The 126,128-nt window shown below is 42.5% G+C and overlaps 2 protein-coding genes, 1 long non-coding RNA gene and 1 other non-coding gene across 7 annotated transcripts in view; 1 reads left to right on the top strand and 3 right to left on the bottom strand.

The window, feature by feature from the left end:
* Nucleotides 1-9,430: 9,430 nt before the first annotated feature.
* On the bottom strand, nt 9,431-9,503 carry TRNAF-GAA (transfer RNA phenylalanine (anticodon GAA)). Its single transcript has one exon. It is a non-coding gene; the product is annotated as a tRNA-Phe (tRNA).
* Nucleotides 9,504-22,751: 13,248 nt separating this feature from the next.
* Nucleotides 22,752-61,139, bottom strand: TGDS (TDP-glucose 4,6-dehydratase). Of its 2 annotated transcripts, XM_005305009.5 has the most exons (12): nt 60,771-60,911; nt 52,178-52,244; nt 50,771-50,839; nt 45,052-45,142; nt 41,731-41,873; nt 35,653-35,751; nt 31,823-31,882; nt 29,873-29,916; nt 29,347-29,512; nt 28,242-28,300; nt 24,469-24,566; nt 22,752-23,983 (listed from the first exon to the last, which is right to left on the bottom strand). In XM_005305009.5, exons 1-12 carry the CDS (start codon nt 60,857-60,859, stop codon nt 23,883-23,885), a joined length of 1,086 nt encoding a protein of 361 aa, XP_005305066.2. In that variant the 5' UTR covers nt 60,860-60,911; the 3' UTR covers nt 22,752-23,882. The 2 variants fall into 2 exon arrangements, with proteins under 2 accessions (XP_005305066.2, XP_065437132.1); XM_065581060.1 differs by lacking the exons at nt 22,752-23,983; nt 24,469-24,566; nt 28,242-28,300; ... (6 more) ...; nt 50,771-50,839; nt 52,178-52,244 and adding exons at nt 57,981-58,620; nt 59,548-60,075 and having other exon boundaries at nt 60,771-61,139.
* A 104-nt stretch (nt 61,140-61,243) lies between these two features.
* On the top strand, nt 61,244-90,001 carry GPR180 (G protein-coupled receptor 180). 3 transcript variants are annotated; one of them, XM_065581059.1, is made up of 10 exons: nt 61,244-61,569; nt 66,070-66,228; nt 68,894-68,978; nt 71,035-71,095; nt 77,549-77,586; nt 78,593-78,642; nt 84,074-84,231; nt 85,547-85,789; nt 86,089-86,166; nt 88,439-90,001. In XM_065581059.1, exons 1-10 carry the CDS (start codon nt 61,284-61,286, stop codon nt 88,595-88,597), a joined length of 1,317 nt encoding a protein of 438 aa, XP_065437131.1. In that variant the 5' UTR covers nt 61,244-61,283; the 3' UTR covers nt 88,598-90,001. The 3 variants fall into 3 exon arrangements, with proteins under 3 accessions (XP_065437131.1, XP_008177642.2, XP_023955882.2); XM_008179420.4 differs by lacking the exon at nt 68,894-68,978 and having other exon boundaries at nt 71,035-71,235; nt 77,406-77,586; nt 85,547-85,738; XM_024100114.3 differs by lacking the exon at nt 68,894-68,978 and having other exon boundaries at nt 71,035-71,235; nt 77,406-77,586.
* A 14,387-nt stretch (nt 90,002-104,388) lies between these two features.
* LOC135980827 (uncharacterized) overlaps nt 104,389-126,128 on the bottom strand; it is a 34,454-nt gene continuing 12,714 nt past the window's right edge. Inside the window, exons 2-3 of the long non-coding RNA XR_010597730.1 lie at nt 110,916-110,970; nt 104,389-106,054 (exon numbers count right to left, since the gene is read on the bottom strand). This is a non-coding gene — a long non-coding RNA (uncharacterized LOC135980827). The remainder of the gene's footprint in view (nt 106,055-110,915; nt 110,971-126,128) is intronic.

Below are 126,128 nucleotides of genomic sequence, written 5' to 3'. Positions count from 1 at the left end.
ATCTGCTTAGGTTACAAAGGCTGGTGTATATCCACTTTTCATTGACGAAGTGGTGAACCAATTAATAAACTTGCATTGCTCAAGAAAGGGTCTTAAACAATGCAAAATGGTATATTCATAGGGTACAAGGCTGGGAGCTGGAGGGATTTGGCTGGTGTCTTTCTCTGTGTGATTCGTGAGTGGTTCTGGGAGCAAACATGCAATCTAACTGGGTGTGGGGCTCCACATGCAGTTGAACTGAGTGGAAACGGCATCTGGAGGCATTTGTTGCTTCCCACCAGTAAGGCAGTGTGAGAAACAACCCAGGATAGTGAGAAAAGGGGCACAGCGGTTCCACAGTCCCAGGTTGCACCCAGGGGATCCCGTCACAACAGGTATATAGTGATATTGCTTAATGCTCTACTGAAAGGTTGCTCAGACCGTATGGTGATGACTGTGGTATAAGATACTATATAGAATAGAGTATTTCCACAAATGCCTTTCTGTTATAAAATACTCAAGTACACTTGGCATAGGGTTATTAAATGCAAAATTATATGTGGGTCAGCTTTCCTATAAACTACGTCCTTTAAAGTAGCATTGCTAGCAGGCAAAGTCGTACTACTGCCAACAAAATTATTCTTTTCACGGTCACACTTATAAATGTTATCATTGTTTCACATATAGAATCTTTTGTTTCTGAAACAGATTTCTGTATAAACATGACTGTTAGTGTACTAGGTTCATTAGCTAAAGTTATGGCTTCCTCAGCAGACTGTCATATGATAATAGAGAAGAACCCAAATAAATCTTATTAATTCCCCCTGAAACTGTTGGGACCTTCCGTTTATTTCATTGTGAGGTGATAACTCTATATTCTCCAGTGACCACATACGACATGGAAGGTAGCATTTTCAAAGTGCCCTAGTGACTTAGGAGGACTAGGTCACATTTCCAAAAGTTATGTAGGCTCCACAAAGCCTAAATCTCATTGAAAACATTTTTTTTAAGTGTAATGTGGACATTCTGAGCTCAGGGAGGACAGAGTGCAGCACCACTATTAGTTCCTGCACTCAGCTGGTATAATCAGACATGGCCACAGCTATCAGGAGGGAAAGATCCTGAATTTCCTGGGAATTAAGAGTTCTATATAATTACTGAATCAGTGTGGCCTTAAACACCTTACCCAAACTAATATGTGGGGGGCTGTCTGCATACTGTCAATATTGCCTAAGACAGATAACTTCCAGGTGCTCCTAAATACTCAGTAGAGGAGGCCTTTCCAGGGCAGATATTAGTAAATGTCTTCATTTAGCATCTTTCCTGAAACTAACGTCTGTGGCATTGGATTCCGGCATTCAAGACATGGGCATTTGCCTACCTCACAGGGGTATTATGAAGACTACTTACATTACATACTAAGCACTTTGTGTTAAGTATTATTGATTATAGTAGTGATAGGCAAAGAAGGCAGGGTTAGGGAACTTGCAGGTACAAGGAAGCTCTAAATAAACTCAAGAAACATTTTCCACAGAGGATGTCAGAGGACAGAATTAGTGCTGGAAAAGGCGAGGTCTGTTGCTTTGTAGAGCTTTACCAAACTTCTAGATGACTGTGAGGTAAAGTGCTTAATGTTTAAAGTTCCCCATATGTTATACTGCTATACTTTAAAATAAATACAACAGCTTTCCTTTTATCGCATCTGGACTGAATGTGTCTGTTCTGTTTGAGAAAATACTGATTGGTACCCTCTTGAAGAGTGAGAACTTTCTTGCTTCTAATTCTACAAGGAGGTAATAGAGAAAAGGGAATTAACTATTGTGCTGGCAGCCTGATAGAGAAGTGGAACTCCGATTTAGGGTATGTGTTGGCTGGAGAGTTAACATAGGCTCTTACTTGGGTGTTGCCACTAATCCGTCTCCCATCCACACACAAACTGTTACCTGAGTTAAGGGTGCTTTCAGCCTGGTCTAGCTGGCCAGCTGGATGGGGGGGTTAGAACCCAGGTTCTGCTTTCACTTGGGCTGGTATACCACACCCACTTTGCAATGGGGACGCAGGCTCAATCACTCAAGTGCTGATAGTTGTCTAATCTCTTTCCACAATTCCCCCATATGCCCAGAAGAGCAGACAAATTCTCCCACATTTCACCAGGGAAGAACCAGGGGGTAGCTCAGCACAAAGACCCATGGCATGTGACTCCAGAAGTTTTAGCGACACACAGATGGGTGCAGCATCAGTGGAGACCCAATAACTGGGGGAGAGTTTTGTAGTGTAGCTGCTCAGACCCAGGCGCTGATAACTCAGGTTAACTCTGTAGCAAAGATAGATCCTTAGAGGCCCATCCTCACTGGAACTGCCACAGTTTATAAGTAGGCTAGTCCCTGAAAGAGAAACAGACTGGAAAAAAAAAAAGAATTTTGTGCACATACAAATTTGCACTAGATATAAACATGTTTCCCCTTTTGATTTAAGGGGTTATTCAGGGTCTTGCTGGTTGTTTCTCTTAGGAAGAGAAATGAATGATGGAGTCAGTACTTCTTTGGAGCAATCAAATTTGTTTACAAAGAAGTACACAAAGTCCTGTTTCCTGAACACAGTAGGGCTCAAACAACAGGAGACAGTTTAGCTAGCCAATCCTCCAAGCCTCTTTCTACAGCCAGCATTCTGTCCAACAAACTCTCTCATTTAGCCTTCTCTCAGGGTGAAATTGCAAGTGCATCTCTGGCTGTCCTGGGCTTTCTGTCTGTGGTGCGTCTCACTGTGTCCACACAAACACACACACACACACTCCACTCCACTATGCCAAAACAATACCCAGTCCCCTGCATATGCATTCAGACCCCAGTGAAAGCACTTTACCCACAAAGCTCAGCTACTGATTGACTTTGCATATGGGCTGCATTTTGGGTGGTGGCTTCTATTGTCTCAGCTATCTTATTCCGTAAAACAGCTTAATTGCTTTTTACATGTATCCTGAATAAAGGGCAGCTAGCATGCTCACCATCTTCAACATGATTTCACCCAACCCCAGCAAAACAATACTATATCGTTTTTGGATCAGATATAGCACATTTGATTTTTATAAAAATCTAATATCCATTTCTAACAAAGATGAGCACATACCGCATATGAATTTTTAACATAACAAAGTTTGGAAATGTTTAGATCTAGAATTTTGGTTTGGCTCATTATAGAGATTGGATCTAACTGCAAAATTCTGGGTTCAGCGCCATACCACTTACCCACAAAATTTCAGGTTGTTAAGATGAAGAATTCTGCTCAAAGCAGCTCTAACTTTTCAATTCAAAGATAGAAAAATAAATGCTATTTTAAGGCTTTGTCTAACTTTTGAATGTTCTTCCATGCTTCTAAAACTAAAATAAGCTTTTAAACAAAAATTTACAAGATATTAATCCATAATGATTAATATTTTGTAGGTTTTAAAATCATAAGGTCCAGGTTATTAAAGTTGGGAAATGATCTGCTTGTACATATGCTGTATAATACTCTTATTTGTTTAATATGCATCTGAATTTCAGAACAGCTTCTATATATGGATTTACATGAGAAATCATAATGGCTTTCGAACAGCCTCTTCATGCCATACCATGTCAAATACTCATTTGAAAGCATCTCTGTACCACCAAACACAATTTTTTAAATGCTGTCAGAAACCTTTAGAACAAAAATTAACTCTGGCCTAATGCTAGCACGTCTAGGGACAATGCCAGGAGACATTATTTATTCACACTACTACAATAAGTGCTAACCTGTGAAAAGCTGTGTTTGTTATATTCATTTAGATGGATGGTGTCAACATAACCCAGCCCAGGGGTTCTCAGAACCAATTATTTGGTGGCCTCAGAGTGCGGCTACCAACTCTTTCTGGTGGCTGCTCTGACAATTTTTCGTAAAATACTTTAATTAACTTTGGGAAAAACAAATAAATATGCACATATGAACGTCCAAAGCATTGTAATTTGTTTATTGGTAGCTAGTAAATCTGCTGTGAAAAGTGATATTAACAAACATACAAGTATCACTTTTCACAGCAGACTTACTCAGCCCTGGCAAGTTTGGGGAAAAATTAAGCCCTGGATGGGGGGTCAGGGGAGGTAGTAGGAGCCAGGGAGGCAACGGGGAGCTAGAGCCCGAAGCCCTGTGGATGGAGGACAGAGCCCAAAGCCATGCAGCCAGAGCCTGGGGCCTGCTGCCGTGCAGCCAGAGCCCAGGGCTGGAACCTGAAGTCCCACAGTCAGAGCCTGCTGCCCCACAGCCAAAGGCTGGCACCCTGCCACCCCAGGACTGAACCCCAAAGCCTGAGTCCCACTGCCCCTGGGAAGGCAGGGAACTCACCAGCTGCTCCTCTAGTGTTGTACCCCAGGTGTCTCCAGAGAGGGGCAGGGCCCAACCCCTGCTGGCGGCCCGAGAAACCAACACCAAGGTGGTGTATCCAGGAGCACTAGGGAGGGGGAGTAGCCACAGCTTTCCCTTGTTGCCTCGCCCCCTTCCCCCATCACAGCCCAGGAGACTGTGGCTGCAAGAAAAGCCCCTGGTGGCCACATGAGGCCACGGTGGCCGCATTTGAGAAACACTGACCCAGTCACTGTCCAACATTAAAGAGTGTTAAACAGGTCCAGGGCTTGGTTATAGACAGGCCTCAGCCTGCTTAGACCCATTGCAAACACACAGTTAAAAATCCTTTAAACCTTTTATTAAAGATACAGAAAAGAAGACAAAACAGTGATAGCCTTTGAAAGGTAAAGTATTAAGTAAACCTCTCATTTTAACAACCTCCCTTGCTCTCTAGCTGGAGAGAGTTTCTAGAAGGAAAAAAAACCCTTGTTTGATAGCCAGCTGGTATTGTTTCTATTGTATTATCATGTTGCACTTCAATAGGTATTTGTTCTCCTGTCTAAGCAATATATTGTAAATGCAAATGTAACAGTATCAGAGATGGTAATAACTGTCCCTGTGGGGAAAAGAGAAGAAGTTAGTTGCGATGGGCTGGTGCTACTGTTGGTGCTACTGTTGTTAGTCTGATCCTGTTTCATCTCAAATGGTGTTCGGGATTCAGCTGGAGCTGGTAGGGTTGGTGATGTCAACTGGATCCCTCTCTCTGGTCTGATCTGGTCAGCACATCCCACAGGATTAGGACAAAGAAGGTTTGAGGTCCCAGGAGATGGCAGGAGTGCCAGCCATGATGGTGAAGCTGGCTCCAGTTGCCTCCGTCTGTTCTTCTATATACTTCTCTCCTGTCCCCCAGCGTCTTTTCTTTTAAGGACCCAAAAAAGAAGTGGTGGGCGGAATAGTCCATCCCTCGTTATTTTGTTCACCAAATTGGCCTAATAGCTAACACACTAATTGTGGTTCATTAATTTCTGGTTCCACATCTTCTATTTTTAACCAAGCATTATTTCAGCATAGTCCTTGAATTATATCAACATGGCCTTTTTTTTTTTTTTTTTTTTCATTTGGGCTAATTTAAGCTCTCTGTCTGGTTCTCTTGCACCTATTTATAGCATCCATTATTGAAAGCATCTTGAATTATTTTCCATCAACATTTATTATCGGTTACTGTAACAGCTTATAAACATTTACATACAGAAAAACAAACTCATGTTGTTTCCTCTCAGAATCACCGATTAATAAAGATAACATTGGTAAACAAATGGAGAGTGAAGTCTAAAGTTTCATAAATAGGCTGTTCCAAATCACGCTTAACACACAAAAATAGGGTTGATTGAAAACTACATTTTCATACAAAAAACATCCAGTCATTATTTGAACTGTTTGAAAATATACTCTCAGTGTTTTAGGCCTGCCCGTGTGCTCTTCCCACTCCAGCATCTCCAGTGTTGCAAGCTCTAGTGATACCTGCTGTTTGCAAAGAGTTATAGATTCCAAGGCCAGGAGGGACCAGTGTGAGATCATCAAGTCTAATCTCCTAGACCAACACAGGCCATAGGACTTCCCTAGAGCATATCTTAGAAAAACATCCAGTCTTGATTTCAAAATTGTCAGTGATGGAGAATCCATCACAATTCTTGGTACATTATTCCAATGGTTAATTACTCTCACCATTAAAAATTGTACACCTTATTTCCAGTCTGAATTTGTCTAGCTTCAACTTCCAGTTTTTGGATCCTGTTACACCTCTACCCTGATATAACGCAACCCGATATAACACGAATTTGGATATAACGCAGTAAAGCAGTGCTCCGGGGGGGGTGGGGGGCGGGGCTGCGCAGCGCACTCCGGCGGATCAAAGCAAGTTCGATATAACGCGGTTTCACCTATAACATGGTAAGATTTTTTGGCTCCCGAGGACAGCGTTATATCAGAGTAGAGGTGTATATCTTTCCCTGCTAGATTGAAGTCCATTTTTAAATATTGTTCCCCAGGTAGCTACTTATATGCTGTAATCAAATCACCCCTTAAACTTCTCTTTGTTAAGATAAATAGAGTGAACGCTTTAAGTCTCTCGTTATACAGCATGTTTCTAATCCTTTAGTCATTTCCGTAGCTCTTTTCTGAACCCTCTTCAATTTATCAACATCCTTCTTGAATTGTGGGCACCAGAACTAGACACTAAGTATTCCAGTGCTAAATCGAGGTAAAATAACCTCTCTACCCAGGTATCGGTCAGAAAGAAATACAACCATGCTCACATAGACCAAGCTGGTCGGGGTGCACCCCATGCTCTGGTTGTCCCTAGCCTGACTGCCAGAAGCTAAGAGTGGATGACAGGAAATGGCTCACTCAATGATTGCCTGTTCTGCTCATTCCCTCTGAAGCACCTGGCACTAACCATGGTCGGAAAACAGGCTACTGGGCTAGATGGATTACTAGTCTGACCCAGTATGGGCGTTCTTATGTTCATCATCAAAGGAGTTCCTCAGGTACAGAGAAAAAAACCTTAATGATTCTAAAAGTAGAAACTTCAGCTAGAGAAGATGTTCTGAATCTACTTCTTAGTAGATGATCCATCTTGAAAAAAGAAAAGCAAACGAATTAATCTGGAGAAAAATAATGGAAATAGAGGTGGTTGTTGGGAAAGAGAAGCCTGGAAAGTGGTAATTAGCATTAGTTTGAACGTGGTAATAAACAAAGGTAATAATGTTACACCTGTACCCTGATATAACGCAACCCGATATAACACGAATTTGGATATAACGCAGTAAAGCAGTGCTCCGGGGGAGTGGGGGGCGCGGCTGCGCAGCGCACTCCAGCGGATCAAAGCAAGTTCGATATACAATGTGGGTGATTTCCCACAGCCTGTTAGGGTATGTCTACACTGAAACAAAATTCCCAAATGGGCAAAATGAACCCAAGTCAGCTCACTTGGACTCCTGAATCTTGGGTTGCAGGGCTAAAAATTGCAGTGTAAATGTTAAGGCTCAAGATAGAGGCAAAGTAACAGTTGAGAAAGGAAATCCTCACTTGATCTTCATTGGAGGATGAAAGGCAACTAAAGAAAGAGTAAACTTGTGGTATGGGGGGGTGTTAAAATTGTAGAAATAAATTAGTAAATTACAAACTTACAATAACAACCAAGTGCTATACTACAAAACACAAAGATGTGATTGCTTACACTACTACAGTGCTCCCCAAACTTTTTAGCTTGCCTCCCCCCCGAGCCAGGGCTAGGATCGGGGCCATGGCTCTAGGAAGGGGGCTGAGGCCAGGGGTAAGAGGACTAGGGCTGCGGCCACAGCTGGCGGCAAGGCCAGGGCCAGGAGATGAGCGGGCTGGCACTCTCTCCCTCCCAACATGAGGGCTGGCCCAGACCCCAGCCATGCCCCCCCCGAATGGTCCTCTGTGCCCCCTTAGGGAGGGTGCACCCCAAAGTTTGAGGACCTCTGAGCTACTAGCATCAATTAATATTTTCAGTGCTTGCTTGCTATTAAAAATGTAAATTAAATAGCACAATGACAACAACCTGCACAAACCAGGGTAAATGTTAGCATGCACAGAACAATAACAGAAGAAATTTTTTTTTAATGGTAAGGGAAGAAAGAGTGAGTTACAGCAGAAAAGGAAGGCCAAGGGCAGCAATGAAAAGATAAGTGTGCAATGCTATACGGTCCTCCCCTTGCCCCGATGGAAACTGACAAACGCAGCTTTGCTGCACTAAAGCTAGGGTTACCATATTTTGTGCCTCCAAATGGAGGACACTCCACGGCCCCCGGCCCCGCCCCCAGCCCCACCCACACCCCCCGCCCAACCCCGCCCCCTCCCCAAAGTCTCCGCCCCTCCCCTGCTTCCCGCGAATATTTGATTCGCGGGAAGCCTGAAGCAGGTAAAGGGGGTGTGGGGGGAGGAGGCGCGGCCCAGGCTGACCCCCCGGCGTTTCCAGCCTGGGTCGGCTCGGGCCCTTGGGTGCCAGCCCCGGCCGACCACCCCCGGCCCGCCCAGCACTGCCGGCCCCCGGCGGCCCGGCGCACCCCTCGGCTCCCCGCCCTGCGGGCCCGGCTCCCCGCCGGCCCGGCCGACCCGGCCCGGCTGACCCGGCTCCCCGCCGGCCCGGCTGACCCGGCTCCCCGCCGGCCCGGCTCCCCGCGGGCCCGGTTGACCCGGCTCCCCGCCGGCCCGGCTCCCCGCGGACCCGGCTGACCCGGCTCCCCGCCGGCCCGGCTCCCCGCCGGCCCGGCTGACCCGGCTCCCCGCCGGCCCGGCTCCCCGCGGGCCCGGCTGACCCGGCTCCCCGCCGGCCCGGCTGACGCGGCTCCCCGCGGGCCCGGCTCCCCGCGGGCCCGGCTGACCTCCCGATTTTCCCGGACATGCCCGGCTTTTGGGGATTTCCCCCCGGACGGGGATTTGAGCCCCCAAAAGCCGGACATGTCCGGGAAAATCCGGACGTATGGTAACCCTAACTAAAGCCCTATGACCATTATGAAGTTGGGGGCTAGGCTGTGTGCGACTGAGAGAGTCAAATACTTCACTGACTGGAGTCTCCTAGAGCCGCTCCCCTTCCTCAAACGTCTTGGGCTGCAAACTTGGGTCCATTGGTCGCAATGGGAGCTGGGAGCCTAAATACCTTGGAGGATTAGGGGGGCGCTAGGCTGCGCTGGGCCTTTAACCTCACAGCCCTGTTCCAGCCACCAAGGAACACCCGCCCCGCGGCCACCCACACGCTGCACCGGCAACCCCGCCCCGTTTCCAGCAACTTTTCTCCTCTCTGCCCCGCCCGGGGGCGCACTGCGGCGGCTGGCTGCTGCCTCTGACACCGCAGCGCCCCGCTGGGGCCTGCCCCCCACCCCCTTCTCCGGGGCGGTCCCTCCCGAGTCCCCTCTGCAGCAGAGAAATGCCCCGGCCACGGGGAGTGCTGCTCCCCCAGCCTCTCTGCGCCTATAGCCGGGGAGCAACAGGGCCTCCCCTGTGGCTGCAGGGGGAGGACAACCGCAGAGAGACAGTCACATTAAGCGCACAAAAGAAAAAAATCATCTGCCGAAACCCGGGATCGAACCAGGGACCTTTAGATCTTCAGTCTAACGCTCTCCCAACTGAGCTATTTCGGCTCATGCTCAGTTAGTTTCAGGGACTCTGTGAAAAGTCATTTCGCTGTGATCAGTTTCTCCTTATGGTTGTTTTATTTTCTCTATAAATTGTTATTTGCTGAGTATTAAGTATTCAGTATGGGGAGAAAATACAGGGAAATATACATTCTCTGCCCTTCAGCAGCTCATAAACTAGTCAGTGTTTCCTATTGTGCATGTATTAAATTACATAATGAAGCGTTTCTGGAGGCCCCCGCCTCTCCACCATCAACGTGACACGCAAGAAAACCTCAGGGAATACTTTTTTTGCACATTCTCATTGTTTTTGAGATAGACACGCTTTATGTAAATAAAACAAATTAACGCTTGAAATAAAAAAGCCAGTTGCTGCTAAACACATCTATTACCTACCGCATAGAATATAGCAAAGACAATATTCACAGATCCCTGCAAATACATTTTGCTTTACTATATATAGATAATTATGATTAATAGTAATATAAAAATCCTTTCATTATACCCCTCTATTTCCAGATGCATATAATTTGCTGGAGAAAAAAATGATCTTTAGCAATAAAATATCTTGTAGTGCTCCTGAGTCCCAAAATATTTGCTTTGATTTTTGGCGTTGTTTAACGGCTGATCAGGTCTGTATGGCCAGTTTTGGCGTTATCAAAACATGAATGAAGTGTAAGGTTTTTTCATAGCACAACACTTTTAATGCCTTTATTTTGCTCCCTGGTAACTCATAAACAGTAGCAGGGGCATGAGAAGTGGGGAGAGAGTTGGCTAGCCTGACAGTGCCCAGCCCCTGACCCTTTGGGTCTGAGGAACACGTAAAGCAGTTTTTCCCTCAACATCTCAAAGGGTTTGGTTTATCACCTAGTGCTCCAGCTACATGCATGTTCTGTATGCGTAGCTCTGCACCAATTCCTAGGTTTATTTACAAGTCTAACTCCACATACTTACAAAAACACAGCTTATTCTCAGTGTATACATTTATTTCAATATATACAATCATTTCAATAATATAAAGCTACAGAGCTTTATGTACATGCATGTGGGAGTAAGTAGAGCTGGAGCAACTCATATTTAGATCTCACATCTCTGTGCATTTATTTGCAACTCACAGCATTCCAGAAGGATCAGACTGGGAGATGTTGCACTGTTTATATTTCCATTGGGTAGAGGGGAAAGATCATCCCCTCACCCTACTCCACCTTCTGTTTGGCTGCTTAGGTTGTCGATGAGCCCATCGCTCTCTTCTTTCCAGGGGTGGGTGGAGCAAAAGAGACCACTCCCAGACATGCCAGCTCTGATGGAGATTGTCCAATGCGGACAACATGCATGGTGAGGAAGGTGGATGCTATCACAGGAAACCCACATAATGGATGAATGTAAGTACCAAGCAAGAAGAACCTGCATTGAAGATGGGATACTTCCTGGATACAGGATTGAAAAGTGGAATTGAACATGAGAGCAATTTTTTCTACTAATCTTTAAAAAAACAAATATATTGTTCCATCTTTCTGAGCACTAGGCAGTTCTAAGCACCCAAATAATTTTATTGAGGGTTGCCCTGTTCTCTTCCTCCGTAGTGCCCTGTTACTCCCCTCATTGCATCTGCAGGTAACCTGTAAGCTTCTTAGAGGATGGGAGCATGGCTTTGATTTGTCCTAGAAGACAGCATGCTAGGCTTGGTTACAGATGACTTAAGTTCTAGTCTTGTCTTTACCATTGGTCTGCTGGGTGACTTTGGCCAAGTCATGTCACTTCTCTGTGCCTCGGTGTCCCTCTCGGTAAAAAAGATAATGGTACTGACCTCCTCTGTAAAGTGTTTTGGGATCTACTGCTGAAAAGCAGTATGAAGCACAAGGTATTAGTATTATTATTACTGGAATGGGCCAAGCACATTGTTGAAGCATCAAATGAAATAATAAAAAAGAATTGATATTTGTCTTACCAAGGGGGAAGGACTGTGTGCATTTAGGGATGGCTCTTGCACAGAGTATAATTGTGCCTCAGAAAATGCGCCCATTGGTGAGTAGTTGTTTACTGAGGTTTGAGTAGAACTTGGTGAAGGTGCCTGGGAGATTTCTCTCTTTCTGAGAGCGAGTCCTCAAAAGCCTTACCATCATGATCCTGCTGTCGGCTGCAGGATAGAGGAAGCAATGCACCACAGCCTCCAACCAGGCAGCCCCTAGAGAGGAACGTGGTGGCATATGTCACCTCATGTATATCTTTTTTTAAGCTTTAAACCAAGCATCAGCTTTCTCAAGCTATCCCACTCCCCCTTGGGAGCTCTTTTGCTATCCACTGCTTTCCCTAGCATTCTGCATATAGCAGCGCTTGACATGATATACACTTTCAGAACTAGAAATGCTGAGGACATGATCAGTGGTTGCTCATGAAGACATCTCAAGAACAAAACAAACAAAAGAAAAACAGGTGGAAGATTTCAATTGTGGAGAGGGGAAAAAAACCCTCATTTTGCTTAGTAGAAAGGTGCTCTAAAGCAGCAATCGCTTATGACAAAATGCAAATCTTGGCATCTCATATTCTTTTCATAATTTTCCATTGCCCTGGTTATGACTGGCTAGTTCAAAACCAGCTGGCATAAGCTTGTAATCTTTAGAATCTTTTTTAAACTCTAAAGCATATGTGACCATATTCATAAAATTCAAAACACTATTTACATGAGAGTTTTCACACCCATTACACCAGAGCAAAAAGGCCTATAGACTGGCCCTGACCTTTCTAAAATGTTTGCATTTGTTACAGTTGATGGCAGGTATATCAGCATTCTCTCTGCAGCCAACATCAGCAGTGTAGAAGTGCAGGTCATGAAACTCTAACTCTGTACATATGCCTGACACTCACCTCCAGAAGCAAGTACTCTTCTCTCCATTAAGTCAGGGAAGAAGGGCTTGTGGAGGGCAGCAAAAGAACTTCAAAGACATACTGAAAGTCCCCTTTAAAAAGGGAGGCATCAACCCAACAAACTGGGAGGACTTGGCGTGGAACAGAACACAGTGGCACCACACCATACACTGACCCACAGCTCACTTTGAGGAGAACAGACATGCTCATGAGAGAGAGAAGCGACAAAGGAGGAGAGAAAGTGCACAACAGTCCAGCCAACAACTATGTCTCCTCCAAGATTACAGCTGTCACTTCTGTGGGAAAATCTGCAGGGCACAAATTGGGCTCCTCAGCCACCTAAAAGCTCAGCAATGAACCCGCTTGTCAGACATCATCCTCGTATCAAGGGGTAGCCGAAGAAGGAGGCTGCTGACTTTGGGTAGTGTGTATGCAAAACTCACTTGGAAAGGTAAGCTCAGTTCATAGTATAATTGTGATGGGTACCCAGGACTCTGAGTACCTTGTTACCCCCAGCCTCAGTGAGAGGGAGTCTTACTTGTGCTAAACTGGGTATCAGCTCCCTAACAACACCAGCCTGTTATTGCTACCCAAGCACTCTCCTCTGGGCTACGCCAGCCCTTACTTTCCCTTGCAGATTAACAATAAGTGCACCTGAGTCCTTCTGAAGCCGTCCCCTGTAGTGTCTCATCCCTTATCCACTGAACACTCACAGAAATACCAGGTCTGTCGTGCACACACCATGCTTGTAAGATTCAGCTCAGGACCAGCAATTTGCTTAACAATACAGCACTGAGATAAACTTATTCTTGTTTTCACTACAAATATATCATTAAAAACAAGAGATTCAGAAGATAATGAGGAAGACTATTGGAAACAAATGGTTACATATAAAACATAGAATTGTAACTTGCTTTCTAGACTAAACTAACAGGTTAAGCTTCTTTAGACAGGAGGTTCTCATCCCAAGTCCTTTGCAGTGTTTTCAACCAAGCTTGACTGAAATCCCATGTTCATGAATGTAATTGCACTGTCCATTTTCACTTATGCACTTTTGAAAATCCTATCCAACCTCATTTCAGTAATATTACTCACATGACAGTTATACCACTTGGCTAAGTCGGTGGTTCTCAACCTTTCTAGATTACTATAACCCTTTCAGGCATCTGATTTGTCTAGCGTACCCTCACTTAAAAACTACTTGCTTACAAAATCAGACCTAAAAAACACAAAAGTCTCACAGCACACTATTACTGAAAAATTGCTTACTTCCTCATTTTTACCAAATATTTATCAAATAAATTGATTGGAATATAAATATTGTACATATATTTGTGTGATACTTGAGCCAGTTTTTCCATTTGTGAGCCTTGTCTGAAGCCTGAACCCAGGCAGCAGGGCTGAAGCACGTAACTTAGCTTCACGGGGCACCCTATAGCGTGGAACCCCAGGCATTTACCCTGCTTGTCATCTCCTAATGCCAGCCCTGCACTTGCTACCCTCCCCAAACCTATCCCTCGACCCCCCTGGGGGCTGCAATCCCCAGGTTGAGAAACACTATCTAGATGAGTGGAGTACTCCCTGAAAGACCTCTGAGTACCCCCTGGGGTACATGTACCACTGGGCTAAGCTAATAGTTCAAGTTCAGATATCTTTGTTTAGAGCACCTTTCAACAGTGATAGAGATGAGTGGGATTTCTCCAACACATCCTCCCTCCTCTATCCATTTTTGATTTGGTGGCTGCTTCAGGAGTCACTTTTCTTCCAAAGTAAATTTTTAAACACATTATGGTTCCTTTCTCCCAAGGCTGACCTGATCCTTCTGCTCCACCGAGGTGCAGTAACTATAAATGTTTCCCATCTCACCTTATGGAGCTGCTGCAGAGAGAACAAATGCAGAAGAAATACAATTTTGTAGGGTAGTTTACAAAAGCAGCCATTTGAAATATCTAAACTGCCTAAAATATATGGCTCCTGAAGAAGGAGAAGATGAAGTAATTCTTCTGCTTGTTAAACAGACTATATCTGGGGCCAGCTTGTGATTAAGCATGTATTCAAACTACTTGAATGCATATGCAATTCTACTTGAAATAAACCTATTTGCTAGACTGAACATTTAAAAAAACCCTTTTTTAAAGGATGAGATTTAAAATGATTGTTTAGTGCTATTTTTAGTCTAATGTATTTAGCCCAGTACACCTGTAAGAACTTTGTTAATAAGGTGTTAGGTTACTAGCACTGAATTCTGTGCTTCTTGTGTCCTTCCAGAATATGAGCTTAATTCCCAAAACACAAACATGGAAAAGCCATGAAATGCAGAGTTAAGGTGATACTTCCCACACAGCACAGCCACACAACTTTAAATCTGCCTCCTTGGATTCCTATCCTATGGAGTCTTTTTTTTTTTTTTTTTTTGCAGGTGGGGAGGGAGTTGTGTATATTTGATTGCCAATTATTTCAAGTTAGCTAACATGCTAGCCTGGACACCCTACAAACACTTGTGCTTCATCCTAGGCTGAGCCACAATCACGTGTCCTGGAACAAATGTTTGTGAAGTGACCTGAATAGCATGCACAAATATGTTAGCTTACTCAAATTAACTGGTGTTACCCCAAGGGGAGTAAGGTAATGCTTCAGAGAGAAAATACTAGAAAATGGTAGGGGGAAATATAGAAAAGGAAAGCCCCTTTTCTCAGAAGAGCAGACTCGGCTCCCTTCCGTGTCCATCACCGGTGGATTTAGCTTACAATAAGGGTGTCCCTCTCTCCTTGTGTGATATAATAAAAATAAAGAGAGAGAAGGTAATATGGTGCAAACAAAGGTAAGTATATTAAGGGCAAAGGTACAAAAAACTGGGGGAAATGGGGGTGGGGGGAAGAAACACAAACTTAACCATACAGTGATTCAGTGACTGGCTTTAAGAGCTTGAAGCTCAGACCCACAAAACCTCCCTTGGCATTCAGAAAAACAATAAAAGAAACCCCAATTTCCTATGATTTAGGTGCAGTGGACACAGCGTGCAGGTGCGAAGCCCAGGACCTTCTACTCTCTGGCTGATTTAGAGCCTTCGGGGAGGACTACTGGGGAGTCCCGATGACTGTTGGACTTTGTCGCAGGTGGAGAGACGCTCTGGGATGATGGACACCAGGAAAGCAGGACCCTCCACAGGTAAAATGGATTCAGTTTACTGTGATAGGAATAGTGATGACAGGCCTCTCCTTCCTCAACCTCGCTGTGAGATAGATGGAGCTCTCTAGCTCTGGAGTGTTAGGAAGACCCGACCGTGCACGCGCTGCTGCTGGAATGGACAGCCCCAAGCAGGCACTGAGCAGGCTTATATAGCCTTTTTGGAGGAAAAAACTGGTTCTGTCTGGTTTGAGCCAGAGGACTCCAGTGTCTAAGTTGTAAACAAGTTTGCTTACAAGGATGGAGTCCAAAGGTCATAGTTCATATACTCCATATTAAATTCTATTAAAGCTAGTGATTCACTTAACATTACCTTAGAAATACATTATTAAAACAACTAATTTAACATATTAAACAACACCAACATTTCTTACTTCTTTATACCTAACACTGGCAGTTAACTCACATTAAAAGCTCCATTGTATACATTCCCTCAGGGGACTTGTCTTATAACTCGAGGTAAAATCCAAATGAAGACTAGATTTTAAGCCTCTCTGCTAACTCCCATGAAAACTACAAACTGCCTTGTCTTCCCTAGGATTTTACCTTGAGTTAAGAACACACCTTTTTCCATTGTGAAAACAATGCCATGGGAATCAGAGCAGGTCATCCCTTCCTCAACCTCTCTGCACAGGGAAAGTTCTGCTAATCAGCAGCAAGTACTGCCAAGATCAGTAGTGTCACACAAACTGAAAGCACAGTGGGAGTGCATGAAACAGAGTGCTAAAGTGGAGCTGCAGGCATAGTAAAAACAGCAACCTACTGTTACAGTGCCAGTTCCTATTGCCAGCAGCACAGGGACTCTCTGACTACATTTTTGTCTGGGAAATGTGACCGTAGCTCCATATTTCTTGATTACCTACCATTTGCTTTTTGGGAATTAAATGCTCACATTTTGGAGGTGTCAAGGCTGTATCATAACTTAATGGTTATGACAGGAGGGGTCTGGGATACTCTTGGAGCAACCATAACTCCACATTAATGATGCTTTTGCATGTGAATTTCCCTTGTTTGAGTAAGCGGGCATGACTCCGAGGCAATTGCAGAAGGAACAGAGCTGTGAGAAGGGTTCCTGAGCACTCCTTAGCTACGAGATGGAGGCAGCACCAGAACGTGAGGGCCATGGACCCCCAGACTGCATACTTTCCCATCAGGGCCCATACTCCTTTCTCTATGTTGGGAATTTTAGGAGGTTCATGCCAGTGCACCAGAGGTAGGTCATGGCTAAGCACTCCAGGAGGCCACCTGTTCACAGCTCCCCACCCCATTCTCAACTCTCTGGACTGGTTCCACAAAGGAATGAAATAGCTAACTTTTAGGTGCCCAGAAAATCCCTGGAACAACATTGGGATCCACAAAACCTAAATTAGGCACCTAGGGTCCCTATACAATGAGCACCTCAGAATGCAATCAACAAAGCCAGCATACTAGGTGGGGAGCTGCCTAAGCATCATCATGGTAGTCTCCAGGAGTTAGAACACTCATCTGTGATGTGGCAGACTCAGGTTCAATTCCTCACTCCCTCTGCCTGATGGAGACAAAAGATTTAAACGGGTTTCCTACCACTCAGGAGCTATGGGATATTCTGATTTGAGTTCCCACCATCTTTCCTGTTTCACTATGGATTAAATAATTAGTCTTTGGAGTAGGTGGACTGCAGCCTAAGGATATGTCTACACTGCAATTAGACACCCAGGACTGGTCTATACCAGCTGACCCAGGCTCACTGGTCTTAGATAACAGGCTGTCTATCTGTGATACAGACATTCAGGCTCAGGTTACAGCCTGAGCTCCGGGACCCTCCTACCTTGCAGGGCCCTGGAGACCGGGCTCCAGCCCAAGCCCAAATGTCTACATTGCAATTAAATAGCCCCTTCGTCCAAGTCAGCTGGCACAAGCCAGCTGCAGGTTTTTAATTGTAGTATAGACATCTCCTCCCCACCAGGTGGGTTTCCTAACCAGGCTAGAGTCATTCTTGCACACTGTCTTGGGCCCATCTCCCTCGCCATATAAGCACTGCCGGTGCCTTAGGAGGTTCTAACAGAGGGGTGGGATCATGGTACTCTTCCTTGCCTGGGTTCAAAGATACAATCTACAAGTGTTATGTCAAGCACAACACAGGCTGACAGGCCTGCAGCCTCCCCAAATATCTCCCGTAAGTCTCCTCCTGAACTCCCATTCCCTGAAGTACCTTAACCTTAGAAGACTCCTCATCCCCCAAAACCACGCAAAACTGGATCCTAAACAGATTAAGAACTGGCTGACAGGTTTCACAGGGTAATTATAAGTGGTCATCGACCAAGGGGCTCTAGTAGGGTTCCACAGGGACCAATTCTTGGCCCTATGCTATTTTATCATTTTTATCATTTAACATTTTTATCCATGACCTGGAAACAAAAATAACTGATGAAGTTTGCACATGACAAAGACTGGAGGAATGGTAAATAATAAGAGGACAGGTTATTGATACTGAGAAATCTAGATTGCATGGTAAGTCTAGTGCAAGCAAACCGTGTGTGTTTTAATATGGTGAAGTGTAAAGCTATACAACTAGGAACAAAGAAGGTCAGTCATACTTACAGGATGGGGGACTCTATCCTAAGAAGCAGTAATGCTAAAAAAGACTTGGAAGTCATGTTGGATAATCAACCACACATGAGTTGTCAGAGTCACATTGTGGTCAAAAGGACTAATGTGATCCTTGGATGTATAAACAGGGGAACCTTGAGGAGGAGTTGGGAGGCTGTATTACATCTGTATTTGGCACTGATGCGACCGCTACTGGAACACCACGTCCAGTGCTGGTATTCACAACTCAAGAAGGATGTTGATAAATTGAAGAGAGTTCAGCAAAGAGCCATGACAATGATTAAAGGACTGGAAAAACCACCTTATGGTGATTGAGCTCCTTGGATCTATTTAGCTTATGAAAGGGAAGCTTAGAGGGTGACTTGATTACAGTTTATAAGTAACTATGTGAGGAACAAAAATTTGAAGCTAGATAAATTCAGATAAAAAATAAGGCATAATTTTTAACAGAGAGGGTAATTAACCACAAACAATTTACTAAGGGAGGTGGTGGATTTTCCAATCAAGATTGGATGTTTTTCTAAAAGGGTACGTCTACACTAGCTGCCGGATCGGCGGGTAGCGATCAATCTATCAGGGATCAATTTATCGCGTGTAGTGTAGATGCGCTAAATCGATCCCTGTTCGCTCTCCCGTCAACGGCTGAACTCCAGCTTGGCGAGAGGCGGAAGCAAAGTCAACGGGGGAGCCACGGCCGTTGATCCCATGCCGCGAGGACGCGAAGTAAGTGATTCTAAGTCAATCTAAGATATGTCGACTTCAGCTATGCTATTCTCGTAGCTGAAGTTGCGTATCTTAGATCGATCCCTCCTCCCCCCCCGCCACCAGTGTAGACGAGGCCAAAGATATGGTCTATTTCAAAGAGGAATTAACTGAAGGAAGTCCTTTGGCCCATGTTATACAGGTCAGACTAGATCAGCAGATAAACACGTTTTTGGGATCAGAACCCATTTGTAAATCTTGTGGCCTGTTGTGAGTCGGAGGTCTCCAAAAATCCACTGCTCACCTCACCTGCAAGGGTCTAGCAGGGGGTGATAGGGTTCAAAGCTAAGATTCCAGATGCAACTAGGGGAGGGGCAAAGAGCCAGGACTACCCCTCCCCCAAATATACACATCCCATGAGAAGCAAAGGGAAAGGGAGGGTTGGGAGCCTGGAAGTAAAGTGAAGAGAGTGGGGGTCTCAGGATGCAGTAAGGAAGGAGCTGGAGATTCTGGGGAAGGATATGGAGGCTGGTGACCAAATAGCACCCCAGAAAACAGCCCCCACATGACCCATGGGGGTAAAGGGGGGGTGGGATAGGTCAGTGGTTTGAGCATTGGCCTGCTAAGCCCAGGGTTATGAGTTCAATCCTTGGGGGGGGCACTTAGGAATCTGGGGCAAAATCAGTACTTGGTCCTGCTAGTGAAGGCAGGGAGCTGGACTCAATGACCTTTCGGGGTCCCTTCCAGCTCTATGAGTTAGGTATATCTTCATATATTATATTATTATTATAAAAAGATCTGGGAGGCTGGGGGGAAAGTTGCCCAGCTGCAGAGGAGGGGTACATTGAGGGGCCCAGGCTGGGAGGACAGATAGGGGTTCGGAACACAGGGTGTCACTCAGCTGCAAGGTGGTACAACAGGGGGCCAGGACTGGAGAATAGGATAGAAACTGCTTCCTACCGGCTCCCGTCCCAGAGGGGTGGCTGAGCTTGGTTCCCCACTCTGTGCATTGCAGCAAGCTAGGTTACATTGCTGCTAAGGTTTGGCTGGCCTCCTTGACAGGAGGTTGGCCAAGCTCAATTTGTGAGAATGGTGTTGCAACCTGGTACATGGGGTTGTCGTGCCAGTAACTCAAATTTTGCCCAGTCAACTCCCTGTCGTTATGAGGGAGGCGTGACTGGGCCAACCTTGAGTAACTGTAACCTTGTGCAGCAGGTGGCAAGGCCTGGAGTGGAGGGCTGAGTCCAGCCTGTCCCGCAACCCTTTAACATATTCTGGTGACCCAGTTTTGAGTCATGACCCAAAGGTAGAGAAACCCTGAACTAGATGATCACAGTGGTTATTACTAGCCTTAAAATTATGACAGCCACCTCTGCCTTAAGAGAAAGGATATTTAATCCACTCCTGTTTCCAAGACTGAACTGCTTTCTAAGGGCAAATCATTTTAGAAACTCCCTTCAGAAAAAATATGGGAGTTACCTGCCACAATCCCAGAGAGGAAGACCAGAAACCAGCTACATCAAGCTTGTAAGGTTCAACATGTACCAGGCAATTTAACTGCCAAGGAAGTGTACCACAGAAAAATGGCGACAGCAATATCAAGGGGAAGGAGACCAGACGAGCCCCTTCTCCTTGATGTTCTGCCCTTCAGATAGGTGGGTTGACTGCAATAACTATGAAAAACAAGATATAAAATTATCTGATGCCCTCCCCCCAAAAAAAACCAAGGTAGAACCACTAGGAAACCTTGTTTAGTAAAAGGGAGAAGCCTCCAATGATACAAACTGATCTGCGGGGTGAATCTCTATTTGTGACTGGAGAAGCAGATCAACATCCAGCTGAAACTACAGGGGAATATAATGAGAATTATAAATACCAAGCAGAATTCAATCAAGCCGCAAGATCTCTACTCTTGCAAAAGTGATAGTTCTTTCACACAAAAAGTGGCCATGTACTCAGTAACATCTCCTCCGCAGGCCATGTACTCAGTAACATCTCCTCCGCATTACAGTACCCAGTCCTGCAGCATTATGATGTCAATACTGAACCAGTGCCCCAGCAGAAGGACAAATATCACCTACTTAATCAACATTACGGCTTTCCCTGGAGGCCTCTAGTCCAAAATCTGACCTAGGTAGATGCTGCTGAGCTTGCGAGACATCACAAAACCACAGCACAAACTGGTCGGCCTATTTGCCAAGGCAAACCATTTTGAATTGCATCCTGAAGTGATTAAAGAGGCAGTGAAGCTGTTTGAGGACAAGTTGATGTGATCATAAGTCTTGGTGCAGACAAGTAAGTGCAGAATAGCAGCACACGACAGAGACGAGGGATCCAGAATTTATGGAGACTACAGATTAGGGATCTGCAGTTTCCAAGATCAGAGATAATGAACTGACATTACTATGAAAAACTAGTTTGCAGTGTTGGTCCCTTGATATGAGAGAGACAAGGTAGGTGAGTTAATATCTTTTATTGGACAAGCTGGTGGTGGTGGATGGGACAAGTTTTTGAGCTTGACAGAGCTCTTCTTCAGGTCTGGTGAAGGTAACTAGAGTGACCAAGCTAAATGCAAACTGGGACAGACTATTAATCATAAGGGGTTCACACATGTTGTAGGGACCATTTAAAATGAAGTGGACAATTAATACCTCTGCAGTCTTTGCCTTCGCCAAACACAGACACTCCACTCGAGAAGTAGACTGCATCATGGAATGGGCCACCCAAATACCCCAGGAGAGCCTGCTTCAATACAGAGGGGGAAAAAACACTTCCTGCACATCCCTAGTTGTCACCCCCCCAACTTCACAATAGAACCTATTTGGGGCAGCAAACAATTACAACCCATATTTGATGAGGCCCACATCCTGAAAGAAATCTTTCCCAAATCCCCTCTTCTGGCCTTCAAACAACCCAACCTCATCACCAGAAGCAAGCTCCCTACTGACCAGGACACACCAACTCAAAGCAGCAAAAGACCCTGCCAGAACAGATGCAAAACCTGCAGTCATAGCTCCACTACTATGATGGCCAATAACACCCCCCAGCCAACATACCTTTAAAAATCCATAGGTCCTACATACACCTGTCACAAAATGGGGTGTACCTCACCCAATATGTCAAATGCCCCAATAACTATGTGGAGGAAATCAGACAATCACTGTGCTCTCTAATGAACTCAAGCAGCATAATAAGACAAGACAAAAATATATCACCCATGGGTGAATACTTCACAAAGCAATCACTCCATATCCAGCCTCTGAGTCCTCATCCTCAAAGGAAACCTCAAAAGATGAGCTTGAGACCTTAAATTCATAGCTCTGCGAGACACTACAAACCATAAACTTAACAAAGACACTGGTTATATTGCTCATTACAATAATTTGTAACACACTCTGCTGCTTAATGTTCCATCATCCTATGACTGCAGAGCTATTCATTGCCGACTTAAAATTAAGTCATCTCCTACAACATGTGCAAACCCTTATGCTTAGCAATATGTCCCACCTTGCATTTAGATCCGACACTGGTTACCTTCTATAGACCAGAGGAATACCTCTGTGAAGCTCAAAAGCTTGTCCCTTCCACCGACAGTAGTTGGTCCAATAAAATATATTATCTCACTATCTTGTTCTCTACGAAGAACCTTGGCTTTTTCCATTCCTTATGTGTTTAGTGTTACAAGCATGAGCTTGTATTAAAATAGTTTATGAAACAATTTCCCTGTTGACCATTTAATGCTCTCTCTACTTATTCACGTCCTTGTCATCTCCAAGAATGGGTAATGTCTTGTTCTCGACTTAGGGCTACTCTTCAAGGCCCCTGGAAGATTCAGTTAATATAGAATGCCATCATTTAACTTTTTACCAAGAGAGGCACAAATTGAATCAACTCATGCATAACAGAAGATAATCAAGTTAGACAAGCACTTTATATTCAAATATTAACATTGAAAAATCCACATTAGCAGCTTTTCCTTAATTATAGTTTTCTACTGAATTTTATGTGAAAATACAGGATATTTCTCCCTTCTATAAAAAAAAGGGCCATTTTACAAGGAAGTTTTACTAACAAGCAATGTTTCATTGTAAGATGATCTAAACACTGATAATGCAAACCATCCCACAACTCAGTGAAACAAAACTATTTAGTTTTTATCTCTATGGCAAAAAATATTCTTCATATCATGGGACATTATAACATTTGAAATACTGTAACAAACTTAGCATTCAAGTTTTTCCAAACATTCCAATTGTAAACATTAAGGAGAAAGAAATTATTTGGGGTAATACAAAAGGTAGTAACTGGATAATGACCACAGTGACAAAATCCTTTGAAAATAATGTAGACAGATAATGGAATGAATTTAAATACAAGCTTTATGCTATTTAAGACATTTAAAATTAGACCAGACAATGTTCTAAAATAGTGATCTATGGAGAACAATACTGCAATGGCAGGGAAATAGATTGTAACTATTTAGATCTCATCTATACCTTTGGTGATTCTGTATACCTTTGGTAGAGTATAAAACATTTGGCTCCTTAATTATTAAACGCCTGAACAGAAAATGTAATTTTGTAGCTAACGTGATACAACAAATATAAGAAGTGATGACCTGTCTAGTACATCTGATGCATTTCTGAACTTAAACACACCAATAACTTATTTTCATCAAAAATACCAAGAGTTGTATTCAAAATGTTTCTTAGTCAAAGTGAACAAAACAGGTTTAAAATCAAGTGTATCAATGTATAGTGTTATAAAAATCCTTCATATAGTTATTTAAAATAAATTTCTATAAAAAATTAAGGATATTGCACTAAAACTGATGTTAACAGATTTACATCTACAAAATCAAGTATTAAAAAGCTCTGAAAATCTTTCCCATTTTGTTCCTTATTTACAGCTGTGAATTCATAATTGTCCATGCATCTTGAAATATGAGAAGACTTCAGCTTGATCACTTGACTGCAAGTTTCTATAAAGAAGACATGGTCACAAGGAGAGAGAATGAATTTCCTTTATGTTCGCTCTTCCTCCCTATGGTACATCAAGCTGTGCAAATAGTTCTGTCACAGGAAAGGGTTCCAAAGCTTTCTCCACATTCTTCCAGTTGCGAAAATTGTCTCTGTACCATTCAACTAGCATAAACGAGAAAGTTGAATTTACGACATAGATCAAATTAAACAGAGAAACTGATAGTTAGGAATATTTTAGGTACCTTTTCCAGATACCACAAGGAAGCTAACACAGCAGTAGTATAGTTATACATAAATTGCATTCTGTGACATAAATAGCTAATAATATTTGGAATCTTCAGTGAAGTCCTCAACCAAGATACTATTGTATCATATCAAAATGTCTACTTTATTTTTGGCCCTGCTTTTAAATTATATTAATAATGGTAAGGTGTCTTAATGAGTTTCTTCTAAAAAAATACTAATAGGCACATAAGCTACTTAAAGAGGAATCCGTTCTACTGGCTAGTTTGAAAGAGTAAACTCAGCAGCATTCTGACTTTAGCTACTCATTAGATAACACTAAATTTCAAAACCAAAATATTCTCTACTTCTTTACTCCCAAATCACCACCCTCAAGTGAGTTACAGATATTAAATGTAGCATACTTGTTTTCTTTATTCCTTCCTTCCAAGGAACTTTAGGTCTCCATCCTAAATTGTGCATTTTTTCTGAATTCATTGGATATCTTAGGTCATTGGTAGGTCTTAAAAAACAAGTACAAAAAACACAAGTTTAAAGAAAAATACAGTTAAAGCATGTACAATATTTTTGAAAACAATTTAGTGTACAGCACTTTGCTCTACAGTGCCCTCAAGCACTCATATTAGGCGTTTTTTAATTAAAAATGATTTTCCCACTCAAACAGATCTGCTTTGTCACATTTTCAAAACATTTCTACCATGCATGTGATCATGCACAAAACTCATCATATGCAGATACCCAGGGAGAAAAATGAGTTCGGCCCTCACGGTAACTTAAACCCCACTGTGCTAATGTGTTTATATTACCTCCACTCCACCCATCCACCCACTCTGGAGGGCTTTAGAATCCAGATGGTGCTTCCCACCAATCCATGTGGCCTTTGCAGAAAATTTCAGAGAGAAGCTACCAGAGCCTCCAGCTGACAGTGGCAGAAGCAGCCAAAGCTGAGACCTTTGGTCCTTTGGACATTCAGAGAACCTTGTACAGTTTTAATTGGACTTTCTCTGCCCTGTGCTGGTTTTCTGTTTGATCCTCTCCTCCCCTCCTCTCCCCCAAAGTCTTTTCACCTCAGTTTCACTCCACATCTGTCCCTCTTACCCTTTTCTCCCCAACCTTTTCTTTCTCCCTAAACCCCGCTTCCTGCAAGACCCCACTTGATATGTCTTCAGAGTTTGACAGCAAACCACTGATAAATATTCTTGAGTAGTTTTTCAACAAGTAATGCACTCACCTTAGAGTAATTTCATCTAAACCATATTTCCCCAGTTTGCTTACAAGAATATCATGTAGGATTATGTAAAAAGTCCAGATATATCATGTCTATTGCTTCCCCTCCAACCACTAGACCAGTTACCTTGTCAAAGAAATCAATTAGATTTGACACAATTTGTTCTTGAGAAATCCGTGTTAGCTATTAATTATCACCTTATTTTTCTGTAGGTTTGAGCAAATTGATTATTTAATAATTTATTTCAGTATCTCTACAGGTATCAGGCTGAGTGGTCTATAATTCCCCAGGTCCTGTTTTTTCCTCTTTTTGAAGAGAGGTACTATGTTTACCTTTTTATAGTCATCTGGGATCTCATTCATCCTCCATGAATTCTTGAAGACAACAGTTAATGATTCAGAGATTGCTTCAGCTAGTTCCTTAAGTACACTAGCGTGAATTTCGTCATTGTCTGCTGTCATCACACAGTTCATTCTGCTTAAGTGTTATACCGTTCTAGCACCCTGTGTCTGTTTTATCTATTTAGATTTTAAGCTCTTTGGGACTGGGACCATATACTACTCTTTGTACAATGGGTAGCACCATGGGGGTCCGTTCTGAGTTGGCTCTTTGGCACAACCATACTAAACATTATTAGTAATAAATACTAATAATACACTGTTAGGAAGCTTCAAATATTCACCTTGTTTGACACTCTGAAGATATGGCAATACTCTAGAAATCTACAACAGCAATGTCACCGTTAGTGAGAGCTCAGTGCTGCTCAATACATGGAACCTAAATGTACCAATATCCAATGATGGAAAGTGAGGAGAATCCTACTTATGTATTTCACCTTTTATCTAAAGTGCTGCTTACTTGCGGAGAAAAGCTGCTACATCACAACATCTAGGAGCTCAGGCACCTGGGCAGTAAGCCAGTGGTCCCCAACACGGCACCTGCCAGGGCATCTATGTGCGCCCGTGTACTGGCTGGCAGATGAGCATCCGCCGAAATGCCGCCGACAAGCAGCGTCATCCAGAGGCATTGCTGCCGATTTTCGGCGGCATTTCGGTGGCAATGCCTCTGGATGACACTGCTTGTCGGCAGTGATGCCTATTGACATTGCTGCTTCTCGGCGGCATTTCGGCGGGTGCTCATCTGCCAGCCACGGTCCGCGGTGGCTCGTCGTCTGGCGCCCGCCAGACGAAAAAGGTTGGGGACCACTGGAGTAAGCCGTATCTACATTCCAGGAGCTGACAAAAGATGTAGATGCTGCTGAACTGTTTGGGTGCCAGTGGAAATATGGATAAACTATTTTCAACATTGTCCCAGTAACTGTAGTGATTAATGTCGCATAGACAAGACTTTTGTGTCTGTTAGTCTCCTCAACCAAATATTGTACAACTGTTATTTAAATAAAATAGAATATAAAGTGTCTTGTGCTACATTTTAAGATGTTATACTATTGTCACCATAAATCTTTTCCAAGACGCAGTCTGCAGTTAGTCTTTCCAATTTCCCTTCTTTATGTTTGTTCACAGCAAGTGAGGCAGGGTTCATATTTTATAGAAAACTTAGTTTTCATAGGACAATGTCCTATTTTTCTTCAACACTTCAGGGCTCATCTGTTCCCATCTCTAATGTTCATAAGTCTCTCAATCTTGTCAAGAGTACAATGAAAGCTTGTGTATTTTATGCTCTAGGAATTATTCTGGGGAAGTTCTATGGCTTGTGTTATACAGGTCACACTAGATGATCATAATGGTCCCCTCTGGCCTTGGACAAATCTATCAGTCTAAAATACAGCCAAAGGGCTGCATTTGGCCCATCTGACGTATTTATGCAGCCCATGTAATTACATTCAGACTGTCAGAATCTAAACTTTAACCTTTTTAAGTTAATAAATGTAAAGTTCTCCTGGCTGCCAAGATAACCTTCCAAATATGAACAGAATAATTGATAGTTAAGGATAAGATTCTATCATGGCAGTCATAGATTCCATGACTTTCCGGGACCTCTCTGACTTCTGGGGCAGGACCAAACCAGGGGCTGGCCCCTGGCCCGTCAAAGCAGCTGCTGGTCCCCTGGAGCTGGAGCAGCTGTGGTCACCAGGGTTGGAGCAGCTGCAAGCCCCAGCAGCGCTCTGACAATGTGTCATCCTCCCCGCCCCCCGAGGGTATTTTAACTAAAAGTCAGGGAAAGGACCTGGGCAATAAACAAAAATTCACAGAAGCCCACGACCTGTCCCTGACTTTTATTAAAAATATCCATGAGAGAATCTTAACCTGATAGTCTTTCTAAGCCTGCAGATCACCTGAAACAATGGCTCAGAGGTGTGACCCCTCCTGCTCCGTACTAATCTCACTGGAGTGTCAATTCTAAAGCCTGTTGATGCCACGTTAATGGTGATATTAACTATTCCATTACTGATCATTTCAGAATAGAGAATGGGGGTGCAAATGAAGCCTACAGGAAGGTGGGAAATTGGAAGTTGCTTCAGAGAAGGAAATGCAAATGGAGAACAGAGACGACACACAAAAACAGAAAGTTAAACAAATGACAGAAATAAGAGTGGTTGTAAAGGTCAGAGTTCTTCCACCCTGCATGATGGTGAATGTAACAAGTACTGAACAAACAAATTAAGACAGTTTAGTTACTACATAAAGGCTATATTTCTACACTTTATCTTTGTGCAAATCTCCTACTGACAGTAGGCATTCCTCTGTGGATGAAGGGGAGGAAGTACCACTGTACACACACAGCCTGGCCTATGACTAAAAATGGAATATGCCCTTCATGGTGAGCCTGACATCACTGATTTATGCAGGAACAGACTATTGTCACAAAAGGGCATAATCAGAACTTTTTTTTTTTTTTTAGGGGTACAAAGAAAGTACAAAACAAAAAAAAGATAGAACACATCTTTAAGATAAAAATCCCCCAATAGACAGTTAACCAATTCCTCACCTGTCTTTGACATAATCCATCCAATGTTCCATTTCAGATTCTGAATTGGTCTTTTTTATCTGTCAACCAGAAAAGAATAAATTATTTTCTATATTACAAACCAGGTTACAATGCATAGAATTAAATCAATATTAAGGTTCGAATTTAACACTGGGCTAAGAACCACCATTTCTGTATGTTTTTTGGTTTAAATTTTATGAGCTGTGGCTGGTAAAATTATTGCAAGGTAATTAGTTTTGACCATTTATAGTGATTCCAATGGCCACTCTTCTCCAGATACCTTCCAATACTTGGGGATTGGTCCTACTTTGAGCAGGGGGTTGGTCTAGATGATCTCCTGAGGTCCCTTCCAACCCTGACAGTCTATGATTCTATGATTAATAACTGGATTTTTGTATAATTCTAAATTTTAGCAAGTTTTTACTTTTGGCAATTCCACACTCCCTGACCAAAATGAAATAGAGAGTATCAAGAAGTAGTTGTCAATTGATGACTGGTCATTAGCCTGCGTGAAAAGCAGGTGGAGAGCTCTCAATGTTGCCCCCTTTTTAAAAAAAGCACTTGCATCAGTGAGAAACAATAATAATAATAATGATACCACCTATTTCCTATATAGAACTTTTCATCAGTAGATCTCAAAATACTTCGAAGTCTTTAAATGTATTTATCCTCACACCTTCCCATTTTACAGATGAGGAACTGAAGCACTTAGAGGCTGAATGACATGCCCAAGGTCACACAGGAAGTTTATTGCAGAGCAGGGAACTGAACCCAGGTCTGATTGTATTAGTATGGAGACTGAGCTACCTTCAGAGTTACAGATCATTTCTTCCAGGTCAGGATCCCAGGAGGTCTGAAAAAATACTGTAGCATGGGGTAGCTTGCATGGCTGTTTTGTGCACTATATCTGTGCTACCAGTTCTGTGGATCTATGGCACTTCTGTCTCCCTAGGGGATTGTCAAACCTCATCTTTCCCACCCTTTGAACATTAAACTTACATAAGCCCAAAGTAATTCAAATCCTCTGAAGTTCAATTGCAGATGTACCATTATTAAGAAGAAAAGAAACCACAAATACTCTGAACTGTCTACATTGTTTACTTACTAGGTGGATTAATTCTTTAGCAAGCTGTACAATGGACATTTCAAAATTGGTTCCAATGTTATAAATTTCACCTGGCTTCCCCTTCTTTAGAACAGTAAGGAATGCTTCTACTACATCAGTGGCGTAAAGAAAATTCCTTCTTTGAAGCCCAGAACCATGAATGCAGCTAAACAGGAAAAAGAAAGATACTGTGTCGTATAACTTTAAAAACAGAAGTATCCAGTTATTCTATCAAATATGTGTATTTTTAAGTGAATACAACTATTAAAAATTAGACAAAGATGCTTTTTGCTTGAAAGAAGATTCTGTTTGAGTTAATTTTAAAATAGCCTTTCTGGTTCCCGACTGCAATGTAACTAAAATGCAAATAAGTTATGGACATACTCAGAATCCTAATGGGACTAATTTTAAAAACATTAATTTATGAAGAATACTGCATTGATTACAATTATAACCAAGGCTTTTCCACCACATATTCCCTGCCACAAACCAAAAAAACCACTGTAGAACACTCAAAGTTACATACCATTTCCTGTTCTGATGCAACAAAGATATAAACTTTGGAATAACCTAAACAGCAATAAATAAATAAATAAAGTCGGTTCATTTTAGAAAAAGCTGAAGCTCTACAAGGACTTACAAGGTGAAATCGTGGCCTCACTGAAGTAAATGGGCCCAGGATTTCACCCATAAAGAACATCTATTTAAAAACAAAGCAAAACACAATTGAAAGTTAGATGGAAGAACTGACATAATATATTCATTTGAATTTTAAAACCTGCTTAATAGAAAAAAGTTTAGGGTTTTTTTTAAAAGAGCATTTGTGAGAATGCATGCCTTCCAACATTCATCCTAACAACCAAGCTAAAAGCTCCTTGGGCATGGAAGTTACATGCATATTTATTTTGTTGTTCAAAGTGAACATTTATATACACATCTCAGAAGTCTGTTCAAAGGATTTTACTCAAGACAGGAAATATGATCACTATGATTCTGTGAAACAAATCAGTGTAATAGTAGATAAGCAGAATGGGGAAATAGACTCCATGATCTTCTGCTCTAAAAATCACTGGAGATCACAGGATTAGTAGTTTTAAATCTTACCCTCTTTAGGGAGCCAGGGAGGCCCTGATCCTACAAACACAACATATGCTTAACTTTATGCATATGAGGAGTCCTACAGAGATCAATGGGGCTGCTCAAGTGCATAAAGTTAAGCACACGTGAAAGCATTTGCAGGATCAAGGCAAATGGGGCTATACACTTGAGCAAGTATGATCCTACCTTGCAAAGACAAGTCACACCCAAACATCCCCATGTAGGCAAAAAATTACTCAAACATCTGTGAGCATGAGTTAAAATCCAGTGGTCTGGTACCTACCTGTAACAAATTCATAGATACAAACAATAGTTACTACAGTTGCCAGCTAAAGAGCACAAATGTGCCACAAAGATAGAAAGATCTTGAGGTACTAATTTTTGAGCAAGAGTCCCAGGCTACCTGCGAGTACTTACGTTGGCAATCGTGGTATCCAGCTGTGGCCAAGGATTCATCAAAAACATATTGCTTCCTACAGTTATTTTTTTCTAACTATAAAAGGCTATACATTTTAGTTCATTTTGATTCTTCATTAATCAGTCCAATAAGTCCCTAAATATTTTTTCTTTATTCTTCTATGAGTTACCACCAATTTGTCTAAATTTTTCCAAAATGGTCAGAACTAAAAGCAGTGCAGAGACGCACAACCTCACAAAAATAGCACAAATATGCCTTTGCAAAATGCGGCATTTCTTTATTAAAATGTGCAGTAACTTTCATTGTCATTTATCCACTATCACCCCATGTTTGGATAGTAGCAATACAAAACACTATTTAATATCTATTTTGAATTATTTCTCTCCACAAGATAAGCCTAGACAAATGCAATCCACTTTAATTTCATTTTATTTCTGACCAGATTTCTAACTTTTTTAGCTTTATTTTTATCTTTACTGATTCAACTCCACCTTCTTTCATATCTGAGGGATTTTTTAAAAACTTACTGTTTACCTCACTTTCATATCATCAATTGAATTATTAATTAAGACCAGAATTAACACTAATCCCTGTGGCACCCTGATATCCTCTGAAAATCTAGAAGCACTGTAAAAAATTCTGACAATGCTCGAATAGATATTTGAGACACTTTAACAAATGCTTTATTGGAGAAATATAGTTACTGCTTCCCTTGCATCCACCAACATGAGTCAGCTAGGGGTGGTTAGATTGGTAGGTTATTAATATCAGACTAAGACAGATGGTGCTAATTGAGCTTGACCTACTTTGCCTGTCATACAAATTATTTTCTTTGGAAAACATTGTAAGTATATTCAAACACACACACACAAAACAAACAAACAAACCAGCAGTAAAACATCTAAATAACCTTTTTACAATGAATTAGAGAGTTAAGATAGAAAAAAAAATATTACTTACTTTTTCTGGATACTGATGTGGTCCATAAACATTGCTGCTTCGTGTGATAACAACTGGAAACTTTAAAATATTAAACATGTGAGTATTATCTGTCAAGGACTGTAGGCCCAAACTGCCTTCGCTTCTTCATCGAACAATTAATAGTAGCAATTCGCAATTTTGTAGTGCCTATCCAAATATCTGGAAGAACTTTATGAATAAATAAAGCCACAAGACACACCTGCCAGTAGACAAATACCTCCAGTTTAGAGATGGAGACATGCAGTCAGCAACAGAAGTTCCTGTTCCCCATTCTCATTTGCATTCCTGTCTAGAGGACACTACAAACATGTATACGGTAGACAATATAAAGAGCCTTTGTGTGACATTTCTTATTCAAAAGAAATGTTTCACTGTCACTAACAGACATCTATCCCTGAGTTTTCCCCATCCCAAAGACAACAAACTTATGAAGAGCCTTCAAAGGCCTGAAAAAAATAAGATGAAGAATGAAGCAAGACAGTTTACAATTGAAATGTTTAAACAAACAAGGATCTGCATAGCAATTTAAAGCTTAAAATAAAAATAAATAAGGAAAGATGGAAGGTTGCTTTCCCCATGGAAGCAGACAATCAAATTTGGTTACCTTAACTTCGCACACCCCTACTTTGGAATATATGATTTCTTTTACGTTTAGCTGTAATTTAGAAACTAGGGAATTTAGTTAGTTTTGATAGACTGGTAGAAGAAAGATGAAAATTCAGAAGTTTACAATTACAATGAAAAAATATCTGTTTGTTTTGAATGCCTTTAATAACAGGATAGGCAAGTGTCCTTTTGATCCAATTTAAACAGAACTGTGAATCAGATGGTACTGTGTCAGAAATAATTTCCCTAAACAGTTTATTAAGGTTTACCGTGACTCAGTTTCCACATAAGCATTCTTTTATTAGTCCAAAGGCCACTTGCTGTTGATTACATTCAAAATATTACTCGTGGGGGGATTCTGTGCTACTACACATGTGCATAATTAATGAGCCGTGTATATTTTTAATTTTTGAGCAGAAAAAAGCTTCTGCCTAAATGTTGCTGAAGTTCTGCCTTTTGCCCACCGGAGGGCGCTGTGATGCAAGAACAGCAGCAGCTCCCATTCAGCTGAGGAAGAGAAAGAGCCTGCCTTCTTTGCAGTGCACGTCAGGCCAGGTCAGGAGAGGGGAGCTTTGGAGAAACAGAGAGCGTGGGGTGCTGGCAGGGGGTGGGGAGGTCAGACAGGAGCTCATGAGAACTAGTGGGGAAGGACAGACTGGGGCAGGGGCTGAACAGGGAAACATAGGGACAGGGGTAATGGCTGAGTGGGGGCACAGAGACACATGGGGAGGGGGCACAGAGACATGGGAATGGCTGGGTGAGGCACAGACACATAGGGACGGGGAGTGGCTGAGTGGGGGCACAGAAACACATGGGGATGGGGTACAGAGCCACATACGGACAGGGGAAGGGGGTGCCAGGACCACATGGGGATGGGGAGAGTGGGTGTCTGAGTGGGGGTGGAGGGACACGTGCATAGGGGATGCAAGGACACATGGGGGTGCAGGAACACATGAGGGACAAGGGCAGATGTACCTGACTGAATGGGAGATGCTAGGGGTCAGACAGGGTCTGCATGGGGGAAGCTCCCTAACAATCCTGTCTATAAGGTAGGTAGAAAGCTGGCTAGATTGTCGGGCTCAGCGGGTAGTGATCAACAGCTTGATGTCTAGTTGGCAGCCGGTATCAAGTGGAGTGCCCCAGGGGTCGGTTTTGTTCAACGTCTTTATTAATGATCTGGATGATGGGATGAATTGCACCAACAGCAAATTCACAGATGACACTAAGCTGGGGGGAGAGGTAGATACACTGGAGGATAGGATAGCATCCAGAGTGACCCAGACAAATTGGAGGATTGGGCCAAAAGAAATCTGATGAGGTTCAACAAGGACAAGTGCAGAGTCCTGCACTTAGGAAGGAAGAATCCCATGCACCGCTACAGGCTGGGGACCGACTGGCTAAGCAGCAGTTCTGCAGAAAAGAACCTCAGGATTACAGTGGACGAGAAGCTGGATATGAGTCATCAGTGTGCCTTTGTTGCCAAGAAGGCTAACGGCATATTGGGCTGTATTAGTAGGACCACTGCCAGCAGATCAAGGGAAGTGATTATTCCCCTCTATTTGGCAATGGTGAGGCCACATCTGGAGTATTGTGTCCAGTTTTGGTCCCCCCACTACAGAAGGGATGTGGACAAATTGGAGAGAATCCAGCAGAGGGCAACGAAAATGATTAGGGGGCTAGGGCACATGACTTACGAGGAGAGGCTGAGGGAACTGGGGTTATTTAGTCTGCAGAAGAAAAGAGTGACGGGGGATTTCTTAGCAGCCTTCAACTACCTGAAGGGGGGTTCCAAAGAGGATGGAGCTAGCCTGTTCTCGGTGGTGGCAGATGACAGAACAAGAAGCAATGGTCTCAGGTTGCAGTGGGGGAGGTCTAGGTCGGATATTAGGAAACACTATTTCACTAGGAGGTTGTGAAGCACTGGAATGGGTTACCTCAGGAGGTGTGGAAACTCCATCCTTAGAGGTTTTTAAGGCCCGGCTTAACAAAGCCCTGGCTGGGATGATTTAGTTGGTGTTGGTCCTGCTTTGGACTAGATGACCTCCTGAGGTCTCTTCCAACTCTATTATTCTGATTCTATGAATCTCTCTCCACCCCACAAAAAAACCTGTTCCATATTTTTCCTACCCATACCCAACAACCCTCCAAGTTCACACCCAGGCTCCTTCCCAGCAATTTACTTCCGTCTCCCTCAGCTCCTCCGTTACTCCTGATTCCCCAAAGCCTTTGCACTGCTTCTGAGGGATGCAGGAAATACGGTTCTGTTTTGTAGTTTAAATGAATTATTACTCAGAGTTCTGTATTGATATGCCTAATAAGAAACCTATTTCTCAAAAAACATTTCCTGAATCTTTTTTGTTATCTGTATTGTTACAGACATACTTGCTGACAGGCATTTGAAATAAATGACCAAAAATAATTGAAACTGGTATGATTATATTGTGTTCTTTTGACAAATAAAATATGCAGAATTTTAAAATATTATGCATGGAACTTAATTTTTTGGTGTGGAATTCCCCCAGGAGTACAATATCAATGTAACCACATACTTCCTTATATTCTATACCCCCAGCAATAAGACAGTTATAAGCAATAGCCAAAACGTAACAGGTTCAGGCCCAGAAGATACCTTTCTAGCATGGCATGATTCCAAAAGGGTCAGTGCTTTTCTGTACTAAGAACACCTAAAAAAACGTTGCTTTTTATATACTATAACAAACATGTAATGTCATTACTGGTTATTGGACCTTAGCGAAAGTTACCTGTAGCAATTTAGGGCTGCACTTTGCTCTCTTCTTGGTTTTCTTATCTTATTTTGCTGTATTTTCCCCTAGCTACTGAACTCCATATGTCTTTCTAAACAAAGTTACATAATTAATCACTTACTGCGTCTAGCATCCAATCTATCATGTTTTCCTTATTTCTAATATTCAGCCCAAAATTTAAATATTTCCAGGGTTGCTATAAATTTAACAGAAACAATCCCTCTTTCTCATAATCTCATTATTTTTGGTCACTTGCTTCACGCCTATTACTTATGTCAAAGTCCAAACTCAATTTAAAACTATAATTCACTCAGACCTAATGTGGGCTTATATTCCAACACACTGTGTTTACACATTGTGGTAGATTTTACTTTGACACATATGGAAGGGATGCTATTGCAATAAACCTTATAGTTTCTGAAACCTGAATAAGCTTACCTGATACCTCTCCCAGTAAGACTGAACAAAGCATTCTGCAGCTGCTTTAGATGAGGCATAAGGATTTGTTGGTCGTTTGGGTGAAGCTTCATCAAATTCCTGAAAGAAAAAGAATGATAACTTGCGTTATATAACAGCTTTCATCCTAAAGAATCCTAGAATGTTTTTAAAGCTTCATACTGAAGCTGCTGTCAGAACATTTCTACCACAACTGGGGTAAAATACAGAAGTCGTTTGACAGTACTGGAAGTGAAGAATACACTATTCAGCTGAAAACAAAGGAGAAATTTAGGCAGAGTATAAATGTCTATATGAAAAAAAACCCACCCCAAATGGACAAAAGTTTTACCGACAAAAAGTGTTGGTCTGGACAACACTTTGCTGGCAGAAGACTCTCTCCAGCTACAAAGCTACTGCCCCTAGTTGGGAGTGGTTTTATTTTGTCGGCAGGAGAGCTCTCTTTTGTCTGCCAACAAAGAGGGGCTACGCTGCATAACTTACAGCGGCACTGCTGTAGTGGCACAGCTGTGCCCCTGTAAAGTGTGCAGTGTAAACATAGCCTGGAACTGACTGAGGTTCTGTCTGACATGGTGATAAAGTTCACACCACTTATCTTGGGGAAACTTTAAAATCCACATGATCAATGGCACAAAACCTCCTACCCAATCTCTCTATTTTCTTGAAGGTAATCTCCAGACCCACACATAGCTATATCCTGGACTGGATGAGTTCTTTAGAGCAACATACCCCTGCCATCCCAGTGGTGTCAGCCACAATTTTAGCAATTGATTCAGAGCAAGACTTTCTTATCACTAATTTGCTATGATGCGTAACCTAACAAAGTGGTAGATCTGAGATGAGAACCTCTTAGTTAAATGGATATAGATGCAAAGTAGGCCATATTAAAATTCCTTAGTGGAAGAACATAAGAGCAGCCATACTGGGTCAGACCAAAGGTCCATCTAGCCCAGTATCCTGTCTTCCGACATTGACCAATGCCAGGTGCCCCAGAGGGAATGAACAGAACAGGTAATCATCAAGTGATCCATCCCCTGTTGCCCATTCCCAGCTTCTCGCAAACAGAGGCTAGGGACACCATCCCCGCCCATCCTGGCTAATAGCCATTGATGGACCTATCATTCATGAACTTATCTAGTTCTTTTTTGAATCCTGTTATAGTCTTGGCCTTCACAACATCCTCTGGCAAAGAGTTCCACAGACTGACTGTGCGTTGTGTGGGTCTGGAGATTACCTTCAAGAAAGTAAGTTCTACCCAGTTGTCGTAGAAATGTTCTGACAGCAGCTTCAGTATGAAGCTTTAAAAACATTCTAGGATTCCTCTTGTTTTAAACCTGCTGCCTATTAATTTCATTTGGTGACCCCTAGTTCTTGTGTTATGAGGAGTAAATAACACTTCCTTATTTACTTTCGCCACACCACTCATGATTGTCTATACCTCAATCATATCCCCACTTAGTCATCTCTTTTTCCAAGCTGAAAAGTCCCAGTCTTATTAATCTCATCTTAGACGGATGCCATTTCATACCCCTAATCATTTTTGTTGTCCTTTTCTGTACCTTTTCCAATTCCAATACATCTTTTTTGAGATGTGGCAACCACATCTGCACACAATATTCAAGATTTGGGTGTACCATGGATTTATATAGAGGCAATATATATATATATTGATGAGTTATCTTAAGTGCCTATACACAAATGCAAGAAGCCTGGGAAACAAGCAGGGAGAACTGGAAGTCCTGGCACAGTCAGGGAACTATGATGTGATTGGAATAACAGAGACTTGGTGGGATAACTCACATGACTGGAGTACTGTCATGGATGGATATAAACTGTTCAGGAAGGACAGGCAGGGCAGAAAAGGTGGGGGAGTTGCGTTGTATGTAAGAGAGGAGTATGACTGCTCAGAGCTCCGGTATGAAACTGCAGAAAAACCTGAGAGTCTCTGGATAAAGTTGAGAAGTGTGAGCAACAAGGGTGATGTCGTGGTTGGAGTCTGCTATAGACCACCAGACCAAGGGGATGAGGTGGACGAGGCTTTCTTCTGGCAACTAGCAGAAGTTGCTAGATCGCAGGCCCTGGTTCTCATGGGAGACTTTAATCACCCTGATATCTGCTGGGAGAGCAATACAGCGGTGCACAGGCAATCCAGGAAATTTTTGGATAGTGTAGGGGACAATTTCCTGGTGCAAGTGCTGGAGGAACCAACTAGGGGCAAAGCTTTTCTTGACCTGCTACTCACAAACAGAGAAGAACTAGTAGGGGAAGCAAAAGTGGATGGGAACCTGGGAGGCAGTGACCATGAGATGGTCGAGTTCAGGATCCTGACACAAGGAAGAAAGGAGAGCAGCAGAATACGGACCCTGGACTTCAGAAAAGCAGACTTTGACTCCCTCAGGGAACAGATGGGCAGGATCCCCTGGGAGAATAACATGAAGGGCAAAGGGGTCCAGGAGAGCTGGCTGTATTTTAAAGAATCCTTATTGAGGTTGCAGGAACAAACCATCCCGATGTGTAGAAAGAATAGTAAATATGGCAGGCGACCAGCTTGGCTAAACAGTGAAATCCTTGCTGATCTTAAACGCAAAAAAGAAGCTTACAAGAAGTGGAAGATTGGACAAATGACCAGGGAGGAGTATAAAAATATTGCTCAGGCGTGCAGGAGTGAAATCAGGAAGGCCAAATCACACTTGGAGTTGCAGTTAGCAAGAGATGTTAAGAGTAACAAGAAGGGTTTCTTCAGGTATGTTAGCAACAAGAAGAAAATCAAGGAAAGTGTGGGCCCCTTACTGAATGAGGGAGGCAACCTAGTGACCAAGGATGTGGAAAAAGCTAATGTACTCAATGATTTTTTTGCCTCTGTCTTCACAAACAAGGTCAGCTCCCAGACTGCTGCACTGGGCAGTACAGCATGGGGAGAAGGTGACCAACCCTCTGTGGAGAAAGAAGTGGTTCGGGACTATTTAGAAAAACTGGACGTGCACAAGTCCATGGGGCCGGATGCGCTGCATCCGAGGGTGCTAAAGGAGTTGGCGGGTGAGACTGCAGAGCCATTAGCCATTATTTTTGAAAACTCATGGCGATCAGGCGAGGTCCCAGATGACTGGAAAAAGGCTAATGTAGTGCCCATCTTTAAAAAAGGGAAGAAGGAGGATCCGGGGAACTACAGGCCAGTCAGCCTCACCTCAGTCCCTGGAAAAATCATGGAGCAGGTCCTCAAGGAATCAATTATGAAACATTTAGAGGAGAGGAAAGTGATCAGGAACAGTCAGCATGGATTCACGAAGGGGAAGTCGTGCCTGACTAACCTAATTGCCTTCTATGATGAGATAACTGGCTCTGTGGATGAGGGGAAAGCAGTGGATGTGTTATTCCTTGACTTTAGCAAAGCTTTTGATACGGTCTCCCACAGTATTCTTGCCGCCAAGTTAAAGAAGTATGGGCTGGATGAATGGACTGTAAGGTGGATAGAAAGCTGGCTAGATCATCGGGCTCAACGGGTAGTGATCAATGGCTCCATGTCTAGTTGGCAGCCGGTTTCAAGCGGAGTGCCCCAAGGGTCGGTCCTGGGGCCGGTTTTGTTTAATATCTTTATTAATGATCTGGAGGATGGTGTGGACTGCACTCTCAGCAAGTTTGCAGATGACACTAAACTAGGAGGCGTGGTAGATACACTAGAGGGTAGGGATCGGATACAGAGGGACCTAGACAAATTAGAAGATTGGGCCGAAAAAAACCTGATGAGGTTCAACAAGGACAAGTGCAGAGTCCTGCACTTAGGACGGAAGAATCCCATGCACTGCTACAGACTAGGGACCGAATGGCTAGGTAGCAGTTCTGCTGAAAAGGACCTAGGGGTCACAGTGGACGAGAAGCTGGATATGAGTCAACAGTGTGCTCTTGTTGCCAAGAAGGCTAACGGCATTTTGGGCTCTATAAGTAGGGGCATTGCCAGCAGATCGAGGGACGTGATCGTTCCCCTTTATTCGACATTGGTGAGGCCTCATCTGGAATACTGTGTCCAGTTTTGGGCCCCACACTACAAGAAGGATGTGGAAAAATTGGAAAGAGTCCAGCGGAGGGCAACAAAAATGATTAGGGGTCTGGAGCACATGACTTATGAGGAGAGGCTGAGGGAACTGGGATTGTTTAGTCTCCAGAAGAGAAGAATGAGGGGGGATTTGATAGCAGCCTTCAACTACCTGAAGGGGGGTTCCAAAGAGGATGGAGCTCGGCTGTTCTCAGTGGTGGCAGACGACAGAACAAGGAGCAATGGTCTCAAGTTGCAGTGGGGGAGGTCCAGGTTGGATATCAGGAAAAACTATTTCACTAGGAGGGTGGTGAAACACTGGAATGCGTTACCTAGAGAGGTGGTGGAGTCTCCTTCCTTGGAGGTTTTTAAGGCCCGGCTTGACAAAGCCCTGGCTGGGATGATTTAGCTGGGAATTGGTCCTGCTTTGAGCAGGGGGTTGGACTAGATGACCTCTTGAGGTCCCTTCCAACTCTGATATTCTATGATTCTATGAATATGATATTTTCTGTCTTATTATTTATCCCTTTCTTAATGATTCCAACATTCTGTTTGCTTTTTTGACTGCCACTGCACATTGAGTGGATGTTTTCAGAGAACTATCCACAATGACTCCAAGATCTTTTTCTTCAGCTAATTTAGACCCCCTCATTTCATATGTATAGTTGAGATGTTTTCCAATGTGCATTACTTTGCGTTTATCAACACTGAATTTCATCTGCCATTCTGTTGTCCAGTGACCCAGTGTTGTGAGATCCTTTTGTAGCTCTTTGCAGTCTGCTTGGGACTTAACTATCTTGAATAGTTTTGTATCATCTGCAAATTTTGCCACCTCACTGTTTATCCCTTTTTCCAGATCATTTATGAGAGGACCTTCCCTCTTATCCCATGACAGCTTACTTTGCTTAAGAGTCTTTGGTGAGGGACCTTGTTAAAGGCTTTTTGAAAATCTAAGTACACTATATCCACTGGATCCCCCTTGTCCACATGCTTGTTGACTCCCTCAAAGAGTTCTAGTAGACTGGTGAAGCATAATTTCCCTTTACAAAAACCACGTTGACCCTCCCCCAACGAATTATGTTCATCTTTGTGTCTGACAATTTTGGGATTCATCTATGAGAAATAGTATTCCTTTTCTCTTTCTTTTAATCGAAGTGGGCATAAGTTGTACAATCCTCCCTGCTGATTAAAAATGAAGTTGTGAATGGGTAGTAATCAGTAAGGTTATCCCCTCAATACTGAAAAATAGATATCGCCATTACTTTTTGCACTGATGAAGGAATCACTGCCACAAACTGTCAAACAAGGCTATGTCTTTCCTTATTTACAAAATGCCCAAAAGTGTGTTAGGTATTTCAGGGCTTTTCTACATGGCGAGTTATTGTGCTGCAACCCAGGGTGTGAATCTACAGTGCACTAGCTTGCTCCACCGTAACATCCTCTGTTGTCACTGCTACAGCTCAGCAAATGTCCAGGAGTGCAGCTTGACATATGACGACTTGAAAGCGTAGCTTGCCAAACCATGCAGATTCATACCCAGGCTTGCCACACAGTAACTTACCATGTACACAAGCCCTTAAATATATAGCAAAACAAGTTCCCTGTCACATAAAACTTACAATCTAAGTAGACAACACACAAAGAATGGCAGAAAGAACAAAATGTTCTTTAAATAAAGATAGGCTCAAAAGCACCCTGGGCAGAATTTGTGACAGGACATTCTTTCCATACCACTTAAATTTTATTTCTTCAAATGCATTTTTTTTTAACTGTATACCCATTGTTCTCGGCATTCTGTATTAAATGTAATACACAAATGATAAAAGATGATGAATAAGAGACTGTTACTAAACTATGTTTTAGTAACAATCAGTATTTGTTTATAAGTTTCATTATCTTCAGGAACAGCACATACAGTATATGATAGTTCATTCACAGAAGTCATGGGAAGTTATTAAAATCTTATTTTGTTCTGTTTAAAATAAAACAAGCAGAGGTACAAAAAAATACAGCTGTGTTTTCAAGCTCACCTCATCAATGCTACCTCCATATACTTCATCTGTGCTGACATAAATGAACTTCTCCACACTGGCTTCATATGCAGCAGTGACCAGGACATGAGTGCCATAAACATTCACATAGGTGAATTCCAGGGTACGCAAAAATGAAAGATCTATAACAGAATGAGTTTGTCTTAAAATTTAATTTCACTAGGGTAGAGAATGAAAAATAGTTTTCATTTCAGGCACTGAAGACTTTAAAAAGATGACTTGGCATGAAAAGATTAACAGGAAACCATATCATGAGGCACTGTAGAGATGAGAGTTTTCGGTGGTGTTGATTGCCAATTAACATGATTATAAAGACAAATATATTCCCAATATTTGCTCCAAGACAAACGTTTGTACCTGGTAACGAACCATGACCAATTCCAGGGTGAACTACAACCAGGAATAAAATGTTGCGGAGTAGCTATATTTGCCTTTACAGTAGTGATAGTTAACTAAGTTAAACGGCAGTCAATTCACTTGAGTTTACAAGACAACCAAACCCCTCTATGTAACAAAAGGCCTAACTCAAATGTGGTTTAAGTATAGGTTGCAATACAATATCCAATCATTAATTTGTTATTACTAAAACATTAGTTTTAACAATTCTCATTAGATAAGACACTAAAACTAACTGACAGGAGTTAAAGCCTTAATGTATGCGAGTTTTACTTCCCAACATTGCAAAGTATTTTCTGGAGAGTTCTTCAGGAAAATTTGTTATTATTGCAATGTGTACACACCCCTAAAAAAACCCCAGCATTAAGATAGAAAAATTCAGAATTTAAGGAAGAAACAAAACAAAACAAAAGAGAGTTCGGTTGAATGCTCAACCTTAACTGCATTCTCTTTTCAATTTGCCTTATGTTGTATTCATATTTGGTAGTCTGGTAAATATAAATTGGAAATCTCTTAAAAGCCCTACATGTGTGTGCACTCTCTCGCTCTCTCTAGATACACACATACACACGAGACACCCATATGATCTATAATGTTAAAGACTACTTCAAAACTGACATTATAACATTAGAATTTTTTATAATTGCAATGCTCCATCATTTCCACTTTGATACAATAATGTAGAATAGATAAATGGTCCCATTTTGGGGTGCAGGGTCCCAGAATGGTGGTTCCCTACAGTAGAGGAGGAAATGAGAAAGGAATATTCTTCAAGTTGCTTCCCCAAGAAAGAAGCTATCAAAAGTTGGGATTTCATGTAGGAATCCTGAACCAACACTTTTCACATCTGACCTGAGAGCAAAAAGGGCATCACCCAGTCCAAAGTCTCACAAATGACTCACACTAAACCTGCTATTTGTAGATAGTGAAATACAATCCAAATGTCTTGGTTTGTGAAAAGGAGTTCAGAATCCAGAAAGCCAGGCTATACTAATACAGGTACTACAGATGTTCAAGGTATTGTGCATGGGTAGGGGGGCAAGGGAGAGGGGGGCATTGAAGTAACCTTTTAAGGCCCAGTCTCATGAACTGACAGTGCAAGAAACAAATCTGAAGGAAATTTCCTGTCTTATGGTCCCATTCTAGTCAGGATGGTCCTGTGATACTCAACCTTAAACCTAACCCTGGATCAGAAATGAACCGTGCCTTGCACCTAATACCAGTATAATTTCTGGGGGGAGAAGGAGAATGGTGGGGGGGAGGGGTAAGAGAAAAAAGAGTAAAGGAATATTTTCTCTAGCGGGTAGCTTTAAAGAAAATAGGAGCTGTCAAACTGCTCACAGTCTGGAATGTTAGTAGTATCATAGAATATCAGGGTTGGAAGGGACCTCGGGAGGTCATCTAGTCCAACCCCCTGCTCAAAGCAGGACCAATCCCCAACTAAATCATCCCAGCCACGGCTTTGTCAAGCCTGGCCTTAAAAACATCTAAGAAAGGAGATTCTGCAGTATGTCTGTTTGCACATCACATTAATTTTAACACTGAAATTTAAAACGTTTTCCTTTGTGATTTTTGGAGCACAAAGTCATTGATGATGTCCTCACATGATAAGCTACAGAGTTTGTCACTTTCAATGTACAGAATGGTTGGAGCAGATAGACGTCTGCCTAGAAAATGCTACAAGAAAAGCTCTCTTCGTGTTCGCTTCTCTATCCTCGGTCTCCCCCAGGGCCATTAATTAATCTTGAGTAAACACCTTGGACACACAGTGACAACAAGCTATATGCGTGAAAGAGAAAGAATTTACCAGAAAAAAGACTGGTAATCTCTAGACAGGCATTGAGAAAGTGAGAAAAATTAGCCTATATTCAAGCAAATATAATGAATATCATAGGCTATTAAAGCCTATAAATCATATATGCATATAGTTTGAAATAACTTGCTCACCAAGTACTCAGAATATTTTGATATATATGTATATCTTCCTTCATTTCTCTCAAAAATCCTCTATTTATCCTTTTGTCAGCGCTCTGATATTTACTGTGAAGGTTCCTGAAACTGACAGAGGGAAGCCAACACAAATTTATCCTCAAGATCCACTCGACCCAAGTCCATAAGATGATCACCTGCAAATTCAATCACGTGAAGCATGGATAGTGCATAAAGCAGAAAGCGGCATGCGCACTAACATACACAATGATATGTATGTACAGATCTAAAGAAGAAAGAACACACTAACTCTTAAGAAAACTTAGAAAAACAGGAATGAAGGCACTACATGATTGAGCGTGCTGGACCGTAAACAAAAGATGGCGGCCTTCCAGCTATTACCAGCCAAGGGGGACGCTAAACTAGAAGCAGCTGGCCAATAAAACACTGCCTTAGGAGACTGATAGCAGACTTACTCATATAAAGACTAATTTTACAAGTGCAATTATCGTTTTTTTTCCCCCTCAACCTGGCCTCCCACCTGTCAATAATGAACAATTAGTGAAGGGTAACAGGTAATAGGACAAGGGTATTTGTGTAGCCAGATGTGTATATTTTTGTCATATTTGAACAAAAGTGTCTATATTTAGAGAGAATCTTCTTTTTCCTATATCTCCTTTATTTATCAACCGATTTTGATAAAGTTTGAAATGGAGTCAGTTTTTTCTTTTTTAGAAGCCCCTCATACTGCGAGGCCCTAAACTGTAGCTTAGTTAGCTTATGCCTTAATCCGGCCTTGCTGATAGACCCTGAGTCTTAACAGTGCTACTTGGTGTTGCTATAATAAATAGACAATTATGGTCCTTTAGTTTAATACGAAAGCGACAGGAATGAAAACAGCAACAACATGAATAGGTTAGTTGTTTCAAACAAAACACCTAGTAGATTTATTACAACAACATCAACAATGCTCACCTACGTGGGTTTGTGCTGCAAAATGTAGTACTATATCAATTTTCTCAGTTTCAAAAAGTAGTTTTATAAAATGGGGTTCACAGATGTCACCCTAAAGAGAAAAACAATTAGATTAAAAACAAAGATAGCAATTCAAGTCAGTTTTTAATAATGGAGTCTCGATTCTTAACTGTACCAAGATTTATCTAAAGTGTATAAACAGCATGTAGTCTGTTTTGTTCATTTTATCTATGACTTTATGCAGGACTGCATTTCTATTGATTACTTGTATACCATCATGTCAGTCCATATTTATTGAATAGCTTATTTTAAAAAACATAGTACACGAGAATCAAAAAGAGCTAAGCACTTACATACAAGTGGGACTACCTCAATGAGTAAATGTGGGGGAAGTACTCTGTTGATACTTACAATAAACTATTACATAAAATAAATTCCCAAATCATGTCCAAAAGTCATTCAGTTCCCTCAACACATTTTACAGCTAAAGAAATAAAATTCTGTGTAACCCTCATACTTGCAGTCAAACTAGCCATACTCTTAAAATAGCAGAAATGTTACTTTAAACATAAAAGGACCCGTTAATTTAACCTATACTCCAGGGGTCGGCAACCTACGGCACGCGAGACAATTTTGAATGGCACGCGGCTGCCTGCCGCGGTTCCGACCCCTAACCGCATTCAGCCCCCCCACCCACCGCTCTCCCCTGCTGGAGCATGATGCAGAAGCTTCGTCTTGCAGCAACCAAGCTCCCTCCCTCCCCCAGCCGTGGTTCAACCTGCTTTCCTGCCCCTCCTCCTCTCCTTCCCTGCACCGGCCCTTGCAAAGAGAGGGGGGAGAAGTGGCAGCGTGCTCGCTGCTCCGCAAAAGCCCCGAGGCCCCGCTCTCCCAGCTGGAGCTCCAGCCGGCGCGCGCGGCAGCCGCGGCCCCTTGCTAAAGCCGGCCCTGGGTAAAGGAGGCAGAGAAGAGGTAGGGACGGGGCCTTGGGGAAGGGGGTGGAACAGGACGTATCCCTTCCAGCCCCCTGCCATGAGCCGCTCAGGGCAGAGGGCACGGGGCTGGGAGCACCCCCATGAGCCGAGCACCCCAGACCTCTGCTCTGAACCCCCACACACACCCTGCCTTCTGCCCTGCACCTCCACACACACCCCAGCCCTCTGCCCTCCCCCACAACACCCAGCCCTCTGCCCTGACCCACCCCACCCCCAGCCTTCTACCCTGCACCCCCCCACACTCCCAGCCCTCTGTCCTGACCTCTGAAGACCCCCACACCCCCAGCCTTCTGCCCTGCACCCCCCACGCCCCTCCAGCCCTCTGCCCTGACCTCTGAAGCCCCCCACACCCCTAGCCTTCTGCCCTGCACCTCCACACACCCCCAGCCCTCTGCCCTGACCTCTGAAGCCCCCCCACACCCACAGCCGTCTGCCCTGCACCCCCCCACACCCCTCCAGCCCTCTGTCCTGACCTCTGAAGCCCCCCACACCCACAGCCTTCTGCCCTGCACCTCCACACACCCCCAGCCCTCTGCCCTGACCTCTGAAGCCCCCCACACCCCCAGAAGGGGTCCCACTCAGCCCGCTGCCAGCCTAGGTGAACAGAACGCCAGGCTGGCAGCGAACTGAGCAGGCTGGTGGCGTAAGATCAGCATTTTAATTTAATTTTAAATGAAGCTTCTTAAATATTTTGAAAACCTTGTTTACTTTACATACAACAATAGTTTAGTTATATAATATATAGACTTATAGAGAGAGAGACCTTCTAAAAAACGTTAAAATGTATTACCAGCACGCGGAACCTTAAATTAAAGTAAATAAACGAAGACTAGGCACACCGCTTCTGAAAGGTTGCCTACCCCTGCTATACTCATTAATTGAATAAAGTTCATATTAAAAAGTCACAATCTTGGGGGGGGGGGGGTGAGGGAGTTCAAACCAACAACCTCCCTGTCAGTTGGTGATGATAAAGGAAGGATAGTCTTATATTCTAGAACTAGCTGCTGTCAATATTAAAATAGTTTTTAAATTACACAGAATAAATATTAAGTGAATTAGCAATGGCAAGAACCACCGTAAATTTATTAGAGAAAATTACAAAAATTACATCTTTGAAATTATCTAATTAGTTTACTTCAGCACTTACACTTGGCAGTTAATATACATTTTCATGAATTGGAAAGTGAACTATCACAGAAAGAGCAAGTGAAAAAACTCTGTCCTAAAACAATCTTCATGAAGCCAGAATTTGTAGGCTAAGCCACAGGGTCAAAAGTTCTGTTATTTGAAAGAATAAGAAAGTCAGTTAATAGAAAATTAAGACTGCCCATAGGAAAAAGCAAGTAAAGTCTTCAAAGAACAAGCAAAAACACTGCTAAAAACAAAGAAAAAAATCACATATCCAATTTTTTTAAGTGATTCAAAAACTGCTTTCCTGTAGTTATGCATTAATAGAGAACAAACTACAGCTACCTCTAAAAATGAGGAAATAGAAATGTACTTCACACTTTCCAAGCGGCGGCCAGCACATTCCTCAGCCCACGCAGCTTCCCGCAGCTCCCATTGGCCTGGAGCGGTGACCCGCGGCCAGTGGGAGCCGCGATCGGCCGAACCTGTGGACACGACAGGTAAACAAACCAGCCAGGCCTGCCAGGATGCTTACCCTGGCGGGCAGTGTGCCAAAGGTTGCCAATCCCTGCTATACATAAAGCATAAAGATATTATGAATAATTTGTGAATGAACAGCGACACCTAGTGGCTTTAAAAAATGAAAGATGAACTGAAGATCATTCTAGCATCTAGCTCATAGTTTTCGGAAGCAAGGCAACCAACTGGCTGGCAATAGTTCCAACAATATAACTATTTTATATAACTACACAGGCAAAAGTGTTAGTTTACCTTTGCTCAAAATGCTACACACCAAAAAACACACTAGTAAATGTTCTTTAAACATCAGCATTACTCAGCCTTTGCTACAGAAACCAGTGTGTTTGCAAAAAGTCAATGAAGGATTTAAAATAAAGTAAAAAGCAACAGAGGGTCCTGTGGCACCTTTAAGACTAACAGAAGTATTGGGAGCATAAGCTTTCGTGGGTAAGAACCTCACTTGCATCTGAAGAAGTGAGGTTCTTACCCACGAAAGCTTATGCTCCCAATACTTCTGTTAGTCTTAAAGGTGCCACAGGACCCTCTGTTGCTTTTTACAGATTCAGACTAACATGGCTACCCCTCTGATACTTAAAATAATGTGTTTCTTACTGTACCTCCAGAGAAATACACCCTTCAGAGAGTCATCAAAATTCCAGTAATTTTCAGTGGGGAGTGCTGAACAATGCCAATACTCTTAAAATTATACACAAATATTAGAACCTGCAGGCTTTTGGTTTTGGCCCTTGCAATGCATAGCACATAGTACTTAGTATAACTATATACTTCCTAGTATGATCTCATAATCTTAAAATATATCACCAGCCCAATTATCTGTTACATTAACATTCTGCACTTATATTAGGCTTCCCAGTTTTAGAAGTACTTTACAAACATCAACTAATTAATCCATGCAACACCCTTGTGAGGTGTGTAATGAAGTATTATCCCCATTTTACAAATGAGGAAGCTGAGGCACGTAAGATTTAAATAGAACAATCCCCCTCATCCGTCAGGGAAAAGAAGCTCTTTACCACACCAGTATATTGTTTTTAAAAGAAGAGAGGACACCATCTAATCTAATTTTATCTAGAGAAACAGCAGCATAACCCTAATGGTAGGGCTTGTCTTTATATATAGGAAAGTTAGGTATAAATTGCCTTGTGTCCACACACACTGTTGTTTTTTTTAAACCTTATTTGGCATCTTATCCCACTTTAATTAATCTTCTTTGGAAGATACACAACTATTTTGGAGTGAGTTATACTGGAATATAGTTTATATGAACTCTTCCCTATTTCAGATTAACCGTACCACTTCTGGAAGTCCTTCCACTGCCACCCCACATTGCACTGTTTCACATCTAGGTCAGCCTGTTTACTGCATGCCCTCTACTGCTCCAGGATCACCTTGACTGGATGTCACCATCCTGTTTAAATACTAGCAAGTTCCCAGGTATGCCCCTTTGTGATTCCAGCTCATGGCAAACTCATATACATGAAGTTACATATCTATTACATCAGTAGCCATGCCACATTCACGTCCTCGACTTTGGCTCCCTGACCAGTTGGAACATTTTGCAGAGGCACCCTCTTTTGCTGTTCACAGTGTTAATGAAGTAGCAACTTTCTCCTATCCAAGTGCCCAGTAAGCCTTTATAAACCAGGTAAGATGAGTCTCCCAGAATGACAGGGGAAATCACACCAGCATTCATGTGGTCTTGGGAGCAAGCGTCCCATTTTTCCTTGCATAAAACAATGCTGAGTTTCTAAAGTTCCTGGCATCACAGATTCCCACACTATCCCATATTGACCCTGATCACTATGGAAGGGCAACCAACCAGGTCTCGTAGCATCCTGGCGAAATACATTTTTCTCCCAATGAACTCTGAGGTCTGGTTTTGGGGACAAACACTGGGCACCTGGGTCCCATCAATGGCCCCAATAAAATTCAAAAATGCCACTGTGCAAATCCACCATCAATAACCATCTATGCGTTTCCAAGTTCTACGATCAGCCAGCAGCACCCGCTCAACAGCAGCATAGACCTCCTTGACAACAGCCCAACCACCTGATCTACTAACACCAAACTAGTTATAGCAAAAAACACCATACCAAAGAAACTCCCCCATTTAGAAAAGCCCCTAGTCACAGAAGCTCAGGATTCATGTCTGTGTTCTCATCTTGAATTTCTGCTCCAATACTCATAACTAATGCACATACATTCTGCTGTCTACACTCGCACTCATTCCCAGGAATCTGTATCATGCCATCCTATAAGAAGGCATTGTATCAGTCTGACTAGGGCAGTGGTATCAAATTGTGTTGAAACTGGTAACCTTTATAAAGCTGTAAATACCATTTCTTCAGCAATGCCACATGCCTCCTTAGCTGTCACGCCACTCAACTCATAGCATTTCACGTGTTTATACTTATGTTACTAAACTGAGTATCTGAACGGTGGGAAAGAGGAAGCCACAGGATTTGCAGACATCTAAGGCTTCTAAATGGGCAGGTTATGTTTAAACACACATCCGTGAAATCTTCCAAGCACATTTGAGATTTTGAGTCATGGAACAGGTAACATTACCAGCAGATCAACCAGAGCACAGGAATTTACATAACAGAACATAGTAGCGGCCCATATAATTCAATATTCCGCTCAGGCAGTGGTCTGTATTTGATACTCCAAAGTACAGTTATTCATAAAGTTAGCCCAGAAGTTAGGAGAGTAAAACAAAGATCACTCCATTATGATGCAGAGGTTTGATTAAATTCTAACCTTTAGTCTCTAAATTATGTATTTCAGTTTTTGAGGGGTTACCCCAGGCATATACTTTTAGATTATAGACACTGTATCAGAAGTTTGCAGTAATATGCCAAGTCGACACCCATACACACAGGTCAGAAGTGGAAGTTATATAGTGTAACCAAAAGCAGAAGCTATAGTTCCATGAGAAGAAAAAGATGGAGATTCCCACATCAAGTGTCAGTTCTGCAGAAGCCCAGATATAAAAGCCTGGCCAACCTCAGATTTTACAACCTTAACTTGCTAGTTTGCTACTAAAAAATCTGCCATACCTGGATAAACTTGTAGTTTTGCTTCTCAGAAATGGTTTCAAGATTCTTCAAGTTTGCACAATAGTCCAGCTTAAGAAAAAAAACACAGAATATTACTATGACGATGAGTTTTCTTTAACGATTCTATATTAGATCCTGCTTATTTACTAACTGAGCAAGTCTCTAATTAACAAGCTTGAGGAGAAGGTGCTAAAACTATTGTTTAAAATAGATCTGCAGAGAGGTCAACTTCTCTGTTTAAAAGGTGTATTATGTGCTGATTGAAAAATCTAGCAATAATCAATTAAATAAAAGCTTAGAATCCTAGTCCCCCAGAATTGATCCATCTGCCCACACTTACTTTGTTGACCACATAATTCTCTGATATCATTTGGTAGCCAAAACAGATTGTGAGATGGGCAAATAAAAATGAGAAACAGTTGAAGTCTTCCAAAACAGAGCCATTTTCATATGAATGTTCTCTAATAAAGAGAGCGGAAGGAATGTATGAAAGTTGGGGTAAAATATTAAATTTTGGCAGAGGAAACATTTGAAAGTGATCCTCTTTTTAAAATTTCCAGACTCGTTAACATTATAGATCCTGATTCTAAAAATACACATACGATTAAGCATTTGCTTCAATGATATTACTCACACGAGTAAAGTTAAGCTTCTGTACCAGTATTTTCAGGATTGGGCCAGACTTTGCTATGACACATGCTATTGTGGTTGGTTATAGTATGGAAGTGCAGAAGAGTTTGTTGTGAAGGTGAAGAGTCTTTGAAAGTTTTGCTCTGAAGATTACCTTACCTGGAGGTTTTCAGTTATTGTGTTTAATGGGATCTGCAGTTGAGCAATCTTTACTCTAATTCAATGGCTTGCAACTTTCCAGAATACTGTATCCCTTTCAGGAGTCTGATTTACACCTCACTTAAAAACAATCTGCTTACAAAATCAGACATAAAAATAAAAGTGTCACAGCACACTATTCCTGAAAAATTGCTTACTTTCTCATTTTTACCATATAATTATAAAATAAATCAATTTCTACCTAATTCCTGATTGAGAACCACGGTCTAACCAAATAAGTTGTCTGGGGTAGAAGTTTCAAACCCACTGTAGAAAGCATGACATGGCTGAGAAGCAGATTTGAAACGCATGGCTACTCCAAATAAAAATACTTCATTTGATTAGAGTTAAGGTACAGTATGCGAAACAAAGAACATGTTAGCAGAATTGAGGTGGGTGTTGAGAACTGGGCTTTAGATCAGGCCCTAAATTAGCACATAAAACATGCCAACTCTGAATTTTAAGAAATTCAAGGTCTAATGTAAAACTTTCCACATCAAGCAAACTTTCAACATATTGTATATTAACTGCTTCATATTATTTCACATTTCTTTAGAGAGAAAAAACACAAAAACTTACCTTATCTAGATTGATAATCAAATAGTTTGGATAGTTTTCTACAAGAGACACAACCACATGGGATGCACTGCAGGTTTAAAAAAAGAATAATCCTGTTTTAAATTACGATTATATAGATAACTTTAGGATACCAGCTCCCTAGAGACAAAACCCTAATTAACACAAAAATAAACTGATTTTTTTTTAATTTGCTAATGTTGCTTTTTGTTATCCTTTTAATAAGCATGTAATGTTAGTGAATTAAAAGCTAGAATTTATTTTTGTGAATTTCTCTCTGCACCTTAATTGGCCAATTAAAATAAAGAGAGAAATGTATAACACATGGAGCCCATGCATCTGGTTAGCAAATCTAGGAGCTTCAGACACTTCTGGGAAGAGGGGAAAATGGAGGTGGGGGCACAAAGAGCCCCAACATGGGGAGAAGGGGGAAATGGGCACTTTGCATACCATTTCTCCCCCCAAGCTCCCTGCGGACCATCCTCACATTCCCTCTATTTCAGGGACTCTTGCCAACTCTGCTCACCCACCCCTCATCAAGGGGCTCTGTATGCCACTCCCATCTCCCTCTTCACCATACTATTGTCCTCCATTCTCCCTCCAAGCCAGGGGCCCTGTGTGCCCCTCCTTGCCCTGTGTGCTCATACTACAGTACTACATTCTCCACCCAATCCCCTTTACCAGGCCCCCTATGCCAGGGGGTCCGTGTGCCTCCCATTCCTTCCATGCAAGGGTCCCTCATTCTCTTTGCCAGGCCCTTTCTTCCCCATGGCTCCCCACCATTCTTATTTCTTTTGTTTCTGTCCTAGAGATAAGTCATTGAGGTTGTCAACACTTTTAAACTATTAGGAGGACGAGCAGAGCTGAGATGAGGCATATTATGCTGGAAGGTGTTCACGGCTTTGATTAACCAGTTCTTTGATCTACAGATCATATCTCTGAGGTTCTACTGTAACTAACACTTCAGGAATGGAGGTTGTTCATAACTCAAATGTTCGTAACTCTGAACAAACATCATGGTTGTTATTTCAAAAGTTTACAACTGAACCTTAATGACTTAATACAAATTTGAAACTTTACTGTGCAAAAGAAAAATGCTTTTAACTATCTTAATTTAAATGAAACAAGCACTGATACAGTTTCCTTACCTTGTCCAATTTTTTTTTAACTTTCCTTTTTTAAATAATTTATGTTTAACACAGTACTGTACTGCATTTCCTTTTTTTCTGTCTCTGCTGCTGCCTGATTGTATACTTCTGGTTCCAAATGAGGTGTGTGGTTGGCCGATCAGTTTGTAACTTTGAACTGTAACCACTGTACTGAAATTGATAATTTTGCTATTCAGACACAAGGAGAGCTTACGTGTCCTCCATTTCTCCCTTCCAATTTTCTGATTTTCACCAAAAAGCAAAGGATTCTGCCCATTGATACTTAAAAATTCCTTGAAATTTTGGAATTAATTGAATACAGCATTTAAAAGTATCACATATGTGACAAGCTGGAACTTACTACCTCCTAAGAGCCCTGTGTACCAAGGTTCAAAACCCAGGGTCCTGACACACAGTCCTTACTCATGTGTGCAGGGAAATTATGAGGAATAAACTCCACTTCCTCTCTTTTATGAGGCAAGATTAAAAAGACTGGGACTTTTCAGTTTGGAAGACACAACTAAGGAGGGGATACAATAGAGGTCTATAAAATTATGAATGATGCCAAGAAAGTGAATAAGGAAGCGTTATTTCCTCCCTCACATAAGGAGCACGTTTAAAACAAACAAAATGCATTTCTTCACATAGCGCACAGTCAACCTGTGGAACTCAGTGCCAGGGGATGTTGTGATGGCCAAAACTATAACTGCGTTCAAAACAGAATTAGATAAATTCATGGAGAATAGGTCCATCAATGGCTATTAGTCAAGATGGTCGAAGAAACAACCCATGCCCGAGATATCCCTAAGCCTCTGAATGCTAGAAGCTGGGCGTGGATGACAGCGAATGGATCATTTGGTAATTGCCCTGTTCTGTTCATTCTCTCTGAAACACCTAGTATTGGCCACTATCAGAAGACAGTATACTGGGCTAGATGGACCATTGATTTGATCCAGTATGGCCGTTCCTATACACACAAAAACAGAGAAATGTCATGTAATGTACCTTGCTTCGTTTGGCCAATCAGCTTAGCTTAACAGATGCAAAACACTGTAAGTATGCACATTCCCAAATTAATAAAAACCTGTTCTTACATCGAATTAGCTGAAGTCAGTCAGGAAGAGGTTTAAGCTCAATCAGTATAAACTAGCCTTTTGCCCTGCTTTAACCAATCAATTTTCAAACCAATTTAAGTTTTTCTGGTACAAATTCTGTATTTAGACAAGGGTTTTTTTTGTTTGTTTTTAAAAAAAAAGGAATAAAGAAAAAATTCCTAGAGATTTACCTTGTCTATACTAGGCTTTGCCAGTACAGCTCTAACAGCAAACCCTTCTAGTGCACACGCCACCTTCCCCAACAACATTTTTGCTAGTATAACTGCATTTACATTAGGGCTTTTGGCAGCATCGTTATGTAGTTTTGAGGTGTGATACCCCTCCCCCCAGTTGAGACTGACATAGCTATGCCAGCAAAACTTTTAAGTGTAGACCACATATCAGTCTTCCACAGACAGCTAATTTGATGCATCATCCTCTCCGATCTCCATTATCTGCTAACTTGCATGTGAGCGAGAAATATTTAATTTATAAGGTAATTAGTATAAACTGTTGTCCCTTCAACTTGGTAAAGAAAGCAGAATGCAGCTTTTGCCATAAAGGGCCACTAAACTGAATAGATAACTACTTTTGTCTGAAATTATTTGTTTACTGCTGATAACTAAAGACCTCCGTGACATTTTCCACTTGGGGCCCGGGGGCAGCAACCCCGAAACTCCAAGCCGCAGCAAGGGCCAATCCCAGAGCTATGAGCCACCATGGGCAGCAGGTGCTGAACAATCCTCCCTGGCCCCCAAGCAGGGCTTAGGCAAACCTCATCAGCCCCACTGTGTCATAGTTATTTTTAGTAAAAGTCAGGGATAGGTCACAGGCTTCTGTGAATTTTTGTTTATTACCCGTGACCTGTCCCTGATTTTTACTAAACAGTGACAAAATCTTAACCTTACTGATAACATCCAGGAGCATTATAATAAAAAGAAGGCGGAAGTTTCCCACCTACCATTTACTTACTGCATTTGACATGCTATTTCTCTATATCACCTGTATTGCCACTGCAGCCCATTTCTGCACAGCTATCCGCCAGGGCAGAGCTGCCAGTTTCCAGGGGCAGGGTCATCACCAGCTCTCCCTGCTTGCACAAGTCTTTCACACAGCAACCAGCAAAAGAAAGACAACTCTGGGCATGGGGATGTGCAGGACTGCGGAAGCTGGCGCAGGGACTCAGGGTACGTCTACACTACGAAATTAGGTCGAATTTATAGAAGCCAGTTTTATAGAAATCTGTTTTAAACAGTCGATTATGTGTGTCCCCACATAAAATGCTCTAAGTGCATTAAGTCGGCAGACCGCGTCCACAGTACCGAGGCTAGCATCGACTTCCGGAGCGTTGCACTGTGGGTAGCTATCCCACAGTTCCCACAGTCTCCGTTGCCCATTGGAATTCTGGGTTGAGATCCCAATGCCTGATGATGCAAAAACAGTGTCGCGGGGGGTTCTGGGTACATGTCGTCAGGCCCCTCCCACTCCGTCAGAGCAACCACAGACAATCGATTCGCGCCTTTTTACCTGGGTTACTTGTGCAGACAACATACCACGGCAAGCATGGAGCCCGCTCAGCTCAGCTCACTGTCACCATGTGTCATCTGGGTCCCGGCAGACGTGGTACTGCATTGCTACACAGCAGCAGCTAATTACCTTTTGGCAGTAGATGGTGTATTACGACTGGTATCCATCGTCGTTGTACTCCTCAGTGAGTTCAATCAGAAGCACTTGGGCAGACATGTTTTGGCTCCTGCCCTATTGAACCGTCTTGACGATGATGGCTAGCAGTCGTAGTACATCATTTTCTGCCAAGCACCCAGAAGATGCCGATGGCTATCAGTCATGCTGCACCGTCTGCTGCCACCTTAAGATGTAAAAAATAGATGGACCAGATTTGCTCTGTATTCATTTGCTTCCCCCTGCCTCCGTGAAATCAACGGCCTGCTAAACCCAGGGTTTTGAGTTCAATCTTGGGGGGGGGCCATTCTGTGTGACAGTTGTTTGTGTTTCTCCGATGCACAGCCACCTTTGTTGATTTTAATTCCCTGTACCTGTAAGCCATGTCGTCACTCACCCCTTCCTCCCTCTGTCAGACAACAGTTTCGCGCCTTTTTTCAGCCCAGATGCCATAGCACTGGGATCACGGAGCCCGCTCAGATCACCGCGGCAATTATGAGCACTATGAACACCACACACATTGTCCTGGAGTATATGCAGAGCCAGAACATGCCAAAGCAAAACCAGGCGAGGAGGCGATTGCAGCGCGGCGACGAGAGTGATGAGGAAATTGTCATGGACATAAACCTCTCACAAAGTACAGGCCCCAGCAATGTGCAAATCACGGTGTTACTGGGGCAGGTTCATGGCGTGGAACGCCGATTCTGGGCCCGGGAAACAAGCACAGACTGGTGGGACCGCATTGTGTTGCAGGTGTGGGACGATTCCCAGTGGCTGCAAAACTTTCGCATGCGTAAGGGCACTTTCATGGAACTTTGTGACTTGCTTTCCCCTGCCCTAAAGCGCCAGAATACCAGGATGAGAGCAGCCCTCACAGTTGAGAAGTGAGTGGCAATAGCCCTGTGGAAGCTTGCAACTCCAGACAGCTACCGGTCAGTCGGGAATCAATTTGGAGTGGGCAAATCTACTGTGGGGGCTGCTGTGATCCAAGTAGCCAACGCAATCAAAGACCTGCTGATATCAAGGGTAGTGACTCTGGGCAACGTGCAGGTCATAGTGGATGGCTTTGCTGCAATGGGATTCCCAAACTGTGGTGGGGCGATAGACGGAACCCATATCCCTATCTTGTCACCGGAGCACCAAGCCACCGAGTACATAAACCACAAAGGGTACTTTTCAATGCTGCTGCAAGCCCTGGTGGATCACAAGGAACGTTTCACTAACATCAACGTGGGATGGCCGGGAAAGGTACATGATGCTCACGTCTTCCGGAACTCTGGTCTGTTTCGAAAGCTGGAGGAAGGGACTTTCTTCCCGGACCAGAAAATAACCGTTGGGGATGTTGAAATGCCTATCGTTATCCCTGGGGACCCAGCCTACCCCTTAATGCCATGGCTCATGAAGCCGTACACAGGCAGCCTGGACAGGAGTCAGGACCTGTTCAATTATAAGCTGAGCAAGTGCCGAATGGTGGTGGAATGTGCATTTGGACGTTTAAAAGCGCGCTGGCGCAGTTTACTGACTCGGATAGACCTCAGCGAAGCCAATATTCCAATTGTTATTGCTGCTTGCTGTGCGCCCACAATATCTGTGAGAGTAAGGGGGAGACATTTATGGCGGGGTGGGAGGTTGAGACAAATCGCCTGGCCGCTGATTACGCGCAGCCAGACACCAGGGTGGTTAGAAGAGTACAGTAAGGCGTGGTACGCATCAGAGAAGCTTTGAAAACAAGTTTTGTGACTGGCCAAGCTACGGTGTGAAACTTCTGTTTGTTTCTCCTTGATGATCCCTTCCACCCCCAGTTCACTCTACTTCCCTGTAAGCTAACCACCCTCCCCTCCCCCCTTCAAGCACCGCTTGCAGAGACAATAAAGCCATTGTTACTTCACATTCATGCATTCTTTATTAATTCATCACACAATTAGGGGGATAACTGCCAAGGTAGCCCGGGAGGGGTAGGGGAGGAGGGAAGCGCCGGGTGGGGTGGGGGAGGAGGGAAGGACAAGGACACACTGTAGTTTAAAACTTTAACTCTTATTGAAGCCAGCCTTCTGATGCTTGGGCAATCATCTGGGGTGGAGTGGCTGGGTGGCCGGAGGCCCCCCACCGCATTGTTGGGCATCTGGGTGAGGAGGCTATGGAACTTGGGGAGGAGGACTGTTGGTTACACAGGGGCTGTAGCGGCAGTCTCTGCTCCTGCTGCCTTTCCTGCAGCTCAACCATACACTGGAGCATATCAGTTTGATGCTCCAGCAGCCGGAGCATCGACTCATGCCTTCTGTCAGCAAGCTGACGCCACCTATCCTCTTCAGCCCACCACTCTCTTCAACCCGCGATTCAGCCCGCCACCTCTCCTCTCGTTCATATTGTGCTTTTTTGCACTCTGACATTGACTGCCTCCACGCATTCTGCTGTGCTCTGTAAGCGTGGGAGGACATCTGGAGCTCCGAGAACATATCATCCCGAGTCCACCGTTTTCTCCTTCTAATCTTCACTAGCCTCTGTGAAGGAGAAACATTTGCAGCTGGTGGAGGAGAAGGGAGAGGTGGTTAAAAAAGACACATTTTAGAGAACAATGGGTACACTCTTTCACATTAAATTTTGCTGTTCACATTACACAGCACATGTGCTTTCGTTACAAGGTCGCATTTTTCCTCTTATATTGAGGGCCTGCCGGTTTGGTGTGAGAGATCACTCACGCAGTGCCAGGCAACAGAATTCGGCTTGCAGGCAGCCATGGTAAGCCACAGTCTTTTGGCTTTTTTAACCTTCATAACATGTGGGAATGGTTTCAAACAGCAGCGCCCTCATTTCCCATACCAAGGACCCTTTGGGTTGGCCATTTAAAATGGGTTTGCAATGTAAAAGGAGGGGTTGCGGTTTCCGGGTTAACATGCAGCACAAACCCAACTATCCCCGCCCCTCACACACACACCCAATGCTCTGGGATGATCACTTTACCCCTCACCCCCACCGCGTGGCTAACAGCGGGGAACATTTCTGTTCAGCTGAGCAGGAACGGGCATCTCTGAATGTCCCCTTAATAAAATCACCCCATTTCAACCAGGTGACCGTGAATGATATCACTCTCCTGAGGATAACAAAGAGAGATAAGGAATGGATGTTGTCTGCATGCCAGCAAACACTGGGACCATACACTGCCATGCTTTGTTATGCAATGATTCCAGACTACGTGCTACTGCCCTGGCGTGGAAAAGTGTCCTACCATGGCGGACGGGATAAGGCAGCCCTCCCCAGAATCCTTTTGCAAAAGCTTTGGGAGTACGTGAAGGAGAGCTTTCTGGAGATGCCCCTGGAGGATTTCCGCTCCATCCCCATACACGTTAACAGACTTTTCCAGTAGCTGTACTGGCCGCAATTGCCAGGGCAAATTAATCATTAAACACGCTTGCTTTTAAACCATGTGTAATATTTACAAAGGTACACTCACCAGAGGTCCCTTGTGTGCCCTCAGGGTCTGGGAGCACGCCTTGGGTGAGTTCGGGGGTTACTGGTTCCAGGTCCAGGGTGATAAACATACCCTGGCTGTTGGGGAAACCGGTTTCTCCGCTTCCTTGCTGGGAGCTATCTTCATTGTCTTCATCATCACCATCATCTTCCACGTACCCCGAACCTGTTTCCCTGTTGCATGATTCTCCATTGATGGAGTCAAAGCACACGGTTGGGGTAGTGGTGGCTGCACCCCCTAGAATGGCATGCAGCTCTGCGTAGAAGCGGCATGTTTGCGGCTGTGCGTCCCTGTTATGGCCTCTATCCTTCATGGCCTTTGAGACTTTTTCTAATATTTTGCCATTTCGTTTACTGCTACGGAGTTCAGCTAGCACTGATTCGTCTCCCCATATGGTGAGCAGATCCCGTACCTCCCGTTCGGTCCATGCTGGAGCTCTTTTGCGATCCTGGGACTCCATCATGGTTACCTGTGCTGATGAGCTCTGCGTGGTCACCTGTGCTCTCCACGCTGGGCAAACAGGAAATGAAATTCAAAAGTTCGCGGGTCTTTTCCTGGCTACCTGGTCAGTGCATCTGAGTTGAGAACGCTGTCCAGAGCGGTCACAATGAAGCACTGTGGGATAGCTCCCGGAGGCCAATAACGGTGAATTCCATCCACACTACCCCAAATCTGACCCGGAAAGGCCGATTTTAGCACTAATCCCCTCATCGGAGGTGGAGTAAAGAAACCGGTTTAAAGGGCCCTTTAAGTCAAAAGAAAGGGCTTCGTCGTGTGGACGTGTCCAGGCTTACTTCGATTTAACACTGCTAAATTCGACCTAAACTCGTAGGGTAGGCTAGGGCTCAGCCGCAGGCACAGTCTCTGAAGCGGCTTTTAGCGCTGTGCTGGTGCGAACTGCCTAAGCCTGCGGTTACCTGCCCCGGGCCTGTCAACACGGGACTCCAGCGCTCAGGGCAGGAGCAGGCAGGGGAGGAACCCCCCTCCCGGCCCCCGGCTGTCCCGGAGAAGCAGGGGCTGCGCTCGCTCCCCGCCAAGCGGGGGTCCGGACGGCCGCACAGACAGCGAGGGGGTCCCCAGCCGCTGCAAGGGGATGCGGCGGGACAGCGGGAGAGCCTCACCCCGCCCCACTCCCAAGCGCCGCTACTGCCGCCGCTGGGAGACGGCTCGCGGCTCAGACCCCGCCCCCCGCGCCCGTTACTCACATGAACCCGGCGCCGCCCGTCACCAGCAGCCGCTTGGCAAAGCCCGAAGGCCCCACAGCAGCCCCAGGACCCCCAGCGCCCGACATCATCCGCGCTTTACGGCACTATTGCTGCTCGCCCCCCTGCCGTCACTTCCCGGCGTTGTGTCTCACCGCCCCCTTTTCCGCCACTGCGCATGGGCGAAGCGGTCCCTCTTTCCCCGCGCGTGCACAGTGATACCCTATCCTACTGCCCTCTTCCGCGTTCACGTCGGGAGCGCGCGGGTGGAGGAGTGCGCAAGCGGCGGCGCGGGTCCATGGATTGGGCAGGGGCAGCCCCCCAGCAGAGAGCGGACAGACGCTGCGGGGTCCCCCGAAACATGCCCACCCTCTCACCCGCCCCCTCCATGGCAGCCGTAAAATACGGTTTCACGACGGTTGGCCGCCTTATGTCCAAGCTAAGCAACGGACACGTAGCGGCCTGGCGACGGGCCGAGTCTCGGGCTCTCGCTGCAGGAGGGAGGGGGGAATAACAATGGTGGAGGCGAGGCAGACGCTGGCTCCGCCTCGTGGCTTGTACTCTGTTCCTATTGGTTCTCCCTCCGCCGGCTCCAGCTGTGCTGCGGGGGACTGTCACGTGACACAGAGGTGGCGGGGGACCCGTGCCGCTGCACCGGGGATGGGGCGGCTGCTGTGGCTGCTGTGCCTGGCCGTGGGCAGCAGCCGCTGGTGGCTGCGGGGCGCCCAGGGGAAGACGCTGCGGGGCCGCTTCTCCAGCGCGGGGGGCGGGGCGCAGCCGGCGGCGCGGTTCCAGTTCCACGGTAGGTGCCCGCCGCCGCTCCGGGCGCGGGTGGGAGCCGGCGGCTCCGCAACCCGTGTGTGGAGGCCCCGCCCCTGTCACCATAGCTGGGCTGGGTGGCGAGCCCTGCCTGGTGTCCCCGAGCCCAGGGCTGCCCGCGGGTGGAGCCGGGCGCACACACGTGCCCGGAGCCTGCCAGGAGCCGGAGGGGGCCTGCAACAGGTTTGGAAGGGCGACTAGGGAATGTCCGCGCTACAGTGGCTGCAGCCCGAGCGTGGGCGCTCTCCCCACAGCCGGGGAAAGGGGGTTTCATCGCTGTAGTTAACCCTTGCCCCCCTTTGAGATGCAGCAGCTGGATCAAAGGAAATATTCTTCCATTGACCAGACTGGGTTGACAGTGTGGGTTAAGTCGAGGTAACTATGTTGCACAGGGCATGACATTTTTAATAGCTCCGAGTAGTGTAGCTAGATCAACCTAAGTTTTAGGTATAGACCAGGCCTTGGAGGTAAACCACTCAGGGTATGTCTACACTGTAATTTAAAAACCTGCTGACTCTGGCTAAGGAACTGTTTAATTGCAGTATAGATGTTTGGGCTTGGGCTGCAGCCGGAACTCTGGGATCCTCCCACCTTGCAGGCCCTAGAGCTTGAGCCCAAATGTCTACACCACAATTAAACAGCCCCTTAGCCAGAATCCTGTAAGCCTGAGTGAGATGGCAAGGGTTTTTGGTGTCAGTGGACCCATACCTGAAGAGGCCTTTCAGTAATCTAATTTACCTCTGCCAGTGCCCGAATATCCTAATAGATTATATAGTGATGAAAGCACATTAAGAATTAGATACTGTTATCAGTCTGCCTCAGTGACTTTTCACAGGCTATCACTATCACTATCCATTTTACAGATGGGGAAAGTGGGACGCACTGAGGGGTAGCGACTTGTCCAAAGCCACATAGCAAGCCAGTGGCAGAGCCAAGCGCTTTATGAGCTTTGGCTACAAAAGAGTTGCCATGTAATAATACTTTTTTTTTAATTATCTTGAAGGTATTTTGCATTATGTTTGCTTAATTTTAATAATAACTCAGATTATATGTTAAATCACTAAATAGTAACTAGAATGATACTTAATCAGAAAGTTTCAAGGAGCCTTGTAGCTTTCTCCACTTACTATATGTACGTGCCCTTAACATGTCAGGATGTTTCCCAGAAAATGCCTCTTCTGCAAACACCTCTGTACAGGTTATCAGTTATTAATAATAATGTTATAAAACAATTTTATGTCTTTTATTGGGACATGTGTATGAAAGGTCTAATTATGCAGATGAAGAATTATTAGCCTGCACAATAGACATGCATAGTGCTTTACAGATATCTAAGTCACTATCCCTGTCACCAAGTTATACCACGTGAGACCACTATCCTGCAACTGACTCTGTGGTGAACCCCTGCTCATGTGCAGAGCCCCATTGAAGTCAATGGGAGTCCACTTGCTCAGAGCCGGTTGCCGGATTAGTGCCAATTAGATACGAGTGTAAGAGATAATACACAAGAGGTGGAAAAGAGGTGGGAGTCTTTAGAGTTTAAAAGCAAAATAATGCCAACATAAGTTTGAAGACATTTATATCTTTGCCATTTGTATTGTTTTGACTTACTCTGACTAGAATTCTCGATTCTAAGAATTTTTTTTTTTTAAGAATGGGGGTATGTATTATATTTAATGTAAAGACCACATGATGGTGTGGAATAAATGGATTTACTGGCATGAGTTGGGGATATCTGATTTATTCACAAGTGATGAAATATTGAGTGATGCAAGTTATCCTCAAACAAATACAACTTTTTCACCAGGCCACATATTTGCCGTGTATATCTACACGCACCCCATGTTACTGACTAACTTCTAGAAGTTCTTTTTTTAAAAAAATGGTGCTGTTTTGTATTTATTTCTATTTCTATTTAAGTATCTTAGTTTTCATCAGTTCTGCTGTACAGCAGACGATAAAATAATCGTGATTTTAAAGGTTAGTATCTCAAGCCCTTCCAGATTTAGAATCAAGTGCTACATTCCATAGGGAAGCTTGGAATCTGTTCTTTCTAGCCCAAAGGATCTTTAACCAGTCACTAGTACAAAACTGAATAGAACAATTCATGGACCTTGGACAGATGTAAATTGGGAGGAGAGGGGGAGACAATGATCTGAAAGGCTTTTTTTTTTTTTTAGTTGTTTAAAGTATAACATAAATGTATGTTTATGTTACTGAGGTCAGAGTTAGGATTTTGTGCAAGTTAAGATCATGAGAATGGTGTTCAATGCAGAGTAGTTGGCTGGGCTTGCAAAGGTTTTGTATTCAATTTGACAGCCTGTCTGTCTGTCTAATGTAATAACTTTCAAACACCACTCGCAATTAGTTCCAAAATTTCAGGGAATGTTCTAGGCATCAATGGCCATTACTCCCTCCAATTTCCCTGCCAGCTCTTTAGCACAGCCACCACCTCAAACACCTCTGCAGTTGGCAGTAAAACAAACAACAGGTTGATGGCACCCTTTAACACCTTCCCGCATAACAGTACCCCATCTTGTCTCTGCCTATCCTCCCAATAGAGTGCAACATGTTGACACGCTGGATAACTTAGCACTCAGACAGAAAGAAGAGTTGCGGGGGAGTGGCCAGGGAGGCATGCACACAGCCCCTGGTGTAGGAGGGGGAATGGGGGTTACAGAGAGTCTCTTCCTGTGAGGGGTATGGAGGTCATGGGGAAGTGGAAATTGGGGTGCACTCAGAGCTGCTGGGTGTGGGGTAAGGGATAGGAGAATGGGGATCCATCCTGGTATGGGAGGAGGTGAGATTGGAGGGCACACTGAAACCTGCTCAGGAGGGAGATGCGAGAGAGTTGCAGGGTGCCCCTGAAACAAAGGGGAATGGGTAGGGTTACAATATTTAAAAAATAAAAAAAGAGGACACTCCACGGGGCCCTGCCCCCGCCCCTTTCCCACCCCCGGCCCCACCCCAACCCCACCCCTTCCCCAAAGTCCCCGCCCTAACTCGCCCTCCTCCCTCCCAGCCACATGAAAAGGGCTGCCCGAGTGCTACCAGCTTCACGGTTTGCCGGGCAGCCCCCAGACCCTGCACCCCCGGCCGGCGCTTCCCCAGCACAGCTGGAGCCCGGGAGGGGAAGCACCCAGCCGGGGGCGCAGGGTCTGGAGGCTGCCCGGCAAACCGTGAAACCGGTAGCGCTCGGGCTTCGGGCAGCCCCCTTGCCTCTGGACCCTGCGCCCCCGGCTGGGCACTTCCCCTCCCGGGCTCCGGCTGCTCTGCTCCTCCCCTGACTCTTTGGCTCTGTTTAAGAGCCGAGCTGCCCGAGCGTTCTGGCTTCGGGCAGCCCCCTTGCCTCCGGACCCTGCACCACCGGAGCAGAGCAGCTGGAGCCCGGGAGGGGAAGTGCCCGGCCGGCGGCTCAGGGTCCGGAGGCAAAGGGGCTGCCCGAAGCTGGTAGCGCTCGGGCAGCTCCGCTCTTAACCAGAGCCGAAGAGTCAGCGGAGGAGCAGAGCAGCCGCGGGAGGGGAAGTGCCCGGCCGGTATTTTCCCGGACATGTTCGGCTTTTTGGCAGTTCCCCCCGGACGGGGGTTTGATTACCAAAAAGCCGAACATGTCCGGGGAAAAACCGGACGTATGGTAACCCTAGGAATGGGAGGATAGCACACAGGAAGCATGTGGAGGGATGGAATACAGGGATGCATGCATTCCACTCCTGGTGTGTACAGTAAGCTTGACCTACAGATAGTACAAAGTGTGCGACTCCCAGTCCCTAGTTAACCTCAATGACTGTATGACTAGTCAGTCGGTATGCTAAGAAGGTTGGCTGGAGCTAGAGGAAATCACTTCCTCCAGCTTAATCATAGAATCATAGAATATCAAGGTTGGAAGGGACCACAGGAGGTCATCTAGTCCAACCTGCTGCTCAAAGCAGGATCAATTCCCAACTAAATCATTCCACCCAGGGCTTTGTCAAGCCTGACCTTAAAAACCTCTAAGGAAGGAGATTCCACCACCTGCCTAGGTAACCCATTCCAGTGCTTCACCACCCGCCTAGTGAAAAAGGTTTTCCTAATATCCAACCTAAACCTCCCCCACTGCAACTTGAGACCATTACTCCTTGTTCTGGGAGAGAAGCTACAAGGGAGACTGAGGGGTCAATACTGGTCCTAGGGGCTGGGTAGTTGGACTGTGAGGTCTCCGCTCTCTGGAGAGGGTGTGATATAGGAACTGCCCCTCAAGAGTATGACTAGGGATTCGAGACCAGGGGCAGTGACTGGACCATGCTTATGCTCTGGTGACCTAAAGCACACATGGCCCAATGAAGTGAACCCCCTTACAATAGTCTGGAGAGTGACCAAGAGTGGTCCATCTGGATCTGTGACATGCATTAAAAAGGGACTGCTATAGCTGTCTAGGTACTCTTCCAGTTTTATCTGTGTGATCCGCATAAGACATGTAGTTGATTTTATTTTTTTAAATATCAAGGTGACCATGCTGTTCTGTATATCAGAATCAACAATGTAGCAGCAGCTGTTGAAAAAGAGGCCAGACTTCACCTTTTTCAAGCACAGGAATGGCTAAAGCTGCAGGACAGCACCCAAGATCACAGCTGTGGAGAGAAACTGTCCAAAGCTCAGCTGACAGGTGAGTTTATTCTTTTTTTTTTTTTTTTTTTACCTTGAAGTCAGCGTTCGTGAATTTATCCGAAACACATACACTTAAAAGGTCTCATTGAAATCAGTAAGGTTTTTGTTATCAACTTAAGTTGAACCAGAATGGTCCCTTCAGTATTTTTTTGTTTAATTACAAAGAGATGTAGTTGGTTTGCTTGTGTCTTTTTTGGAGGATTTTTTATTTTACAAATGATGTCTCGTTAAACAGCTGGGATACTAATATTCCTTGACAAACCAAGTAGTGAAACATTTTAAGGTAGGTAATTTTATATCAAGTCTCATTATAACCCAATGCTTTCATTTGCTTAGAATTGTGAAAAATACTAGTATTTGGCTGAAATTTTCCATATGTGGGCTCAGCCTGGAGATTATTCCCATTTCACGATAGTATAAGATTGTTATTGAGTGTGCAGAAAATCTTAACAGAAGACCTTAACAAAGTGTAGTCTCCAAGCCAGTTTGCAGAATAAAATGGATCTGGGGGTGAGGGCAGGAATTAGTTCTTCAAATGCAGTTGGGTGTGTGTGTGTGTGGGGGGGGGGGTGTTAGTCTCTTTGTTGGAACAGGAGAAAACAGGTTTTATAAACAAATAATTGCAATAGACTTCACTAATTATAAATACATTTAAGAAATGTTAAGAGGTTTCAGTCATAGTAAGAACTTGTTTGTAAGGTGAGTATAATGTGTTGTTAGAGAGTAAGGCATCCATAAGAGTAAGATTTTATCTGAACTCCCCCCCTCCATATTTTCTTTCACACCTCCTCGTACAATAATTTTACCATTTCTCATGCCCTTTTGTAAGTTACATCTCTCTAAAATTAATTCAAGACTGAATTGTGCTGTCTCATTCCACAAAGTTTGTTTAATATTAATTTCCTTTTACCATTTAATTCTGAAGTTAACTATTCATCATTGAATCTCTAATTCAAGTGTTGTTAATATTTAAGCTGATAATTATACCAGCATAGAATATGCATGCTGTGTTGTGTTTTGTTTCTAGAAGAATAATTCAATTTTGTTAAGAGGTTCTTTTCCCCTATCCCTGTAGAAAACGGCATTGTTCAAAGACAGGAAAACAAAATTAAAAGGCCAGTGTCACTTTTATGGAAGCATGAATCTGTCAGCCTTTGATGTACAAAACATTGAAGACCCTCATAAAATTCAGTTTCAAAGAAGTGTTAATCAAGATAATTGTTAATTTGTGTACTGATCTAAGTAAAAAAAGTGTAAATGGTAGAATGGCCAAACAATAGAACGTTCAATAGCTCTGATTAATTATTTAATTGAAAGATACAGATACTAAAAGCATTATTTTGTACCATTTATTGAGTATAACATTAGACATTCTAATTGAAGCAAGCATAAAATTTCCTTTTCAAATTAAGCAGATATTAGAGACTTCATTCATCAGTATCTTACGTGAATGCAGCTCTATTTTCATATGTTTCCCTTAGGCAACCAAGAGACCACAATCTATAGGGTAAATAAGTGACCTCTTAGCATGTGGTCAGAATAGAACCTTAACACAATCTGACTGTGGTGCTGCTTCTAAGGCTACCGTGTTCTGAAAACAGTTGCCTTTGTATCAGCTGTTACCATTACCTATGCTTGGTTGATGGGACATGGATAACACTAGAATAATACATGCTTAAAAGAGCTACACGACACAAATTGCATTTATTACATGTGGTGGTGTTAGTTCAGTATATGGTCCCCCGTGGTACTCAGTGCTGGTTGGTTCAATGGAACCTGGAATGTGTTTCTTCCTGAATCCAACTGTTGATCAATTTAAGCCTTGAAGGAGAAGGGAAAATAGGCCTTTAAACTATATCCCAGGTACAGTAATTTAATTACAGCTATTCATAGTGGGTTTCATAAAGGGAATTAGACTCTCTAAGTTGTTTGTCTCAAATATCCTGGGGCAGTGTGTACTACAGGGGATTTTTATGTAATTTAAGATTTATTTATTTTTAATTCGCAAGTTTGCTTGTCTTCCAACTTGGACTGCTCTCTTTGTATTTTGTGAAAGGGTAGAAAGGTACTTGCGTGTCCTCTATAATCTTAATTAGTTTATAAATTTGTCACTTCTTTCATTTCTCCTTTTCCATCTAGTCATTGCCTTTTTAATCGATAATAGGGATTTCACCCCACATTGCTAGTTGTTTAGTCATCGTTTCATTGCTAGTTTGTCTCCAAAATAGCTTCAGAGAACAAATACTAATTGCTTTGTAGCACTGAACGCTTGAAAAGAGATCCTACAAAAATAATTCAAGTGTAGAACAAGAACCTTCTATTTCAACAATAATCTGTATTTCTGTCAGAGACCAGTAAAACTCTCAACACAAGTGATTTTTTTTCTCCCCCTTTGTACCCAGTCACACCATTCTTGTCAAGGAAAAGAAATAGATGGATAAAAACAATTGCATGTACAACACAAAGAGGCTGTTTAGGAGCAGTTAATGAAAATATTGCTTCAATGTGGCTATGATTATTAACTGAAATGTTAGCTACATAAGGTAAGTCCCTTTTAGGGGACAGAGTCAGCATAGGCACATGACTTTTCATTCATGACTTACACAGGTAACTCAGTAATGCTCTAGTTGCCCCTATTTCCATTTTTCTCTGTTCCCTTTTAGTTTTGCTTCCCCACCCCAAACTCCAGCCCATCTACAAGTTGCATTCAACAGAATCTGCAGGAAACCCCACAAAGATGAATACCAGGTATATATAACTTTTTCACAAGAGGCATATTGTATAGTTCTTCTAAATAACTTAAAAATACCAGAAAACTACCAAGAAGTTGCTCAGTGGTATCACAACAGCTTTCTATTACAGTACAGTAATCTAAAGACTTGTGACTCAGAAAGTTCTCATGATCATTGACACTGCTGCCACTGTTCTTTTCAGATGTAATGGTTCAGGACCAAACTGTGCTTCCTAATCTCTTATGTATCTTTTTTTAAGTGTAGTGCAGTTTGAAAGCAGCTACATTTTTGGAGAAAATGGTCTCATTCCTCAGACCCAGTTCCACCTGCTGAGTGAAACCCACTCCTTCCTTAGCATAGGAGAAAGGGAAGGAGGTGCCAAAGTAGACAGTACTGCACTAGATCTTCAGAATTTACAGCCACTGGCTGTGGATAGAGTACTGTCAAGGGCTTTTTTCATCCCCCAGCCAGCCCAAGATTAGAGAGGCTGAAAGATGGATGAGAGTGTATGCTCCAAACACTTCCTAAATTGCATCAAGTTTAAACTCAGCAAAAATGAAGATTTAGCCCAGAGTCTTTCTTCATACAGTTTTATAGTATGCTTCAAAGTAGAGACTGTTCATTTTTGGAGTTCAGTTATAGTGTATAGAAATATGATTGATGCTCTAGAATTAAATAGGTACATGACGCGGGAACTCCTTAGTGCCAAATGGCGAAGGGGACAAAAGTGTTTAGGGTTGTACAGGGCTCCGCTGCATAATAGTTCCCAGAGAGTTGGCATGTAAGGTATATACCGAGAGCCAGTTGCCCACTGGTTGTCATCATAATTGCAAAATGTATGTACAGATAATATTTAAAGAGCTATGTATCTATACTGAAATTTATGTCCTTAAGGTCTTGGAGTTAAGGAGGTCACCAGAAGATGACATCTCTTGGAAATGTTCTCTTCAGACAGGAGATAACAAATGCTTATCTTCCTGTCTGGCCGTTTGTATATTTGCATACTAAACCAGGTGCAAATTAAGAGATTGTGAAATCTGAGAGAAGGAGGGGGGAGAGAGAGAGAGAGAAAATAAAAAGAAACTATAGAGGAAGAAACAAACAGCAGGGGAGTGTCCTGTTCATGAGTAAAGACAAAGGATTGGTCTGATATATCTGGAAATGCAAAGAGACTCACTGAATTCTTCAGGTAGGAGGCAAACTGACTGTGTCCATCTCATGAAATAAGGGTAACAGCCAGTCTGGCTGTAAAGCACTGCAAGGTTTTTTGTTGAGCAATACAATGCAAGATGTGAAAGTATCTTATTAATTAAATGTAGGCTCTAGAATGCATGTTTGATTTTATTTTATATATAACCATTTGTCTCCAATAATAATTATTATTACTTGAATTTCCAGGGTTTGTTAAATAAAAGTTTATACTTAATTTCATATAAACATAACTTAGTGCTGTGCGTTAAGCAAAGCAGTGATCTGAGGTGGAACTGGCAAGCTGGGATGTATTGTTTCTTTGGAAACAGTAAATCTCTGAACACTGTGAGCATCCAGTGGACTAGAGGCTGGACACTCCATGGAGATGCTTAGAGCAGTGGTTCTCAAACTTTTGTATTGGTGTCCCCTTTCACATAGCAAGCCTCTGTGTGCAACCCCCCCTTATAAATTAAAAATACTTTTTTTATATATTTAACACTATTATAAATGCTGGAGGAAAAGCGGGGTTTGGGGTGGAGGCTGACAGCTCATGACCTCCATGTAATAACCTTGTGATCCCCTGAGGGGTCCTGATCCCCAGTTTGAGAACCCCTTGCTTAGACAGTTCAAGGGTTGGAATGTGCAAATTGCTAACCACATCAGGGCCTGCAAAACTTTAAGGGGAGTGCCTGTGTTGCCCAATGTCAGTAGAGTTGGGGAGCTGACCCTTGGTAGACACAGAGAAAGCTTCCTCATGCTAAGGGCAGGTAGTAGCGAGGTGCCTCTCAACCCTGGGTTCCCCAGAGAAGCATCACAGTGTATTATATCTCAGAAGAGTTAGTACATTAAATGCTTACTTCATTCTTTGTTTCTTTTTAAAGTGCCTATGAATCTCACAGAGCAAAATCTGACAGTGACCCAGATTCCATATCCAGAAGCGTGGTATGTGTTTTATGTAGACAAGTTTACCTGCGAGGAGAATTATGAAAATTCTGAATCCGAGGATATTCAATTTGAAATGGTGTTACTAAACCCAGATGCAGAAGGGAATCCATTAGATCACTTTAGCGCAGGGGAATCGGGTAAGATTTTTTTCTTGAAATTAGATCAATAAGATAAGGATCTGATCATCAAATAAATCAGTGCTCTCTGTGTTCAAAAAAGTGTGTATTTGGAGAAATGGATGGCTAAGCCTTTCACTTTTAGGACAATACTTCCTCAGAGAGTAGGTAATCCTGATGAATTTTTCTAACACGAACCTTTCTAGATCTTTAACCTAATTATCCAACTCTGATCTAATCAGAGAAATAGATTAAAAGGGTGACCTCAAACAGTCAGCTTGTCCATTGTTTATCTTGATACAACTGGGATCTGCTACAGCATATTGAAGTTTTATGTTGCTGTGTTACAAAGTAGTTGTGTTGTAATCCAATGTGGGCCTTTTAGAAGTGGTAAAAAAAAAAAGATTTATTTAATGTTTATCTTCAAAGTGCTTTACATACATGAATTCTCAGCTCCCCAAAATGGGATTGGCCTTGGTCAGTTATATACCTTTAAGAGAGTACTTCATTTGTTACATTCTCATTTGTTCCATATTTAACAATCCTGATAATCTAATTCACCATATACTTTATTCATTTGACAAGGTTAGTTCTTTAGGTGCATTTATGGGTTTTATCTCTTAGTGTCAAGGATAGAATTGTCCTAGAATTAACAGGTTCACAATAAAGATTAAAGCTTTTTGAAAATTTTGGGGAGCTTTATTGCTTGTTTAGTTTTGAACTTTTCACCAACAATGTAGACTGCAGGAACAAGTGAAACATCAGGCTAGCACTAAAATCAGTAATATGTTGCATTACGTTCTATAATGGGTACCTTTGGGCTTGGACTCAGAATCATTCTATATAGATTTTTTTCATTGTACCCTATTAATAATTTCATAATACTAATATGGTATGGAATTTAGTGTATTAAATTTGTTGTATTGTTTCAGTCGATTGTTTGGCTGCCTTGTGACATCATCATGGTTGGCCTGTTGTCAACTTAAACTTGATCTCATTTCTCCCCATACACACACTCATCACGCAGGCTCAAAACCTCATTGTCATCTTTGACTCCTCTTTTCCCCCTGATTATTCTTCCCCATATCCAGGCTGTCACCAAATCATGTCAGTTCTTCCTGTACATCACTTCACTTCAAAAATCTATACTTTCTCTCTCTAGAATGCACTTGTCCAAACCTTGGTCCTCTTCTCCCTGCTTCTCTTCTTCAGTTGTCCCTCGATGCAAGGATGATGTCTGCCAAGGGGGTTCATTGGTGGGTTTTTAGGTGGCTGAGGAGCCCAATTCGTGCCCTGCAGATTTTCCCAGAGCAGTGACAGGTGTGATGTTGAAGGAGACACTTGTTGGCTGGACAGTTGTGTCCTTTCCTTCCTCCTTTGTCTCATGAGCAGGTCTGTTCTCAAAGTGAGCTGTGGGTCGGTGTATGGTGTGGCGCCACTGTGTGCTGTTCCACGACAAGTCCTCCCAGTTTGGTTTGATGCCTCCCTTTTAAGGGGTACTTTCAGTATGTCTTTGAAGCGCTTTCACTGCCCTCTGCAAGCCCTTCTTCCCTGATTTAACTGAGAGAAGAGTACTTGCTTCGGGAGGCAAGTGTCAGGCATATGTAAGGAGTTGGTGTTTCATGACCTTCACTTCTACACTGCTGATGTTGGCTGCAGAGAGAATGCTGATGTTACTGCGTTGGGTCTTCCCAGCTGATCCTGATAATCCATCTGAGGCAGCACTGCTAGAACCACTCCAGCCATTTGAGATGTTGTCTGTAGATTACCCAGGTCTCACACCCTTAGAAAAGGGTGGGGATGACAACTGCCTTGTAAACCAAGATCTTGGTGCCTGTTTGCAGATCCCTATCATTGAAAACTCATTTGAGTAGTCTTCCAAAGGATATGCTGGCACAGCAGATCCTTTATTCAATTTCTGTGTCAATGCTAGCTGTTTGGGAGAGGTGGCTGCCCAGGTATGGGAAATGGTCCACATTTTCCAGAGGTTCTCCGCCGATGGTGAATATAAGAACGGCCATACTGGGTCAGACCAAAGGTCCACCTAGCCCAGTATCCTGTCTTCTGACCCTGACCAATGCCAGGTGCCCCAGCTTCTGACAAACAGAGGCTAAGGGTACCATCCCTGCGCATCCTGGCTAATAGCCTTTGATGGACCTATCCTCCATGAACTTATCTAGTCTTGGCCTTCACAACATTCTCTGGCAAGGAGTTCCACAGGTTGTGTGAAAAAATACTTCCTTTTGTTTCTTTTAAACCTGCTGCCTATTTGTGGAGTACGAAGAGTAGTTTGTGCAGGTGAAGGCTGGTAGAGTGCCTTGGTTTTCCTGATGTTGAGAGAGACACCCAGGCTGTGATTGGCATCTGCAAAAAGATTTAGGGTGCTTTGCAGGGTGGCCTCTGTGTGTGCAAGAATGACACAGTCATCTACATACTGAAAGTCAGTGATGCCAGTTCTCATGAGCTTAGATTTTGTTTGGAGATGTTGAAGATACAGGAGTTGGCCATCCATATGATACTCAATCCTGATTCCATCAGGAAGGCGGTCGCAGATGAGAATCAGGATCATGGCAAGGTAAATGGAGAAGAGTGTTGGAGCAATGACACAGCCCTGCTTTACACCAGTGTGAATGATGAATGGTTTGGTCTTTGAGCCATTGCACAGAATGGTGGCAGTCATCCCATCATGGAGTAGTCTGATGATGGAAATGAATTTCTGTGGACAGCCAAACCTACACAGCACCTTCCATAGGCATCACAATTGATAGAGCCAAAGGCCTTGGTTAGGTGGATGAATACCATGAACATTCCTGGTGTTGCTCTTTGCACTTCTCCTGAATCTGTCATGCCACGAAGATCGTGTCGGTTGTGCCTCAGGATGGCCTGAAGCCACACTCTGATTCGGAGAGGAGTTCCTTGGCAAGGGGGAGGAGGCAGTTTAGTAGGATCTGGACAAGGATCTTCCCTGCGATGCAGATGAGGGCAGTACCTCTGTAATTCACACACAAAGATTTGTCCCCTTTTTTTGAATATTGTAACCATGTTGACGTTCTTAAAATCAGATGGAATTTCTTCACAGGTCCAGGTTTTGTCAAGGATTTGGCAAAGTTTGTGCTGGAGCATTGTTCCACCAGGCTTTAAAAACCTCAGTTGAGATGCTGTCTGGACCTGGTGCCTTGTGGGTTTTTTTGTCTGGGTGATGGCACGCCAGACTTCCTCAGAAGATGGAGGATCAGCAAGGTGTTGCATTGCTGAGCGTTGTGGAATAAACTCGATGGTGTCTTCAGAGACCATGGATTTGCAGTTTAGTAGGCTCTCAAAGTGCTCCTTCCAGCATTGTTTAATGGTTGCATCCTCCTTGAAGAGGGTGGAGCTATCCTGGGAACATAAGGGGGTTGGGCCTTTGGAGGTTGGCCCATATATAGCTTTTGTTGCTTTGAAAGAAAACTTCTCATGTCATCCTGATCTATGAAATCCTGGATCTCAGAGGCCTTGTTTTTGATATCACATAGTCTCCTTTGGACTTCGGCTTTGAGCAAGTGATAGTCCTAGTAATTCTTTAAGAAATATTCAAGATTTATGGTACAAATCCAGAATGCACTGTGTGAACTTTCTGCCAATGAAATTTCAGTTAAGTATATCTAAATCATCAAGGACCGAATAAAGCAAAGATTCCCCCTATAGCTAGGACCCCAGCTTCTAAAGCCATACAATAATGGCAGTCCCATCTTTCATTTAAAAAATACAAATTTCCAGCCTTCAAGTTTGCAAAGAAAAGCTTGAAAAAGTGACGCAAGCATAGCAGATGCAGGGATATGAACTGCCTTAGATATCTCAATGAAGAGTTAACTCCAGGGCCCACTACCTTGGGAGCAGGGCCGGGTCCAGGCACCAGCTTAACAAGCAGGTGCTTGGGGCGGCCAAGGGAGAGGGGCGGCACCTACGGCAATTCGGGGGCGGCAGGTCCCTCACTCCCTCTAGGAGCGAAGGACCTGCCGCTGAACTGCCGCCGCCGATCGCGGCTTTTTTTTTTTTTTCCAATGGCAGCCGGCGATTGCGGCTTTTTTTTTTTTTTTGCTTGGGGCAGCAGAAATGCTGGAGCCGGCCCTGCTTGGGAGGCCCCAGCAACACAACTCTAATAGGAGAATATGTTACAGAAAAAGAAGAGTGCAGTGAGCCTGGCATGCCCTCCCACGCCCTTCCACCCACTAATAGATTTAGCCCAGCAGCTGAGCTAAGTACTGGTTGTCCTCTTGCTACTCCCAGAGCGGGGGGAGAGTGTGTTGGGAGGGGGGATGGGGCCCTGTGCACCTGCCTCTGAGAGGAGGGGAACCCCCATGTCATGGAGTTTCTAGGGTTCCTGATTGCATTAATCCAACCTGTAAATCAGTTTGTATGAAATTTTCGATTTCAGTGGAGCTATTTATGCAGTAAGGAGCAGCTCAGTGCAAGTAAAAGTGGTAGAATCTGGTACAATATACATATTTTCCCTATAAAATAAAGAACTATGAAGAAAGAAGAGAAATGGATAATCTAGATAGGAGAAACAGAAGGGTCTATTTAAATAAGGCTCATAATGAATATCTCCTTATTAGCTTCTTAACAATTGAGGTTTAAGGAGACTGTCGTTCCATCCACCCTGTGTGTGTCCATCATTGACCACCTTCAATCTTAATCTCTAGCAAATGTTCATACTTCATCCAACACAGATTCCCTTCTTTGGTTGATAGACATGGAACACGTATGCTTGTTCTAGATTTCCTATCCCATTTAACTAGCTGGTTGGAAATTCTGTGACAGAACGGTTTTCCATCAGAGAATGCAGATTGTTGAAATCAAAATGTTCTATGGAGATGGTCCAGTTTCAACAAAAGTCTGATAGAAACCAGGTAGATTTTCACTGGAAACATGTCGGTTTCCTGCCAGCTCACCCATCCAGCTCATTGGCAGCCTGCCTGGCTTGCTGAGGAGAAACCACGAGCCTGATTTCCCCCTGACTGGTTCCCAAGCTTGAGGCTCCTTAGCAGCTTGGGCTCCCAGGGTCTGTGGCTCCAGGGCAGCCAACCTGGCAAACTGTGCCTTAGCCAGGGACCCCAGAACTTTCCCTTTCACTCAGAATTTTGAAACTTTTGGTTTTCATTCCAAATTGGAACAAAACCAGATTTCAGAATATCAAAAGCTTCCCCAGAATGGAATTACCTTTCTTCACACAGCTCTGCCTTTAACTTCTCTGTTGGACACAGGTGCTATCTGGGCTAACCATACTTCATTTTATGTGGTGTAAGAGTGACACCCAGTGGTTAGACAGGCTTACCTCAAATGTGTATTGGATGTCTCTCCTCATCTCAGATCCTCTCTTTGAAAGTTTAAACTTTAACCTATTTATTGTAGATGTTCCTGACTACCCATTGAGCTAGGCTATTGTTTACTTTATAGGTAGGAAGGATTAGATTTTTATTGGTAAATCTCGACTTCTCTATAGACACACATGACCAAAACAATTCCTGCGATGATAATAGAAATTTACAGATAGGCAAAGTAAGAAAAAATTGGCTGAGAATTTATTAGCATTTGATTTAAGGATATTTACTTTGTATGTTTTGACATGTGCTGCTGACAATTTGTGTTTTAATGGTTGTAAAGATATAACTTTTTGAATCTCAACTGTCATTAAATAATTGTCTGACCCCCCCCCCCCAATAATTTTGTGCAACTGTGAAAATTTAAATTGATAACTTTTAAGCCTTTTTTATGTTTAACATCAATGTTATCTGTTAAAGTTATTAAAAAAAATCAAATTCTGCCAAGCCTATTTATAGGAAACTATTTAAGATTTTTCCAATAATTCTTACATATGTTTGCATTTTTTTAAAGATAAATTGTTTACAGAATGCCTCTTTATATTCAAGATAGGTATTTTTGCTGGACAAAGACTTACAGATCAAATAATGACCAGCCACCTTAAAGAACTAAACTGACACATGAAGATTTTTTTTCTTCTATTACTGTGTGGGAAGGATAAGAGAAAGTAGTTGAATGCTAATCCATCTCTACTATCACTTTTATGTTACTATGTAGTAACTACTACATAACTTACTCTTACTACAAGACAAGCAATATTATCTTAAGTAGTACTTGTTATGTGCCATAATTCACTTTATTAAATTAAACTGCATTTCTTCTCTTCCCAGGATTACATGAATTCTTTTTCCTACTTGTCCTAGCATACTTTGTAGCTGCTTGTATATATGCTCAATCACTATGGCAAACTCTTAAGAAAGGTGGACCTATGCATACTGTCTTAAAGGTGCTATCAACAGTATTATTGTTTCAGGCTGGCTCAGCATTTGCCAACTACCTGCATTTCTCAAGGTAACTTTACTTACTTGTCTTTCCATTTTCAAATTCCCTTAAATGAGGAAGGAGCCAGCTGTAGAGCTCAGTAAGGCTAAAGGTCATGATGGTCACGACCTGTGTTCCCTCTTAGCTGCGTGGTTGGGTGGTTGTCCAGGAGTGATTCACGTGCCACTCACTTGATTAGCAGAGCCGCGCACATCCAGCAGCATGTGTTCAGGTGCTCCTCCCCCCCGTTGCTTTGTTGCCACATTGCTCCTGCAGCTGCTCCTGGGACCCTCCAGCTGGTTGTGCAAAGCGGGAGGGGGGGAGGAGAGGGGAGTGCTGATGTCAGGGGGTCTCCCTCCCCCTGCCCCTGTACCCCATCTCCACAGAGCAGGGGAGAGGGGACAGCCTGGCTCAGGACTTTGAGCAGGAGAGAGCTGCTGCAGTCTGAGGTCTGAACGAGTCTTCCGGGCAGTGAGTGAGTGCCTTAAAGAGACAGCGCATGACAGCTCTCAGAAACTTTCCCAGCAGCCAGCACACACACTGTGACACTCACACACACACACTCATCTCCCAATACATACTTGTATTATTGTTGTTGTTACTTGGTTCTTTCTACAATGCGCACATATTCTCTGTAATCTTGTTCTTTCAAAGTGTGTTATTTTAGTTTTTTGACTGGTCTATGCATTTCATAATTTTTATTTCTCCTACACTTACATTTAATTCTTTGAGTAGTGAGTTTTAAAATGCCTAACCTGTCTTGGCTGGAGTAATTATCCCTATGGTAACCTTTTAAAAAAAAATATCTAGGTTTTTCGTTTCAACTGGTGGCGCACATCCGCACATACCTTGGTGCACATAACAAAATTTATTCTGCACATGGATGGAAAAAAATTAGAGGGAACATTGGTCATGACAAAACTTGTAGGGTTGACTTGTTAAAACTATTTAGTTACTTAGCTGTATCTCTAAGAAGGAAGAGATATTTAATACTGACTAATTTAGACCATTTATTATCTCCTGTTTTTTTTATTAGTTACGCTAAAGATGGAATAGGGGCACCTTTTATGGGAAGTCTGGCAGAATGTGAGTATGCTTAAGAAAACTTACTTTGTTCAACATGTTTATGCAGAGTAATGTAGAGAAATATTCTGTTTAAAGCATATTAACCAATGCTAACATTTAGAGCCAGATTCTGATCTCAGATATATATCACTATTTTATTTTAAATATATGAAACGCAACTATTTCTTTGAAAATAGTGGCTTTTTTCTGGGTATTTTTAAGAGTTATGTAATTAAGGTGTGATTTAAGAATGCCCTAAAACCTAACCTTACTATCATTTAAGCATATACCTTTTACTTAAACAAATATTCCCATTTAAGTCTAGGGGACTATCATATGAATAAGGTTATCCACATGCTGAAGCATTTTGCTGGATCAAATTGTTAGTATGTGTTTTCTTGAGTACTAATACATTTTAAAAATTTATATCCATTTTGTGGAAGCTGCACGTCTATATATAGAATTGATTTTAAATGGGAAATGATGTATTTTATGGCACAAGTATTTTAAGATTAGAGCTGTGCCAAAAAATTACCCTAAGACTCAGTATTAGCACAAAGCAGCTTTCTTGATTTCATCTAGCTTTGCTGAATGTCTAACTGGAACTAAAACACCCTAGAGCATCCTGTCCCAACATGCACTAGTTATGTATAATCTTGGCTGGCTTCTTCACAGGCTACCGCTGCTTTGGTTGTTCTGAAGTTCTGGTTAGAAATATAGAGGGGTTCTTTCCAAGATAATACATTGCCTTTCTACTTGACTGAAACTTTCCAAGAAACTGGCACTCAGGTGTAACATGCAGTGTAAGAACCTAAATAGCAAAGTATTTCCTCACAAGTTGTCACAAATCCTGTCCTGCTGTTCTGGACTTCCACAGACCTCTGGCAGCTGAATTGGATGTCCTTTGGAATCCTTTTGGGAGCTCTAGTACAGCCCATGATCCAGCGCTCACTTTACTCAATGACTATTAAATCACTTATTTGCATAATTTTGTATCTTAAAATAGAGGGCTTGAGAAAATTTGTCAGACACTTACTGGCTGGAGGAGTAAACCTAGCTAACCACAGGTACATATAACAGACAAGAGAGGAACTCCACCAGTGAGGCTCAGTGGCAAAAGCTAGTTGAGAAGCCCTGACCTCCCATCTACCACCCATTTGTTTAATATAAATCCCAGCACCTTCCCCATTCTAGAGTGCAGTCTCTGGACCTTACTGAGGGGCTCCCTAACAGCTAGTAAGTGTCAGACATTTTTAAACCAGTGAGACTACTTGTATTACTGACTGATCACCTGTGGGAGTAAGGATCATAATCTGGCCTTTAGGAAGGAAATCATACATACTGTATTAATAAGTGATTATGTTTGCTGAAAACTGAATAAAGGATTTGAAGTTGTGTGATGAAATGATGCAAATATAATTTTAGGCTCATGTCACCTTCATAGAATATTAACACTTACTAGTACACACCTGATAAAGTAGAACCCATAGTTTTGTCGCCAGGAGTCTGTAATCAGATTATTTTATCTGGATATAAATGTGTTCAGGCTGAAGGTTTAGAACTTGTAAAGGTTTTATACTGGATCCCACTTTCTGACCCATTCAGTGAGCAGAAATCTGACAGCTGTTGATCGGGTTGTCATTAAGTTATGGAAATTCCTGTAGATAAAGTTCCATTTCATTAAACAGCAGGGATTCAATTTCTATGCAAAATAAAGGAGTCTTTGATTATTGCACTACTTTGGTAAGTGTGATTGTTTTATAAATCAATGTGTATGAAAGTGTTTGTTTTTAGCTTTAAGGGTGACAGATATTTTCTTCTCTGCCACTGTGACATGGCATATAATTTTGTACACTGACTCTCATTAGCCAACAGAAACAGTATCCTGAGAATCCATAATACTTGCAGTTGGAATTAACAGCCTCTTGGTGGCAGCTGGCCCCACAGTAACTTACATTAATTCTTCGTTTTGGACAGTTGACCTAGTGAATCCTCACTGACTGTGCATCAGCCATGTGATTAAACCCTTTCTTTGGCCCCCAGAGGTGAGGTTAGATGGAGTATATGAACCTACTGCAAACTTCTTTGCTGAGGCCACTGCTGTGCGCTTTCCTGTATAAGTTGGTTTGCTATGTACTGTAGTTTTAGATTCTTTCCTTGGGGTAGTATTTACAGTGCAGCCCCCATCAGATCTTCATATCCTCTTAATTCAAGGGGGTAGCTTATTCTCCTTGCTTTAAGAATAGTTTAATCTAAAAGGTGTTTTGGCTCTGAGACTTTTCCTCCCTATTCCTTTCTTTTTATGATAGTTTCCAAAGGAAGCAGGAGGGCAGAATGAAAGGATAGAAATATGGAAGATTTCTTACTGATGCAACCACAGCTCTGAGGGATGGATAATACCAAGTGTAGATTGCAGGAGTGCAACAATCTCTTCTAGCTCTTACTGCTCTCAAAGCAGATTATTATTATTATTTATTATTATTATTTTATGTAAGGGGTCAAATCCTGGCTATACTGAAATCCGTGGCAAAACTCACATTGACTTCAGTAGGGCCAGGGTTTCACTCCAGATATCTGGTTCTGACGCTATCCCAATATCTTTCTACAACATCTCTTACCACCTAAGGGCCTGCTTCTTCAACAGTTTTAAGCATGTAACTTCACTCACATGAATAGTTCCATTGACTTCAAGCACTGTGAGCAGTCAGCAGATCCTTTTAAATTTAGGCAGCTTCTGAATGTGAGACTCAAACAGTGATTTTTCTGGATATTGAACAGCCTGATGAGAGAAATGGATGATGAAGAAAGCAGGTAAATTTCATACCAGCTGAGCCTGTGCATGGCTCTATACTGAACTTTGGTACTACTGTGGAATAGACGTTTTAAAAATCTCGTCAAACAGTAAGAGAACCTTATTGGTCTCAACCAAATTACACAAGTTATCAAAGGGGACAAAAATAATATGATTGTATCCAAGAATCCACTTCATCTGTTTCCTTTTTTCCACAATTCATTAAGACACATTGAGCTACCAGGAGAGTTTATTCAGCTCTCAGTCTGGTATTCCACACACACAACTGCCACAGATCATTTCGCAATTTCTACCTCTGAGCTGTGATTAAAAGAGAATCTGTTTAACCTCTTCCCTACTAACAAGCTATGGACATCTTTAAGAAGGATAGAATAGTCACTTTTCTTATTCTTCTAGATTTTTCAGACTGTTTTGTTTTCAGTCATCTCCCTGTTTTTGATTTTTGTCTGCCATGGCAGATGAATGCCATATCTACAGCCAAATACTGATGGCATAATGAAGTTGATAATGCCACTCTACAGAATAGCTGTCAGAGCTTGTTCCTGAAGCAGTTGACTCAGTACGGTAGCCTTGATTTCAAATAACCAAAATCATTCATCTTCCCTCCTCACCTACAAGCCTGGGAAGCTAATATTATTTTGCTCAGATAAATGTGGTTTTATGATTTTAAAGATAGAACTTAGTACATCTTTATTAAAATGGCCTGAAAATAATTTTTAAATAAGCAAAATGAGCACTCCAAATACCAGAATCATTAAGGGTCAATAAACTACCTTTAATGCCATATAAATCTCAGGCGCAGTATCTTGGGTCTTAATTATTTAACATCCATGTTTTGCTAATATTGCTAAATATCAAGGAAATACTCTGACCACCATTTAACATAAATATAATCCCTTGAGTGGGTATATAGTCCATAACATTTCGAAGACTTTTTTTGTGTGTGAAAAGTACTTATATTTGTTTGTGATACAGAAATAATGCCTAAAAACATTGTGAAGTTCAAAGTTTGTTTGTCTCTGAGTCTTTCATAACAAGTTTACTCAGTTTATTAAAACTAGAGCGCTAATTGATCTAGCAAAGCTACACCAGCACTGTCAGAAACTCAATCCAAGAGCTGGAAGTCAAGCAGTGTTCTTTCTGAATGGTTCATTTGGTGCTGGTGGTAATAAATGTGTGACTGGAATATAGTTAGTAATCCATCTTCCTCTCCCCTAGCAGTAGCACCCCTGGAAGGCTAATAGGAGTTAAAGGTTGTAAAAGAAAAAAAAATTCCCTTCACTGGAGTAAGCAGATATGACAGCACACAAGGATCAGAGTTGCTGATTAAGAAGGTGCTTGTACACATAGCCATCAGGTGAGGCCAAGCAGGGGCAAAAATATGGACAACCTCCCACAGTGAAATTAGTAAAATGAAAGTTTATTTAAATTCCAAAGTTAAACCAGTTAAGCAAGGACTAACACTCCAAATTAAGTGTTGGTCAGGGTTAGTCACAAGCCAAGTTAGTAAACCCTAGTCACTTTGGTTATTCTGTAAATCACTCAGAAACAAAAACCTCTCAAGTTTTTCCTCAAGTTTTCTCTTACCCCACTGAGGCCTGGACACAACTTTCCCACTCACCAGCTGGTCAAGCCACTTTTATAAAATGAGCCATTTCACCAGCCAGTAGAAGACCTCAGACCTTGCAAATCCAGTTTCCTCTGACTCTGGAAAGAGTATCTTCTGTTTCGTAGAGAAGCCCCTTCTGAAAACATGACTGCTCCACCTTCGTAATCTTCTTGATCACGTACTATAGTTGGAGCCTCCCCCACCCCCACCAGGTTTGACCATGGCAGTAGGTTCCAAAGGATAGGTTCTTTTCATTTCCTGTCTCCAGGGCCAACCACTCACCCCTTTCTTCCCTGGCCCAATATGGGGTTTGTAAACTTCATCACAGTGCCATGGGACATAGTAATTTTTCCAATCATACCTGCATTTTAAATATGAATGGTCAGAGTTTGTCCTCACTTCCACCAGTGAATTGGAATCCGTATTTAGAGAGTAGAATTTGTCCTAAATGTGGCTTTTTTTTTGTTCAGGTTGATGTATTGTTCCTTAAGAAAGATACAGCTTAACTTAAAGAAATTACACTGCAGGAATCTGATCTTGGAAACAAAAGTCCTGCTGGGTAAATAAGGGAACCCATTCTAATACATTTTGTATTTGCAGGGTAAAGACATACTTAGTAATTGATATATAGACTTCAGTTTTAGTTTCCTGACCTTACAAACAGATTCATGAAGGTGGATGCTTGAGCCCGGGTTTAGTCTCTTGACTTCAGTGGGATTCTGCATGTATATAATCATCTGCCTGCTTGGAGCTAATTGCACGATTGGGACCTTAGTAAGGGAATGTTGATAATGATGTAATTCACAATTGATTAAATAAAATTTCACATAGAGAATTATCCACAGCATGAAAATCATATATTCAGACAGTCTCAAAGTCCATAGTGTTTAATTAAGAGTGAAAATTATATTGAGAAGTGTCCATTTTACAGATTTACCATACAGTTGCCACTTTACTCTGTTTTTTCTGCTAGAGAAAGGAATTGCCATTATGTTGTTGTGACTACATTAACTTTCTTTGATTCCCACTAGTGTGTGACATAGTCTGTCAGATACAAATGCTGTACCTATTGCTGAGTTTGTGTATGGGTTGGATGATAGGCAGAATGAAGAAATCTCAAAGCAGACCCCTTCAGTGGGATTCCACTCCAGCGTCCACTGGCATTGCTGTAGTAGTTGTTGTAACCCAGGTTTGTATTTGTGTTGACTTTTCTTGCTGTACTGTACACAAACTGTAGTACTGTTACCTGAGCAGCTGCTAGTAATAACTTTGGAAGAAGTGTATTGATAAGTATGACAGAACTGGGCACATCCCATTTCAATATTTTATGGCTTTGGTGAACGAACATGAAGACCTTCAATCCTGTTTAAACACTTGAGCAGATAAAATAACAAAAAAGCAAAAGAGTATGTAACAGGTGATAACACATCCACTATCGTTTACTGCTTAGCGCCCTCAATACAGGATCCTGAGATTAGGGTATCTAGTGGTCTTTCAGATCCATCTAGGAGAATTCTTGAGCTGTTTGGATGCAGAATTGGTCCTGCAAATATAAAAATGGTCTAGGACATATACTGAAATGAGTTGAAGTAATGTAATTAAATAAAGTCAATTTAGAGTAGCAAATAAATCATTAACATTATAGTAAATTTTATCTTATTGGGGTGCCTAAAAAAATAATTAAAAATAGAGAAGAAAGAGAATCTGAGCAGCACAGAGAAGTGCAGGAGCAGAGAGAAACTAGAGACAGTAATGAAGGAAAGTAATGTTGCCAGCATATGGCTGCTGGTATTGGAAGGGAGCCAGAAGTGGACTGGCACAAGATTTTTGGTCATCTTTGTAGCTAGTACTAGTCCCAAACAGAAATTAAATGGAGCCTTGGAACTCTCTTAATAGTAGTTGATGTTCCCTGCTAAGTATGAGCCTGAACCAAAGTCCACAGAAATCAATTGGGAGTCTTCCCATTGGTTTCAATGGACTGTGGCTCAGACCCTAAGTCACAGAAGAAGGTGCTGGAGAGAGCATACTAATTCAGGCAGGAGGGGATATCAGTTTTTGAGAGCTAGTGCCTATAGGCCTAATTCTGCTCCTATTGAAGTCAATTGGTAAAACTCCCACTTTAGTGGAAGCAGGATTGTGGTTCTCCATCAGGTTCCTCTCAAAGGAGAAAATGGAATTTAGCTGCAGCTTTGCTGCTCTAGGTCACTACATTATTTGACATTTTAAATGCGTGAATTTTTCAAAAAATGAGGGAAGTCAAGAATCAGACTCCTTCCCTGCCAGCAGACGTGTCAGTTGTACTTAATGTGTTTATTGGTGGTACCAAAGGAACAGTTCGAGCTCTGTTGCTTTTGGTAGCATGGCAGTTTCAGGCAAGAAGACAGAACCAGGGCTCTTGTGCTGATAGCTGGCATCATGGTCCTATCATAAATAGAGTTAGTTATGTGAAGGAATGTAACATGTAGGCACCGTATTTACTCTAAATGTACTTTATTGTTTTGCAGAGTATTTTACTAATTTGGGAGCAGTTTGAAGATACTAATCACCACAGCTACCATTCACACCACAGTTTAGCAAGTGGACTTCTTATTGGGCTAAGAGTTTGCCTATCTCTGTCATTGGCCTGTGGTCTCTACCAGATCATCAGAGTGGAGAGAAGTACACTCAAAAGGGAATTCTATATCACCTTTGCCAAAGTAGGGATCACATCTGGAAAACTAATCCCTTTCTTTGTAAATATTCTTCTGGTATGCTATTGACTGGACTATGCTTTACCTCCATGGGAGAGTTAATGATTAAGTATTTGATTTGATTAAATAAATTGTATTCTTTCAGTGTACACTGAGTAGTTAAATTTGATCTGATAAGCATAAAGTGTGACCTAAAGCATAAAGTGTGGTTTTCATTCTGTTGATTGACTGCAGAACAATGGATATTCAAGATGGAAACCTGGAAACATGTAAACGTAATCCCCCTAATTGTCATATCTATCTTCTGTCCTGACACATCAAAGTAAATGATATAAAATGCCATTATTCTCTTTCAGGGCTGCATCCTGTGGTTTTTGTGCCACCCGGGTCTTGCAACCATTTCTGTGCTATTTAGAGACTATCAAAGAGAGAAGGTATGTATGGATAAGATAAAAACAATGTGAGATTTGATTAGAAATTCTGCATAAGCTGCAGAGGAGCTGTTCCTTCTGTTGGGTTTTCTTTTATTAGAAAATGTATGTTCCAAGGCCTTTACATTCCCAAAGTAACCCATGGAGTTTTAGCCATACCACTCTCACTGCACAAATAGGAATCATGTGGCTGAAACTCTGCATGCCTTATCAAATGTAAAGGTAATCGTTTGTAGGAAGAAGCAGGAGATGCTTGCTAAGGTAAAGCAAAAAATGGTTCTAGTAAAAACCAATTTTTGTCTTTTTGCCAACTTTGTTTTAAAAAATCTCTGGGGAGGCTTCTAGGCTAATTCTTAAAAAAAAAAAAATCTTTAAGTGGCTAAGGAGATCAGGAAAACCACAGCTGAACTGTATTCTTTGGATAAAAAGATGTTCTCCAAATGTGTAATTCAGTTTGTAAAGTCTTAATAATGAAAAACAAAGATGGATTTATTTGGCTTTCTTGTTGCTTTAATATGCTGGGAGCTAGGGAGGTAGTGTGTGGAGCCTGCCACACTCAGATAAAATGCACCATCATTCTCAGGTGGGTGAGTACATCATTCCAGAGTACAGTTCTCTCATTCCTTACGGTTAATGCAGTGAATATATGAGTGTGCAAATATTTTCTGAGACTGGATCATTACGTATGTAGAAACTATGCTAGTAAAAATATAGAAGAAATGTAGCCCATAATTTACTTTTAGGGCTTTTATTCCTATAGCTGCATTAGTCAGGACATTAGTTTTCTTTTGCTGGCTGAAAACCTTGATGCTGGGGGGTTTACAGCTCTTTTGAGATAGGATTCCGTGCAGTGCTTTGTGATATGTAGAGATCTGGCAGGACACTGTAGGAGGATTTCTGCTCTTGGGGTACTAGAGAAGTTTGATCACTGTGCTTGGGCAACTACAGTTCTGAAACTCTGAAGATTTAACAGTGTTTGCCTTTTAATTCAAAATATAGAAAAATATGTGCTCAGTGAATGTCATATTCAGTTGAGAAAAACAAGTATTTAAAAAAGATGTCCTGTACATTTATATAGAACTTCCTCAAAGTGCCTACACACGCAAGTAAACTTTCACACCACCCTTGTGAGCTGGGTAACTATTAACATGCACGTCATTTACAGATGGAGAAACTGAGATTAAAAGGCCTTGCCTACACTAGAAAATTAGACCAATAAATCACCACCATTGCAGCTCCATGGATGGAGGCTGTTCTGCAGACAGGGCTCATTTTACCACTGTGTCATCTAAGGGCTACTAGATTCACAAGGGGGACTTAGGTGTGGAAATGCTCAGTGCTGATCTGTAGTTATTCACACACTCCCTCTCTAGCCCAATGACTCTGCAAATATTTCACACAAAGTGGAACAGCTTCAGATGAAGAGATTGAGAGATGCACCCCAGAAAACCCTCCTATAACCAAGTGGTTAGGGCATTCATTTGGGAGGTGGCAGAGCTAGGTTCAAGTCCTTGCTCTGAATCCGGCAGAGGAGGGATTTGAATCCAGGCTTCCCACATCTTGGGTGAGTGCTCTAAACACTGGACTACAGAGTATAAGGGGGTGTGGCCGTAGCAATAGTGGCATCTCCTCCAACCATCGTTGCATGTTAGGCATGCTAAGAGCATATTGACCAGACTTGGCCCAGCTGGAGAGTTGGCCCTGCCTCTTGAGAATCCCACCAAGGTTTTTATGTGAGGGAGGCTCCAAGTACTTCAGCGGTGTCAGGACTTCAGTGGCTTTGTGCATGACCACTGGCAGAATTTTAGTGCCTCATGGACCTTATTGGTGGAAATGTAGGCACCTATGGGATTAGGCAGCAACTGAGCAGTGGTTTTGTGAATGCCAGTGATGCCTAAATGTTGGATTTAAATGTTGGATTTAGGCACCCAAGTCTCTCTTGTGAATCCAGCCCTTAGTCATGGTGAACTACAAGCCTGAGCTTTCCAAGAGCAGACACAGGCAGAGAGGTTATGTGACTTGTCCAGGGCTACTCACTGAGGTAGTGTAGATCCAAAATTACTAGTCAAGAGTTCCTGGATCCCAGACCCCTGGATCCTGGATCCCAGACCCCTGGATCCCAGTTCCTGGATCCCAGACCCTTTGTAACTGTTGCAGGAGCAAAAGATGTGCAGTAAGCTTCATTGTGCTTATAAAAATAAAGTCAACTGATTTATTTTATTCTTTTTTTCAAAGCATTCACTTTCTCTTTCCTCCACTCCTTTTTCGTCTTCAGGTTATTACCATAGGTGTTATCCTCTGCCAGTCCGTCTCCATCGTTATCCTCTACAGACTTTTTCTGTCTCATAGTCTATATTGGGAAGTATCTTCTCTGTCATCAGTGACATTGCCACTGACCGTGGCATCTGGACATAAAAGTCGACATTACTTCTGAGATATATTTAGGAAAGAATACAGTGCAATAATGACCCAAATACAGCTATTTTCATCACGTCAGTGTGCTACAACAGTTTCCCTGGAAAAACTGAATCATAAAATCAGAGCACATCACTGATCCTGGATCTGAACAAGTCCCCAAATTAGGTACATTGGTTGATTTTAAAAATAAAACGGGTGGTATGAAAATATATTTAAAATCTGAATGTTTGAATAGAGATTGTTTTTGTGGTGCATGCGGTGCTGTGTTGTATGACAGCAAAGGAGGACAAATCTAACCTTTCCCATTCATAGCCACAGTGTTTTCACTCTAAGAACTCCATGACTTTGTATCAATATTAAGTTTGAAGGCCTAGAAGAATCCAGTCCTTTAAATGGCTATGAGCTCAAACAAGTCTGGAATAAGCCAGTTATGAAATCAGAGTAATACACGGAATAAACGTTTGCTTTTCTTTTTATTCTGTAAAGAAAATGCTTAAAAGAAAATTTTGTGCTTAAATTTAAAGGACTTGAAAAACAAAATTGCTCCAGAAACAATTGTAAAATGTTTACAGCTAGCTGTGCAGTAAGCTTTCTTTCATTATTTGTGCAAAAGGAAAAGCACTTTTTTTCCCCCACCAGTGTTGGTATTAGTTCAAATTTTAACTTGAGCAGCAGTGAGGTTTTATCCATAACACTTTTGAGAGAAATGTTACTAAAAACATAACATAGGTGTGATTGGCAAAATGCTATTTGAGGCTTTAAAGAGGTGGCAACACTAGTAATAAAAACAGCAGGCTTGCTTTTTTGAGGAAAGAATGTTTAATGTGGTACTAGAATTTTAATCCTGATATAATTCATTTCTCTTACATTGAGGATTCAATCATAATTAAGCCATATACACAGATTAAATTAACAGAAGCATTTCAAATAAATGTTGGTTTCAGTCATCAACTACTCATGTATTCCTGCCCAAGGATACTTAATCAGGATTAAATTTTCTATGAATAATTGAAAAACAAAATACTCACTGGATTTGTTATAATCCATGTTGGCACTGGGTTCTAAGTAGTTGCCATCTTCCATCCATTGTAATAAAGCCATACATCTTTGTGATGCCCTAGCATTCAGAATGCCAGTGTAAATATGTACTTTATTGAAGTGCCTATTTATTGAGTGTGATTTAAATCATTTTGACAATTTTTTTTTTCTATATCATGTGGACATTCCTATTAAGTCATTGTTTGAAATCTTCTTGTTTGTACTTGATTTGGTATTTGTCAAATTGTCTAGACCTATTATTGTCACATTTAGTTTCTTCACAGCATTTATTTTATTTACTAGTAAGTGTATTGAATTTTTTAAAAGAAATGAACATTCATATTTGTAATAGATTATTGTTTAAATATATAGATTTTGTTCATGTTTGCTTCAGTTGTACACTTGTTTGAAACGAACAGTATTTCCCTTTTAGCCCTGGTCTACTCTGGGAGGGGATTGATCTAAGTTACGCAACTTCAGCTACATGAATAACGTAGCTGAAGTCAACGTACTTAGATTGACTTACCGTGGTGTCTTAACCGCGGGGAGTCAACTGCTGCTGCTCCCCCGTTGACTCTGCCTGCACCTCTCGCGGCGCTGGAGTACAGGAGTCGACGGGAGAGCGCTCGGGGGTTGATTTATTGCGTCTAGACTAGACGCGATAAATCGATCCCCGCTGGATCGATCGCTGCCTGCCGATCCCGCGGGTAGTGTAGACATACCCTTAGTTTAAAGATAGATTAAATATTTGCCTTTGACTAAGGCAAAATGACAACATGACAAAGTTGCTCATTTAAATCATGGCCTTGCTAGTTCTTCTCTGTAATTCAGGTCAAGAATGGCAGGTTGAGGCTGGAAAAGGTGAGTTGTTATAATTTCACATGATCTGCAGAATAATTACAAGATTAATTATCATATTCCTCTGATAACCACAACAAAATGGGGTTAGTTATGTCTGTTTTCCACTTCCAAAGGAGAAAACATTCTGTTTTGGTGTAAGTCTCAAATAATGGAGTAGGAATAGTTCTGGGCCTCCTCATGTACAAGACAGATGTGTATTTTACACATTAAAAATATATACTGATTTTGGAATAGAGACAGGAAATATTATATCTTATCTGACATGATAAAGGTTTTAATTTATGCAGAAAAGCTATAACTCTCTTAAGGAGCACTCAGTGTTTTCTTTACCCAGTGCACTCTCTTTTGTTATTTAATATAAATCAATCTGTGGTACTTGCCTGTTAATATAAAGGTAAACAATTCCTTCACATCACATTATAAACACAGTGAATACAAAATCCTAATTCAGAATTCATAGTTCATCTGAACATAAATATGTAGTATGACATTCAGTCTTTTCATATTCGTGAATACATCCATTGGTCATCAGATAACCTCATCCTGTTAGTTTGTATCATACCAGATTATTTGAAAACATCAATTTAATCTGTCTTTTAATGTAACCATAGTAGTTAAGTGTCACTGTACTGTTAGTAAGATGGGCCACATCAGGTAGCTTTTCTCCCGCCATCTAGCATCTGACAACCTTGTGTATCAACTCATTAATGTATTTTTATATAACTGCCCATTTTCTATATTATTTCATAACTGCAGAGGCTAAAAGTTTGGGGAAATGATCTTTCCCCACACTTTGGTTAATGCAGTATGACTTGAAAACTTAGAGCCAGTTTATCTCCTGCACTAAGGTCAACTTGGAACAGGAAGGGGCATCAGGGAGCAGGTTCCTCCACCCCGATTCTCAGGCTACAGCTTTCTGGCCCCCTCACTGACATAAATTACAGCAGCCTATGAGCTGTCCTAATTTACCTAATGGACCATACGCAGGCTGAGACTATGCAGAGGGCAGCTGTACCTTGTTCCTTCCCCAACATTCCCCTGACACACCTAGTACCCCAATATAATGGTTGGCACAGGAGTCAGCTCTCCTGGTTTTGTACGAACTGAAAGAGGAATTCTGAAACTCAGCATCTCCCAGAACTCTAATATGTCTGCAGTTGGAGGAGACAGTTCAAAAGCTGTAGCAAGCCCATGCTAACCACATCCCCTCATCCAGCAGCAGTCCAAGGGCAGGTCACTTTGTTCCCTTTTCTTTGCTGGCCTTTATTTTATTTGTTTTTTTGGGGCAGTAGCGAGCAGCCGTTCTTCTCCCTCTCCTGGATCAGGCATTAAGAGGGGTGTTTTCAGCCATCCAGCGCCAGCACTGCAGCGCCTTCCTGCCAGACTTCTCAGCCCCCTCGCAGACATGGCAGAGCTGTCGCAGTGAGCTGATGCCAAACGCTGCACTATTTGTGAGGCAGCTTTCCAGGCTCTTCAGAAGGTGAATTGTGCCCTGCTTGTTCTCAATCAGCCCACCTTTTCACTACTAGGGCACGGGGCTCTGAGTCAGACAGGCATGTTGTGTTCCCTCCCCCCTATGTTTAACCTGAGAAGCCATGGCTCCAACAGAGAAAACCCTGATCTGGAGATGCACAGCAGGAAGAGACTCCAAGCACAAGGAGGACTTCATCCTGCCAGCCCCAGCGGTGAGTCCTGGGGCACAACAGGTCTGGAAAGCAAGTCCTAAAATAGGTCTTAAGTTCTCTGGGGATTGAAGCAGGGCTCATACTCAGCAGCCGTTCTCCCAGCTCAAAACCCCATCCCCTGGGTAGGGGGACCATGAAGGGGAGGACACCGAGGGTACAGTCTACACTTATGATTCCACAATACATGTACTACATGCCATCCTAGCACAGGTATAAATAGTGTGGCTGGTGAAGCGCTGCTTAGGCGAGTAAAGACACACCTGAACCCTGTGACTATGTTCCCTATCCGGCTTTCTACATGACTAAGTAATGCTTCCCCTGTCTACCTTGCTGTTTTTAGCAGGGTAGTGTCCCACTGCTGGAGGCTTTCCCTGTTGCCTGCTCCTGCCCAAGCCTTTCACTGGCACATGTTGTTACATACCACAGCAAGGATGCAGCCTGCTTTTCACGGTGATGTGTAGCTGCACATACCCTATGTACTGATGATGTGCAGTGTCTACATAGTCTGAGGGAGACTTATCCAGAGGGGTCAAGGAGTTGCATAAAGCAAGCTGCTACAAAAGACCATGCCTTGGTCACAGCCAGGTGGCAACACCTGCAAAGCATGCCAAAACGGCTAAAAAATTCAAAAAGCAAAAAGGAATAGAAAGGTATTTGAAAACCTGAAATGTATTTGTCCTCTGATTCAGACACCTTTATCCTCTGTGGAGGAAGGGGAGCTCTCAAATTCAGGCTCTGAGCAACAGAAGTTCCCCCCACCCCTGAAATATGCAAAAAGGTTACAACCACAGTCCAGATCCAATGTGAGCAGGTGCTAGAGGACAAACCTAAAGGCAAATACCTATCTTCTAAATCCTTGCCTGAAACAGTAATCGCACTGCTCCCATCCTTTGAGGATGTGATCAGAGAGGAATGGGGAACACCTGATAAGGGTAAATGCATAAGCAGGCATGCACTTTTATGTTCCAGGAATGCAAAAGCCAAAAAAAACCCAACCCATTACAGATATACCAAAGGTCAATGCTGCAATAGCATCTCTAGCGAGATATGGTAATTCTGTCTGAAGGCAATGTCTTTCCCCAGGATCCTACAAATAGAAAGGTGATAGCCACCCTCAGGAGGGACTTTGTCAGTCTCCTTTGGAGCATCTACAAGGAATCTAGAAGGGCCACAATGTTGTGCTTGGATGAACTTAAGGCCATGAAGGACAGACCATCCCAAATTCTGATCTACACTTAAGAAAAGTTCCTTAGCAACAGCCTCTTGGCAAAATCTTCAATGGATGCAATGAGCTTTTCAGCCACATCTGGCTTTGCCTCTGGAAGATTGAGGCTCACTCAGGCAAATTCTGTGTGCATGTAACTTCACAGGTTCTCTCCTCTCTGGTGAAAAACTAGACAAAATAATGGCAGAAAGTGCTGCCAAACCTAAACCTTCCCTTCCTCCCTTTCCCTCTCAACTCAACGCTCTAAGGTGGGACTATAAACCTAGCAACAGACAACAGTGTTCCTTTCGTCCATCCTCCTTGCAAAGCTATCAGACAAAAGACAACAAGTATATCAGGGAAAATCTTAGAATTTAGGATTGGGTGGAAAATCCAGAGGGGAATCTACCACCTCTAAGAGCATTCTATGGCAACAAACAAATGTACTTCTGTCCAGCCCTGAATCTAGAAGGTAGAATTTCCTCCTTCTCAGAAGAATGGTCTCAGCTGAATACAGAGAAGTGGTTGAGAGGTAGTGAGTCGTGGACACCCCCTGAAGCTCCTCACCTTCTTCATCCAATCCCCCATCTCAAGAGATGCCATCAAATGTGAGCTGGTATTATACAAAATCTCACATTTCCTGGAGATCGGAGAAATAGAAAAGGTTCCCTCCAAAGAAAGTTTCTTAAAACTCCATTTTCTTCATTGTCCAGGTGCATACTGGTGGGTCAGAGCAGTCCTGGAGTTCAAGCAGCTCAGCAAATGATAAAGAAAACATGGTGGCCCTAGCTTCACCAGGAGCATCCTTGCCTCAGGTGGACTTCCTCGCTTCCACGGACCTAACAGATGCATAACTCTACACTCCTATATGACTGTACTGCCACAGACTGCTGAGATTTGCATATGGCACAGCCCACTGCCAGTATTGAATGCTTCCATTCAGCATCTTGTTGGCCCCTGGGTCCTTACAAAGATATTCGTGGTGATACTAGCTAGCCTAGGCTCTTCGGGGTGCTCACCAGTAACCTTCCATCCCTAGATGACATCTTGATCAGCGCTCCGACCAAAGCAGCAAAACACAGTGCCACAATCCAGATGCTGGATCTGCTTCAAGTACACATATTTGTGATAAACACAAGAAGAGCTCCTTACCTCCCTCCACAAAGATAGTTCACCTGGGAATGGAAACAGACACTTCTGTGACAAAGAGTCCTTTCTCCTGAAACTAAGGAACTATTTATCAGAATGCATTCAACACCAGGTACTGTTCTGAATCTGGTTCTCAACTCTCTCAGATAGTGGACAATCTCTCAGAACATCTGCAAGGGTATTCCCATGTAATTCGACCTGTTCACTAATCTCAAGAGCACAAAGTGGCCAAAGTACTTTACCTGGAATGGAAAGCAGACCCCAAATCCCTAGGGACAGATGCTGTTTTGCACAGACAGACACAAGGCCTGCTATATGCATTCCCACCTTTTTCACTTCTAGGAAAGGTGATCCAGAAGGTAGGGCAAGAAGAAAGAAAGGTGATAGTGTTAGCTCAGCAGTGGCTAAGGAGAACAGAGTTCTCTAGCCTGATAGAACTGAAATCAGAACCACCATTGCTGCTACCAGTGAGATCTGACATCATTTACTAAGAACATAACAAAAGCAGGAATCCTTGGGATTTTTGTTATCCTGGACTTTCTTCAAGAAGGCGTACACAAGGGACTTCAGTGCAGCACTATAGTGCGCCAGGTGTCAGCTAGTGTCCTATTTATAGGATCCTCTGGTTCCTTGACAGAGAACCATCAGGTATCCAGATTGCTCAGAGCAGTCAGGTTGGTCTAGCTGCAGGTTTAGCCAATCTTTCCTAAGTGATACCTACTGCTGGTTAAAAGCCATACACCCTTTTGAACCACTGACATCAATATCTCCATTCTACCTATCCATCACCACTGTTCTCTTGTCGCCATCACGTCTTCTAGACAAGTTTCTGAACGTGGCAGCTGTATCTATGCAGGATCCCCATGCGTGTTCCATGATGACAAGATTCTGCTAAGAATCCCAGCATCATTCTTGCCTAAGGCAAATTCATCTTTCCATGCCTCACAGGAGATTGTCCTCCCTTCGTTCACCCCAAAGCCACAGAAACCGACAGAAAACTGTGGCTCACGTTAGCGGTTCAAAGAGCATTGACTCAACAAGAACACTGGGCTTCTTGTTTGTCTCCTTTCATCTGAAGTGCGAAGGACTCAGGGTATACAGGCCATCACTAGCTAGATGGATCAAGCTATGCACAGTAGAGGCATAGAAGGTGTCAGGTGCTCCTATTCCAGACAGCATCAAGGCACACTCCACAAGATCTATGGTGACTTTGTGGGTGAATAGAGCTCGTGCTTCCACTTCAGTGATCTGCAAGGCAGCAGCGTGGTTATTGGTTAACACCTTTTTTAGGCACTATAAAGTGGACTTTCAGTTCTCTGCAGAAGCCTCCTTTGGCAGGTGCTGCAGGCGGGGCCCCATTAATAGCATTGCTGTTTTAAGCAATTAATTCAGGAGAGCGATGTCTTCCCTATCTCATCTTGCTTTTCTTATCCCTCCCTACTTCTGTTCACTGCTTGCTACTTCCCAGATGTATCAGAATTGTTGGAGATGCTGGGCGGCAGAATGGAAAATTTCTTACCGGATAGTTTCCTTTCTGCTAACATCATCTCCCACAATTCTATCCTCCCTGTCTTCCTAGGTTGGCTTCCTAGCCCAGGGACGGTGTTTAATTTTGATAGTTATGCTAGTAGGCCATAGCCCTACTACATAGTTGATGGGTTGGAATTGAAATTGTTGTTACTAATCATATTCTGAGTTTTTACACAGCTTTGGAATGAATCATCTGGCATCAGACTGGAGAAGGAGGTGTGGTTAGCACAGGCTGTGCTACAGCTTTGAACCACCTCTGAAAACTGCCTACAGGAGGGGGATAGCCCATACATAGTAGAACTGTGGGAGATGCGGATATCAAAAAGGTAAATTTCTTGCCTGATAAAATCCTTTCTCAGCTGGGTATCTATGGCCAGACTGTAGTCTCTTTGTGCCACTGCAGCCGTGTAAAGGAACCAAAAGAAATGTATGCAAGGTCCATGTGCATTGACACTGCCAGCCGACAGGCTGGAGGTGAATGGTGCCATCTTACGTGTTAGTTTTCATGCGTTGACTTACTGAATATAGACTTCTGTGTTATCTACAGGATGCAGTTATATACTCTCCCAAATTACTGTAGGGGAATAGCAATGTTCATGAAAGGTGCCAAATATTGACAGGACTGCAAACTAAAATTCCCTGGATTCTGAAGGAACCCACTTCTAGGTGTGATAGGGCATTTCATAGCCATGCCCAATTCTTGCCTTCTCCACTGGCATATCTGCCAGCTGTTCCAATTATGATTTTTTTCTGTTCATTAGGAATTAGACTGAGGTCACCAATTCACTTCACAAAGTCCCCCACCACCTTCACATGGAAATAATTTTCCATTTCTACCAAGTTGGGCTGGATTTGAACCATTGGTCTAGAGGGGAACAGTTCTGTAGCTCATTACCGAACCCCTAAGCCATTCATTCCTGTACCATACAAAAATACGTTTATTGTACTTTTAAAAGTGTTCAGCAATGGGGAGCTATGCTGACAATTACATACAACTTTATATATTAATAGACTGGAAGAAAATCAAAATTCCATCTAATAGACAGTACATTCTCCTTCCCACCCACACAAACCAAATTTTTAGAGCCACTTCTAATGAGTACTCTTTCCGGTTTCTGTGCTAATGGAAGGCCATTCACCTCTTTATTTTTGTTGTCTGGATCTTAGTCCTGCACACTAAGACAGGTCAGACAGCATTTTTATTTGATTTGGCCCTGTTTATTAACTGTACAATGTTATGCAGCTAATTGATGTTATTTAGGCATTATAGTAAATAACAGAGATTGGGCTGCTCAAAACTGACAACATGCAGTAGATCTTTAACTCTTTGTTTTATACGTGGGCGACTACATGTTCAGCATGCATGGTACAATGTACAAAAGACAAATGAGCCTTAATACACTTTCAAATTTTTTTAAAAAAAGGTCTGTTCTGCAAATTTAAAACATTAAATGAAAAAAGTAGATGTAATTTTTATTTATTTATGCATAGACCACCCGCTAACACCAATACAATTAGATATGGCATGCTAACTAAACAAGTTAAATATTATGGCAAAAAAAGTAATTTCAGAATTGCAACCGTCTTTACTGGATCTCTGTCTCCCATCTTCCAGGAGCCCATTACAAACACAATCTTCTTCAGAGTTCAGGGCACCATTTCTTTTCACCTCTCTCAGAACTTGTTCCCACAAACACTGTCAGCATCCACAATCAGGCTCTTACTTGCTATTATGAGCTTTCCCTTTTCCCCCCATTCTTTTTGTTTCTCTCCCAGCTTCTTGTTTGCTTTGCCTACCAAGTCTTCAGTCTGCTCACCACTCTGCCCCATCTCTTCACCTGACTTCAGCATTATCCTGGCCTTCACCAGGTGCTTTTCCTGCTCCCCAGATGCTCTGTTGCTATTTTTTATTCATGGTATTTCTATCGCATGTAAAATCCTATGGCTGCTCTGCCATCCCCTTGTGTAGTCACTTATGACTCTGCAAAGTGGGTTGGCAATGCTATCATTCTGACTAGTTAGCATTTCACACCCATTTTGTATTCACCCTGAACAAGTGTCATTGACTGCACAGGGGCCAAGCAGTGCAGAATCAAACTGTATATATCTTAACTTTCTTTTTGATTTTCATAGGCCACCTTAGGTGTTCTCAGTGACAGGAGGAAAGCTACTTTGCTATTTCCCTGGGGCTAAATTGTGTACACAGTTACGCCTTAGCAGTCCCATACATGGAACAAGGTGGTGTGCCAACTGCAATGGAAAAGAGACAGACCATCTGTATGCAGAATCTGCCGAGGGAGGGGTTGGGGTGTGTGTGTGTGTGTGTGTGTGTGTGTGTATGTATACACAGAGAGAGAGAGATTTAAAACCATTGCCCCATGAGTTGGAATAGTTTTCAGCAGTGAGCTCACTTAAGGGCATTTTTACACACGTCAGCCACATCAAACAAAATGGTGGATGGCTTCATCAGCTTGCAAGTTTGAATAGTATTTTCTCACTTTGGGTAAAGCACTCTGAAGAGTTTGTTTAGGTTGGCTAATGAATATTTTATTCTGCAGTAAAACAGCTCACTGGAAAAGCTGTGTAAACACGCAGTCTCATGAAAGCATCCACCGTTTTGTTTGAGGTGGTAACTAGATCTGAAAGGATGTATGTGTGCATGGCGATAGCAGTAAATAGTTTTTCAAACAGTTGTTGACCATGTGACCCTCTTTAAGACTATGGAATTATTAATATCAATCCAAGGATTTAAAATGTAAGAGTTAAGGGCGGATCAATATGTACATAAGACCTCTATCAACCATGAAAATTTCCTTCAAGCTGAAACTTGCTATTCAAAGTTTAGAGCATACAAGAGCAAACAGCTTTAAAATGTTTTTCCAACTTATATGAGTACCTTAAATTGTGTTTAAAAAGAAAAAATCATTTGGAAGTGTACCAATTTAATTTGCATTTTGGCTCTTGTGTAGCACAAAATAGATTAGATTAAAAAACAAAATTTGGCAAGTGATTAGTCAATTACTTGATTTTACTGCTTTTGGTATTCTGAAAATAAAAATGAACAGATAGGTTCTACTTTGAGAAATGGCCAATGCACATGTGCTATAACCACTTTTCAGTAACACCCATGGAAGGCTTTCTACAGTACATATGACACACACACTAACGTCACGCACGAAGCTCAAATATGTATTTATGCGATAGACTGCAGTAGCTAACAAAGGCCCAGTGGGTGGGGGGGTAATGATCTACTTTTAATACATACATTCAGATAAAACTGCATTAAAGTAATACAGAGGGACTGAATCTAATTTATAAAATGTAGGAAATTCAGTCACAGCTGAAAGTCAGGGCACAGTTGTCCCTAAATAGAGTATTTCCATAGAGACAATAGGAAACTTCAAGTCTGAACTAATGGAGTTTAGGCTGGAATGTCTTTGTTTGGGAAGGTGGATTTATCCCACCAAGAAGTTAGTAAGGAGTTAGGCTCCCAAACACACACATTTCCCAATATACCAAAATGATAGGTGATTAGAAATATCTAAGATAACGTTCCTCTATAAGCCAGGGCCATCCACATTGCACTCCTGCGCCTCTTCACAGCCATCATGGCTCCAATGCCTCCCTGTTGACTGCTACTTCTAACCCCCTGAAGAAAAGAGTGTGCTGGATAGATGTTCGAAATGACTAAATGTCTATGTTTGGAATTAGTAAAACACCAGGTAACTTCTTGACCAGATTTCCCCGTAGAAGAATGTTCTTTAGGATGAACACTTGAGACTGTGGAGTTTCAGCGGAATAATGATTACGCTTCAGATAATGCTATTCAGATGGAATGAAATTCACCCTTTTGCATCATGTAAATCCCACTTAAGCCCCCAAAATAGAGTTTAAGAAGGACTTAGATGGTCTGCTAGAACTCTGCACAGGGGAGAATTTCACTCTCGTATTTATTACAGGTAACTATGTTATCACATATTGGATGGACAGCACATAAATGTTTCTGTGAAAGAAATGCAGTACAAGGAAACATAAAGGCCAGTACAAACCACATTATGCGTAAAGATCATTCTCTTCAGAAGTGCCTGTCTTAATCCCCTTTTTCTTTGCCCCCTTGGAAACAGAAAGCACAATCCCAGGCTCCAAGTCTCCCCATTGTTGTGACTTCCTCTAGAAAGTCATCAGGGAGTGGGGGAAGGTGCTCTTCTCTCACAGGGACTAGCACTTCACTGTGTTCCCAGGTCCTGCCCATCTGCAGAACAAGGGATGAGCCAGGGACCTGATCCCTGACCCTCTCTGTCGCAGTTTGTTACATTGCTACTAGATGAATGACATGGTCACTCAATCTATCTGGAATCTATGTGCATGTTTCTGGGACAATGTTTCTTTCATCCAACAACAGAGGAGACACTAAATACATACAGATGATCATATTTTTACATAAATGAGGGAATTTTCAATGTAATTAACATGCTAGGAGGTAACCTGTTTGAGATGCAAGGGATTTTCTATCACTAAGCTTGTCTTATATATTGAACATTTGTTTCAATTTCTCATAGCCAAGCACTGTTCTGAGCTCAAAATATCAGTCCAAACAATATTTATTGTATTTATTTTCAATTCACATGTTGTATTGTGAAAAAGTTAGGAATAATGGAAAGTATGGAATCAAACTTATGAATTTCAGATGTGAAGGTGAACCCATTCATCAGTTCCATGGACACCAAATCCACCAGGGAATTCTACATGTCATCTGAGTCCTAAATTTTGCATCTGGATCTCTAATTTTGCTTGACGCCAGTGATTAAAAACATAGAGACAGATATTTTCCTATTGACTATGGATCTGGGAAGGCTTCAATGCTTAAATTATTTCACGAAATGTCAGTTGTAATTTAAATTCCAAAATTGGATCTAAATCCTCAAGGAAAAACATATGAAGGACAAGTAATTCTGGTCCTCTTTGGCTAAGGCATAATCCACAAACAGAAACACAGACAACAGGGAAGGCCACCATTCTCATTTCCTACATGCATCAAATCCATGTCAATAGAAGCTGAGCTGGCACATCAAGAGCAGTATCTGGACTTATACTTGTGCCAAAGGAAAACCAGTCAATGCAGTTCACTTTTTAGGGCACCTGCTATGTAAAAGAACCCACTTGTGGAAGAGTACTGCAATATCTAATCATAACTTGGGTTCAAGATAAGGAGATTCCTCCTCAACTTGATGGACAATGTGCTACAAAAGTATTATCCATATGATTTTGGGATGGACGTGCGGGGGGGGGGGGGGGGGGGAACTGTGAGGTCATGGGGAACTTCAATTTGATGACATATTCTGGAGGTCTCATGCTGCCAGTACTAAAATATCATTGGAATTTTAAATATTATAGATGACAGTTTCTTTCCTCAAAAAGTGTTGCCGTCGCTACAGGGGAATTATTTATTAGACTTTGTCCTACCAGATAAAGAGGAACTGATCATAGAAGTAAAATGTAATGGTAGCTTAAGTACAAGAGATCATGACTTGATCACATTTATAATAATGATAAGCAGAACAAAGTCGAGAGAAGTAATACATGTACTTGGTACCTTAATAGGGCCAACTTCACAAAGCTGGAAACAATTATGAGCCAAATCAGCTGGGAGGAAGAATTTAATCAGAAAAAATGTGAATTATAACTGGGAATCATTTAACACCACCTTACTAGATGCCCAAAAAGCCACAATTGAGGAAATAGGCCTTGGTGATTTAAAAACTGACCTGGTTTAGAGAGAAAGTGAAGGCACCTATACAAAATAAAAAAATATTTAACAAATGGAAGAAAGGGGAATTTGATAGTAATATATATAAATCAGTAGTTAGGAATTGTAGAAATTTGATAAGGGAACAAAGGGACACAAGGAGAAATCTATGGCCAGCAGAGGACTTCAGTACCTCAGTCAGAGGTTATGGGCCTACTACAGGAATGGGTGGGTGAGGTTCTGTGGCCCAAAAATGTGCAGGAGGCTAGACTAGATGATCATGATGGTCCCTTCTGACTTTAACATCTGTAAATTAAGGACAATAAATAGGAGTTTTTAAAATACATTAGGACCAAAAAGCATCCTGACAATGCTATTGGTCCATTACTAGATGCAAACGGTAGAATTATCAATAATAATGCAGAAAAGGTAGAAATGTTCAAAAATAATTCTGTTCAGTATTTGAAGCAAAAACAGACGATGTAGTCTCATCATATAGTGATAACTCTTTCCAATCCACTAACTTCTCTGGAGAATGTTAAACAGAAGCTACTATAGACCGATACTTTAAAATCAGATAATTTGCATCCACAAGTTTTAAAAGAGCTGGCTGAGGAGCTCACTAGATCATTAATGTTGATTTTCAATAAATCTTGGAGCACTGGGGAAGTTCCACAAAATTGGAAGAAAGCTAATGTTGTGTCAGTTTTTAAAAACAGTAAATGAGATGATCCAGGTAATTATAGGACTGTCAGCCAGAGATCAATCCCAGGGTAGGTAGTGGAGCAACTGATACGGTACTTGATTAATAAAGAATTAAAGGTGGTAATGTAATTAATGAAAATCAGCATGATTTTATGGAAAACAGATCCTGTGGAACTAACTTGATGTCTTTTTCTTTTTAATGAGATTACAGATTGTAAATAAAGGTAACAGTGTTGATGTAATATACTTCGATTTCTGTAAGGCATTTGACTTGGTACCACATGACATTTGGATTAAAAAACTAGAATGATATCAAATTAACCTGGCATGCATTACATGGATCAGAAAACTGGCTAACTGATAGTCTCAAAATGTAACAATAGATGGAGAATTTTCATCAAGCGGGTATGTTTCTAGTGGGATCCTGCTGTTTAACATTTTTATCAATGACCTGGCAGAAAACGTAAAACTGTCACTGCTAAAGATTGCTAATGACACAAAAAATGGGAGAGTGGTAACTAATGAAGAGGACAAGTCACTGATTGAGTGATCTGGATTGCTTAGTAAACTGAATGAAAGCAAACAGTATGTGTTTTAATATTAAATGTAAGTATATCCATCTAGGAACAAAGAATGTAGGCCACAGTTACAGAATGGAGGACTCTATTCTGGGAAGCAGTGACTCTGAAAAAGATTTAGGAGTCATGGTGGATAATATGGAAGTGAGGTCCCAATGTAAATCTGTGGCTAAAAGAGCTAATGCATCTTGGGATGCATAAAGAGGCAGGATCTTAAGTAGAAGTAGAGAAATTATTTGACCTCTGTAGAGACACTGGTGTGCCCACTGCTGGACTACTGTGGCATGTTCTGGTGTCCACAATTCAAGAATGATAAAAAATTGGAGAGGGTTCAGAGAATGATGAAAGGATTAGAAAACCTGCCTTATAGTAATAAACTCAAGGAGCTCAATCTCTAGTTTAACAAAGAGAAGGTTAAGAGAGGACTTGATTACAGTGTTTAAGTACTAACATAGAGATCAATTCAAACTGGAAATAAAGTGTAACTTTTTGACAGTGAGCGTAATTAACCTTTGGAACAATTTACGAAAGGTCATAATGGATTCTCCATCACTGACCATTGTTAAATCAAGATTGAATGATTTTTTTAAAAAGATCTGCTCTAGGAATTATTTTGGGGAAGTTCTATGGTCTGTGTTATACAGGAGGGCAGACTGGGTGATCACAATGGTCCCTTTTGGCTTTATAATCTGTGAATTAGATCTGTCAATGTAATCCTGGGTTTGTAATCTACTACTGTAATTTTATTCACAAGTGACAAAGGCATGGCCAGCCAAGTCCATATAAAACTTTTAAATCCCACCTCTCCACCATGTATTTTGTACATGCCTCGTACATTACAAAAATGCTATTTTAGCAATGTTTAAGGGGTTTGGTTTATAGGTACCTTAGCTACGAGTATAGTTGTAGAGGGCTCAGAAGGAGCCATAAAAACTACCACGAATTACCTAAAATATCTTTTTTTGAACCTGTAAGTGTCACCATTTAGAGTCCATTAAGTTAGGTGTCCATGGCTAGATGATATGCTCTGGAAATCTGTGATATTTTTATGTAAGGAAAAGCTGGGGGCTCAGGACGGAGCTGCGTTTTGCTATTCCTCAGCTTTGAGCAGATGTAATTTGTGGGGAATGGTGTAGGGGGGGAATGAGGAGGAAACATTTCTAAGGAGAGACTGATGGTGTCTGTTTGAAGTGGCTCGGGTCTGGAATGTTCAAATAAGTATGAGGGGGAAAGGAGATGAATGAATGGGCAGAGTGCAGGTGAGGCTCTCAAAAAGTGCATGATTAATTCATTTATTACATAGCTCTGAAAAATGTCCTATGGCTGTCAGCCCCTCAGATGGAGTATATACATGCATTTGTGTCTATAGATTTGTATGTGCGTGTGTAACTACATAGTCCCCACAGTCTGTTTGTAGTACTATACTTGCAACCAGAAATGTGTGTTCTTGAACAGCAGTGGAAATACCACTAGGGGGGATTGTTAAGCTATTTTGCACGAGGGAGAAAAAAATATGACAACTCTTGAAAATTACTCCAAGTTTTATTATTTAAAATGGTCATTAGACAACTCTAAGCAGGAGCATCATGCTGGAACTCTAATTCAATCTTTGTAAGCAAACTCCTATCTCTCCCAAAAGCAATCCAATGCTTGTACACAGGCATTTTAATTGCAAACGGATTAATGTAGCCTTTGAAGTAATAGCTCTTCCTCTGTACCTGCTTTCAGAGACAGTTGTTCTCACAATACCACTACAGGCGCAACCTAGAAGCATTGTACTGATCTTAACATTTAGATTCCAGCACATGGGCAGAGTTCATTCTCAGCTTTTATTTAGTCAACTTTGAGATCTTCAACCACATCCTTAAAATAAATTGGGGGAGGGGGAGAGATCTGAGCATTTTCTTTGCACGGATTATTATAGTGGGGAGGAGTTGCAGGAAGAGGCCAAAGCTGTGACATGTTATTGTTCGGACAGATGCCGTTTTAGAAGTATCGAGGGTGGGGGGTTGTTTTTGGTTTTTTTAAGAGAAATAGATATTACTTACTGTGCTGTTTGAATGAGCCGCTCCTAGGATGTAAAAGAATTCCTAAAACAATCCGAATGTCTCGCTTCCTACATCTCTCTCCAAACATTGGGCACTAGTGTCAGTGCAGCCTGAACACTTTGGTGGGGACCTTAACCAGGATAAATTCACGGTTGTTTGCCATACCAACTGGCATTCTCCTTCTCCCCGTAGACACAAAATTGTTTTAATAAAATCTGAACCACTATTTCAGTGGAGTTTAGGGAAATCCAGTGCTCACTTTATTTGGCATCACAGCAAATTAAATGAATGGGTAGTTTTAGGAAGAGAAGTGTAAAATAAAACGAGTCTAGAAAAATCCTGGATGACAGAATGTGTGTGGTGGGTTATTTTCCTGCCAAAGCAGAATGTCAAATACTGTCCCTTTTTATTTTTATTTTTTTAAGCATGCTAAAAGGAAAATTCTTCACAGAATCTTAAAGAACTTTTTGACACAACCGCTGCAAAATCTATTTTCTAAACAAAGATTTATACATATTTATATGAGCTTAATCCAGATTTTTTTTTAATAAATCATTCTCAGAACTGCAGAGGTAAACTATATGTAAATACCTCAAGTAATAGGCTTGTAGTGCAAATCACATCATTTTATCTTCAATTTTGCATTCGTTTTTCTGGCTTAAAGGTGCATCAGAGATATGCATTTTAGCATATTCAGAACACGGGGCGTGAAATTAAATGTTTGACAGAGTGAGAAAAATATACAGACTTTGGAGATGCCTTAAAAATAGTAATTTATGCAGATCTAGAGGAGTGAAATCATTTGCAATGGAGTGACCCTCTCTCCAGGAATTTTTTGCGCAGTGTTCTTCTCTAATCTCCTGCTGTATCTTCATTTTTCATTGAACTAGCCAGTTTTCTGCGAAGCAGTCTTGTAGATAAGGGAAGTGCTAAAAGAAGAAGAAAGAAGAAGCTCAGTGGGTCCGTTTCCATTGCACTTTTACCCAAGGCAATGGGCAGAATTTAACGGATTCCTTCCAACATATGTTTTTGCCAGATAAGTAAACAGTGTGTGTCGGAAATGAAAAAGCATTTGCAATTTAATGACATTACAGCTCTCAGCTTAGGCTGGCGTGCTGCGAGGCGAAAAGCAGAAAGAGAGAGGAGAGTAGAAAGAGAAAAAGAACAAAGTTCATCTTCCCTTTTGTGCATTTTTATCAAGGAAAATATTACTTCTTTCCCCCTCTTGTTCTCTTTTCTTTTTCTCTTTGCTTTTTTTGTCTCACTCATTTAAATTTTTTTCTTTTCTCCCCTTTTCTCTCTTCTGTTCACTTTTACCTTTTTCTTATACTGCCACTGAATCATCCCTCCTCCCCCTCCCCATTGTGTTGACTTATTCATCTATTTGCACCATTCAGTTTTTACCTATAAGAAGCTGTTTATCCAACAATGTATCTTTTTTTCCCCCTGTGTTGTACTCCTAGTGCTATAGCTCACAGTCAACAGGATTGTTGGGGGGATTATAACGTTTCATTTCAAAGCACTACAAATCTGCTCTCCTTCATTCGGTCCCTGCTCCTGCTTCTTCTGATACTTGTCATTTCGTTTCAAATTCATTGCATTCTTTAGTTTTAGCCTCCCAAAAACCAAGCGGCCTGGCACTTAGACCCAACTAACAGTCCTCCAGCTTTGCCTTGGGTTTGAACGGGTGGGAACTTTCTTTGGTAATTGAAAGGTACCAATTGGGCTCCATTGGTGAACCATCCACATTAAATTTTTGTTTGATCTCCAGTTTTCAAGGAGCCACTTGACATGGGACAATCCTTCCAGCGTGACAGCAACATCTGCTGCTTCTTTGTCTCTTTGATTGATTTACTGTGCCTCTGTCTGTCTTTGCACATTTGCATGTGTGTCTTCTAAGCCCCTAATTCAGCCCTGCCATTGTGTTCTGATCCAAAATCCCATAAAAGATCTAGTTCGGTGCCTGTATCAACATTGGAGGACGTTATAGCCCAAAACACTCGGTGTGACCCTATTTCTGGTACACTTTTGTATCCCGCTTTCTGTCCTATAGAACTCACTCACATATGGAAAAGACAAAGGTCAAGGCGGGACACGTCAACAAGGGCCACTCTAGGACCACAGGACACCATTTCCCTGAAGCGCACAGCACTGACTGGACACCTTGGATTGTCTCCTTGTCCATAGGCATGTCTAAAGAGCAACAAATTAGCTCAGAATACTCAAAGCACCAAGGTTTCTTATGTTGCTTACATCCAGGTTCCCTTCTTAAAGGCTGTGCAGCTACAAATTTTAATATGGAGCTATTCTAAGAAAAAAAAAACTTTAATTTAATGCCAGAGATTTTAACACTAATTATATTTTGAGAATGGTACACAAAAGTTACTTGCTACACCCTAAGGTTAACCTGCAGGTTGGGTGTAATTGAAAGTATCTCTAGTCAGTTGCAAGTCCTATCATACAGACACATATTTGAAAAGCTGTTTAAAGAATATGTACTTGTCTAAAGACTTGTGCATGTTTTTTTTACCATGAAATTACATCTTCCACATCTTCCAGATCCGGTACTTGGTAAGTAAAAAAGGAAATCTGTTTGGACATAAGGAGGTAAAGTAGCTAGAGGTGGTAATTTAATCAACCAAGGATATATTTCAATGTTTTTTCTGGTCTTCTAGGCATTAGCACTTTAAATTCATTATGTCTGTTTGACAGATATATGCAGCCTTAAGGATCTAAAAATGAAATCCAAGGATAGTCTGCTAGAGGACATATATTGAAGTTAAGAGATTAAAACGGTCTAACCATTGCAAACAGAATGGAACATCTCACATTTCTCATACCTTGTAAGCATGAGTATTTTGCAGATGTTAAATACAGTCTGCTCTAATCATATATTTAAAAAAAAAAACTGCTCAAGAGCCGTGGCTTTCTAACTTTTATATTGATGAAGTGGATATTAGTAAGACAATATTAGCTGCCATGCAGTCTCAAGATGGGGAAGCTTTACATGGGGGATTTTCTCTATCAATAATTTAATAAGGAGGGTGCAGCCGAAGCAGCCTTTCTACATGCTTTAAAGATTCAAGAATCGTGCATGAATTTCCTATGAGGCAAATAACAAAAGAGCCAAATGAGAGAGCGAGTCTCTGTCTAACTGGGACATGGAGGACTCTGTGTCATTAGAGTAATTTAGCAATGTTAATGATCTGTAATATTAATACATCATACTTGAGAATGGAGAAGAGTTGTCATAATTAAATGCATTAAGCTACAATTAAAAAGTCATCTAAGCAGTTGTAAAGATACCAGTGACGATAAGGATGTTCATTACATTCCAAACATCTCTGACCATGTAACTTCCTCACTGGCAGGTTTGGTTACAGGCAGTCCTCCTTATTCCAGTATCAGACATGTCAAAATAGCAGCCACACACAAAGTCAGTGGCATATATTGTACGGCCTTATCAGCCCTTTCCATCGCCAGTTACAGTTTAACACTTTCTGTAGGGGAGTCTGTGCTAGGCAGCATTTTAGCATATCTACTTTAATTCTTCAGAGGGGAAAAAAAGGACAAGCTAGTGAAATACATGTGTCAGGACAGTCTTTCACGAGATTAGGGTCATTTTTTCAAATCACATTTCAAACCACATTGAAATATACCTTTTGATATTGTGTTTAAATGGAGATACTATAGCGTTTAAGCATAAACCCAAGTTATCTACCATCTGATGTCTGATAGTCTCTTAATTCTCTTCCTTGCCTATTTGAATTCTCATCTTAAAATGCACAGGTCTGGAGTCACAAACAGTGTCAGACTTGGAAGAGATAATACAGAATATGCAGTGATGTATCAGGACTGGGATGCAAGAGGAACAATGATTAAAAATCACTCTATTCTGTGCCATACACAGTATAAACCGAGAATAACACATGTTCTCCGCCCAAAAGATTTTCCAATCTGAAATAATCGCAACCAGTGTGTTTCTCCAGCTTTACACACAGCAGGAAAGCAAAGGCTCTCAAAATCAAATTAACAGTAGAAAAAAGGGCCTGATTCTCCACTGCCCTGCACATTGTACATACATTTACACCTGTGTGAAGTGGGTCTAAAATGTTACCAAAGCAGTATTCTCCATTCACACCATTTACAGCTCTTCTTACACAATTAGCACTCATTTTTCAGAGGTAAAAGGGCTAGACACTACTCCCCTTTAAGTCGATCAGAATCTTTCCATGGACTTCAGTAGGAGTTGGACTGGGCCACAAGTGACTACAGTGCAATTTAGAGTCAGGGCCTTTGAAACTGACCTTTTCTCACATTGGGTGTTCTTACTTGGATGCTAATATCTAAACTGTTTTGTTAAATTAATTCACCTAAATTTGGGTTATTGCTGATTATGCACGATATGTATTGTGATAGACCCAGGCCAGTTGGGTACAGCAGAATAGTCCTGTTGGTATCCAGGAAGTGCTAAAGGACCTCCCCCCAGCCTAAGGGGAGGATCCACAGGTCTGTGATACCAAAGAATTGCGGGGGACAACTAATGAAATAACAGGAATGGGAGTGAGGTCACAGGGCTTAATGAAGGGCACCTGATGAGGACACCGAGCAGAAAACCCTGGACAGCGCCCACTGCTCCTTGAAGGCATCAAGGGAGCCAGCGGACGCTGCCCAGAGGAACTCTGCCCGGATGCGTGAACGGACAGAGGAGCGGAAATAGGCCCCACAGTCGCAGGAAACCCCGTTGGCCAACCTCCTATCCCTGATTTTGTAGATGGTAATAGAGTAGTCAAAGGCAGATATACTGGCCACTGGATAAGCAGTTTTCTGTTCCCTGACTGACCAGCGTGGGGGCTGCTCCAGGCTAGGGTGGACACAGGACTCTAATTAAGGCCCCTCTGATACTATAAAAGGGCTCATTTTGGTCTGGCTGGATAGAGGAAAAGGGAGCCAGAGGAGAGGAAGTGCGCCTGGGTAACAAAGACACCCTCAAGCCACTGGAAGGAAGCCCTAAGTTAAGGGTGAAGAAGGCGTTAAGAGAGAGAAGCGGGAGAGCTGTGGGGAAGTGGCCCAGGGAAGTGTAGCAGCTCTGGCCATGAAAGGTCAGCTGCCAACAGCTGCTGCCACCAGGGTCCCTGGGCCGGAACCTGGAGTAGGGTGGGCACGGGTTCCCCCCAACCTGCCACTACAGAAACACACCTCCTGGGAGGGGAAGACAGGCCCCTGTCAGGACAGGAGGCTAAACTGTTCTTGAACAAGCCCGAAGGGACAGCAGTGACTGTGGGAATTCTCTCACCAACTTCCTTGCTGGCTTATGATGAAAAGGGCTCAGTAGACTGTAACCCTGGCCCTAGAGAGAGAGAAGGGATACATGGAGGGTCGCAGTGAGCCTCTGAGGCTAGCATAAACTGCCTGGAAGCACGGGACCCATGGAGAAAAGGTTGGAGCTTTGCCACAGTATCTTATGACTTTTAAAACAAACTGTATATTTGTGGATAATCTAAGCACTATACCCAGATGTACAGACACTTTTTTTTTGACCTGTGTACTATATAATTTTTCAACATTAACTTTAACAAAAAATTTAAATCTGTTCTTTGACTTAAACAATATGCTTCATAGAAAAGAAATTAAAAGACAGGGCAACATTTTCAAAAGTGCCTCAATTACTTAGGAGCCTAAGTCCCAATTTCAAGCAGGACTTTTAGGAAGCTAAGTTTATATATCAATGAAATGTAGATTCCTGAGTGCCTAAAGTCTCTTTTGTAATGGCACTTAGGAGATTTTTACCTGTATTGTCTATTCCAATTCTTACTTCAGAGGCAGCAGGAATGTGGATCACTACCTTTAAAAAACACAGGAATGAATTAATGACTCTTCCATTTGCCTATTAAAGCAACAGTATATCTAGTCATCTTAACACCTAAAACAAACTCCAGCTATCAGTTTATTATGTGGCGTACTTTGACATGAGACCTCTTTAATAAGCTGAATTTTGGGGTGGTATATTGATGTAACCTCAATAAAATACATACGCCAGATAAATAATTGATTTAAATTCCGAAAGCCCTTTTCAAGCTCATCGGGCTTCCCTGTAACTAGGATGCTTGTTCACAAAATCTCTAGTGTGTTTGAGGGCCTTGTAAGACTCAGTGATGTTTCATGGTTTTAAGGCCAAACTGTCTTCTGCAATCTGGTTTCTCTTGCACCACCAGAGTGACAGGCCCTGACTCTCTTGTATGGGAGAGTCCCCAAATGGTGGAGAGCCAGCATAACCACTTCCTATACCACCCTACTATAGAAGGAATAATTCAGACTTGATCTGAGAACTACTGTGCTCCAGCTAGTCTCAGCTGGTGTACTAACCCCCAGGGATTACAGCCAGCCACAGTATTTTAGTCAGCCCTGAGACTGCTCTAAAATATGCTGGGATCAGAGCACACTACCACGTCCCCTATTCCCCCAAAGTGTCCAGCAGAAAATGAGCACAGCTAAGAAATCTAGCCTTTGATTTTTACATCCACAGCTCAACCGCTTGGAATGCTTTATGCTCCAACAAAAAGGTGTTTTGAATAGTTCACAAGTGTTATGCTGTCCTCTCAGTACCAGTAGGATTGAACTGGATCTTAGGATGCCTTGTCAACATGTCCATTCTCATTGATTCCACGGGCATTGATGCAGTGCTAGTACAGCTGGAAAGCTCAAGTACTGTACTAACTCAATTAGTCCTCCCACCATAACCCTACAGTACTCCTGCTCTTTCTTTTAGGTGGCAACAGCTCAGATCAGTCATTCTGTCACCTGTCAAACATGCCTCATGCACACATCTATAAACTTGTTCCTGGCAAGCCTGAGACCTGCCACCACCATCTCACACACTCACAAGTTCCATATAGGCCGGAGAATGGATTGGGTGGTGGATGGTCATTTTTCTCTCTCCTTGATTTCCCACTCCCTTCCCTAAGAGCCACACAGGCCTCAGAGCAGCTGATGTACTTAGCCAGGGGCAGCGGGTATAATAGGCCAGGGAAGGCACGCAGCCACCCTGACAGACACCTGGGCTGCGGTGGCCCCGCCCCTTCCCTGAGGCCCCCACCCACAGCCTGCTGCCGCCTACCTACCTGCACTCCACCTCCTCCCCCACCCCAGGTCCCCGCTGCTCGCCGCGTCGCGTTGGGGGCGGGGGAGTGAGGAGGGAAGCTGCGAGCAAGCGGTGGGCACAGGGGTCTGGTGGGGGAATGAGCTGGCTCAGCTGGGGAGGAGCAGCTCGGCCCAGCACTAGGGCTGGGATCGCTGGCCCAGGGGAGCTGGGGTGGGTGAGCCGGGGGATCCTCTGGTCTCAGGGAGGGGGAAGGGTTGCTCAGGGCTCCTCCTGTTATGGGGGGGTGGGTTTGGGGGCTCTGGACTGCGTGGGGTGGGGCCTCAGATGGAAGGGGTTGGGCAAAAAACAAAAAACAGTAGGAGAAAAGTACAAAAAACAGTAGGAAAAAGGTAAAAACAATAAATAAGTAATATTTGGGGGGAGGGATAGCTCAGTGGTTTGAGCATTGGCCTGCTAAACCCAGGGTTGTGAGTTCAATCCTTGAGGGGGCCACTTAGGGATCTGGGGCAAAATCAGTACTTGGTCCTGCTCGTGAAGGCAGGGGGCTGGACTTGATGACCTTTCAAGGTCCCTTCCAGTTCTAGGAGATGGGATATCTCCATTAATTTATTTATATTTATTTATTTATTATCAAGGTGATTCACCAAATCTTAATAATACAATATTTTGATAATACACCTCTACCCCGATATAACGCTGTCCTCGGGAGCCAAAAAATCTTACCATGTTATAGGTGAAACTGCGTTATATTGAACTTGCTTTGATCTGCCGGAGTGTGCAGTCCGTCCCCTCCTCCCCCCCGGAGCACTCACTGCTTTACCGCGTTATATCCGAATTCGTCGCGTTATATCGGGGTAGAGGTATGTGTGTGTATATATAGATATATATATATACAAACACATACACATTAGGGTTGTCAAGCGATTTTAAAAAAATCATGATTAATTGTGTGATTAAAAAAATTTATTGCGATTAATCATGTGATGGTGTTAAACAATAATGGCATACCATTTATTTAAATATTTTTTACATTTTCAACTATATTGATTTCAATTACAACATAGAACACAAAGTGCATAGTGCTCACTTTATATTTATTTTTATTACAAATATTTGCACAAGTCATACAAGTATTGTAGTGCAATCTCTTTATCATAAAAGTTGAACTTACAAATGTAGAATTATGTACAAAAAATAACTGCATTGAAAAATAAAACAATGTAAAACTTTAGAACCTACAAGTCCACTCAGTCCTACTTCAGCCAGTCACTCAGACAAACTCAGTAACAATTTACAGGAGATAATGCTGCCCGCTTCTTATTTACAATGTCTCTGTAAGTGAGAACAGGTGTTTGCATGGCTCTGTTGTAGTCGGCGTCACAAGATATTTACATGCCAGATGCGCTAAAGATTCATATGTCCCTTCATGCTTCAACCACCATTCCAGGGGACATGCGCCCATGCTGATGAAAGGTTCTGCTTGATAACAATCCAAAGCAGTGCAGACTGATGCATGTTCATTTTCATCATCTGAGTCAGATGCCACCAGCAGAAGGTTGATTTTCTTTTCTGGTGGTTCAGGTTCTGTACTTTCCGCATCTGAGTGTTGCTCTAAGACTTCTAAAAGCATGCTCTACACCTCATCCCTCTCAGATTTTTGGATCGCACTTCTGATTTGTAAAGCTTGGGTCGAATGCTATAGCTATTTTTAGAAATCTCACATCGTATCTTATTTGCGTTTTGTCAAATCTGCTGTGAAAGTGTTCTTAAAACGAACATGTGCTGGGTCATCATCCGAGACTGCTATAACATGAAATATATGGCAGAATGTGGGTAAAACAGAGCCAAAGACATACAGTTCTCCCCCAAGAGTTAAGTCACAATTGTAATTAATGCAATATTTTTTAATGAGCATCATCAGCATGGAAGCATGTCCTCTGGAATGATGGCCGAAGGATGAAGGGGCATATGAATGTTTAGCATATCTGCAGGGCCAGTGCTTCCACTAGGCAACCCTAGGCGGTCGCCTAGGGCAGCAGGATTTGGGGGGGGGCGGCATTTTGCCGCCCTCGGTGGAAATTCGGCGGGGTGGGGGTCCTTCATCTCCAGGTCTTTGGTGGAAATTCAGCGGCAGGTCCTTTATTCGCTCCGGGACCTGCCGCCAAAGTACCCCGAAGACGTGGAGCAGAAGGACCCCCGCCACCGAATGCTCAAAGGAGGAGCGCTGCCGCCTAGGGCGGCAAAAACCCTGGTGCCACTCCTGCATATCTGGCACATAAATACCTTGCAACGCCAGCTACTTAAGTGCTATGCAAATGCCTGTTCTCACTTTCAGGTGACATTGTAAATAAGAAGCAGGCAGCAGCATCTCCTGTCAATGTAAACAAACTTGTTTGTCTTAGCAATTGGCATATAAGAAGTACGACTGAGTGGACTTGTAGGTTCCAAAGTTTTACTCTGTTTTGTTTTTGAATGTAGTTATCATAGAATCATGGAACTGGAAGGGACCTCGAGAGGTCATCTAATCCAGTCCCCTGCATTCAAGGCAGGACTAAATATTATGTAACCAAAAAAAATCTGCATTTGTAAATTACACTTTCACGATAAACAGATTGCACTTCAGTACTTGTATGAGGTGATTTGAAAAATACTATTTCTTTTGTTTATCATTTTTACAGTGCATGTATTTGTAATCAAAAATAATATAAAATGAGCACTGTGCACTTTGTATTCTGTGTTGTAATTGAAATCAATATTGAAAATGTAGAAAAACATCCAAACATATTTAATAAATTTCAATTGGTATTTTATAGTTATAAGTGTGATTAATGGTGATTAATTTTTTTTTAGTTAATCACGATTAAAAAAATTAATCGCAAGTTAACTGCAATTAATTGACAGCCCTTCTATACATATATATACACACACACAGAGCAAAATAATAAATATATATTATAACTAAGGCTACGTTTTTGTCATGGATATTTTTAGTAAAAGTAAGGGACTTTCACTAAAAATATCCCTGACAAAGGGGAGGTGGGATCAGCACCCACTGCTTCTGGGGCTCCTGGGTCCCCCACTGATGTGGTGCATGGGCGCTTCAAGGTCTGGGGACTGGACTGCTGCAAGGTCCCCTCGCCCTGGGCAGCAGGCCACAGCTGCAGCAGTGGCTGGGCAGATGCAGGGAGTCCCCCCGCCTGCCTGCCACGGCTGGGCAGCTGCAGTTCCGCCAGCCCCCCGCTGCGGCTGGGCAGCTGCGGGGTGTCCCCACCAGCTTGGATGCTGGGAACTGCAAGGGCGGGGCTGGCTGGGAGCTCCAGCCCCAGGGCATAAAATGTCATGGAGGTTAATGGAAGTCATGGATTCCGTGACTTCCATGACCTCCGTGACATAGTCGTAGCCTTATTTATAACAGCTGTGAAATACATACATATATAGTATATGTGTGTTTCTTGACTCCAGAGGGTATTGCCTGCGTGAGTATTGCCTGAGTGAGAGCTGAGTAACTGCTTCAGGATTGGTATCCAGTATTTATGTTTCAAAGTCTAGATTTTTTTTTTTTCAGTATTTATTAATTAGAAATTTGCTATTACAAAATGGGCATATCTCTCAGAATAAACAAGATATGAGCAAACTGTGATCAAGCATGGAAAGCAAGTAAAATGAAAAGATCAATGCAATACAATATTTGGTTTATATCATACTTTCTATCTCGTTCAGTGCTTTTTTTTATATATATGTATAAAAATGCATATTTTATGTTGAGGTTTAAGCCTGATCAACACTACAAAGTTATGTGGATGAAAGCCTCCTCGTGTAGACTTTGCTGTGCACGTCTACACTTAAATTTGTCTCCCACTGATGTAAGTGCCCCATTATGCCAAGATAGTAACACTAGCTGACTGAGCTGCGTTGAACCATGGTCTATGTACAGAGATGTTCAGACACCATGAGTGTAAACACTACGTTACCTATGTCGACCCTAACAGCTGTTCTACAATGCCCAACACTTACCCCACTGATCACAATTGTTAACTCCACTGCCCAGGGGTCACACATACCGGCAGCCTCTCCCCCACCTTTTAAAGCCCCAGTGAATTTTTTAAATGACTTTGACTGGTTCTCCAGCTTGGTGAGCACACCTTTATGTGCTCTCCATTGTTGTGTGCAACTGCCCAGCAGACTCTGCTGGCTACACACTCCTGACGTGCTCCTGCCTGGAGTAGATAGGAGCTATTGGATCTCCTGTGCCTGTAGAGAGAAGAGGCTGTGCAGGCACACCTAAGGATCAGCCACAGAAATGTTGACATCTACAAGCAGATTGCAGCAGAAGAGGTATGACAGGAATTAGTAGCACAGCTGTGGGAAAGGCAAGGAATTGTGGCCAACAATTGATCTGGTGTCAAGCCGTAGACCTGCTGCTTTTACGAAGTGCAGCGAGCCATACTTGGCAGAGACCCCACCACAACCGCATACCACTATGGATATCACCACAGAGCCTGAGACACAGGCCCCTGCCGTGAACGGTGAGGAGAAGAAGGTAGATGAGGAAGAGGAGGTGGAGTATGGGGAACAGGAAACCAGGGATCCAGCTGTGCCGTGAGCCAAGACCTGTTTCTGACTCCACCAGAGTCCAGCCAGTCCCTGCAGTCAAGCATGGATGAGTGTGATGCAGGGGAAGGAACCTTGGGTAAGTGTGTAAATAAATTTCCTATTACAGTGATCCCCCACCCCCAACTTACAAGGACACAGCTGTCAACTTTTCATTAATTTATTTGAATAGAAGAGGTCGTGATACAACAAAGAGAAAGAGAGTTTCTATCTGCTTTTCATTCCTCTCTAGAGTTAGGCAGGTGGGGCCATATGGAGTATGGGTAGGCCATACTGTGTAGTGTAGACATGGCCTAAGGTACTGACAACTTGGAATGGTGACAAGCTGTCAGTCAGAATGATGTTGATTTACCTTGGGTATAGGCGTTTAATGACTAACACCAGATTATAAAGATATAAGAGCGCATTCATTTAACTCTCACTATTAGAAGATGCTTCGGCCTTTTGTAGGTGTTGATGGCACTGCTCTACAATACCAGGAGCAGAGATATTGGTATTATTTTAGCTACTGTTATTTGTATATTCTGGAACTAAGCACTCCCCTCTAGCTTGAGCTCTGTTTATATTCAGGACCTTCACACCAGTGTAACTACACTGATATTGTTTACATTGGTGCCAAGCCTTAATATAGACATGCTGCACCAGGTCACAGCAGCACTTACTCTGGGGCATCTTAGGGCTTGTCCCAGGGCCGGCTTTATGCAGCACTGGTACAAGACCCTACACTGATGGTATCAAATGGTGTGATAAAGTGCCCTTAAGGTGGGCAAGACCTTGGTGTTCTCCCAGCCATTCCAGGAAAGCAGGCCATTTTTTCAAAATTAAGCAGAATAAAAGTCATGTCATTTTCTTAACTTGTTTACACCATCAGTTTTGCAGTTAAGAGACAGAATTAAAACTATGCGCTTAGGTACAATAAGTGTATTTTTTCTTAAATGTTTGTTTTCAATACCAAAGGAGGCCTAGCATCCTGAAAGAGTGAAAAGTCCTGTCCATCAGTGGAGCACCCCAAGGGTATGTCTATACTTACCTCCGGGTCCGGCGGTAAGCAATCGATCTTCTGGGATCGATTTATCGCGTCTTGTCTAGACGCGATAAATCGATCCCGGATCGATCCCGGAAGTGCTCGCTGTCGATGCCAGTACTCCTGCTCGGCGAGAGGAGTACGTGGAGTTGATGGGGGAGCCTGCCTGCCGCGTGTGGACCAGCGGTAAGTTCGAACTAAGATAGTTCAACTTCAGCTACATGAATAACGTAGCTGAAGTTGCGTATCTTAGTTCGAAGTGGGGGGTTAGTGTGGACCAGCCCCAAGAGCTGCTCTGTGATGACCTTCCAGATGAGAAGGAAAGCACAGGAGAGGCAGATGGAGGAAGTATGAGCTTAGGGGAGCACATGTGGCTCAGACGGGCATGCTGCTCCTTCAGGGGAGTGCTTTGAAGTTTCGAGGGGGCACTCTTTGGTGAGGTGGCTTTGTTTCAGAAAAAGGGGGAGCTGCTCTTTGTGGGTGAGGCTTTGGTCTAAAAATGCAAGGCCTTTATTTTTTTTATAAGAAGGCTTCTGTTTTCTGATTAGGGGAAGCTGCCATTTATTGGAGGGTTTAGTGTCTCCTAGTCAGGGAGAGGGTCTGCTTGGGAGCTTTAACCCTGCATATTGGGAGACCTCCCCTTTCAATGGGAGCCCTGGTGGCACAAAGCAAGGCAGTTATTCTTTGTGGGTGAAACGTTCAAGCCACAAAGTAGAAACAGAAGATTTTGTGAGGGGCTTAATGTTTCAAAACGGGGAAAGCATTCTTGCATTGGTGTCTCAAATGCCTACTTTTCCTGGGAGGGCGAGGGAGGCTCAGGGTCTCAAATTCTGAGGAAGCTGCTTTTCTTGGCAGTGGATTAGGCCTCCAGAAGCCTTCACATATGCTCCATTATGTCATCATCATCATCATCATCATCATTATAATGCAGTAGTGCCAATCAGGGTTCAATGCCCCATTGTACTAGGAACTGGACACGCGTGGAATAAACAAACATTTGCTGTCCCAGAGAGTTTACAGTCCTAGTCTATGATGCAAGACAATAGGAGGATACAGCAGACAAATATGATGAGGTAAGAGTAAAATCATCACATTTATTATCATAAGGAGCAGTCAAGAAAAGTGTCCGCCTAGCCACTGTTGAATGTTTTGTAGGTATCATGGCAGAGGTGAGTTTTAAGGAGGGATTTGAAGGAGGACAATGTATTACTAGCATTACAAATGAACTACTGGCTTTACAGAGAGCTCCTGTCATGCATAAGTGACACAGCAGAAAGCATGAGGGGGTTGAGGGAAAACTGGTCAATGGGCACTGAAGGCTGTCATCACTGGCAGAGCAAAGGTAGAAGTTAATGGATCAATAGCACAATAGAGTTGATACATAGGATGGGGCTAAGATGTGAAGTGTCTTAAAAGCAAAGACATGTATCTTGTGTTTGATGTGGTGGAGAAAAGGGAGTCAGTGGTGGAATGCAAAGAAGAAGATGACATAATAAGGGATGATCCAAGGAAGTGATTTTAGCAGAATTGGTATGACTGGACTGGAGGAGGGAAAGAATACATTTGTCAAGGCCAGAAAGGACTTTGCAGTAATCAAAGCAATATGAAAAGGGGTTGGAATAGAGTTTTGGTCAGGTGGCAAGAGAGGAAAGGCCAGATCTTAGAGATGCTGAGTAAGAAGAAGCAATGAGTTATAGACCCAGGCTGGAAATGTAGGTGTAGAGAAGGGGATGCGAGAGAGATGACACTTAGATTACAGGCTTGAGTGAGTGGCTAGAAGATAGATAGTGTTATCTCCAGTGATAGTTAAAACGTGGGAAAGCTTTGCGAAAAGATTAAGAGTTCAGTTGTGGCCATGTTGATCTTAAATTAAGCTTTGGACATGCACAAGGCAATGTCAGAAAGACAGGCCAAGGTTTTAGTCTGGACAAAAGGAGTCTGAAGCACAGAGATAAGGTCTGTGAGTTGTCAGCGTAGAGATGATAGGTGAAGCCATGTTTTTAAATATAATCACCTGGCAATAGGATGTAAAAAGAGAAAAGGAGGGGGTCTCTGTTGAACTTTATTAAAAGGAGCAAGGGGAGGACCCACTGAATGAGTAACTGCAAGGTAAATGGAAGAGAGCCTGGAAAGGACAGGATCACAAAAGCCAAGGGAGAACAAGATTTCAAAAAGCATAGCTGATGGTGTCAAAGGTAGCTGACAGAATGAGGATGGGGATAAAGTCCAGGCCCTGAGATATGGCCAGAAAGATGTCATTAGAAAATTTGATGAGAGCAGTTTCAGTGAAGTGTAGAGGGTGGAAGCCAGACTGAAAAAGAATCTGGGATGGACTGAAAGATCAGAACTCCAGAGACCAGCGATAGATTGTGTGTGTAATGAATGAAGAGATCAACAGGAGTGAGAGATTGGGTGGAACAGATTTTGCAGTCAAGGGTGGGGGTTTTATTGTGGGGGAGACTAAAGCATACATCTGTATCATTTCTGCTTCTAGTAGGAACCGCCAGCTACTTTGACAGGTTCCCCCCAGAACCCACTGAGCCCCCTCACCCACCAGCCTGGGCTCCCTCTTACACTGTATTGCTATGACACGCTGCAAAGCCCTCCAGCCTGTACTTTCACCAGAATTCATACAGGTAGGGCCACATCCAGCTGCAGTTACATGCCGGTTTCTGACCAGCCCCTGCATAGGAAAGTTACAGTTAAGGCAACTTCCAGCTCCCCAGGCACGCACCCCCTCTAGAGTGTAAACCCAAAATTATTGCGCTGCACGGGGAATTGTACAGCGTAAGCTCATAAAATTTGCCCCATCACTCAATGTGGAGAGGGATATGCAACAGTCTTTGCAGTTATGGGAGTTATGATTCCCATACACTTCACTCCAACTCACTGATTTAGATAAAGCAAAAAAAACTTTATTAACTACAAAAGATAGATTTTAAGTGATTATAAGGGATAGCAAACATCAAAGCAGACTACCTAGCAAATAAACAAAAAACTCAAACTAAGCTTAATATACTAAATAGATTGGATATGAATTAGCAGATTCTCACCCTAAGAGATGATACAAGCAGGCTGAAGATTCTTAAGGGACAAGCTGCACTTGCTTTATAGCTTGAAATCCCCAGGTATCTCATTCACAGGCTAGAAATCCCTTTAGCCTCAGTCCAGCACTTCCCCTAGTTCAGTCTTTTTCCTCAGGTGTTCCCAGGAGTCTTCTTGTATGGGGAGTGAAGTATACCAGATGATGTCACGCCCTGCCTTATATAGTTTTTGCATATGGCAGGAACCCTTTGTTTCAAAGCTTGGGCCATGTCTACACTTGCCATTTAAAGCAGAAAAAAATCCCCTTTTTGTGCAAAAACCATGGGAGCATCTACACTTGCCAATGACTTTTTGCAAAAAGAAAACCACCTCCATGAGAGGCATACAGCTCTTACCAGTGATGCTTTTGCGGTGATGTGCAAGTGAAGACACGTTCTTCCTGTATACACAGCTTTTAGCCTCCGGAGGATATCCCACAATGCCTCAGTGATCACTCTAGCCAGCAGCTCTGCTGCTCTGTTGCCAGGTAAACAGACATCCACCCCTCCCCCTGTAAAGCCCCGGGCACTTTGAAACTCCTCTTCCTGTTTTCTTGGCAAGTGCTCACTTATCTGGCCAGGTGACAATGCCTGTTCCACGGAGCAAACAATCCCCTGCTTGGTGCAATGCTGAGCTAGCTTATCAGTGTTTGGGGAGAGGAGGCTGTGCAGGGACCCAGGATGCCCTGCGATCACTCCCCCCCTTCCCACAAGACCTATCGTCAAACTGGAGAGAGCTGCACTGTGGGATAGCTGCCCTAGAGCGCTGCTCTCATCTGCGATGGAAGTGCTGCTAATGTAAACACTCTCAGACGCCTGAGGAATTAAGTGAGTACACAAACCAGCGCTTTACTTTCACTGGTTGTCTATCACCGGTGAAACTTACAGCGCAAAAACTCTGCAAGTTAGGCATACCTTTGGTCCCCAGACTGGTCTGTGGAAAAATACTGACATCCCAAGATGGAGTCTAGAGACATGTGGTCTTATCACATGACCTTGTGGAGTCACAGCAGCCATTACTGGGAGGCTGTCTGTAGCGTTTACAAGAAGGCTCATCACCAGGTGGACATAAGCTTCTCCTAAGGCCTATTGTTTTTTCCTAATGGCCCATTGCCCTGAATAGGCCCTTCCCCACCCAGCTATCTAGACTAAAAGCATCTTGTCTAGTGGGCGTTACCCAGGTGTAACTACATTTGAAATACACATACATAGTCAATATTCATAACTCCAGATACAAAAATGATATATGCAAACAAATAGGGATAATCATATTCAGCAAATCATAACTTTTCCAATGACACCTCACATGACTTATCTTGCATAAAATACATCATAATTATGCTATACTCATCATAACAATATCACTGTGAATAATATGGGGCACAGTGTCACATAGGGTGGGGGTTATATTGTGGGGGAGACTAAAGCATACATCTGTATCATTTCTGCTTTCCGCCAGCTACCATCAGTCCTCACAAATTTTCAGCTACTGCAGAGCTTTATATATCTATATATCTATATAGATAGATATGTCAACTTCTCTGTATCTATGACATTTGTCAGTAGAAGTGGTATAGGTATATTCCTTTACTAAGGTGGGATGACGTGACCTAATCTGTGTTTAGCACTTCGTAGTTGGTCATAAGTAAGTCATTTTTAATAGATGACTTTTTTTTAAAATAGACTGTAAGTCTACAGAAAGGCAGCCCCCACCAGGAATTTTAAAAGCTATTTTTAAGAAAACAGTGGCTTTTTTTTCTGCTGAGGACAAATTCATCCTCAGACAAGGATTTATTATTTGTATTGAGGCAGTGCCTAGGATCAGGGATCTAGGCACCACTGTGCTAGTCACTGGGCAAACACATAATCAGAAGATGGTCCCTGTCCCCAAAAACTTGTAATATAATACCTGGATACTTCAAAAGCAAAAGACCTGCACCAAGGGCTGATGCTGAAAGTGAAATATTTGTTTCTGCTCACTCGGGGGTGGGGGATATTGAGCATATTTTATTCATTTTTCATAAAAATATTTTTTAAAATTTAAGATCAATTAAAAAAATAAAAATAATGAGGAAAAGGGTGAAAAACTTTAAATATGCTTTTAATCTTTGTGGTCATGAGTGTTCTAAGGCTAACGTTTCCAATAAGTAAATCCATGGTCCCATAATTGCACAGAGTAGAGCAAAATTTAGTCAGTCAGGCTGACTTTTTAAAAGCTCATGCTGTACAAGTAAATACAAGTGTTTTTGTATTTCCCCATCGACAGTGTGAGAACACTAGATTTTTTTTCACTTTTGTGATGGCTTATCCCTGAAGGTTGCACTGGTTGACACAAAGTGTGTAGACTACTCAGTGTGTCATTTTCTCTCATCTGAAAAAGCTAATTTATTAGGCCTAAATAAATACTAATTTTTGCATCATCAAATGCTCTTTCAACCTTTTAGTTCTGTAAACAATAGGGAGCTGAATGGTTACATTTGTTTTTAAATTTCTTTCACATAACTGAGAGAGATCCAGACACAATATCAAGCATTCAGAGATATCATGTTTTCATAAGGATTTATGACACTCCCTGTAGATTTGGAGCCCATAAACTAATTAATTTATTGTAATGCTACATATAGGCAGTGGGTGAAATCCTTGTCCCATTGAAGTCAATAGTTTAGTCATTGATTTAATGGGGCCAGGATTTCACCCAATATTTTTATCTGTGACCCATATAATCTTGTTGCAATTCCTTTGACATTAATTTTAGTCTGTTTCAGAAGATAATACCATTACAATTGGTTTTTTTTAAATACAGTAAAGTGAATATACTAACGTAAGGTTTTGAATAAAAGAGTAGTGATGTAACAATGGTCCTTGATTTGAGAAGACGAGCGAGAATGAAAATTGCTTATACAGAATGCTTTGGTAAATATTGGTCAACTGTTCTATATTATCAGACTATATATTTTGGATTGCTAAACTACATGTGGCTTATGAGAACCAAGAACAAATATTATCTAGCCACATGTTCAATATTCGGGCATACATGGGATAGATGAGCTGTGTGTACTCTGCAATTTCAGATACATATTCTTTATTCTTCACAATATACTAATCACAGTGACTAAAATGGTCTGGTAATGAAAAGGCTATGTAATATATATTTATTACATTTGATCCTGGACTGCTTCTTTTGGAAGATATTGTGATGAGTGAAGGACAAGGCTCCAAAGGTTGGAAGATTTGGATAAACACCACAAAGTGTGTGTGTTTCAAACTTCAAACAGACCCAGTACTGCACTCCTTGAGCACTCAAAACTCCCTTTGACTTCACTGGCTAAGAATTGCAGAATTAGGACCCCTTGAAGTCAATGGAAGGATTCCTACTCATATCAATGTGGTTTGGATCAGACCCATAGGCCCTACCTCTGAACATCTGGAGTCCATAAAACTGAGCTGGAAATCTCATAAGAACAGTCTTCCTTTAAAAGTTTCTGAAGCTAATGGGAGCTTTATCACTGACTTCAGTGGGGGAAAGATCAAGCCCCGTTAATAAGAAACACTGAGAATTCTCCTGAGAAAGTCAATAAAAGGTCAATAGATTCAGGAAAATGTATGTGGACTATTTTTAAGCTCTTCAGTTTACATAAGTAAATATACAGGCTTATTTGTGTTATTAGATAGTGTACTACACCCCATCAATGAGGAACAAAAGGCTAAACAAGAAATTCTAAGCAGGATTTGCTACATGTTGTTTGCTACTCATAAACTAAGGTCAGAAGGGACCATCATGATCACCTAATCCGACCACCCTCTCCTGTAATAGACCCCTAACCTCTGGCTCAGTTACTGAAGTCCTCAAATCATGATTTAAAGACTGCAAGTTACAGAGAATCCACCATTTACATTACTTTAAATTTGCAGGTCACCCACGTCCCTTGCTTCAGAGGAAGGCAAGGGTCTCTGCCAATTTGACTAAGGGGAAAATTCCTTCCCAACCCTAAATATGGTGATCAGTTGGACCCTGAGCATGTGGTCTACTAGCCAGATACCTGGGAAAGAATTATCTGTAGTAAATCAGAGTCCTCCCCATCTAGTGCCCCGTCACTGGCCATTGGAAATATTTGCTTCTAGCAGTGGCAGATCAGCTTGGTGCCATTGTAGGCAGTCCATAAGAACATAAGAACATAAGAAAGGCCGTACCGGGTCAGACCAAAGATCCATCTAGCCCAGTATCCTGTCTACCGACAGTGGCCAATGCCAGGTGCCCCAGAGGGTGTGACTCTAACAGGCAATGATCAAGTGATCTCTCTCCTGCCATCCATCTCCATCCTCTGACAGACAGAGGGTAGGGATGGTGGTGTCCCATCACACCATCCCCAGCATAAACTTATCAAGCTGCTGGTCAGATCTTTGTCTAACGAGCAATTTTACTAGCAGCTATAAAAGAGATGACTTGTGTTACTTAGATTTTTGACTAACGAATTAAACATAACTTTAGCCTTAAAGATTAGATGGGGCTCTGCTTAAAATGCTCTGTCCCTTGTCTATAGAATGGCCTGGATGTCTCTGCGATGTTAATCGATTTCTGTTAAAGCCGATTCTCCTTTAAAATGTGTATAGATTTGATGCTTTTTACTCCTTACTTGTTCATAATGTTGCATCACTACCGAGTATGTGGCAATTTGGGATATTTAAACACTTTTAATACACTGTTCATAGACACACTTCTTGCTGGAAACTTAAGCTTTTCTCTATTCCAAAATAGCCCAACATCCAATTTTCTGATTAAAGAAATGACTTCTTTATGCCGCCAGTATACCTGCGATCACCTTTACTGGCCATCATTTGTCAAGAATGTACACTTTGGGGGTTGGAGGAGGATTATCCTCAACAGCACACACGTATTTCAAAGTCCATTTATTAGGATAATTGTGTCACCCTGGACAAACGCGGACAGTTGCGCCTAAACAAAGAAGTAGTAGCTAATTTGACCTCTGAATCTGCTGAATAGAAAATGCCTCTTAACAGATGTACCAGAGTCAGCTTCAGCTTCTAAGTGGATTCAAATGATTATAGTTAAAAGTCCAAATGTCACAGGGATCTCTTAGAAAAAAGGCCAATAATTTAAGGCCGCGGTTATGATTTCACATTGTAAGTAACCTGGTTAGATAACTTGTAATTGCCTTGGCTCC

The sequence above is a fragment of the Chrysemys picta genome, chromosome 1 (genome assembly GCF_011386835.1).
Source record: "Chrysemys picta bellii isolate R12L10 chromosome 1, ASM1138683v2, whole genome shotgun sequence".
Classification (NCBI taxonomy): domain Eukaryota; kingdom Metazoa; phylum Chordata; order Testudines; family Emydidae; genus Chrysemys; species Chrysemys picta.
The sequence above is the reverse complement of the archived record's forward strand: the minus strand, read 5'-3'. Positions and strand labels throughout refer to the sequence as shown.

What these genes read in the sequence shown, in the direction of transcription:
- TGDS (XM_005305009.5), bottom strand. Translation starts at nt 60,859, where the DNA reads ATGATGTCGGGCGCTGGGGGTCCTGGGGCTGCTGTGGGGCCTTCGGGC. An exon ending in TGATTATCAATCTAGATAAG is followed by an intron (nt 50,840 to 52,177) that starts GTAAGTTTTTGT and finishes TTTTTTCTTAAG; the next exon opens with CTGGACTATTGTGCAAACTT. An exon ending in AAAACTACAAGTTTATCCAG is followed by an intron (nt 45,143 to 50,770) that starts GTATGGCAGATT and finishes TTTTCTCTTTAG; the next exon opens with GGTGACATCTGTGAACCCCA.
- GPR180 (XM_024100114.3), top strand. Translation starts at nt 61,284, where the DNA reads ATGGTGGAGGCGAGGCAGACGCTGGCTCCGCCTCGTGGCTTGTACTCT. An exon ending in AACTACCTGCATTTCTCAAG is followed by an intron (nt 77,587 to 78,592) that starts GTAACTTTACTT and finishes TTTTTTTATTAG; the next exon opens with TTACGCTAAAGATGGAATAG. An exon ending in TATGGGAAGTCTGGCAGAAT is followed by an intron (nt 78,643 to 84,073) that starts GTGAGTATGCTT and finishes GATTCCCACTAG; the next exon opens with TGTGTGACATAGTCTGTCAG.